This window comes from Salminus brasiliensis, chromosome 1 (genome assembly GCF_030463535.1).
Source record: "Salminus brasiliensis chromosome 1, fSalBra1.hap2, whole genome shotgun sequence".
In the NCBI taxonomy this organism is placed as follows: Eukaryota; Metazoa; Chordata; class Actinopteri; order Characiformes; family Bryconidae; genus Salminus; species Salminus brasiliensis.
Genome location: NC_132878.1, coordinates 48,902,723 through 49,046,901, shown reverse-complemented (window position 1 = coordinate 49,046,901; position 144,179 = coordinate 48,902,723). Strand labels below are relative to the sequence as shown.

The 144,179-nt window shown below is 38.5% G+C and overlaps 2 protein-coding genes across 5 annotated transcripts; one reads left to right on the top strand and one right to left on the bottom strand.

The window, feature by feature from the left end:
- Nucleotides 1–69,533: 69,533 nt before the first annotated feature.
- LOC140556926 (spermatogenesis-associated serine-rich protein 1) lies at nucleotides 69,534–79,903 on the bottom strand. Of its 3 annotated transcripts, none has more exons than XM_072681045.1 (6): nucleotides 76,571–79,903; nucleotides 75,811–75,903; nucleotides 72,453–72,617; nucleotides 72,216–72,321; nucleotides 71,997–72,059; nucleotides 69,534–71,220 (listed from the first exon to the last, which is right to left on the bottom strand). In XM_072681045.1, exons 3-6 carry the CDS (start codon nucleotides 72,607–72,609, stop codon nucleotides 71,079–71,081), a joined length of 468 nt encoding a protein of 155 aa, XP_072537146.1. In that variant the 5' UTR covers nucleotides 72,610–72,617; nucleotides 75,811–75,903; nucleotides 76,571–79,903; the 3' UTR covers nucleotides 69,534–71,078. The 3 variants fall into 3 exon arrangements, with proteins under 3 accessions (XP_072537146.1, XP_072537138.1, XP_072537153.1); XM_072681037.1 differs by having other exon boundaries at nucleotides 75,811–76,615; nucleotides 79,374–79,903; XM_072681052.1 differs by having other exon boundaries at nucleotides 72,216–72,300; nucleotides 75,811–79,903.
- Nucleotides 79,386–141,799, top strand: cnih3 (cornichon family AMPA receptor auxiliary protein 3). 2 transcript variants are annotated; one of them, XM_072681029.1, is made up of 6 exons: nucleotides 79,386–79,921; nucleotides 87,725–87,793; nucleotides 102,384–102,431; nucleotides 126,157–126,269; nucleotides 129,802–129,945; nucleotides 140,263–141,799. In XM_072681029.1, exons 1-6 carry the CDS (start codon nucleotides 79,844–79,846, stop codon nucleotides 140,288–140,290), a joined length of 480 nt encoding a protein of 159 aa, XP_072537130.1. In that variant the 5' UTR covers nucleotides 79,386–79,843; the 3' UTR covers nucleotides 140,291–141,799. The 2 variants fall into 2 exon arrangements, with proteins under 2 accessions (XP_072537130.1, XP_072537121.1); XM_072681020.1 differs by having other exon boundaries at nucleotides 129,799–129,945.
- The last annotated feature ends 2,380 nt before the right edge of the window (nucleotides 141,800–144,179 follow it).

Here is a 144,179-nt window from a genome sequence, read left to right as displayed (position 1 = left end):
ACCCTTTTGTGTTCAAATAAACACCTTGCTTAGTTCCATCTCTACAAGTGTTCTTCCTGTCTTGTCTGACCGTACATGCCATGACAATTAGTATGTTTCTTTCACAGTTAGATAAAAATATTATGGACATATGGAAACTTTCTCAATTCTAAAACTACAGTAAATAAAATACTATAGCATGTTTTCTGAATTTATAATGATAATAAAATGGTTTAAGTGATCAACTTTCATTACTTTTAGAAATATGCAATGTAAAAAGCCCACATTCAATTGAGGGAATAAGCAAATAAAAATAAGGTTATTAAAAAGTTAAATAAAAACATAAATAAAACATTTAAAAATAGTAACTTCCAGAAAGGTCAAACATATTGAACGTTACCAAAGGCATTCAGAATGTTCACGTAACATTGTAGCGACCAAAGATTTCTAGCTGGGGTGGCGGCTTTGGGGCTGGATATTTTTTTATTTAAACAGTGTTTAGATTTGTAATGTCCTGTACTTATGTTGCTTCAGTCTTTCAAATTATAAAGTGTTAACTTTAACATAAGTAAGTATTTTATCATCAAATATTTTCTTTAAAACCATGATAGATAAGCCACAGTGATGTGTAAAGCACAACAGTGTTGTACTGGGGAGAAACAGAAATGTTCTCTGGACTGGTGAATCATCATCATGTGGCAGCCTATAAATATGAATAAATTTGGGTTTGTCATATACCAGAAGAATGTAACCAAACTGCATAGTACCCCACACCAATGCACAACCCTGATCCCACAGATACGTTGGTGTAGCTAAATTGAAGCTAATCTTTTTATTCAGTCATATTCTAGCATCAAATATAGGCATGCCCAATCCTAGCCATGGATATCTACTACCCTGGAACGTTCAGATATAATACATGTGGCTCTAATATTCAGACAACATCATGGCCTTCTCTGGAAGAGACTAATGTTAAAGCTAAACTCTGCCAGCTTGAAGATAACTAGGACCAGGTTCGGGCACCCTTAGTGTAAAGCCTTTTTAGAATAGTGGATGCTGTTATAGAAGCAAAGGGCAGACCAGCTCCATATTAAAGCAGCAGTGTGTTGCATTTTTAGCTTAAATCATGGTAATGCTTCATTGACCTGTACTAGGGAGAGCTACTGAATCAGTCCACATGCTTTTTTCATTCTGGATGCCAGTTCTGTATCTTTCAGCTTGTGCACATGAAAAGCAAACATGGTTGTTCGGGTGTCCTCATTTACAATGTACAATGGAAATGATCACAAATCTGTGGGCATTAGACTTAAGTAAATGTAAGACCCATATAGCTGTAAATGTAAATTCACATCCTGGGAATGTTACACTGTAAGTATACTTTGTACTTGGCTCATGTTTTGTTGAAAAAAGGGATGTATGAACAGATATACAGTGTAATCTATTTGCTAATATCCAGTGAATAAATGGACTAACCTCAACCTCCCTCTGGAAAGCAGTGAGAGCCTGATTTTATGCACAGAACAGGGCAGCTTTGGCAATAAGCAGCAGCACCCACGTGTCTCCTGCTGTGCACATGACCTTCACATCATCTGAGGATTTACTCTGCCTTAATCGGCATATTTGCAAAGCCAAGAAGTGTCGTCACCACATCGATAATGATGACTCAACATGCAGCACCACTCCCAGGCTCTTTTTAAAGCAGTGCTTTGCCCACAAATTCAAACAAAGTTCGTTAATGATGAGTGAGACCTTGTTAGGGCATGTTCAGTTCAGTTTCATTCAGCAGAACCATTTAAAGTATACAGATTACATTTTAAAGTGTATGAATTTACATAATTAATGTGCTGTACATCAATTTTACATTCACAAAATATTATTAACCCTGTAATTGTTGTAAAATGTTTACATGATGTGAACCAGAATATGTTTTTCAGTGCAGCATTCTTGCAGGGGTTGGACTCATGAAGCTAATTGTAGATCATGACAGGAATCAGAGAGGAATGTGATGAAAGACTTTTAATTAAATCATTCTTGTGAGGCCCTTTCTTTACAGCAGGAGGATGACTGGTATACTGACATGGCTCTAAAGTGCTCAAATAGGTTCAGAGGGCAGCCAAACTGTGCACCATAGGCAACAGCAGCCTACATTCAGCTTGGAAGGCATGGTATTTAACATGGGGTCAAAGTAATTTAACAGCATGGCTAAAACTTAATGGCAGCACAGAATATGCAGAAATCCCACCAACTGTAGAGTTTTAACTAGTTGCTTTTATCAACAAGATGACTGATGTTTTACTACAGGTCAGGACATTGCTTACTATAGTTACCATGTTAAGTCTTATAAATCTATTACAATGTCCTGGTACTCTACAGCTTCATCTGTTATTGTAGAATCACTAATTATCCACAATCCTGCTCATTATTATGGACGCAACTAACATTGTCCGGTATCCAAGCTTCCTACTATAAAATAAAATGGTTGAGTTTGCTAATAAATTATTACCAGTGTATTAATTACTTGAAATTACATAAGATTAGCATACTCAACTCATTTGATCCTTTTTCCTGATATGAATTGGTTGTATATTGCTCAGTTTGATTCCAAACTTTTGAAGGCAGTGGTGGGAATGGTAGTAACTGCTGAGCCACCACTGTCACCACTGCCTTCAAAAATGGATAAAATGAGTTGGAGCACTGAGTTATTGCTGTGGTGCCCTGTTCACCATTCTGAGCATGTGTGATCACTGTCACAAGACAAGAGACAAGACAAGACAAGTATATTTACCATTTGTGTTGGACACATGGAATTTGGCTTCCACTTTTATACCATCTGTGCATTAAACACATACATACACACCAGTAAAACACACACACACACACACAATGGACAGTGAGCATACGTGCCCGGAGCGGTGGGCAGCCATTGTTGCGGCACCCGGGGGGGGGGGGGGGGGGGGGGGGGATGAGAGAATGAAGAGCATTGCTCAAGGGCCCAACAGTGGCAGCTTGCCGAGCCCGGGTATCGAACCCACAATTCTTTCATCAATAGCCCGGAGCTCTAACCGCTGAGCACCACTGCTCGACACTATGTATATGTGTTCACTGCGTGGATGGGTTAAAGGTGGAGGCCAAATTCCACCTGTGTCCAACACAAAGTGTCTAGCAGTTTATTCAATGATTTGAAATTAAGATTTGTGAGAGATGTCTAAGTCTTTAAGTAATTAATCCAAGAACTTTTACATCAAGCGAATGTTCTTTAAGCGTTTAAAAAGGGTCTTCACACTTCTCTTTTACTAACATGGTTCTGGATGACGTACAAGATCATACAGCAATCATATATTGACTGGAGTTCACAGAGAAGTCGGCAACCAGTCATGTGTTCTTCTTACCTGCATATCAATAACTGACAAACACATTGTGACTCCTTGAGTTTTGTTTATGTGTATATCCTCTAAATGTGTTACAGTGTTTCCACAAACAGAAGCACACTCACGGCTAGGATACGAGTGGTAAACAATCATTCGTTGATTTTGCACAGTACTATATGTATAATGGGGTGGGTGTGAATATTCATGAGTTCAAATGGTGGAACACTGCATGGAGACTTCACCCTGCTACCAAAACACATGCTGTTTTGTTAATGACAGAGAGTGTGAGCTAATTGAGTGTGAGCTAAAAATGCTACTCTTGGCTATTTAAAAATGCAGTTCGACAACCAGAACAGATCAGCATGCATAACATGTTGAACTGAACAGAAACAGCACGTTTCCTTTTTTGCAAAAGTGTAATTTTGACAACATAGGTAATTAGGTACATAGGTAGACGTTTTTTCCACTTGTTTTTCCACTTGTTTTAGTAACAGATTTGTAGCTCATTTTTACAACACTGTGTCAGCCCCTTGGTATCGCACCCTCCCCTGGGGCGATTCTGAGCCGCCACTCACAGGCCCAAATAAGGACTTCCGCCTCGTTTGGTTCATGTGTTTGGTTCTTTTTATGTGTATCGGTTCATGATTCACGTTTATTTGTGTTCATGTTTGATTCAGTGTGTCGAGTCATGTTGACTGTGTTCACGTGTTACACCTGGGATTGGGGGGTATTTAAGAAGCCTCGACACCGCCATTCAATGCAGAGAATTGTATCGTTTGGGACCTCAAGGTTTTACGAGAGGTTCCCCGTACTGTAGAGGTGTGTTGAGGCCAGCTTTTGCTCTAAGTTCTCGTTCAGGAGCAGGTCATCGTGCTATCCACGTTTTCTGCGAGGCTCGCTCGCTCGCTCACAGTCCGGATTCTCTGGCTACCCATGTCCCAGCTGGGCGACCCTCGCTCACGGCAGCACGCTGCGGTTCCAGGTTTGGTCGGCCTAGCCATTCTTGCTCAGTAGCTGTTCGACCCAGCTCAACCCCCAGTCCAAGGTTCGTTTTTGGTTTGTCCTCTTGTTTGCCACATTCATGTTTTTGTTGATCACTGTTGTTCATGGTTTGCTGCTTTTTTGCCTCACTTGCCCCCTTTTGTTTATCCCTGTGTGTTAATAAATCTGCTTGCTTTGACTCCATCTCTGCGAGTGTTCGTCTCTCTGTGTCTGGCCTAGCATGCCATGACACACTGCTTACACATTAAGTGAGATTGCTAAAATATCTTCAGTATCAAGTTTGGAATATTGTAAAGAGTTTATTTGCTGTAGATATGCATGTGTGAGGGTGTCTTACTCAAACTCAACACTGCATTTCACAGACTTCACTCTCCTTTATTTGACATCTACACACAGATCTAACAAGTGTGAATATAATCATACAGTGGATCGTGCTTTCTAATTAGGACTGTGACTCATCTCTGAATGTCCAGAATGCCACGTTGCTCTTTCCATGACAGTAATGCTGATAAGTACTTTGCTCGTCATCAAATTGAAAAAATATATTTTCTTCTACCCTTGAGATAAGAAATGTATTTTATTAGTCGGGGCATTTCGCCCTTTTTGACTGAATGGTTTCAGAAAATGCAGCACTTCTAATTCTTAATATTACACATCATTTTACAACTGTAGCCTCAGAAAGAGAAATATGAGTAAAGAAATGTAATGTGAGATATGACACTTTTGCATTGGGGTGCAAAAATATGTATTGTGGGTAACCCTTTCTTTTACAGTCCCTTAAGTTCAATTTATTAACCAATTAAGTGAGTGGTACAGACTCCAAAGTACTGGGTAATTGTTTTGGGTAACAAGATAATAAGTACCACAATGGTGTAAGTGTGGGTTACACTGAAATGTCTCACAGGTTCTTGGTATTAAAGAGACTCCAAAGTACTAGGAAGTACCAACAGTGTCTAAAAGAACTGCCTGATTAATACCTAGAACTCAGGAGACTATAAAAGAAAGTGTTACCATATTGGGTTCTAAATGTAGTGTGATCTAATGAGGGACAGTTTTTGCATTGAAGATTCCACCCTAATCTCAGTATCTCAATTTGAGTAGTCATCTTATTTGTGTTAACCCATGTTTTTATTTACTTTTCTTTTCCTAGGAAGACATCCACCACATACAGCTACATTGGGAAAATTCTAACTATACACAAATATTATACTTGACAACAGAGCATGTCAAGGTCTGGAATGTTTGTTAGACAGTAACTGAACAGTCAATTCTTATAATTGAGGTGTTGAATGTAAAAAAAAGTAGACCTGCATAAAGACCTGAGTAACTTTGGCAAGGACCAAATCATCATGGCCAGACAACTGGATTGTCTCCAAAACGACAACTCTTCTTGGGTGCCACCAGTATGTTGTGGTGAGTAACTACTGACAGAGGTCTAATGAACAACAAACCACAAAACAATTACAGGGTGTTGGGGCCAAGGCTTATCGATATGTGAAGGCAACAAAAGCTATCCCATCTGGGCTGAACCAACAAAAGGGCTACCATGGTAGATACCAGAGGAGACCTACAGAAGTCATGTAGGGTGAACTCTTTTAGAGGCATGTGGAAGACCAACAGTTAATTAGTATGTTTGCTTAAGCATGGAAATCATCAAACTGTGCTGAATCACAAAGTTCTTCAGTCATGGTTTGTCCTGGAAGAACCTTTATTTTAAGGGTGCGCTAGTTAAAAAACACATTCCATTTTAATTAATATGTTAACATGTACAAATTGATGCATAGATGAATATGTTTACAAATGAATAAGTAATATGACAACTGCAAAAAATATAATTTTGAATAATTCAGATGATTTGTTTACACAGTGTGCACCTTTTAATAGTTTGCAGTCAATAAACCAATACATTCAGTAGGACTCATTGTTAGTACAGTATTCTTAAATCTTATCGACAATGATATATTTTTGTATTATTAGTGCTTATCACATTTAATTAACTGAGTGCCTGATTCTCTATGGAGCAGCTTTTCTCTTCTCTGTCCTCTTTATCACTTTTACACAGAATCGGAAAATTGGAGCATAACAGATAAATGATGTAGATGTGGTGAAAGCTTTGTAAGCATTGTTTCTTATGTAAACCATGAACACGTCACTGTTTTAGCACACATACCTTGGTGTAGCATAGTGGGTAACAACACTGTTTTTTTTGTGGCAGACTAGGGTTTGATATCCTGGCTGGGCATGCAAACCACACTATATGAGGTACTGTAATAGAAGAGTCCATTAGGCATGACTCACAACACACAATATTCACCTATCTAATGTATGTAACATAACACAAATATAAGTCTTTCTGGATAAATTCATCAGCCAGAAGCCATAAATGTTTTGTTTTCATGTAAATCTACTAAGTAAATGTTTAGGGTTTTTTTTAACTCAATAATAACTTAATACACACTTCTGCTCAATCTTAAGTCCAGTATTTTAAGAGCATTGTCGATGTATGCTCTTGAACATTAACATTCAAGCTCTAAATAAGTCCCAGAGATCAGGCTACTTATTCCCTTTTTAATTTGAACTCAGGTCTCCAATGTAATAAACTGAACCCACAGTAATTGGAATATTGGCTGAAAATATCCTTGAAATGGGTGCAATCAGTTTATAGACATCAAAGTGTTGAGCTTCCTATCTGCATGATGGTGCCCTCAGCGGAGGAGATGAAAGGCTGGACATATCTGGAGGTTTTGTGATTTATTTAAATAAGAAGAACTTGGTTGACAGAGCTAAATTATTCAATACTTTCAGAACACAGAATTAGACAGTGCCTGCAGCAGGGTTACAGGAAAGAAAACAAGAAAGTGAGAGGATGCTGAAGATTACATCTTTGGAGTGTATCATGATCAGTACACACACACAGCCACATATACAGTGGGGAACAAAAGTATTTAGTCAGTCACCAATTGTGCAAGTTCTCCCACTTAAAAAGATGAGAGAGGCCTGTAATTGACATCATAGGCAGACCTCAACTATGAGAGACAAAATGAGGAAAATCACATTGTCTGATTTTTAAAGAATTTATTTGTCAATAATAGTGGACAATTAGTATTTGCAGTAGCAGTAGTAGTAGCTGTATCAGTAATAGTAGTAGTAGCAGTAGCCGTAGTAATAGCAGCAGTAGTCGTAGTTGTAGCAGTAGTAGTAATAGTGGTGGTAGTAGTAGTGACAGTAGTGATAGTAGTAGTAGCAGCAGTAGTAGTAGTAGCAGCAGTAGTAGTAGTTGTAGCAGTAGTAGTAGTAGTAGTAGTAGTAGTAATAGTAACAGAAGCAGTAGTAGTAGTAGTAGTAGTAATAGTAACAGAAGCAGCAGTAGTAGTAGTAATAGTAACAGTAACAGTAGCAGTAAGAGTAGTAGCAGTAGTAATAGTAGCAATAGCCCTATTATCAGCCCTGATAAATCAATCTTAGTTTATAAGCACTGCTTTTTTTATGAGATGTGAACAAAAAAAATAATTTCTTCTTGTGTTGCATAAACCCACACAAATTGGACCTCTGAGAACTTTGGTGTAAGCAAGCTTGTGATGTGACCTTCTAGTTCCATATCAATTGGCCTCATTCACCAATATCAGCCTAAGAATGTGCTCCAAAAAGAAAACTTGTGAAACTAGTGAATCATGAAAAAGTGTGTTTTATAAAGATTTTTTCTTTTAAGAACATTTAGTGAAGTGAGGCAGATCCCCACATAGACGACAAAATGACAAGTAGTAAATATGTGGACATAAACGTTCTCCATATTGCATTGAACGTGTATTGCATTTCTTTGAGTGTTTGAAATAGTAATGTTAGTGAAGTTGGAGGCCGATTTTCTCAACATAGTACACCAAAAAGCCTAGCTTTGACTAAAGACAGACTATTATCTGTCAGGAGTAAGTTAGTCTCTGCATTATTAATCTGGAGAACACACTGGTGAGATTAATTTTAATGTGAGAGAAGTTCAAAGCAGTCATGCTGGCTCCTGATATCAATAAATGCTAATACAGAAGTTGTAATTCATCACACATCAGGTACACATTATCATTTGACATCATACCTGCAATTCAGAATGGCCTTTTCATACACAGTACTGACCTCAATTACTATCTGTGTAAACTATTTCGTAGACAAATAAGAACCTTTTAAGTTTACTTTAGGTTGCACCTACTGCTGACACAGATGTGCAAATGCACATGCACAGCATGGTCTAGTCCCTGTAGACAAGTATTGCCAATAAAATAGGACTCTGTGGAGTAGATACATACATGCACCTGTTAGCACCAAGCCTAATGCCAGGCGTGGGCTAGAAGCAGGGCTACAACTAATGCCTGACCAGCATGTTTGCTAAATGTTGGCTAAAGTTCCTCTGCTGCTTCTAGGCTTGTCTTTTTAAAGTCACTCAGGAGACAATCCAGGCATGTACCTGAAATAGATGATGCATACCTGTGCCAGGAAGTTAGAATGGGCAATGTAGATTGTAAAACGGCTGATATATCAATGGCCTCTTTGGTTCTCGCGAGGTAGCACAGGCCAATGAGCAGTGCAAAAGTGTTTTTTTTTTTTTTTTACAGATGAAGTCTGATCCATCTAAAAATAGAGGGCCTCTGGATAAGAGAGAATGTCCACTCTCTCTTCAGAGGGTGGGATGATTTATGTAAGTAACCTGCTGGCTCCCCAGCTCAAGGGTGAAAATTGTGCCAGATTTCATGGTTCGGAAACGAAAAATAATTTCATGCTTTATGAAGCGGGGGATAAATTGGATCTCGTTGGGGGCTACCTGGGACCATGGCGAGTCAAACTTGATTAGTATCATGGCAAGAATGAAAGGTCATTTATAACCATTTCACAAAGACATACAGGGTGGACATATAATAGGCAAAGAACAGTATTTAGCACATTATTCATTGTTTGTGTATCGGCTTGATAAATTCAGTTCATGCAGTCAGATGTTGTGTGTTCATGGCACTGGAATAAACAGAATTTCAAGCTACATTGTTGAACCTTGCATATAACTGGCCAATGCTAGCTACTGTAACAGGTGGCAGCTCCATAGTGAGTAATGGCTAATTAACCAGAGTCCTACCTTTTACATCACCAGGAGCAGATGTCTTGATTTTCTTTACTACAGTTAAGTACTACTTCTTACTTACTAGGTAAGCTGCCTGTAGAAAAAAAAAACACACAGTTCACAGTTCTCACAATCATGAGTTGATTGAACCCATTTTGCCCATGTTTCCAGTGCCAAAGGAAGCAAAGCAGCCCCAGAGCATCACTGAGCCACCGCCAAGCCTCACTGTAGGCAGGGTGTTCATCAACATATGCTTCATTCTTTCTCCCCCAGACATACCGCTGATCCATAAAAGTTTCAGCCTTGTTTCATCACTCCACAAAACAGAATCCCAAAACTTGGCAGTGGCCTGGTGATGCTGTGGGCCTGTTTTGCTTCCTATGGCACTGGAAACCTGCAGCGTATGGACAAGATGGATTCAATCAAGTATTTAGAAATCCTAGCTGGCTATGCACACATTTGCAGGAGGTTGCTCTACGAAGTACAAAAAATGCTTGGATGAAAAATGAAGGGGTTAAATAATTCTGAAACTGCAGCCATCATTAAAAGTGTCATTGCGTGTAGAACGTGGAGAAAGCACTTGTTATATTAATGTGTTGAGCTGTTTAAAATGGTCTTGTTTGTTTGGTTTATTGCTGAAAGTCTGTTTATATCTCGCTAATAAACCTATGGTAACATATGTTTTAATTACTTTTTATTCAGCAATTAGTTAAATCTAGCTGTTTTTTATTTTGGAAAAATGGCACAAATAAAGTGTAACCTACTTTTGTTTACTGTTCAGAAATCCAGCAAGGTCTTAGCAAAGAAGTATTTCTAGCATCATGACTGTGCTGTTTAAACATGGTCAGGCTTTGTTGTCCTTTATGTTTAAAGCCCATGCTATCCACCAAGGGCACTTTAGGACTTTAACTTTTCAGGCTCTTGTATTAATAGTAACTGCCCCTCTTCTGTAACTCTCAGAAGACTGCATCATTTCAAATCACAACCCCCCAAATGTTCTAAATGTCCGCACCAAAAATAGACAGCAAACTGAAGGTGCCTTAAAATGTACTAGGTGACTCAGGTCCCTTGGCAAGTTGCAAAACAGATTCTGACCTGTATCCTATCACCTCTCCAGCAAAAATAAAAAGTTATAGAAGGAACAGTATGTTTTTTACACAATATAAGCATAAAACTTTATTTGGATATTCAGCTGTAGATGGTTTGTAGATGCTTACCATGTCGTTAACATTTAACTAAATCTCTATTAAGTGATGTTATTAAGTACCAAGGGGGCTCAAAGCTCAAAGCAGAAGCCACACAGAAGCTCTCTTTACTCGCTTCCACATATTTAAAGCATAGTCTGAATTTAGTTTGTACATCAGTTTATCTACTAACCAACTCTTAAAAACATCCACTCTTACCCTAATTGAATAGAATCATTTAACCTTGAACCTTAGCCTTGAATTTAACCTTGAATCATTGTGAAGATTTTTAAATCAGTTTTACCAGAAGTACAATGTGATATAATCAACATGTCACATTCATTTCTGCTTCTTTAAAGTTTCCTGATGATACAAAAAAATACAAATGAATTTCTGAACTGGAGTAATGTGGGAAAGTGTCATCCACCCACCCTGGAGAGAGCAAGGCCAAATGTGCTCTGTTGTGCTCTGTCCTGGCTGCCAATGGCTAGTAGCATGTCCAGGATTCAAACCAGTGATCCTCTGGCCAAAGTGATGGCATCTTATTCCACTTCCCCAGTCCCTTTCTAAAACTCTTAATAAATTCTTATCTGCAATACTTTTTAATGTGTTACAGTGTTTAATTGAGGTGAATTTAAATATATATTAATTAAGTGTTCTTGCCCCCGAAAGGTGGGGTGGTGGTGTGGCCTGGGTTAAGAGGCTGTAAGTTATCACAAGACAGATTAAATTCAACACCTGGTTTTAAACTCAGCAATCTAAAACCGGAGTCTGCACATCAGAAGTATCCATTGACAAAGGTATATTAATCTTCTTTATTAATTTGTTTTATTTTACTTACTATAAGAAACCCAGATGGTTTCTATCAAATCACCGCAGATGCTTCCCCAGCTTGACAGCAGTCAATATTGTATTCAGGCTATGGGTCTGAGCACAGTTTATTCAGTGGCTTTTTAAATAGCACAGCTGCACTCTCTCAGTAAGCCTTTATTCAAGCATTTCCTTTCCTCTGCATAAATTCTGAATACCAGTGTTCAGAATATGAGAGGCACTGCTACTGTTGTTTCTTTTTAAAGTGCCATTTAGGAAAGAAACATTTCTCATTCAGGCATATATCATCAGCAATTTGCAGTATCCTACCAGTGTACCTATACTTTTCAACACTGTCTAGTAGAAATATTCATACATTAGTGTACATAGCTGACTTCTGCTGCATTTACTTAACTAACTAATATTTGTATGATGCTGATTCAGAAACAATGCACATTGATAGTGTGCTATGATATGGTCTCTAAAATGGCTTAATTGTATCATAAATCACTACTAGATCAGAATAAGGAAGCACTGTTAGCCATTTATAACAATTATTATAGCCTATGATATACTGTAGATCTCTGAAATGCTTGTGGTTGCCCCTTCTAATGTCCCTGTAGACAAATAATGCCAATAGAATAGGATACGAATGTTTCAAAGATTGCATTTTCCATTTATTATTTTGCTTGCAAGCTCCGCAGTGATATAACTAAATATTTGGCTCTACACTATGTGTTCAATGTCCACAGTGCTAAACGTCTTAAATAGCAACTCACACATTTCTCATGTAGGTGTCATGACTCATTGTGTGTGCTTTGTTAGTTGTTAGCTGGATGTACTCTCATTGTGTAAGAAGTCTGGAAGGAATGTGTCTTTGTTAGTGAAGTGTGATAAAATGTGACAGCATTCTGTCTCACATTAAATCTGAGATAGAGGACATTGTTTAGAATCAGCCAATCAGCTTTAAAGGACAGTACAGCAACCTCTGATTATAGCTAAATCACTTTTGTTTTAGTACCAGTTTTATCTCCCCATACAAATGGAACGTTATTCTAAAATCCATGTTGCAATACAATCAAAACATTACATTTTGTCATGGTCAGGTATGAAAGGCCAAATGTTTGCATATGACCATAGTATGCATTAACCCTTTAAAAAGCCTATGGCCGGCTGGTGGGCCAAAGGTGTTATCACAACCCTCTATTACCAAAGAATATCCTCACCAGTCTGTACAGAAGTCCCTGTAGTTACTGAGTAACACACATTAGTGTGTAATAAGCCTAATAAGTGTTAAAGGGTTAAAATGTGTCCAATTTGCACAAAATGCCTAAATGTCCTTGGCCGAATGATGCTCTTTGTGCTGTTCATCATTTATCTTACCAATAAAGGGCTTGCATCAACATGCGCAAATAAAACTGTATAGCATCCTGTGGTTCAGTATTACTGGTGCCATATGATCTGCGGAGTCAGCACAAGGCATACCGAGGCTAGTTCTCTGATATTGTGCCAGAGGCTTCTTTTTCACGCAGAGGCTTAGTTTTGTCCACTGGCCAATACTACAGAAATTTACTGTATGAGTATCATACAAAAAATGCAAATGGAGCGTTGGTTTAGAAGAAAGAATGAAGTGAAGTCAGGGTTCACCAAATTCCTTGCAAGCACTACATTTGCTTGCGATCAGCATGCTTAGTCATAAAAAAATATATATATTTAGGCTTACCTACTGTTCCTGACATTATCACTAGTTTAGCTACATAAAGGCAATATCTTAACACTAAAACAGAAATAGTTGTTGGGCTCCCAATGAATTCAGTACCTTAAAATATGTGTCCACAGACCTTCAGTCTTTCCTTCTTTTTCACTTTGATTGATTTAAGTTAATGATTTAAGACTGATTTGATCTTGGTTGATATAAGTTATAATCATGTTCTTTAAGGAATTTTTAAATATTGACTAATTCAATTAATATATTTTTTCTTAAGAGCCAATTCTATCTGAAATGTCACACAAACGCAATTTCTATACTTAGGTAGAAAGCTAAAAAAAAACACTGTCACATGGACATAAACAGGACAAGGTTCTGTCATCAGAACTAGAGGTTAGTTGGGGTCAGGAGCTTGTGTACACCTTGCATTGTGTTTCATGTCCAGATCATATCCAGATAACCTTCTGCTGTACTTTCACTGCTGTTGTGGCTTCTGCTGTGTCACCACTGCCCACAGGACTTCTTGGAAACAGAGACTGGTGGAGACTGGTAGAGAAAAAATATCTTATACCATTTTATCTGCATGGGTTTCCTCTGGGTAGCTTAGTTTCCTTCTATCTCTAAAAAACATTTAAAATAATCCATGCTGAACTGACCCCTAAGTGTGAATGTGTGATTGACTGTGTGTATTACCCTGCAATGGACTAGTGCCCTGTCCAGAGGGTGTTCTTGCTTTGTGGCCAAGAATTCCAGGCATGCTCCAAACCCACTTTGACCCTGACCAGGAAGGAGCAAAAGAGAAGATGGATGGGTGTATGAATTCGGAGAGCATATTTCATAAACTTAAGATTACACAAGAAAAGTTTAAGTTGCTGCTGCAGAAGGTGAGAGTCACTGCTACTTTCTGAGAGGTTTCCTCAGAAAGACCAGATATAATACACAGGCCTGCATCTAATTAGAACAAACCTTTTGTGACAGACATGCAGGGTCGTCAAGCTATTCCCAAAATGATGCAGTAGTTATGAACACCAGGAGATAGTCGAGCTGTAGCCTTTTAGATGCAGCAGTTCAGATATTGAGTAAGAAAAAGCCATATCAGGGATCGATGTGTGTGTACAGAGCAAATTAAAGGAGGAGTTAGCTATTCTGGAGAAAGGTGCTTAGTCATGCTTTAGAAATGAACCATCCTTTAACAATCAGAAAATTAAGTTTTATTTCTCTGATTCCAACGCAAAAACGTCAGTCTCTGGAGACTGGCTGGTTCTCACTATTCACTGGAAGTGGAGTGAATTTAAAGGAGCATTATGTGAGAGTTGGCATTTTGTGGCTCCTGTGCTCCCCCTACTGTTGAGAAGAGTACATTTTTTCCATATGTTTTAACCACAGTCAATAGCTAGGACAGAGCTTGCACTTTAAAAGTAACCAGTCGAGAGCAGAGTCAGTGCTGCCATGCCGTGTCTCAAAACATTGACTTTGCCTGTATACAGTGCTACAAAAGTAAAAACAACAATAACAACAATAATACTATTTTTATATTTTATTATTAATTGTAGTTACACTATTGAATATACATATACTTGTAAAATAATGTATTATTATCACCAAAAAAAAAAAATAATACTAAGTCCTCACCTTTGAGTCTTCACAAAAATTGAAAATAAACTAGGTAGGTTTGATAAGCTGGAAACTGGGCTTCAGTTAAGCAGGCTTCAGTTAACTGGCAATATCAAGACAGCCAAAATGGGCCACAAATCAAAAAGAGTAGGCCTGGACAAAGTAATAATCCATGGGATGTTGGTCAATGATTATTGAAGGTAAGAAACAAAGGCAACATTGATTCCACATCACCGTTCAACATTGATACAAAGCCTAGAAATTAAACCTATAACAATGTTGATTCACAGCTGATTTTAGGTCACCAGCCAAAAACAGTGAAGATGACATAAAATCAACATTGCCTCAATGTTACTTTGCTGTCTAGGCATTGTTCTACCAAACATATTTCCAACAAATGTTGGACGATATAACATCAGCACAAACTATAACACAGCAAGTGATGTAACTAATGTTAGCTGAGACTTGAGGAAACTGCAGAAGTGCAGCGCTGGTGTGAATGATTGCATAGTCACTACGCTATGGAACACATAAGCATCCAAGCTCATGAATGTAATCAGTTCTATAGAATATCTACAAATACAATATATTTAAATATACATTACATAATTACTTCTACTTTAAAAGAAGTAATAGTTTACAATGGTAATCCATACTTTTTCACTGAGGCTGTATGTGCTAAAATTATGGCAAGGGAAGAAAATGTAAGCTGCTGGTAGGAACACACTCGCTATCTGGGAAAGAAGGAAGTTTCATTAGGGACTTGCAATTTTCCATGTGAGTGTGTCCATCTGTTTCACTGCTGTGCTGTTAAGCATATTGTGTACAAAAGCCATTGCTACTGCCACCTATAGTAATCTGAAACTGCATTGAAAATACTTCTGAACAAATGCTAATGAGGTTAATGAAAGGAAATGGGATCCTTTACAGGATGTTCACCATACTCTTCACCACTTTCTTCTAAAAAGTAATGAAAAATAGTCAGGTAAAAATGAATACTTCTTTTAACATTTTAGCTTAATGAGAGCATATGATATTCAAGACTTTTTGACTAAAACAGGCACTGTTACACTGTACAATGAAATTCTTATTTCTTTAGTGCTGCATTCACACACTATTAGACATAAGTCAATAGACAACTAAAACATAAAGCATAAAGTATAAAGTACACATAAATAAATGACCTTAGTATTAGTATACTAGTGCTGTATGGTTTTGTGCAAAGAGTGATTGTGAAACTGCAAATGATACATTAATGCCACGTGATTTTTTTCTGGTTAATGTCACATAAGTCATCCAAGCCCACCTAAACCAACCTCAAGTTTCTTTTAAAACAGCTCTCTGCACCTACTGGCCCTTAGGGTTTTGATCACATGAGCTGATCCCAAAGCTACTGGCAGGCTTGTCTTCTTTTATTGAACGGCCTGGTCAACTCCAGCCCCACTGCTTTTCCCCAGCCAGGCCCAATTCAGACAGAGAATAAACTCAATTACTGCATCTGTCTGTCACAGCGGCTTTTTCTACTCCTTTTCTCTTTTTTATAGCCTTGTTTTTGCAGGCAGCCATTGTGACAACCAGCGACTGCATTTGCCAATCCCAGATACGAATGATTGATCAAGCAACTTGCGATCAGCCCCTCTCCTGACTTGGAATGTTGTGTGTGTGTGTGTGTGTGTGTGTGTGTGTGTGTGTGTGTGTGTGTGTGTGTGTGTGTGTGTTTGTACATTTAGGGCAAAACTGTCTTGACTTTGTAGGAACAAAGGATTTAAAAAAGGATAGGACATATAAGAGTGTATATATAATATACATATATTATTATTATTATTATTATTATTATTATTACATGGGTGATTCTTAAATTCAGGGCTGTTTTTACCACGTAAATCTTTGGAAAAAAATGTTTTTTCATTTTTTTTCAATGTTTACATGCATTTTTGTAATGGATAATATGTATATATTTATTTATTTATGATTATTTACACTTAGCATTAATCAAACGCACATGGGATTTAACTAAGGGTTCACAAAATTTTACATATATATGCTGACATATGCACAATAAATGTAGGTATTCTAATTATGATATGCACCAATCAGCCATAACATTAATACCACTGATAAGTGGTCTACAGTCTACATCTACAGTGGCATCTTTCCATGGGTGAGATATACTAGGCAGCAAGAGAGCAGTCAGTTCTTGACGGTGATGTGTTAAAAGCAGGGAAATTAGGCAAGTGTAAGAATATGAGCCACTGTGAAAAGAACAAAACTGGGCGGTTGGGTCAGAACATCTCCAAAACATTAGGCAGGTCCTGTGTGGTTTGTCTAGTATGCAGTGGTCAGTACCACCAAAAGTGCCCCAAGAAAGGACAACCGATAATTTTATGTCAGGGCACCTAATACTTAGTGATACAATTCATGGAGGCCCCACTTCACAACTTACAGGACATAAATGATCTGCAGCTAACATTGTGGTGCCAGATACAACAGGATGCCTTTAGAGGTCTTTCGGAGTCCAGACCTCGAATGGTCAGATCTGTTGTGGCGACATGAGGGGGAACTGCTCAGTATTAAGCAGGTGGTTCTAATGTTGTGGCTGATTCATGTATAACGTATACAATAAATTTGGGACATATCACAACAACATATATAAATATAACTATTTATAGAATAAAAGGGATGTATTATTATTGTTATATGTATGTACTACATCATTGTAACATACAAGTCGCATTACATATCCTCTAGTCTTCTTTTTTTATGTACATACACATGGGTGTATGAGTGTGTGTGTGTATGTGTGTATGTGTGTGTGTGTGTGTGTGTGTGTGTGTGTGTGTATAGGCAGGGGGTAGGGGATCACTGCCAAAGCCACTAGAGGTTCCTTCCTACAAAGCCTTGTTTCTCTCCACTGAACTGTGAAGTGCAGCAATTTACTTTTACTGTGAATTGATGGCTGGCGAATGGCTACTAGATAGGGTTCAGTTATGATACATGGGCATTCCCAGCTCACCTTGGGGTCTCCTTCGCTGCTCTTGTGTGTCATTATCTCAGCTTGTTCCGTGCTGCCAATGGGCTATGAAAGTGCAAAGTCATTGTAATGCCTGCAAAGAACCAAGGCTACAATTTACAAAAGTCAGCTGCAATAGCCTTATAATGACCAACCTTGGGCATAACTTCTTTAAAAAATAATAATAAAAAAGGGGTCAAAAACGAATCCTTTTTATTTTTGGAAGCGATGGAGAAGAAAAAATAATCAAGCCAAACAGATCAATACTATTTTAACAGTTTCACTCATCAATTAAATCAGTTCTCAGGTCTACAGCCCTCTCTTTCACAGAACACAATTTTGAGATACTCGTGGCTGACAATCTTGAACAATATGTGGGCTGCTGCTTTTCATTACTGAAACATCTTAAAAGACAAAAGGCACCTCACGACACTCTCCAGCAGCTCATCATACCATTGCAAATGTAAAAATGTAGGATGCTGATATGATGCCATATACTAGTGTATCTCAAAAGGTTTTAATATTGTGAAAAGGATTTTTTATAAATAATTGAATTCAAAATTGTGAAGTGACATTAAGCCTTTTTGGGTTTCACTTCTCAGTTATAGCTCAAGAAAATCTGAAATCCATTATCTCAAATTATTATAATATTTGATTTTGATTTGGGTAAGTTGCTGTTTAAACAGTGGCTGGTGGGGCCGAGGCTGGCGTCAATGTATCAAGAGCCAACACACACAGACGTCTCCGGGAAAGGGGCTAGAACTGCCACATTCCTAATATCAGGTCACTCCTGAAACAGAGACAATGTCAGAAGTGTCTAACCTGGGCTGAGGAGAAGAAAAAAAGTCAAAAGTCAATTTTGAAATCCAGAGTCTGGAGGAAGAATCCAAGATGTCTGAAGTCCAGTGTGAAGGTTCCTCAGTCTGTGATGGTTCTGGGTGACATGTCATCTGCTGGAGTTGATCCACTGTGTTTAATCAAGTCAAAATTTCAACGCAGACTAAAGTCTTCCAGGACACTTTAGAGTACTTAATGCTTTCATCTGCTGACAAGCTTTATAGAGAAGCAGCTTTCCTTTTCCAGCAGGACTGACCACAGTGCCAAAAGTACTACCAAATGGTTTGCTGAGCATGATATTACTGTGCTTGACTGGCTAGCCTACTCTCTGGAAGATGAGATACACCTCACCCGACAATTTAGACAAGCCAAAGGCCACCATCAAAGCAACCTGGGCCTCAATAACATCTCAGAAGTGCCACAATTGGTGCCACAACCAAGTATTAAGCGCATAAATGATCATACTTGGCAGATGCTGGACATTTCTGTATTGTGCTTCATTTTCTGTTTGATTTTAAGAAATATGATGATATTGTGAGATACTGGCAACCAAGGCAACCAGGTGGGACCAAACTGGTAGCAGCAGGTAGAAAGGAGGGACCAGATGAAACGTCAGAATCTGAAAGCAGCAAAATAGCCAATAGCTTTATAACTAACTTTTGTTACCAAAGAATAGCCCCACCAGTTTGTACAGAGGTCCCTGTAGTTACTGAATGATACACCTTAGTGTGTAATAGGCCTTTCTGCATTAAGGGGTTAATGTTATTACTGTATTGTTGTATACACATGTATATTATTCTGCCACTCTGTACTTAAAATGTTTATTGTATTTCTAATCAAGTAATTGTTTACCATGCAGCAATAGAATATGAGATCTATTTGGCTTGTTTCAGTGATTAAGACAAAACAGAAGCCTATTAAAAGCTCCTATTTATCCTTGGTGTTATTTTCTGCTCTTGTAGCCTACTGAAACCATTCCCAGCCGTTCACTGTTATGAGATCACATGATTTACTGTGAATAATAAAAGAGTCTACTAGAATAAAAGCAATTTGTGTTCTGTTTTCAAAGCTTGACTGGGAACATTTGTCTTAGTGGTAGAGCAGTGCCACATACACTACATTAGATTTCTCTGTGTTGTGTTTTGTTAAGGATGACCTGGCTGCAAAACAGTAGATGGACCAATGGAAGATAATGTGTTAACAGACATTGGATGACTAAAATGCTTTTGATTGTATTTATAAATTGATGGACATGCTAAAAACTGAAAAAACAAAAAACCTAAATCTACAAACCACCTTTGGTTCCCTGAAGGTGCATAGTTAAATGGGTGGACGCATGGATGGATAGAGGTGTGTATCTGCAATATTGTAACTTAACAGGGGAAGGCAAAACATTCTTAGTTTTTGATGTAAAAGAATGCAATGATATTTTATTTCAAGTGATTTTAAATCATGTTGGTCCATACGGTTTCACTTTACTTGGATGGTCCATTATAGATGCCTCTTAGAGTTGGCAACTATGCCATCAACAATAAACAGAATGCAAAATAAAATTATTAAATCTGAGGCGAGGCGAGGCACTCCACCGCTTCAGCAGGCCTTCCCAGGCCGTGTGCAATGCGCCATTGAAAAAGCAATCTGCCAAAGTCAGACCGCACCTGGCTCTGGTGCCGTACTGATTGGTTTATTGCATGTTACGCCCAAAACACACCCATAATTATTTAAGAGACTTACATGAGTTTTGTGCCCTCACCCGGTTAACGGCTCACCTAAGATCACTAAAATAGGGCCCCTTATCTTTTTTTTGCTGTTTTTCCGGCTCAACACGAAGCAGATTACGTCTCCCCTGCCCCTCCACTTCCCCGATTCCTGGGCACAAGTTGCTGATTGGCCGGAAAAGTGTTGTGTCTATGTTGAGTACATACACCAGCCTTTTGTCCAGTGCACAAACACTGTTTCATATTTAAATTTGCATTCTGTAGAGGATTTGGTCATTTATATTCATGTAGAAAATGTTTTATTTGGACAGTAGTGCCCAAACATTTGAATATAACTGGCCCTGGATTAACAGGGTGTAAATTATCAGAGAATAGACAGGAGTGGCCTAACTGTGAAATAACCTTTCAATTGGTGGTTATTTAAAAGATTGTTTCTCTCAATGGTATGTACACATTCATATCAATGTTCCATACCAATTAAACACATTTCCTTAAGCCATACGTCCAAGCCAGGTACAATTCTGAAACCCATATTGTTTTAAAAGTGTGTAAGATGTCGTCAAAGGCTTTCTGGGATTACTGTAGAAATCATATATTGAATTTCCTGAGTCCGATATTCTACTACAAAGTGGGGTGAGAGAGTGAGGTGGAATGGAAGGCTACAGAGTACTCTTGAGAAAACTGATCTAAATGGATTTAGATCTCTGATGAGTCACACTTGAAGATGTCCCTCCACAGTCGAGTGGATAATAAACCCTGCCCATTTAAGAGCCACGTGGAGTATTTTAAGGCTGCTTTTAGCCTAAATGGCTTTTCATTTCATGATTGCCTATCTTAAAACTTTATCATTGATACTGCAGATTCATAGAGACATGTCTCTGTTCTTACTGGAACCACATCCAGTTTTGTATACTGCACAACCTTTAAATCTAGAGAATAGTTCACCTTCATTAACCATACTGACCTCTCCTTATTGTGGAACATGGTGTAACTTCACTACAGCATAAGCATGTTCAGGACTCTCTTAGAAAGTCTGAGCTGTTCATTACAATGAAAGCAGCAAAAAGAATCTATTCAAAAATCCAGACAGTTATAAGTTCTAAAATTGAACCCATTTTTTTCTGTAAAAGTGTGAAACTAGCAGTACAAACCAATGCAAATCAGTTCCGATGGCTCAAACACATTAATTCCTTTGGATGGAAAGAGATAATTCCACCACAAAGTTGTAGAAAAACGTTGTGTAACACAATGATGGGTCGCCATCTGTCATTTTCTCATTAACATGAAAAATACATTCATGCATCTCTGCAGCCTTGGAGAGCTGCTAAGTCAAGGACAAAATTAGATTGTTTCTAAGACTGTTACCCATATGCCAGCCATTTTCCATTTTCACCTGCTGATTGATACTCATTGTATGTAAAAAAAAGGTGCTAGAGCAGAGGGAGAACATAGCTTCAAAATTTTACCAGAGAACATTTATTAAGTTTTTAAACCTTTAATATTAAACACATACTGTAAATCTACTCACCAGTAGCTGTATACTCTGCAAGATGTACTGTTTTTATGTTTTTTATGTTTATATTCTGCAATTGTGCTACCAGTGTCTACAAGGTTTAAGATAAGATCTTTCACCATCACTCTTTTTTTGGTGTATTTCCACTCATTTCTTTTAACTTTCATTTTAATTGAATGTTTCTGTGGAGTGGTGTGCAGTCTGTTTACTGTCTCAGGTCATTCTGAAGCTGGAGAGCTGTTGTTATCCAATGTCAGCAAAATGCTGATGAACCAATTATATTTTAAAGCTACTCCATCTGGTTAAGGTTCAGTCTAATTAATATTTCATCATGTACAGCTGAAAGGCATTGCACCATCAGCTTTCCTTGGTAGCATGTTCTATAGCACATCTGTTAGCTTCTATGCATCCATTTCTTAGGATTTGACTTAGGGGCTTTTTTAATGGCTTTGCCCAAGGTGTATAGTATTCACTGCTGAACATGCTCTGCCTCTGCAAGGTGCATTAGTTAAAGTGTGAGGCCACCTGAATAGAAGGAATTGGATTGGGGTGGCCATTACAAACATCTGTTTTTATCCAGCCTTTGAGTCATTTTGCTAGCTTTGACAGCTGCTGATTATTCATTTCATCTTAATGTTTGACTTGGCTTTCCATTAGCTTTTGAACTTTTGCCATGTCTAAAAAAACTTACCAAAGAACAACCCCACCAGTTTGTACAGAAGTCCCTGCAGTTACTATATAATACACATTAGTGTGTAATAAGCCTTTCTGCATTAAGGGGTAAAAACAAGGCCACCTAAAAGTAATGGATGACTTGCGATGGCTACCTTTATTCATAGTATTTGATTTGTTAGCTTTCTTAACTAATTTTCTTCGGGTGCTGCCATACTATCAAACATGTTCAGCCTCTTTAAGATGCATACATTAAACTGTAAAGCCACCTAAATAGGAAATACTGGGTTGGTGGCCTTTAGAATTATGCTTTTTTTAATCCAGAGGTGTTGCATTTCTTAGCTAACTTTTCCTTGGGCATTCTTGTTATCATTGGAGATGACCTATGTAGTTCTTGACATGTTCACATTTCCACCAGATGTTCAGACAACCCCTTAAAAAGTTTATGGCCCACCAGCGGGCCTAATGTGTTACCATAAACTTCTATCACTGAAGAAGAGCCCCACCAGTTTATACAGGAGTCCCTGTAGTTACTGTAGAATAATATGCCTTAGTGTGTGATAAGCCTTGGAGTGTTAAGTGGTTTTACTACATCTAAGCAATAAATATTGGGTGAGTGCAGCTGCTTTGAATGGGCTTTCTCATAACCCTTTGTGATGCCATGTATACTACCAAACAAGTTCATCTTCTGTGACAAGTTTACAATGTTTACAAGTTGAACTGCAAAGGCACCTACAGATGAAATGCTGGCTTGGGACATGGGAATATTCCGTTTGTTAGCCTACTTTTATTGATCTTTCCCTTAGCTTTAGGCATTTATAAATAGCTTTTTTATTTAGAGTAGTCCATTTTTAAGCTTTGTTAAATAACTCAATGGGGCTTTCTCATTTGACGGTGTCATACGTACACCAGCTGGAAGGTTCAATTTTTAAAATTTGATATTTAGTCTTTGGTAATGTCATATTTACTTCTGAACATGTTCACCTTCCACAAGACAAATACATTGAACCTCAGTGCCACCTAAGTAAGAGAGTATGAGAGGTTTTGGGGTGGTCATTATAAATGGTTGCTTTTATCCAGTGTAGTCGCTTTGTTTCTTTGCAGTGTTGATCAGATGTGTCTCCCTCCAGGGAGTAACAAGGTTATTATAGACGGCAGCTGTAGCCACCACTCCCAGACGCTGACGGAGAGAGGTAGTGAGAGCCAAGAGGGCAGGCACATAATGGCAGAAGTATTATTCCAGAGGCATTAAATGTACTGTAGTGGAAGAGTAAAAACCACAACAAAAAAACGCTCTCCACTGTGAACCTCTCTTCAACAGGCAATCCGTCAGCCAGCACCCTCTCTTTCAATGAATTGTAAATCATTCTTCAAAACAGACTGTCTAAAATATACATCAGACGTTTCCAGAGATGGCCAAAGATAAGAGTAGTAGTGGAGCCAATGCCTTCAGTCTTTTGAGATAAAGTGATAAGTATGTGAGCAAATGCAAACAAAGCTCAGTCATGGTTAAGAGTATGGAAGTTGCATGCATCATTGGTTTGAATGTTTCAAAAAGCAAGAATGCTTAATGAAATCCATCTAGAGCAAGGGCATCTATACTCTGTATCGATTCTACACAACACTACTTTATCTAGCTAATGAGCTCATATCTTCAACAAGTGAGGAATCCAATTAGGGAAATTGGGAATTTGTGGCTAGAAATGTGTATAGAAACTGCAGCCCTTGATAGATCAAGTTCAGTGCACAGAGCCCCAACAGCATTCTAACTGGGTGGTTAAAAATTAATCCACCACCTATTCTTTTCATACTAATGCTTTGAACCTGCCTGCTGGCAATATGTCTACATTGCTTCGGGGAACATGGAAATTGTCAATTTAGCTAAACTGGGTAAATAATTGAAGCAAATGGGATGTGGCTAACAAATTAAGAATCTTTTTAAACCAGGTTTCTTTTCTTCTGATTCTCATGAATAGGCTAGGGCCTTTAAACCTCACAGAGAGAATTAATAAAACATGCTGACCTACTTTTCGGTCCCAAATTAAAACATAACACCACTGCCATTACTGGACATCACCGATCCTCTGAGTCAACTGTCAAGTGCTTTTTAGGAGGATCTTCCTTTATAGGGTAACATTTTTTTTTACCGCCTCATTGCTTATATAGCCTTCCTGACATGAAACCCACATTGAAATGTATGGCCTTAATTTAGTTTGTTCTCTTACTTAAATTGTTTTCCTCAGTTGTTGAACTAAATCCATGCAATGGACATTGAGTTTCCAGTTGATTAGGTGATGTGTTTTTTACCCACAGTGTACCTTGGTGTCGTTACTTACCCTGCTAAACAGTGTACACGTACCCAGGCTGTGCTTGTGATGTTAAACAAAAAAATATATATATATAGACTCATTAGACCAAGAGACCTTCTTCCAGTCCTGTTCTAATGCTTAAATGTCCATGTCACTCCACTGCTGCATTCTCTTCACTGGCTTCCTGTAGCTGCCCGTATCAGATTCAAAACCCTGATGCTGGCCTACAAAGCCAAGAACGGACCAGCCCCTCCGTACTTGATGGCAATGGTCAAAAGCCGATCCGCACCTAGAGCCCTTCTAGCTTCAAGTACGGCTTGGCTCGACCCGCCATCCCTCAAAATCCGCGGAAGACAAGCACCCAGGCTTTTTTCTGTCCTGGCACCAAAGTGGTGGAACGAGCTTCCCCTGGGTGTCCGAACGGCCGAGTCACTCGCTGTCTACAAACACAGACTGAAGACACACCTCTTCAGAGAGTACTTGGACGATTAGAGTACTATGGTCACCTTATTGTCTTGTGTTTAATAATGTCTAAAGCTTAGAGGTATCCTTTGAATTATTGGTCTATTCTAACTAGCTGAGGTTATTCTTGGGTAAATAGCAAAGCAGTCGCTCTGGATAAGAGCATCTGCTAAATGCCGTGAATGTAAATGTAAATGTAAGTGCCCTGGTGGACATGGGTTAGCATGAGTACTCTGACCACTCCGCAGCTCAGTGTGAGTAGACATATGACACATTCCTCTAAACCTCATGATTAACTATTTCTGTGACTTGTGCCACAGTAGCTCTTGTGTTGGTCCAGACCAAATGGGATAGCTTTTGTTGAAATTGTGCATTAGATGAGCTTTAGTAGCCGAACACTCTGTCACTGATTCATAGTTTGTCTCTCTTAATCATGATTTTACTCATCTGTGTATACCTACCCTCCCTGACTATTTTATCAGACAACATGGGGGCACTGGGTTTACAATTACTGACTGTAGCCCATCTCTTTCTGCACAATTTATGAACCCATATACTCCATTAATAAACACACTGCAACTGAAATTGGGCAGTAATTAAAGAGAAGCAGTGAGAATAAAAGAAAAAAAGCCATACTCAAGCTGATTTGGTTGAACCAGTGCAGTCATTTTTGTCTTAGCGCAGACAAAATGAATACAACAAAAAAATCCAATGTTTGTGCCGCAGGCCAAGATGCCTTTGAGGGCGATTATTCCACTGGTTGCATTTCACAAGGAGTCTCCCCATAAATAGTGGAGAACACTGACTCCAAGTCAGATGTTATCACTTATTCAGTAGGGGAGGCATACACAGCTTTTAATCAGCAATGCCACGGCTGCACAAGGGGCGACTCTAGCGTCCGTCGATAAAGACCTCCAGCAGCTCTCCTGGATTTTTTCTTTTTTTTCACAAGCTGGAGCAATAACATTTTCCCTGACGGAAGGCTAGCCGTAAAGGAGCTGGCCTTATGGGAATAAACACCTTGTCAGCACTAGGCTTGTGTGTTTGGCAGCAGGTTGTGCGGGAGTTAGTGATCCGGCTCGTGGGCTGTCTTTCTCTTCAAGGGTACTCTAATTAATGGCAAAGACATAGCAGAGCACATACAGTCAGGCATTTGAAGAGATTTCTCTCGTCTTTTGGGAATTTAGCAGCAGAGCTTTAGCACAAAGACACCCAAGACACTGCCAACGGCCACATGCTCTTAGACACCTTTACAGACTTAAAATACACTTTTCCCAGCAGAATTACTCACTATAGAGCTGTGCCGTGGAGTGGGGATGCTGTTTATTACACATCATTTGCTTAAAGTTGTAGGGAGAACACAGAACACAATGCATTACAGCATTTTAAAATTCAAAGCATTTATTAAAAACTATATACCGAAGTGATGTGGTCATTTCAGAGAGTGCTATTAAATCTATTGTTGATTCAAATACCCTCCATATTGTGCTGAAAGCTGCCTAATGCCCCAGCAAGCATAGCTTTCTTCTTCTCCGAACTGAATTGAGCTTTATGGTCTTCACTGTAATCTCTACTGAACAGGCATATGCTTATCTTTTATGAGATGATTCTTTCCCTGCATTATAGCAAGCATGGCAGCGTAAACATGTAATTATGCCTGTAATCATGCATGCTCACATTACATTCTCCAAAAACTGAGTCCTGGTCCTGAGTGTTTAGGAATCCAAGCTGAGATTTTGCTGACATTTTAATGAGCAGCAGAAACACTACATTGCTTAAAATTTACCCATGCTGTGTTCAGATGGAGGGCGATGTTAGGGGCAATTGGTTTAAATATGGTATTTTACTTAGTCATTTAGTTTAACAAAATATATGAAAATAATTTTTAGAAAAGAATTCAGAACTAAAATACCAAATAAACTAATGATGTAAACACAGTCATTGAAAGTGGTTTTATGTGACAAGTGCTGTTCCAGAGACACAGACTGGTAAAAGTTTTGAACTGCCTTTTTAATAAATAAATGGCAAAGAGTATTAAATCCACAATTAGTTATTAATTAATTGTTGGTGGTTAGTAATATTAGGTTTTTTATTATTTTAGATCTACTGTTATTGTAACATAATCTACATTATATAAAACTAAGAAGGCATATTGATCATTTTAGAAAATAAAACAAACATTGTGATGCCACCATGTTGGAGTCAAAAAAGGACAATATATTAATTCACAACAAACCACAATCAATGATCGTAAGCACTGTTTCATGCACATGCTTTGAAAAATCAGTAGCATTTCAGTATATGAGGTCAGTATGTGAATCTGAAGAATGACCAGAAAAAAACTCCATTAAAGAACCATGTAGGAAACTTATTTTCAAAACTGCAGTGCATGGAAGAAATGCTGTAGGCAAAGCATCTGCATAAGGACGTTCTAGTGAAAGACAGTGGATGCATCATACGACACATCTGCTTCACATTGCGATCACACAGGGAATTAAAGCAGAAGCTTGCCCGAGGGCTAGGAGATGCTTTCGCATTGTAATCAAATTGGTTCTGATTGTCGGATGCTTGACAAAAAAAATGCTTGAAACCATTCCGATATATCCTTGCACTCCAGAAGGAGAGCCATCTGTTGAAGGAGATATTATAAAGAGGGAAGTCTTGAGGCTGCAGCTGAACTAATCCAGTTTGCTTCATCCTCTCCTGGCTCTCATCTCCAAACCACAGGTCCCAGCAGTGAGCGTCCCTAAAAACATGCTGGCCAAGGACTAAGTAATTATTGTAACTCCTTCTCAGAGCAGTATATCTACAAGGGATCAGCCTAACAAGGCACCTTGAATATGTGTGTATGTATGTGTCTAGAGCAAAAACATGCAGCAATAGTTTAACCCTTTGCGATGATATCTAGAACCATTTTCAAAGGATTCAATATTCTAAGATATCATTCATATAGAAGAACTGTTTATAGTTGTATTAAGGACTTCTGTGTCATCTAATCTCTAAATCAATTTAAACACAAAAGGAAAACCTGTGGTGCAAACTGTAGCTATTTCTTAGTGACAGGAGTTTGTCCTGCTGGTGGGCCATAGGTTTTTTTAAGGGGTTAAGAGGTTAACTGTTCACAAACAAAAATATTCATTTGAAACCCTTATTATCAGTTCAGTGTAGTCTTGATATTTGTGTCTCATATCTCTAAAGTCCTATGTGTTTTTGACTTAACATCACATTACACATGAGTTAATTAAATGTAATATAGCTCAAATCAAATCACATTTATTGTCATGTCACATTACACAGGTATAAATATGACTAAATAACGTAGATGCATCATCTCTCACAGTAGTAAAAAAGAACACATATTTACCAAACAGAAATACTGAACACATGAACTGATACTATACATATACACACATTATACACACATTATATGCACACTATACATGCTCTCTATGCACATTATTGCACTGGTTTAAAACCATTTAAATGTTCAACTTTGATAATCTGATATGTTTATATTACTGTTTATATATAGACACTGGATATGGTGTGAATACAGGTGTAGTGTAAGTGGGGAGAAGTATCTGTGGTTGCAGTGTGACTGTATGTATTACATATGTATGTATTATGCATGTATTATAGTATGTATTACATAGATAATCAGGCATGTTTTTTTTAGGCCAGTATTCTGAGCCAAATATATTAAAACAAGTGTTTGTGTACTCTATAAATAGCAAAATGCAAAAAGCAAATAGCAAAAAGCAAGAGCCAACAAAATGTAACACATGCAAAAAAGGCTTTATGATTACCATACAATGCTTTGCATTAACTGCAAAACCTGAAGCATTCATAAGTGAATGAGAGGAAGTGTGTATCAGTTAAACTATACTAGGTGAACAACATATAGTCTGTAAACATGCTGGTTAGAGTAATGAATGGAGTTGATGAACTAGAACATGAAGGTTTGGCATAAAGCACACAGCAGGATTTTTATAGAGAAAAGGGATTGAGACTCCTTCCAGACCATATTTCAATTAAATCAATTCATAGGTGATGTTTCTGTCTGGACCTAGCCTCACTCTCCTGCAAATTCCCTCACTGCTGATTTACAACAACAGCCAGCCAAAGCTTGAAGTCGCAGCTCCAGTGCTTAGTTATTTGATGGAAAAATTATAAGCTATTTGGTTGTAAATATTGACAGGAGACCACTACACACTAACTCAAACTTCCCCTCAACATCATTACTTAATTAATCCCAAAGCAGAGACAGGAATGACGCTGCTGATTTTTTTTTCAACATCTAGGGAAAAAAGTGACAAACCATGCCCTGACCTGACCTAATTTAGGTCCAGGCTCAAAGGAAGATGGATGTTGTGCCCTGGTTCAGTCGATACTTAGATTCCCCTGGCCATTGTCACCATTTATCTTGCAGGCACTTTATTCTTGAAGGTGTTCTATTCATGGTCTTATGGGAGTTTACGATAAATTGCAATATCGTTGGTCCCGCCTTATCTTCAGATATCACACATTTAGCCCTTTTTAAATTCAGTCAAGAGGCAATTTAGTAGACAAAATGATTGGTGTCAAAGGTAAGAAAGAAGTGTATGAGAGATGCTGAACGCAGAAATGATCCTACACTAAAAAACGCTGGATTAAACACAGGGAAGTTTTGGTCATTACCATAATCTAGATCTGGGTTACAAAATAAAAGAGCACACGTGGGGTATGATTATCCCAAGAGACTGGGTAATTGAGGTGGGGCAATGGTGGCTCAGCAGTTAGAGCTCCAGGCTACTGATGACAGTCAAGTTGAAGTATCAACTTAAAAAGTACTGTAAGGAAATGTGTGACATGACATGATGCAGAATGCTTACAAACCAATAGGGTGTCAAAATGGTATATGTTTATACTTCTCATCCTTTATCATAAATAAAAATTTGAATGAAAATCCGACATTGATTTTGAACTATGCTTCAACAGATAAAAAAAAAAAAAGTAAACTCATTAAACAGGCCTGGACAAAAATGATGGTACCCCTGAAAACAATGTGACCAAAGGGACAAAAAGTGTGCCCACTAATTAGCATCACAGGTGTCTACAATCTTGTAATCAGTTAGTAAGTGGTTAGTGGGTTTTTCTTTCATTCAGGGGTACCAACAATTTTGTCCACGTGTGTAAGTAAGGTAAGTATTTGTACTTCGTTATTTGACTCCTATGGTCAGAACTATATAATAAATTATTGAAAAACTGTCACATCAAGGGAAGGGAAGTTGTCCTTTCAGGCATGATCAACCCTGCTTTGTTAGTTTTCTCTGTAGGCATGTTTGGTTGCCATTTCCAAGAAAATCAAATCGGCTGCTGCCACTAGCTAACCCACTATGCTACATTAAAATCAACAACTTCCATATTCTCCTGAAGTAACCACTACGTTTAACCATAAAAGTCTTAAAAGTCACTAGTCAGCTAGGCATACGTACATTTGGGGCACAATAATAAAATCAGACTAGATTGTTACATATGGGTATTTGGCCTGTTTTACAGCCCTCTTTTTGTTAAGCCGGATATTCTTTAGAATAAGGAGACAACCGTGTTTGAGGTTCACAGTTCACAGTTACAGCTACATTGTAGGGTATCTTTAAGAAAACATTGATGAATAGTCTAGTTTAACCAAGTCTAGTTTAACCAATAGTCTAGTTTAACCAGACTTTATATATTTATAGCTGGAGGAAAACTACAGTGAATGGAGATGAATGTCAACTTGCATGTGTGCAGAACAGTGCAAGTTTTATTCCAGCCACTGTAGCCACCCCTGCCACTGTTTGAAGTCCCTACAAAATATTATTACACAGTCAACATTATTGTATACTATGAAAACCACAACATATGTGGCTCATGAGACCCTTGCCTGACAAGAAGGTGTTTTTTTTCAACATCCTCATACACTGTTATGGTTTGAAGGTTGACCCATTGGCTGAATTGTTCATGTAAAGCAGCAACTAATGCAGTGAGTTGGCTAACCAAAAACTACCCAGTATTAACCAAGAAACAACCCAACAAAATGACCCACAAGGCTGAACTCAGCATTGGGGAAGAAAAAACACATTAGCTTTTAGGGAAACCCATTTTCTGTGTTATGTATATTACAATCATGCTGACTCATACTGCACTACAGACAGTAATTAACATCAATACCGTACACACAGTAATCTCACTAGATATTAAAATGTCAGTCTCGTATTGCTGCAACCCGCATTAAAGACAATAATAAGATTTTAAAATAGCACACTCTTAATTGCACCAAGTTCTGGACTACACTAATATAACTGAGCCAATATTTCTCTATCCATTTATATCCAAGCATAATTCTCATCATTCTCTTTATTAGTTTAGCTCAGTATGAGAAGACTGAGTATTGATTGCTTTGGGAGGAGAAGGGAATAGAAGCAAGCTGGATGACTTCTCATTGATAGTAGGGAATAGTCCTAATTGTGCTTGGACTCATCATTCCCCATTACGTGGCGGGAGGCATTACCTGGGCTGCTCACAATGCAGAGGTCATTACAGTATTCATATTAATCTTCCCTCCCATGAGAGCCATACCCATTGGACTCATAATCTATAAGCCTGGGCAGATAAAGTAATGCATAATAATTAGCCAACCTGAGCTGCAACTTGAGGTGCTTCACATGAAGCAGGAATTTAAGGGAAATGTACAGTGAACGATACCATGAACTATAACTATAATTAAAACATTGCTTGTTTGGTTGCACTAGTTTGAGTGATCAGGGTTGTGACACTTTGTTTCAGCTTCTATAGTTCAGTAGTTGTGTGATAACTACTGTGCCATTTGTCAAAAGTTGATGTATTTCTTTGTTACATCAAAAAATAAAATAGAAATACATATTCAGTAAATGAAATAGAAAATAGTGGATGTTAAAAGTCAATGTCCATTGTTGCAACCTACCCTATTAAGAGCTAAATAGTTGAATAGAAAACATGCCAACAAAGTATTATGTGCTCGAATTACAAAATTATTGGACTAAATGAATACATTTTGGAACTGTAAATGTACTGTTCAGGGTTTCAGCTTTAAAAATGTGGAATATTTCATCCAACCTTTGATACATTTTTGGATTGTTCTGTGGAAATGTATCCACATAAATCCAGTTGTTTAAAAATAATAAAATTTAATTCCTGTTAAATTTATTCCCAGTTAATATTTCAGCTCTGCATTTCTACCAAACTGAAAGTGAAACTCAAACTCTGCCCTAGAACCTGATTGTAAAAACTTGAAAAATCATGATCTTAAACTAATTTAAAAAATACATAAATAAAACAATTAGTGAACATCTTTCATGTCATATTATTCTTAATAAAAACCTTAAATATTTGATTAGAATATCTCAATCTAATCTAAGCATTGTTAATTTTATTTTGCGAATAATGGAATTACAGCTGATAAATAAATGCAAATTAGCTAACTGGCCGGCACAATTTATACAATGGTGACCTGGAAAATGAGACTGCTCACATTTTCTGTAAATATTAAGAATATCCTGTAATAGTGTATAATTAGGCTAGCAATTTAATAAGCTAGAACATATTAAAACATACCTATTGGGATGATAATGATGATGATAGTATTTCTATATGTAGCACAACAAGATTAGCAATGGGCAGTGCTGAGGAGATTGTATACTCCATCTAATGTGGGAAAACAACAAAAAGAGACAGCATTAGTGCTAAGGCAACCATCTTGTGCACACATACACAGGCCCTGTGCCACTACTGGCACTTCCACCCTTGCAGACCTCTTTTGCACATGTATTCTTGGTGTGCAAGACTGTAGGGCATCTCCTTTACTTTAAATTTTCTTTATAAGGGTGCTCACGAGCGCCCACCTATTACCCATCATTACCCATGTTCCATCGTTATCCGGTGACATTCCTCGCATAAACCAATCAAAAAATAGAGAAACAGAAACTCTTTAAGTGTGAGTGGAACCTGTTATCTTTTTCTTTATCAGGGCTGAAATGGTTTTGTGGGTCATACATCTGAAAACTCTGAGGTTTTGAAAAGAAAAACTTCTCCATTTTAGCAGCAGCAGCTGTTAAACCCAGCATCCTGGCAGTCATATACAGGTGAAGGGACGTGAGGTGAAGTCTGTCCCAATTCTGCTCAAAACTTTCAGATGCCTTGAATGCTCATACCCCTTTTACCCGCCCATCGACGACTTCATAAAAGTAAACTTTTAGGAGGGGCTTATGGCAAGAACTGGGACAGGGCTACAGTCTATATCTAGAAACATTCTTTCTAGAATACAAGAACATAAGAAGAACATAAAGGAGTGAAGCAGGATGAACAGAGAAAACAAGCTGCATCTGGGGAAACAGGACAACTGATTCACTTCAGATTTGACAAGGATCACTAATAAATATCACAACGTTTCAATCACAGAGATTACTTGAAAGTATGGCTGGTAACCAATCACAGTCACTGCATATGTCCACATGCCCAAGTAGTAAAGCATAGGCTTTTGTATGTGCTAGAACATGGTTGTATATTGTATACATCAAAAAAACGAAATTACTGAAACACCACAGGTCTTTCATTTATTTCTTTAATATTCTTTTTGGGGAAGAATCAGTGTAAAACATCTTTAATCCCAGCCTATGGCCTAATGGCAGACCAAAAGTGTTATACATACTTCTATTACCAATGAATAGCCCCACAAGTTTGTACAGACGTCCCTGTAGTTACTGAATTAAACGCCTTAGTGTATAATAAGCCTTGAATGGTTTAGGGGTTCATAGAAAGGAAATACAGAATTTGATGCAAAAAAATGTTTTTGTTTTCTGAAATAAACACAGTGTCTGAGTTATATACAAAGGATAAAACGTATACATTCGTATACATAGATTATTAATTCAGTGCTGCTGAAAGTTTCAAAAAGTCGCTTATCTTACCAAGGCCAAACCCTCATAACTTACTTTTGATCAATGATCATGATTGACTCACGTTGGCAATGTCTCTGTGTTCACATAAAGAAAGGGTTTGTTTGACATTGACCAAAACACAGTACAATTGGAAGGTCCAAGGTGCTCAGTGCGGATGTGAGAAGAACGATTGTACACTGTAAAAGTAAAAGTTCCTTGAGGAACGTTTAGGAGTTCCTTAATTAAAAAAATTGAAGAACCTTCAACTTTTTTCACACCTGTGTTTTCCATTGCCAAGATAGCAATATGCCAGAAATGTACCTGAACACACCTCATTTCTAGACCAACGCACCAATCGGCGTAGATATATTCACAAGCACTGTTGCTATTTATATGACACAGGCAGAAAACGTGAAAATAGACTGTTGGCGTGGTGTAAAATAGCAATGAGCATTGCAACGCCCCTTGTGCAAGGTGTAAGATAGGCCCCATATTTTCTACAGTGTAGTATGCCTCTTGGAGCCATTTTTAAACAACTGCAGATTCCAAAATCATCCTTAAAAACAAATGCATGTAAGTACAAGTTATTGGGAGGTGTAGCTGCCTAGCCATGGTCTGGATTGGTTTGGATGGTCAGGAACAAACCAAGAACCACCCTGTAAGTATAATGCTGACCTATATTTTTCTATTAATTATGTATGTATACTTGTTCTGCGACAGAAAAAAAGTTCAGAGAAATCATTGAAAATCCAATACTGCTATGACATTCATTTCCATGGAGAGTGTACTCTTTGAGGTCCCATTCTTGTTATTGCACCTTGCTGAATTCAACATGCAAATTGGCCTGCAATAACCTTGCAAATTCATGAACCAATACAATACAATTTTGCTTTCACTACAAACGTCTTGTAGAAGTGGCCTCAATGTACTACCTTGTACCTGCTACACTGGAGGCAATTTTCCATCAAAGCAATTGATTTGCCCTCAACAACAGTGTGTATCTTGAACTGAACAAGAGCTACAAACAGAATAGACAATGAGTCACCAATCTGCGTAACCCAGACTGAACTGCACATGAAAGCAAAGGCAAAAATTGAACTTCAGTGAACCTACTTTATATCAAGGCCCAACATCCCTTCATGAAAAATTGGATGACATGTGTTCCCATGCAACAAACCTACTTACAATTTTTATTAACTTGCATCTGGTTGTGAAACTTAATGGAGTGGCCATAGATGAACCTTTCAAAGTTCTTTCATTAACAGACACACTTGTCAAAGAGTAGGTTTCATTCTCAGAGTAACTTATCTTTTCTGCCCTAGATAGTTCCTTTTACTGAACAGTTGACAGTACAGTATTTGTCACCCCAGGAGCAGTGCTTTCAAAGACAGATCTAGCATGAGAAGCAGTGGTGACTGTAGCTGTTAGAGCTAAATTAAGTTTAATATAAATGTTTGAAGCTTGCAATAGACATATAACATATATTTACTTTAGTATTTAGTACTTTGTTTAGTATATACTAGATGTGTTTTCTTTTACAAAAAATATAGTAAAAAAAATCTATGATTATGCTAAATACTAGGTTAGAGCAATTACATTGCTTAGTGGAGGACTATATTGTATCATTTATAAGGATTTAGGATAAAGATTAATCTGGGTCCAGATAAGCAGCCCTTAAGATTATCATTGTTAAGATTTGGTTGAAAAAAAAAATGTTCTTTCAAAAATATCCACAAAACCACAAAATTGTCCAATCACATAAAGCAAAGCTAGCCTTTCTTTTGGTTAGATCTTCAGGTGTTAGACTGAAGGCCCTACATGTCAGATTAACCCCCACTATAAGTAGAAAGTGGCAGTGGAAGCAAACATGTTTTGATCTACAGTGGGTGGGACCAAATTTGAGAGAAAAAAAGTAACTGGCTACAAATACCAGCTGTGGTCTAATCAATGGGATTCAGTCAGTAGTTGAGATTTGAGAATGAGATTTTTCATTCTGTCCAGAGACTTTCAAATTTTCTACTGATACCGCCTTTGATTCCCAGTATCTAAAGCACTTCAGAGATTTATTCAGTATTTCTTCTGCTACCTCCTATGCCATATATATGCCCCTATTTTTCACTGTCAGTCTTTACAATCCCCTCTGTCCACCTATTACAGCCCTCAGCAATGCATCACTACGGGGCTGACCATGCTGATATGCCATCAGCATGGTGCAATAGCCCTTGATCATCTCTAAATTCTAGCGTGGCTCCAGCCTTCAGGAATGTATGTTGGCTAAGATTACATGAAAAGGAAAGAATACTTCATTTGGTGTCATACGCAGCGGCAATCCTGTGTGACAGCTGCCTGGAGCTGAAGTCTGGCAGTGTCAGTGGAGACAGCTGTGAATCAAGGTCATATTAAAATGTAGTTAGTGGCACATAATTAGGAGGGATAGAGCATTTGACTCATGAAGAATAGAATATTTTTGGGAGTTTTTTGGAGTGATGCCATAGTATTTTAGATCTTGTTTGAAGAGTGTTCACTCATTCAACCTTGGAAAAGGCTTCTAGTTTTGTAAGATTCTTGGGGCATCTTGCATGAACTGCACTTTTAAGGTATCCACAGATGTTTGTGGGACTGTGAGTTAGATGCTGATGTTGGACGAGCCTAGCTCAAAATCATCCCAAAGGTGTGCAGTGGGATTGAGGTCAGGGCTTTGTGCAGGCCAGTCAAGTTCTTCCACACCAAACCCACCCAACAATGATATAAGCTTGCTTTGTGCACTGGGGCACAGTCATGCTGGAACAGAAAAGGGTCTTCCCCAAATTTGTCTTCACAAAGTTGGAAGCAAACAATTGTCCAAGCTATCTTGGAAAGCTAAAGCATTAAGATTTCCCTTCACTTGAACTATGGGGCCTAAGGCAATTCCTGACACGCAACCTCATATCATTATCCCTCCTCCACCAAACTTGCATGCAGCTCTTCGGCCAGGAAAACACATCATAAAGCTCCTGACGCGCAGTTTTAGTGCCAAAGGAACTTTAGTACTCAGCAGTGCGTGGGTGACTTTAATGCACTATGCACCACAGGCGACCGGTGGCATCCTATTACAGCACCATGCTGGAATTCAGTGAGCTCATAATAATAACTTAATTCTTTCACTTATGTTTGTAAAGGCATCACCTTTTTATACTATACCATTTCTATAATGGTACCAACCATGTGCTACAAATGTAGAAGACAGAGATTAGGTTCAAAACATCTTTATTGTTAAAGAGTCTATGTTATAGGTAGATAACTTACAAACTGGAATAGACCTTAGTAATAAAAAGTGGATAAACCTTTAAAACACATGACTGGATTTGCTGACATAGACAAGTCTACCCTGACATGTATTTTTTAAAAAGGCCCATGCTCATCAAATGACAATGAAAGTTTAAAGCCATCTTGCTGTCTCCAAAAGAGCAATCCCTGTCATGCTGCATCGGAAAAGTGGGGTCCAGTAAGCTGGGGAATCCCTCAAAGGGCTTCCCCTTTGAGGGATTCCCCAGCTTACTGGACCTAGCGTGTGACAACAAAGGGCACTTGAAACAAGTAATGCTTAAAGCAATAGTCCAGCATATTTAACCGAACCTCTAATCTGACTGATCTGCAGAACACAGGCTGACTTCAGAACCTGTCTATGAGTTTTGAGTCATAGTAGCTTAAAATCAAGGGCAAATGGAGTGTGCAGACAGATGTGTGAACTGTTTCACATCTGGTTCATCTAAATGCCATATGTCAAAATGAGCAGAGATTTGAGTGCAGAACCTTCACTTCTCCATTCACATATAATTTGCTAAAAACACAAAACAATCTGACCTGATATGCATGTGTAGTTTATATAAAGCTTACCCCGCATGTCAATGCTTCATAGTATGGCAATAAAAAGAAAGCACTGAGCAGCTCATTGGCCAATGGCTCATCCATCATCAGTGTCTGATCTCACAAATGCTTCTGTAGTGGAGTATAAGTGAATTACACTCCTCACCTGTAGGGGAAACCCAGGATCCAAAAGTATATGCTACTTTAATTTTATTACATTAAATTAATAAAATGTCCTAGTTTTACACAAGTAAAGATGTATTTTGACAAAACAGCCAGCTTGAATAAAATACGTGATCCTGCATTAGACAGCTATTTCTTAGTGTATGAGTGGTACTTTAACTGGAGCATGTAGTAAATACTCATATTTACACACACTTCAAACACAGATGTGAGTTTGATTCTGCAGAAACCCAAATAGCTGAAATTGATGAATAGCAGATTTGAATTTTCCAGATTTGACCATACACAGCAATGGCCATTACCACATATATTTATGTTTGTGTGTGTGTGTGTGTGTGTGTTGGGGGGGGGGTGTAGGCCAATGTGGCCAATGTGGCTGGAAGAGAATGAGACAGACATCCTCATGCAACACTGAAGCTCTGTGACAGGCCACGATTACATATTGAAATATCGCCCTGTTCGCCCATAGGCTTTATAAACTGTGTTTTCATATTGCGCCAGCTCATACATCACTGTCAGCTGCGTTCACCGTCACAATTTCTGTGTCTGTCTCTCTCTCTCCCTCTCTCTCTCTCTCTCTGCCTCCCTCTCTTTCTCTCTCTTGTTTTTTTTTAATCTCTCCCAAAATGTCTGGCTTTCACACCAGAGCAGCTTGTGTTTTCTGGGTTACATTAAAGAACTTAATGGCACTGCACTGGAGCCTAGATCCCTTTTACCATAATTGAGCCTCAGCAGCTTCAGTGCTAAGTTTCTTATTCTTTTCAGTTCAGAAATACACTCTACTGTTGTCTTCATCTCATTGTGCCATCACTATTGTACACACTTGGGGTTGTGATGTCACAAAAAGCTTCTGTACTTAGAAGTAAAACGCAATGTTTTAAAGCAGACGGCTGAGTCTTCCAGAAGGTTCGGTGTGGTGTATGAGGGGGTTGACAGTACTGCAGAATCCGCCAGACAGGAAAAAAAGCCCTTCAGTCCGCATGGCAGGAGGTAGCGCTTGAGAAAACTGTGTGCTAAATAATTGATCATGTACATAAAGCATTGGGGGGGCTGGTGGTGGAACAGAGTGAACAGAAAAAGGGCCGAGACAGGCCATAAATAACCCCACAATTACCTAGGCACTGCAGCATGACGCTCTGATTTACCCATTTTAGTTTTGGTCTAGGCCTAATCTTGGGAATGAGTCTGAGAGTGACTGAAGCTTTTCCTAATATAAATCTTTTGTTAAAGCTGCCACTCTGCAATTACTGTGCCTGTTAAAAAATGGATTGGCTCCTGGCAGAGCGGCTTTCCCGTCAGATCCTTCCTAGATCTCGGGGGACTATGCAAATGTACCACAGACTGTGTGGCAAAAAACAACAACAACAAACCCTCTGCATTGCATTGTGCATAAATTATGAATAATGCCTCCTGAAATTGGTGTTTCAGCAGGCTTAATTCCAGGTGCGGCTTAAAAAATGAACGGCTATTACAGGCAGAGAGTGAAATTGCACCATGCCTAATGCATGCCTCTGGCCAATAAGTGTGTTTGGGAGAAGTGTGAGATTTGCTTCTGCTGCAAAGTCCACCACAATTCAGCAGGTTCATATACTGCAAAAACTGTGCTTGTAACAGTTGTACTTTAGTGAAATTGTGACTTTCACTAAAGGCAGATACACTGTAAAAATAAAAATGGTGTTAAAATGCATCTCCTGTGACAAATTTGACATAAGTCAAATAATAAGTCAAATATTTGAGACAAAAGAGTTTGAGTCCATCTACATTCATTATCAATCCAAAAACAATGAAAACCAACCAACAAAATGCATGCAAGTTTTTAGATTGCTAATAGAGAAGTTAATGTCATTAGCACAGTTTGGCAACTGACTGAAAAGAAAACAACCAGACCCCTGACTGGCTGACACTAACTATGAGTTCTATATTCAGCCTCTGGTCAAACTATAATATCATTAATGAAACATGTTCATTGTTGAGGTGGCAGTAAAAATAATACTGTGACTGACATTTAGGTAATTCCAAACAGTGTAGAACACAAATTGCAACCAAGTGAGTCAACCCCTTAAAAAGCCAAACTTCTAATACTAAAGAATAGCTAGTTAGGGGGTTAATATTAGTTTGTACATCATAGTAAAAACATTTACTGGATTAATGAGCCATGGCAGTTCTCTCACTGAACTCTTACTCCTGAGTTCACTGTTTGGGAATCCTCAAAATTAAGATTCATCATAGTGTTCCTTAACTACATATAACTGTAAATGGAATTAGATTTAAAGACAAACAGGATATAAATATAAATCATAAACCAACTGAGGATATTTAGTTTACTATTTACAACATCAGGTTTAGAATTAGGACTGCAACTAAAGAAGGACCAGGGTTTGGTTTACAACTAAGGTTAGGGTTGGAATTAGGTTTTGAGTTAAGGTGACAATTAGACTTAGGGTTACACTGGAAAAATAATAGTGTGGCAAGTAAAATCATTTTAATAATCATCTTATTCTTAAAATGTAACATTACACAATATGCTATTGTTTCATTAAAAGTATAAGATAATTGTATTGTGGTTTGTTTTAAGAGGTTTATAGAAGGGCCATGTAATGTAAAGAACCATCCATTGTCAAAGTTATTTTGTCATGGAATATTGGAAAATTGGAAAATTGACAAAAGTTTATTTTTATAACCTGGGTGTGAAATGAAGGACCTAGTTTGAACCATCCAACTAATATTTAGTAAAAATCTAATTTAAATGAAAGGAAAGCATCTATACAACATCTACAGTGAGCAATCTAAATGAAGTGTTGCCAAAAACCTCAGGATACAACCGACTGAAGAGGAGTTAATTTACTTAAAAGCTTTTACTTGTGTGATAAAGGGGCCATAAAAGTACTCTCATTGATTCCATGTAGCCTGGACATAAAACAACTACTTTGCTGAGTACAACATGCCTTGCTAAGAGTCCCTGAAAGACAACAGGAAATGTGCTTTTGTGCTAACAATAAAAAGCAACTCAAGGTATGAAATATACACTCGTGAACTTAGAGGTCAAGTGCAGAGTTGCTTACATTGCTAAAAATTGTAATCCAACATTATAAGATGTCATGCTATACAGTCCGTATTTATTCATTTGTAATCCTTTCAGTAACAGGAAAACCTAAAAGCATAGTTATTTAGAATTATGTTCATTGTAGTAACATAGTAACATTAGTAAAATGGCAAGCGAGTAATTGGTATCACAGTAACAAGAACACTTGATGTGCTGTACTAAAATTTCAAAACCAAAGGTAGTCCACGCCAGCCTGGGTGCTTCTGGCAAGTCTTGACTGCTTTAACACCCCAACTGCAAGCTCATTATGCTGAGTGACTCAGAGGAGATACTGACACTTTCAATAGTGAAGCAAAATGACACCTAAGACATAGCACTCAGTCTGTTCAGCAGCAAGCACATACAAGTGCTGCACCACCATAACATGCCAAAGCATTATTATAACTGCTAAGACCAACCTAGTCTCGTAACATCCATTCCTTGGATCAGAATATCTGGCTAAACAAGAATGCATTTGCATGCAGGTATTTCTGCAACTGTAATGAACTAAGAACTGTGGAGCCTTGTGGAGAGTTACTAAAGATGTTTTCAAAACAACCCTCTTACAAATAATAGCTCCTAAGTGGCTCTCGGCCTAGAAAAAGCCTTTTATAGGTACCTTTACCTTTATATGGAATGTCCTTAAGGGGCTCTCAGCTCTCAGTGACCTCCGTTTTGTTGTTTGTGACTTGGTGATCATTAGCTAAATAAATTTTTTTGAGAAATAAAAATTCCTTACAATAATTTAACAGGAATGAAAAGCTAAAAAATCTTTTTTCTGATCTGTACCAGTGTTATATGCAACAAACCTTTCAATAATTTACCCAAACATTAACATGTGTTGGATACAGTTGACTAGCTAATAAACTATGATGAAGGATGATCAGACATTCATCACAGCACAGTTCTAGAGAATAAGAGCTCTTTCAACAAGCTGCTTATCAAAGCTCATTTTCCCTTGTGGGAAACTGTAGTATCGATCTTTTGTAAAGTAGCCACTGCACACCCCTTTTTAAGAGGTTGTAACCATTTAACTTGTTTCTCACTGATATTCAATCAAAAAAATATTTTGTCTGGTTCAAAGAATCATGTGACATCAGGATATTGCAATACAATGTCGCCCAATGCACTCTCTCAATTAAAATGACCAGCATTGTTCCATATTTGGCAGCCAATAGTGGTTTTATGCTGGAGCCTATAGCCAGAAACATAAGAAGCCAAACAAGATATGTTTGACAGCCCCTTAAAAATATTTTCCTTTACAAAAATGATTCTTTAAAGGCATTTCAAGAAGCATCCAATCTATGGCATCAGTCCAATAACCCTAGTTTTAATAGTATAAAAGTATTAACCATTGGACAAATGGCGATTTTGGAAAGTGAAGCTCTACTAAAGCATTCAATATTTCATTCAGGCACCATGTTGTGTTTTATACAGTATTTTGGCTAATGCAGGAGTGCAACAATAAAAATCCCTCAAGGAAATTCCCCCTGTGCACCACATTAGTTATGTGTCTTGGCTTGTGTTCCAGAGGCGGTCTAACAAGCAATGCATAATGTAATATATCAAAAACCAAGTCCACTTCTTGTGACACAGAGTAAACATTTCCCTGATTTTTTTCATTACCTGAATAACGCATGGGAAAGCCCCTGTCAGAATTTATTACTCTGAGACATTTTAAAATCTTTTAATATTCCTAAGAGCACCAGAGTAATGTCACTGTGTATCATTAGCAATCAGATGGGCCTGCCAGCATGACTATAATGGTAAATATCTGCAGCAGAGTTAGCCTTTAGACGTCAAGGTGGACAGAGGAGTTAGAGTAGGCACATAGATGCATGGGTTACCTAATAATGTAAATCTGGACTCGTAAAGCAGTTTCAGCGCTCTGAGATACAAGTGAACTTTCATTCATTCACTAATTATACAGGCATGATGTGCTTTGAATTAGTTAGAGCGGCATGACCATTTCTGTATTTAGTATTAGTATTCTTTCAGTAATATGTGTGTTCTGCAGGAAAAACACAAATGCTATGTACATAGCATAAGACCATACTTTGTTTAGGTATGAGAATTGTAAATTTGACAATTGCTTGTATAAATGTTTAAGGGAAGATGTTCCCTTTAGAAACTAGGTCACTGTGAAATGACTTCTCCATACAAAATTGCCTCTCTTGATTCAGAAATCCAAAGAGTGCCAATTTGGGGAATTTTACTGGATTAAGTGTATATTTAAGCTGGCAGGATGACTGCAGTAAGGCATCAGCTCTTCCCCTCTGTTAACAGCCTCACTCCTACACTAGCTATAGCTCTGAGCAGATCAAAGAGAATTTGGAAAGCGTTGATTTCCTCTGCAGAGGTACTTATTTACCAGAGTATGCGGCAAACGGGGGTATCTCATTCCATCAAAGCAAAATTAACATTTGCTGCAGAGCTTCTTGTGGGGTGTTTTGTTGTTCATTCAAGAAATGTTGTGTTACCCAGGCTACCCAATGCTGATAACAGCTGTCCATTTGGGCGAGGGTATGTCAGCCATTTGCAAGATTGGAAACTCCACAGTGCCAAAAATCACAAAAGCGCTGAATCTGGAAATTCAGTAGAAATGTGCAACTCAAATGGTCAGGTGACCCTTTCTTCCTCCATCTGAATGAACAAACACCAAGTTCAGTGGGCGGCATGGTCATTGCTCTCACCACTGACACAGGTGTGCAAATGCCAATAGACAATTTTTGTTTCAGGTTCTCTTCAGGTTGTCTTTTATGAAACCAAAAGTACTGGTTCTGTGGCATCCCCCATTTAACCATTTTCGGCACCTTTATTTTTAAATAAAGCATTATATAATGTTTTTCTCTTTATATAACTCACGTCATATCAACTTTCTCCTTTGCCCCCTCCCTGTACGTTATGGAGATGACAGAAGGGCTAAACGACTCGGTACAATCCGTTTTTGTCACTCAAGCATGTCATGCGTAATGAAATACGCTAAGGGTGTGTGAAATGGGCTTTCTGACTGGGTGCGAGAGTCTGTGTGGTGCTGACATCCGCTGAGAGTGTCGCTAGAGATTAGTGATTCAGTAAGGAAATGAGAACAGAAGTCCTCCAAATCTGCCCGCCCCCTGCCTCCTTTATTCATACCTTAGTGCATACATTAATGTGCCCATGGAGCACAGATCAGGAGACCAGTTTTAGAGATGACTGAGAAAAGGAAGCAGTTGTTGATGAGGGACACGGCATGATGTGATTAGAGACTTTAATAAAGGATCACAACGTACATTGACCAGCACAATCAGATCATTTGGTCACCAGCAATATGCGGCTATTCTTACTGTAATCTAGGAAATCTGCACTTCTAGGTTACTGGAGTCAGGAATCTGATGTTCACAATTCAATAATTTAGCCTGATGCATGTTGGAACCTTCATAGCTGCTCCAAAATCTGTGCTTCATTAAAAAACTGACGTAAGGTTTCTGGTTCTGACATTTGATTTACAGTAGCTATGCATGTGGCTCAGCCAAACACTCAGAATGCACCAGGCTGTCTAAAATGTGATCTGTGGGGCAAAGTCGGCTAATCCCACCCCTCACCCTATTTTTATTTTAGTATTTTAGTACTACCAACAAAAGCTTTTTACTTTATAAAACATGTCATAAAATATAATATTTAAAAAAATAACAAAGAAAAACATGATTTAAAACCCCTCTACCATTGTTGTTTGTATATAAGTTATTCCATATAACCCCCACACACAGACACACACTCACAAATAAAACACAGATCAAATTGGGCACCATGCTGCTTGTTTACCTGTACCAGACTCACAACAATTGAATGCTATATCAATGCAGAGTCACTAAAACCTTAGTGCTGTTAATGGATTGTTATGCTGCTCACATGGAACATCGAGTACATTGATTGATCAACAAAGAACGCAGTTCTGTTTAAACTGAGGTGCTGACCATTTATTTTCCTAACAAGCAGAACTAGGGTGAACAAATGCACAGTGGCTCATAGGCTATGAAATATTGCTAACTGGCAATTCCATTAATGCAGCATGAGTCATTCACGGTCATACCAGCTTCAAATGTCTGTGTTTTTGGGTAGATCTGCCTCACATATTATTAAACCCAGGCTGATTCTCAGCTCCCAACTAACATTATGGGAAATTGATAAGTATTTTTACTTCTACACCCAAACAGTGCACTATGTCCATTGCACACATGTGGCAGAATCCCAAATTACTCTTACTTTGACATATTATGCACAATTTTGTTGTAGAAACACAGTTACTTTAAGTTCTACATAGTGCACTGTTTAGAAAGCAATTTGAGATTCTGCCCCAGTGTGGGAGCCTTTTTTTTTTTTAATTGCATTAGCAAAGTTTCTCTATCAAACACTACTACATAGGAAATTATCATTACTTTGACAACAATATTGCCATAATAATAATAATATTATTATGCCTTAAAATGAAATGGGCCTTGGAAACTGTATTTATCTTGGCATAGTTGAATAATAAGAGTTTATTACATGGAACTCTTAACTGTGAACCTATTCACGGTTGTATCCTGCCTCAAAAGAACTCCAGTATAATAAAAAAAGAGCTGTTGAAGGTGTCAGTTTTAAAAACCTAAAGCTGGCTGATAGTATAAGCTAGATAAGCTGATAAGACAATCTCTTCTCTCCAACATCTGCTCCCCCACAAAAAAAAAAAACTTGACTACCTCAGCTGAACCAAATTGGAGCAAACACGTCAGAAGGAGAAATTGCAAGAGTGGGTACTAGGTTAAAAGCTCACCTGAATACACAGCCAGCTAGCTAGCTAATTGTAACATATGGGGAGTTGAGGTAGGATGCAAGTGGTCTTCAATAATCCCTTTAATATCATCCCTGACAGAGATCACATAATCCAAAAGTATTGAAATATCCATAAGCACAAGACCCCCAAGAAAGCCAAAACAATATAGACAATGCTAGATAACCAACAAAGAAAACACAGGGGTTTAAGAGCATCAGACACAAGCAGGAGCACATGGGGAACATAATGAGAGGGCAGGGCTACAAAGGAGACACAAAGGAATTTCCCCACTGCGGGACTAATAAAGGACTATCTTATCTAGGTGGGAACATTAATGATAAGGCAGGGCTAGGGCGGAGACAAGAAAACAAACAAACAGAGCCATGTGCAAGACAAAGACATTGATTACAGCTAACTGCACATCACAGTAAAAGGACAGCACCACTATCTCGTAAGATAAACAAAAAAATTACAATGTTCTTGTTAGTTTTACAAATCTAAATGCTATGCTAGGCTATGCTAGATGGATCCACAGTACCGCAAACCAGCCAAATAAATCAAAGCTTACAATTTGTTTCACAAGCCTGCCATAAAGAGAAAAATATTATGCTTAATTGAAAAAATAGGATCTTTAGTGGTCATCTAAAACCACTTCTATGCCTTTTTCACCCCAACTAACTGTGTGATAAAGTAAATCCTCAGGAACACACACTCACTCACCGGCCACTAGATATTATTAGTTACACTTGTTTCTACACTCATTATTAATTTTTATAGAACTACAAAGTTATCTTAAGCAGGTAAGGTGATAAGCAGAGCTGATAAAATGGACAAGAAGGTGTACCCAGATTTTATAGTATATTCATGGCAGGCTTCACAATTTTGTTTTCAAATACATATATAATGAAATATTTACATTTAGACAAAAAATATATTTTAGTCTACTAGCAGGGTTTTGCAGAGGTGCTACACTTAGTGTAATGTTTAACCAGGTTAATAGGAATGTATAAATCATTTAGGCAATGATTTTGTTGTTTTAATATTACATAAAGTTAATCAAAAATTATAATGTAATTTTGCTTAAGTTAGTTTCAACACAGTAACTACAACTATCACTATATAATTATGCGGTATATATTTACCTCCACTATGTACACAGTACACTTTAACTAACATTAACCAGAGCTGTATCCCAGGGTTTCTGAGGTTAGCCAGTGCCCCAGTAATTTATTTTTTAAATGTTCTTATATCCATAGTTAGCTTAGCTCCATATGCATCCAACCTTACTCACTGAGTTGACAGACTAAATGTCTGAGAACACAACCAGTGTTGCCAACTCCTTAGTAAGGAAAGTAGCAGTTGGCTGTCCTAAAAGTCGCAAAATTACATCACGGCATAAATTGTATAATTTTGCACATATTTGAAGCTGTAGAATAAAGTAATAACATTGTGAGAGAGACACATTAAATAAATCATGTTTACGTAAATTATATAAATTCATTTTGTAATTGTTCCTGTGATTCATGCTGTGTTGTTAAATGTTTGCATATTGAATTTAATCAAAAGATAGACAACTAGATTGCGATAATTTCCCAAAACATTTGGGACAATTATTTTGCCAGCCCAGTCAGAGACAGTGAGGAGACATGACAATGTTATTTTTATAGTTCAATCACTCTGCACTTGAGCCCAAAGTACAAGTACGTTTTTATCAGAATGCTGTTGGTCAACTTTAACTCAGGTTTAGACATCAACCTTCCCCAGAAACTAATCAACAAACTCCATATACTTACTGAAAGTGACAAAACTCATCAGTCTGCAACTGTATTCTAGACTTTCTGCATAACAAGTCTCAGATAGTCAGGATTCAGAACAGGCCATCTTGCTCCATCATTCTAAACAGTGGGCTATGTACTCAGCCCTCTTTTTCGTTACAGCAATCACGTCTTCAGGTTTGCTGATGGCACTACAGTTGTGGGGTTCATCTCCAACAACGATGAGACATCCTACAAAGAGGAGGTGAAGCAGCTTGAGTTCTGGTGCAGGGATAGCAATCTCTCTCTAAATGTCAGCAAGACAAAAGAGATGATTGTGGACAGAAGGACACAAGCACCTCACATCCCTTTAGGAGTAATACATTAGAAACATTCCACAGCTTCAGGTTCTAGTAAAAGGAGTTTGCACATTACTGACAACCTCTCCTCATCCCTGAACACCTCCTTAGTGAAAAAGGCTCATCATCGTCTCTACTTCCTGAGGAGTCTGAAGACGACCGGTATGCACACACTTGTCCTCAACTGCTTTTACAGATGTATCAAAGACAGGGTGAGTCAGAGGAGATACTTTCGCTCCCCAGGGTGAAGCAAAATGATACTTCTGAAATAGCACTCAGTCTATTCAACTGTAAGAGCATAAAGTCACTGTCAAGCAAATTTCTCATTACTCCAAACTGACAATTTCACAGGAACTTTCAATGTACAAAATGAATGTATTCCAAGTCATTTCAGAGCATATCTGTTGGTCCATTTATCATGAAATTGTCAGATTCATATAATGCCAAAAAGCCCAAAATGTTTTTTTGTGTGACAGCAACTATATGTAAGTACTGCACCACCATAATATATCAAAGCTTTATTATCACTGTTAAGACTGCCTCCAAACATCCATTTCTTAGATGTGGTCTGCATGTCTAGCTAAATGAGAATGTATTTGCAACCGTGATGGGCTATAAACTGTGAAGTGGTCTATTCTGGCACAGCATAACTAAAGAGATTTTGGAAACTGCAGCCAAAAGTGCTTCTTCTAAGGCATCACTCCAAAGAGCCTTTATTTGGTATCTTTATTTTTAAGTGTATGAAGGCTGGTTAAAGCAGCTTCAGAAGCTGAGAAGTCACACATACACAGCCTAACCAGTCAACATCATTTTTATGTCAGCATTGTATGGGAGTTATTAAGTTATTGTGTGGTAGTTATTATTAAACTTCAGATGGATGCTCTGGCCCTGGTCTTCTGTGAGCAAAGCTTCAAACTGTTATTATTATTATTGTTATTATTTTTCTGGTGATAACGTGTTAAAAAGTGTGACCAAGCTAACTTGGCTGTAAAGCTAACATTAGCTACCATAAGATAACATTTCTATTCATGATTCAGATGACACAGTGTATTGGTTTAAGCTCAGAAAAAGCTAAAATGTTCATTTAAATGTTGTCATTTTATTTTAATGTCATTAAGTATGGAAAGTATAAGCCCATGGTTTCAGATAGTGTGTGTGCCACACAGCCACACAGCCACAGGGTCCTGAGGGTTCTGTCCTTACTCTTATTTCTGTCCGTGAAGAGTTTGTTGTGTTCTAATGGTTTTTTTTCCAGGTACTCTAGTTTCCTCCCACCACCACTGAATTGGATATGTTAAATTGCTTATTGGTATTACTGTGTGTAAGTGAATGGGTATGTGTGGTTCTCAAAGATAAGGTAAAGGTGCACGTATTTGTCACTGTACAGTGTACACTGTACAGCGAAATGTGTCCTCCGCATATAACCCATCTGGTAGTGAACACACACTGTGTTAGGGGCAGTGAGTACACACACCCAGAGCGGTGGGCAGCCAACTCCGGCGCCCGGGGAGCAGAGAGGGTAAAGGGCCTTGCTCAAGGGCCCAACAGTGGCAGCTTGCAGAGCCCGGGAATCGAACCCACAACCCTGTTATCGATATCTATATATAATCCTGTTATCGCTCTAACCACTGAGCCACCACTGCCCCTGATACCCTGTCCAGTGGGTATTCCTGCTATGTGACCAGTCATTCTGGGTAGGCTTTGGACCCTCCAAGCAGACACAAAGATGGAATATGGACAAATGTATTGGGAAACACCCCTTAACCATTGAGTTCAGGTGTTTAATTCAGTCTCGTTTACACAGGTGTATAAAATCAATCTCCCAGCCATGCCATCTGTAGTGAAAGAATGTGTGGATCAGTGAATTCCAGTATGGTACTGTAATAGGATGCCACTGTTGCAGCAAGCCAGTTGGTAAACTTTCTTCCCTCCTAGATATTCCACCATCAACTGTGAGTGGTATTATTGAAAAGTGAAGGCTTTAGGAACCACAGCAACTCTTTTAGTAAGCTTTTATGTGGCAGACCACGTAAAGAGACAGAGTTATAAAGAGTATAGAAGAACAGTCTCCAATGCTCTGCTAACTCAGTTACAAACCTGCTGTTAGAGATGTAAAGGGGGACCAACTCCATATTAATGTCTAGGTTTAATGTGTAGGTGTCTCAATACTTTTGTCCATATTGTATATAAACCCCTGAAACATTGATGTATAAATGCATTAAATGTGCTCTGAATATAATGTGACTTAAGGTATATATTTATAATGTTTTTCTCTTAACTGTGACTGATGACATAAACATGCTACAGAGCTTCTTTAGCCAGGTTTCTGATTGGACATTGGAAGGTAGGAGCAATGTCTGAAATTAGAGTTGTGTTAAATGAAGCTCAGGTGAGGCAGTGTGTGGGACTCTTATGCAGTGTGTGCTTATCTGATTGAATTTATGTAATTGTAACAATGCTATTTTACTGTCAGTTGTAACGAAGAAGAATTTTGCCATAAAAGCTTAATTTGTACCTTGTTAAGATCATGGACATTTAGGACACATCTGAAAACACATTCTGGCTCCTGAGTGGACATGTTTTAAATGTATTTTAAACTGATTACTTAAAAGCTTAATTAAAACTTTAAAAAGTCTTGTGGGTGTTAAAAATGGACTTGAAAAATGGCTTCTGTGGGGACCTCTTTTGGGTGTCAGACAATGACTATGGAGCACTAGACCCATGTTTTTTTTGTTCTTGTTTTTATTAACACCAGGTCAATGTACTGCCACTGAAGGATAATGATAGTGTAGATGTGTCAAAATGAAGATGATGGCCACATTTCGTTGCATTTCTTGATTCTCTGGGTGCAGAAATCCATGTTACTTGGACATATTGCATGAATTTTATTTTATTTATAAAACAAATAAAAGGTTTCACAGGAACATTTCGAGTACCAGGTCTTTGGATGCAAATGGGAAGACATTAAAGAACCTGTTAAATATGGCAACCCCATTTACACACATGATTGCTGATCGTTTAATAGCACACCTTCTAGAATCTGTGCTCCACAATATCAACCAGCACTAGGTTGAGGTTCATGACTGTTTTCTTACCTCAGGAGCCAAGGACAGGCCAATGAGAACAGCCTCGCTCATGTCAATTTGCCTATGTGATCATGATAAATTGGTCTTATTTTCTCAAAACAAAAGAAGATGAACGTACAGGAACCTTGCCTCAGCCTCTAGCTCCCTGTGACCTGTTTTCCACCTTCTTCTTTTTTTCGTTTTCTCATTTGCCACTATCACCACTGTCACAACTTGGGTGGGGACAAAAATGGTGGCTACTAGATTAACTAAGGCTCCATTGGGTTAGAAGGGCTGTTTTGATTAAGACAGCTCACCCCAAGGTTGCAGGGGCCTGATAATGAGGTCAGTGAGGGACAGGATGCGATTTGGTTAGCATAATGCTATACTGCCAGGATAAAAGAGGTCTCTCTTGACACTCCTTATTCTGTCTGGAAGCTGGGCTGATATCTGATTTTTCAAAGCATAGACCTCAATCATGTGGTTTCACTCTCTGCTGCTGTGTGCACATGCACACATTTCCAGCATGGATCACAAGTCTGTCTTAGAGCACTTGTCAATAGAGAGAAAGAATGTGCACGTGAAGGTCACTGCAATAATAGACCTCATCTTATGAAAACACAAAATATGCTAGGCTAGGAAAAGCACATCTACACAAAAGGTAGCCTGTCATACAAAACAAGTAAAGCAAACACATTCTTTAACGATAGTGGACCCAACTTTTTGATGGTATATGGAATTCTCTTTAACCAGTTCTATAAAGGACCATCCAAGATTATACCAAGTACAGAATCATGTAAGCATTCTAATGGGTTTTTAAATCGTCTTGACTTGTCATGTACAAGATATGCAATTTTTTTTTTTGATTTACATTTACATTTAAGGCATTTAGCAGACGCTCTTATCCAGAGCGACTTACTTTGGTGCCAGGACAGAAAAAAGCCTGGACGCTTGTCTTCCGTGGATTTTGAGGGATGGCGGGTCGAGCCAGGCTGTACTTGAAGCTCGAAGGGTTCTAGGTGCAGATCGGCTTTTTACCATTGGCATCAAGTATGGAGGGGCTGGTCCGTTCTTGGCTTTGTAGGTTCTTTAGAAAAGGCTGTTGTTTTATATAGAACCATGATGACTGAAATAACAACAATATCACCAGAAGGGTTCTACTATTGGTAAGTCAAAGAACTGGATTTTGAATAGAGCAGTGGTCTCAAATCCTGTTCCTGGGGGAGTTTCCTTCCCAAAGACCTTGGATCCAACCCCAAACTCCCCCACCTAATTTAGCTAATTACTGGTCAGTAATTACTGGTTTAGCTAATTACGCTTGGTCAGTTGCCTTGTAAGCATTTCTTCACATCTTGGTAAACATTTACAGAATCACCCTGATACATTTCGACAAGAAAACTTGTTATAGCAACAACAATTCAAATATAATGTTAAAAACACTACTTTAAACTCCAAGTAATTTCCATTTCCCGTTTCCTAGTAGGAGACTGGATATTCCAACTTCATTGTGCAGAAAGCAGCATTAGATGGCTGAAGGGCATTTTGATTAGCTCTCTGGATTAGCTCAGGTGCCACCTGGCTAGTTGCCCTCGCCCCCACACCCTCTCACATCTGACTGACCTTTTGGTTGCAGTTCCTGCCAGGCCTTTCGGGGGTGAGAGGTGGGGGGTTACCTGGAAGAGCTCTGAGTGTGAAGTGAAGGTGAAACGCGAAAGAGAGAGACTCACCACAGAGTGGTTTCCCCAGGCAACAGCACCATAACATGGAGTAGTGATTTAAAATGTGTTAAAAGCTTCTCTCAAGAATGAGCGAGAGGGGCCTTGCGTTTTTCTCACACTTACGAATCGAGTGTGCTCGTTATCACCTCTGAAGGTGAAGAAGGTGGAGGCGAGTGAGCGAAAGGAGGAAACGCATCTTGTTTGCAGTGATTTTTGCTGCTGCTTTGTTTGCAGGTTGATTCTGAATCCAATACTGTTCATGATGAACTGTACAGTTATCTCTATGTTGATGGTCACACTATAATTTAATGGTCTACTATAGCCTGTAGAAATGATCAGATTGTTGTCATTAACCATGTGGTGAAACGCCATGGTTTCTCAATAGCATTACTGTCAATTTGGCTTTGTTAAGACAGAAAACATTTAAACATTTTCAATGTTTAGAGCAGGATTTCTGATTTTCTGCAGTGTGAAAAGCAAAATGCAGTTCGTCCAATCAGATTTAAGCCACATCTATATGTGGTTCAAAACATGACTGAAAACAGATTTACACATTACACCAGTGTGACCAGTACAATTGAATTTCCAATGTCTTTTCTCATTTTTAAAAGTGTAACCTCATGATGTGCGACAAAATGGATCATGCACATTCACATGTTCTAGCTTAACCCAAATCTGGATGTATAGGGCGGCATGGTGGTACAGCAGGTAGTGTGTGTGCTGCATGGTTTATGGTTTCAGTCCTCACTCTGTTCTCTGTATGTGAGGAGTTTGTTGTGTTCTCCTGATATCTTCATGGGTTTCCACTGGTTCCTCCTACCTTTGGCTCTGCCAAATTGCCCATAGGCATGACTGGCGCCCTGTCCACATGGTATTCCTGCCTTATGCCCTATAATTCTGGGTAGGGTCTAGTTCCACCTCAGATCTGAACAGGACGAAGTAGTTATGAAGACATGAAGGTTGGCAATTTCAGCTTCCTAAAGATGTAGTACATGCATACTCACTAGGTGTAATGTAATGTCATTTGCAGTGTCTCTTTAGTGCTTAAAATATTTGAGAAAAACTGGAAAAATACAGCTGGTATAACATATAACATGGTTATTTTGTTTACCAGTTATAAGTGTTATTTAATAGCAATCTCTAAAATCATAAATGAAACTGGTTAACTAAACTTTTACTGTTGCTGCACTGTTACCATGGCAACCAATGTACAGTCACAGTTTTGGCACCCCTGCATTTTTTCAGCCATTTTTCCCGGAAATGTATTACAAACTGTTTTGCAATTGCAAATACATTTATTTGTTTGTGTTGGAACAACAGAAAAATAAGAATAGAAAAAATTGGTCCATGACTGTAATTATAGGATTGACGCAAAAATATTTAGAAAATATTTTTATATTCCATTTGGTCACTTATAACCATTGTGGCAATTCCTGGTGGGCTGGTATGTGTGTGAATTGTGTGGAAAATAAAATTAAATATTAGTAGTTCATACACAATTTAATGTTTACATTGCTTGTGTAAATCAACCTACAAGTGAACATGCTGCTGGGCATATACACTGTCACTATATCCACATTTGAAGAACATGCATTTGAAGCAGTGATTAAAAGAGGATATAAATACAGTTCCATTCTCCAGTGAATGGCCCAAAAATCAGGCAGCCTATTCAGACAGCACACACCATTCACAAGCAAAAAGAGCGGCTGGCAACAGACAGCTCCATAACAAACCTGATCCAGAAGCCTACGTCTACAGCAATCCTTGGCTGTCGTTGTTGTGCCTGTAATGTATAGTATTGATTATTGGCACATTTCCATCAAGGTGAAACCGCTGCTACATAAGGATGCTAGCTTTTGCCTGGCAAACAATCGAGTCCTGAGGGGCCATTCAGCACACTGATTTAAGGCTTGCTGACTTCACTGGCCACTAAAGTTAAATTAAAAAGCGGGGCTGAATGGCAGGCTGAACTCTCGGGGAAATGATGAAGAAAGCGCGGTCTGCAAGGGGATGGTGAAGAGGCCTGGAGAGCAGGATGGGGCCAAGCTTAAATCGCTGAACCAGCACACGCTGTCCTACACAGATAGGCTGGTGCTCAGGGCAAATTAGCAAGGTGCCGAGAGACTCAAACGGGTGGTGGGGGGGTGGGGAGGGGTTGACTTTGCTGCATTTGTTCAGCGACGCAGTTTCATTCAAAAGCTCACTTAAATATAAGTACTGGAATAGAGGAAAATGCACAATGTCACCTTAACAGAGGACACATTCCTCTGTCACTGCAGAGTGGTAAAGAACTCTGTGCTTGTTTGAATCACATGAGTCAGCATCATGTCTTTGATGGGGAGGATAATGTAGTGAGTGGTCAAATCAGGTCAGGTACTATGATGCAGTACACTCACCAAACACTTTGTTAGGAAAACCTGCATAGCTACACATTCCTGCAATTGTGAAATCAACCAATCATGTGGCAGCAATGCATGCATAAAATCATAAAGATATGGGTTAAGTTCACATCAACCACGTCATCAGAATAGGGAAAAAAATGTGAAGGAGAGGGAAATGAAGAATGGCCAAACTGTTTCAATCTGACAGAAAGACTACAGTAACTGGGCGAATAGCAGAGTGGTCACCTTATTGACTTGTGCGTAGTAGTGTCTTAACTTAGAGGTATCTTTGATACCTTTGATAGTGTCTTTTTTAACCTATTCAAACTAGCTGAGGTTGTTCTTAAGTAAATAGCAAAGCTCTTTTGTAAGTCGCTCTGGATGAGAGTGTCTGCTAAATGCCTTAAATGTAAGTGTAATGTAAATGTAACTCAGATAACCACTGAGCAGAAAAGCCTTTCAAAATGCACACCACATCCAACCTTGAGGCAGGAGACCACCCTATGTTCCACTTTTGTCAGCCAAGAACAGAAAGCTGAGGCTGCAGTGGACACAGGTTCACCAAAACTGGGTAGAAAAACCTAGCCTTGTCTGAATCTCAATTTCTGCTGAGCCACGCAGATGATAAAGCAAGAATTTGGCACCAATAGCATTAATCCATTAACCTGACCTGCCTTGTGTCAACAGATCAGTACAGACAGTGGAGGTGGTGTAATAGTGTGGGTAGGGTTTTTTGGGCACACGCTTGAATGCCACAGCCAATCTAAGTACGGTTGCTGACCATGTATACCCCTTCATGTCCAAAATGTATCTTCTAATGGCTACGTCCAGCATAGTAATGCACATGCTCACAAAAGAAGCTTAAATGTATATTTCCAATGTCTTGTGGAAAAGTGCCAACCCATGGTAAATAAACTAGACATGCAATCAGACTTATCTAATTAGAGCAATTGTGACTAAATGTGACTAAATGAGACTAAATGAGTGACTGACTCTATTTTGTGTATGTAGACTAACAATTGTAAACTGTGAGTCAAACAGCTCTCAGAATTCACAGTAAAACATAATACATATGGCAATTTCAGGAAACAGTAAGGTAATGCAAAAACTAGTTTATAGTATGGTGGTACAGGTGTTTTAGACATGTGATTATTCAAGTTTTAAACACCAATTTCACATTCCTGTTCTGCATTTCTCAAGACAAATACACGGTCTAGATGATATGAAGCTGTTGTTGAAGTACATGGCCTCCGTAGAGTGAGAGAGACTCCCATCCAACACAACTGAAAATAAACAGTGTCATCTAGTGGCCACTCACATTTTCAAAGCTAAATAGCTTAATAGTTAACAGCTTGAAAGACATGGCATTTTCAGATGAGGCATATTGGTTTTAAATTGAGTAATTGTAAGCACATTTGGTAGAATTACACACTTGCCTTCCCCAGAAACCTTGGAGATGCTTTTCTAATGGAATCCTGCTGTATGCTGTATGTGTGTAATATATATGGAAGACACGTTCTGGATGGATTATTCAGAATATGCAATTAAATGCAGCAACTGGTGTGATTAGGACATGTCCTTGTATACAAATTCAAACATTTGGTTAGAGTATTATTATTGCTTGCACAATAATACCACAGTGATTGCAGCCAAAACCCTCAAGTGGAGGATTAACCCAGTTAACATTGTTTCATTAAGTGGTGAAATTTCAGATAGTTCAATGTTTCAATGAGTCTTCTTGCTATGATATCTGTGGTAACCATAAAGTTTTAATTGTTTACCCTTTAAAATGCTTTGCAAACCTATTTCATTTTTGGTCAATGTGTGTATTACATCTCCAGAATGACACTAGCACAAAATAAAAATAATAAATAATACAAATTTTCAGACCTAATTAAGAAAAGTTTGTTTCCAAGCATGGAAAGAAACTAGTTATGTATTGGTGTTTCTTTCTTTTTGTGTGTTAATGCTAAAGTATATCGCTGCTGTCCAATGTCTCTATTTTTGTCTGTTTTTAGTTTTCTCCCTCATTTGAATCCTGTAGCTGCTCTATACACTATGTCAATAATTCTGGATGAATAGACCAATTGAAATGCTCTAAATACTTAACTTCCATTAAAACTTGACAACATGTTTGCCTTATCCTGTTAAAGTCACCTTTTAGACATGTTTTTCTATGGACAACGATATGTTGGCTAGTAAATATGTTTACAACTTTAGGCACCTAAGCAAATAGCTTTAAACCAAATAGCTTTACAGTATATCAGCAGTATGTGTATCTTGCTTCTAAAAACAATATATAACATTAGAATAGTGTCCTACTGTAACTATTTCATGCATTTGTTCAAATCCACCAGCAGCGCAAATGATTGAACTTTAAAAACCATTGATTAGCCAACTAAGGTTTTTTTTTTCTAGTGAGAAGAATGTCTTCATCTAAGACCTCTAAAGAGCTTTAGTATGTGACTGAGACCAACCCTTCATGCAAAATTAGTAGCCCAATGACTGAAAGATATTAGTCTTAGTGACAGTTATTGATGTTTTCCTCATGACAAATAGAGATCTCAAACAAAACCGATATCTGAGTGTTAAAATGAACAACTGAATGGAACAACCTTCTTTGCTATCTGCCAAACATATGTGGGGAACCCTTCTGGGTGAACCAAGCATCATCACACCTTCATTAATCTCATTAACGTCCATTAATCTCATTAACATCATCTCATCGGTGTGGGAGAATTCCTCAACTCATGTGACCCTTAAAGACTGAAGAGAGCAGAGGTTCATAAGGAAACCACTCATGGCTTATAATGTCAAGGTACAGTCGTACCTTCCAGAGAACTATGTTGGGGACTCTTCAGATGGCCATGGATCAATGAACAATAATGTGCTAATCAATACATCCTGAAGCCCTCACAATGGTCCAAGAGAACTAAACCTTCCTGTGCTATTTAGACAGAGGAAAGAAAAAGGAAGTAATTTTTATGGTCAGCTCTGTTTAGACCAGGAACCTCAAGTAAATTAGTTAAAAAAAACTGCTAGCATAGCATCAATGGCTCTTAAGTGTCCTCTTGTCCTCTAACATGGAGTTATTACTGTTGTTTTTCTAAACCATTTAAATTTGGGATGTCCTAACCCACTTTCTATCCATTTTTGACTTCCTATCTAATCCGAGTACCTTAATGCTGTCTTTTTGCTAATCGGACTTGTGTTATAAATAAAACAGCCACATAATTTAGGCAATATATGCTGCCAATTAATAAATTCTAATGAATAGTGTGGCATGCACATTTCCATCTCTCTCAGTTTTGTTGTCCTGCAGGTTAAACAATACGTACACATATTTGATCAAAATAATATGAATGCCACGTATAGCTTAATTAGAAGTTTTTTCTATATACAGTGACAGAAAGTGCTTTAAAAGCGATATAGGTATGACCTATAGGTTAAGCACATGGCCCAGGTCATTTTGTTGACTCATTTTAGTATCAAATATCTGTTTATAAGTCTTCTTTAAATGTCACAAAACATCTACATGTCACAAGACACTCATCAGGTTAAGCAACAAAAAAATGACTAGTTTAACCCATCCCATCTTATTTCTACTAAACGAATCTGGCAATATGAGTGCAGTAAAGTGTAAATTTAATCTTGATGGAAACAGTGTTAGCAAGTTAAAACTTGTGATAGATAAAGTCTTTGGCGTAGGCCCCGTTTTTAGCCCAGGTCTCTTGCAGATCTTGCTGAACTAAGAGCCAGGGTGTGGAGCTTGACATCATTTCTGTAAGCAGCCAAAAAGTGTGTAATTTGGTCTTTTAACACAGGTGGAGGCTGGTGTTTGGCTGAAGAAAGGTGACTCTGCTATAGAGCCTCCTGGTGCAACTTTTGTTAGAGCTTTCATTTTTTTTCCATTAACTTTAAGCAAATAACGTACTTCATAGCACATATGTACCTCTTTCAATTTGACATTTTTTGGACATGGACAAACAAAATAAAAATGCTTATAAATGATCTGGAGTGCATTTTTTTTTGCAAATCATCATTTCAGGTAAGTGTTTGAAGCTGAAGTGATACTGTATGTTATTGTAGCATACCACATCACTCACACTAATATAGCAGATTCAGGTCATCTAGATAGCTAAAACAGTAAATGAGGTCTAATCTGAGAATACTAGCTGGCTTCATACTAATCTCTCACACAATACCCTCTGTTTAGGTGTCTTGAGAAATTGAAACACTGATTTGACCAGATTGAAACCACTTCTTCCTTTAATTTCCATCACATCGGATGAAAACTAAACTGTGGTTGGTTGAGGGCAGTAACTTCTGTAGTAGGTGTTTGTTTTTTAGGTTAGAAATTGCAACAGTATGCCTTAAGGCAGTTCAAGCTTATTCAAAAGCTTCTGAAATATGCATTTTGCCTGGACAGACTGTGACAACCACATTTAAAGAGACATTTTAAAGAAGCATTTCCAGTGTAACTCCTCAGGTCTATTTTGAGTAAGTGAAACCCTACAGATTTCACTGTTGGAATGAATCTCTAAGTCTGGCTCTCTGTATGCCGTTACAGCCGGAGGTAATCATTTTCTCTTCTCTCGAGAAGATAAAAAGCACCTGACAAAACAAAAAAAGTCCTCATATTCATTCTCTCCAGAGTGCCGGAGAAGATTTGAAATGCAATTACAGCCTACAGGAATCAGCGCTGGCCGAAAGCAGGGCCTGTTTTTGCTAGATAAGGGTAATATCTGTAAACGCAGACTTCAGACTTCTATAGGCAGCTACAGACCTCCAGGAAAAGAACTGCACAGGTTCATGTTAAAGGGACACACACTGCTCTTCCCTTCATGACGTTTTCATTATCTTTATATGTTTAGTGTGTGTTTAAGATGTATTTATGTTATAATATAGATATATTATCTTGTAAAAAACATTTGAACCTATGTATACTCAAATGTAAAAAATCTTTGATATATAAAAATATCTGATATTTTTCTAAAATGTAACACCTTAAAGCTAACAGGATGTAAATTAAACAGAAATGTCTGTTAATAAAAGAGCACAGAGCAATAACATTCTGATCTGCTCTAGGGAGCTGTCTAAGCACCAAGCAAGCAATACCCAACCCAACCCAAACCTTAATACAAAATAAATTATGTTAATCAAAAAATTAAAATAAAAAATATTTAAATTACAATTTTAAAAAGCTGCAACCTGGGCCACAAGTGGTCAAGCAGAATTAAGGGGCTGTCATGTCATTAAAATTTTCTACTCACATCACTTCAGTGCAGTGCTGGCTGGCACTGGCATGGCACTTTTCTCAGAGTTCAGTGTTTGCCCGATGACAAAGCATTGGCGGCAGTTTGGAAAAATAGCTGCTGAGGCCAAATCCAATGAGGAAAAATATTTATAAAAAAGCAGCAACCAGAATATCTGAAAATAGGATTACTATTTTACTTACATACTTGCATTACATTGCAATACATTGTTATGTCATGTATGTAAGCATGCTAGCAAATAAATTTAAAAAACGCCTGGTTGCTATGTCGGGTAAAAGACACTTTCAGATGTAAGCTGTATATTATGTACATGTCTATTACCTACAACTAAACTAAATTTAAGCTGGGCTGTAGAAGAAAAAGAATTACCATTTACTGTCATTACCTATTTAAACATGTGACTTTACAGTGGAACATGTTGTAAATTTGCATTTTTTTGTGCTACTCTAAATAATCATGCAGTTATGTATTTAAGTACTTAACCAATGCACTTACAGTACCAGTTTAAATGTGTTGCACATTTCATTTTGGTTTGATTATGTCCTAGAACCTCAGAAATGGTTTTAACCCTGTCTAAAGCTTTCTTTTGATCATGTTCTAGTGTGCTTGTTAATGATTTTCTTTTATTTTCATGCATATGGTCTTCAAGATCAGTGACTTTGACATGCAGCAGGGCTGGCTGCATATCAGCCAGTGTTTAATCAGCTGAGTTGAATATCACTATCTGTTCCATTTGTTTATTGCTCAAGAAGGGGGCAATACTATATATGTCATTTGCATGGCATGTGTTACATGGGATGGTACGAAATTGAGATCTCAAGGTTCCAGTTACACCCAAAGAGCAATTATGAATACATAAAACAATAATACTAATTATATATATTAATATATATATATATATATATATATATATATATATATATATATATATATATATATATATATAAGAGGCGTGGACATAAATAGGAAAATACAATTTAAAAAGTAGTACAATATGGGATGAAGCAGTAGCATAATAAAGTGTCCAAGTGTGGGTAAAGTGTCTCAGTGTCCTCAGTGAGTGTCAGTGCAGTGTTTTTGGGTTTTGCAGTGCAGAGTTTAAAAGTCTTACAGCTTCTGGAATGAAGCTGTTTCTCAATCTGTTCATTTTACACTTAATGCTCTGCAGCCTCCTACCTGAGGGGAGCGGGACAATAAGTGAGTGTACTGGGTGAGTGGGGTCCTTCATGATTCAGGTGGCTCTCTTCCTGCATCTGGAGGTGTAGATGTTCGTGGTGGTGGGGAGGCTGACTCTGAAAGACCTCTGTGCAGCCTTCACCACCCTCTACAGAGCTTTCCTGTCTGCAGCAGAGCAGCTTCCATGCCACACGTTGATGCTGGAACACAGGGCGCTCTCCACAACACATCTGTAGAAGAGAGTGAGGACTGAGCTCCCAAGTCCAGCTCGACAGTCTTTGATGTGCCTCTCTGACCACACTGGAAGTGTTGTTGCTCCAGATGAGGTTGTTCCTTAGGTGCATACCCAAGTACCTGTAGCTGGAGACCACTTCCACTGCAGATCCTTGTTCTTTCTGCATCAACCCTTCAGGTGTTCCACCTCCTTCCTGTAACCGTCATCGGCAGTCAAATGGGAGCCAGTGCTGAGGATCTTGGTGGAGGAGGAGAAGTTGTGGATCCTCACAGACTGTGGACTGTTGGTCAGGAAATCCAGGACCCAGTTGCAAAGAGAAGAGCTCAGACCAAGTGAGGAGAGTTTATGTGTCAGGGTCTGGGGTATAATGTTGTTAAAAGCAGATGTGAAGTCCACAAAGAGTATATGGACATGGAGTCCTTTTGCTCCAGGTGGGTGATGGCAGTGTGGACCACAGAGAAAATGCCATATTCTGTGGATTGGTTCTTCCTGTAAGCATACTGGTGTGGATCCACAGTGAAGTTGATGGTGGCTTTGATGTGGGTCATAACCAGTCTATTAAAGCATTTTGTGACTATAGGCGTAAGGGCCATTGGCCGCTAGTCATTCAGACCTGTCACTGCGGAACTCTTGGGGATCGGGATGATGGTGGCGATCTTTAGGAAGGTGGGAACATTTGGAAGGATGAGGGAGATGTTGAAAATGTCTGCCAGGACCTCAGAGATCTGATCGGCGCACTCCATTAGCACCTGTCCGGACCAGCAACTTTTCGGGGGTTCATTCTCATAAGGGTCCTCCTTTTGCTGGTGCCATGCTAAGGGGTTCTTTTCTTGGTGAAGGGGTGAGTCTGATGTTGATCTGATGGGTCTTTAAAGCATTGTGCATTCCTGGTTTTATAGTTTGTGATGCACTTAATGCCCTTCCACATGCTCCATTAATCCTGAGACGAGAGTTGTCCCTGGATTTTCTGAGCATATGCAGCTTTGGCCCTCTTAACACCTGCAGTCAGCTTTCTTCTAGCCCATGCGAGTTCATGTGAGTTGCCAGACCTGAAGGCAGCATCCCTGGCTTTCAGTAGAGAACGCACCTCTGCATTTAGCCAGGGTTTCTGCAGATGTGTAATCCTCCAGATCCAGCTCTCCCTCACTCTCAGCAGCCTCTCTGAAGACCTGTCAGCACAGCGTCACCATCACTGGGCCATTCAGTAATGGTTGTCTGTGTGGGTCTGGAGCATTGCAGCGGGGGGTTGGTATGCAGGGACCAGCATTATTGAAATGTGGTCGGACAACTCAAGGTGGTTGTTGTAATGGCGGCATGCATGTGTACAGTGGCTTCTCACGCTCCCAGCAAAACCCCAGATTTTAGATAAATTTCACGTCGATTCTGAGCCTGATTAAGTTTAGTGTAGTAAATAGTGTAAATGTTAATTTAAAAACAAAAAGGCCATATGTAGAAACAAATGTGCACAACAGACCACTGTGAATTTATTATTTTTGTGATGTCACTAAAATCTGTGCATTTATGCTAGACTGATTTTTCAAAGAGGCAGAGTAGAGGTCAGAACAGAGATCATTTAAATATATCAGTCTTAACTCATTAAAACTGTTTCAATTTAGATATTTCTGGGATAGCCAATGATTATGTTCTTTAAGTCCAGTTTCAGTTATTTTAAGTGATTTGTTATCTTTTTTAGAGTAATGAATCAGTGACTAAATGTTGATAGTTTAGCAATAGCAGTCAGGCATACCTCGGGACCAGGGCAGGAAAAAACTAAGATAGGGAAAAGATAGCACCTTGGATTGTAGACACAGGCTGTGGCGGTTTTAAGTGTGATGCAACAGATTGCAAGTGACAGAGTTCAGAGCTCAGAGCTAATCTCTTATTGGCTTCAACACATTGTGTGCGTGTGTGTGTGTATGTGTGCAAGGCACTAGGTACAGCTGCTGATGCATTACAATGACAAGTTACAAGCTGGAGAAAGGGATAGGGAGAACTGGCGCATGGGCCCAGCTGTATGAATATGCATAAAATGTTCAGCCTTGAGATGCCCACAGACAGCACAACACAACTGCTCTGTTGTACAAAGTCTGTCCGGTAATAGAATATGTAATGTTCTGACAGCTAAACCACTAAGGTCATGACCCCTATGCTGACCCCTACATATGGCTCAAGATACAGACATTAACTCTTAATGTCTTTTTATCTATTTATATGGTTTGGGAACTTTGATTTGAAGCATTGATTTCTTATCAAAACTCCTGAAAATGGGTGTAGGCATTTTTGAACACCTGTCAGTCATTTTCCCTGGAGAGCTTTCATGGTTTTTGCAATACTGGTGTACAATAGATCAACATTTAAGTCAATTTGTGTGTGACACATCAGGCTGCAACTAATACAATGATGATGCAATGATGAACTAGCAATTAAAGAACATGTTCTTTTGACATGTTAGACATGTTTAACATTGACATGTTATTGTATGAGAAAATTAAGATCTGTAGTTCTGTAACCCTTTTCAGTAGTGGAACCCTTTTTGTTGTCCACAGTGCAGACCAGAAAAAGTAAGTGAACCTGTATGAATGACTTCTTCAAGAGATGAAGTGTGGGTTCTCAAATGCTTTGCCTATTTAACAAAAGCACTCGTTTTTTTTTTCAAGAAAGATTACTTAAGGTGAGCCATGCTTTTAGTAGATGTGTTTGCCAAAGACCTGGGTGTACATCAGTCCTTAGTTAGGCAAATTCAAAAATATTGCTACACTCCCTTTAGATCTGTCCAAGAGCACAATGGGTAATCCTGAATGAAACAGGAGTGAAACGGGATCCAAGAATAACAGGGAAAAAATCCGAAAACCCTTGTTTATATGTCTAGAAACAAAAACACAATCCATCACAAATGGAAATGTCTTTCCTAAACTCCAAGGTTTGTGCAAACAGTCCTTATAAAGGATTGCCACCAGCTGCCATCAATGCTGCAATGGCCTTGTTTGAAGTGGGCCCCAGAGAGATGCAGAAGACCTTTCAGAACTGACTGGAAAAATGAGGGCCTCTGTCCGAGACTATGTCTACAGGAATCCCATGATACCGCACCACTTGACGTAAAATGAGTTGTGAAGTCTCCTGAGACAATGGGAGTTTAGGCGAGGCTACAAACTGAGCCGCCTTCGAGAACCTGTCCACAATCACCAAAATCACTGAATTGCCCCTGGACTGGGGTAGTCCAGCAATGAAAGCCAAGGACAAATGTTACTACGGGTGATTTGGGACAGGTAAGGGGTGAAGGAGCCCCAAAGGGTTCCTTGTTGCGGGCACAGACCTCAAATTGCTGGCAATGTCTCTGGCAATATTAGGCCATCAGAATCTGCTCAGGAATTTCAGTGTGCATATAGCCCCTGGATGTCCTGCACCTGGACTGGTGTGACCCCAGTGCATAACCTGAGGCCAAACAGTGGTGGGGTTGTGAAGCCTGTCTGCTGGACTTCCACCTGCATCTAGCTCGGTGTTTAAAGCTGTCCGGACCACTGCCTCTGTCTCACACCACATGGAGGCAAGTTTGGGAGGAAGAATGGGAGAGAACTGGGGGAACTGGAGGGTTCCTCCCACTGCCTGAAGAGTGTGTCAGGCTTGATGTTCCTGGAACCTGGATGGTAAGAAAGAGTGGTTCAAAAAGTCAATTCAAAGCGGCTGAAAAACATTGCTCAATGGACCTCTCAATGCCCTGTGCTTGGCACTCTGGATGTACGAGAGGTTCTTGTGATCCATCCAGACCAAAAATGGGCGCTTGGATCCCTCCAACCAATGTCTCCATTCTTCAAGAGCCATTTCAGCATTTTCCTTTCAGTGGGAGTCAAACGATGGGAGAAATATGCACAGGGATGATGCTTTTGGTCATCTCACTTGTTTGCTGAGGCAGGACAGCACCTACCTCAATCCCAGAGGCATCTACCTCTATCAAAAAGGGGAGGTCCGGATCTGGGAGCATAAGACAGGTGCACTGGTCAACCTGCGTTTGAGCTCCTTAAACAATTTCTGGGCTTCATCAGTTCATCGGAAGGGGCCAGGCTGCTTGCGGGTCAGCACAGTGAGTGGTGCAGCAACTGAACCAAAATGATGAACCGACGGTAGAAATTTGCAAACCCCAGAAATCGCTGGAATTAATGGAGGGAGGTATGGCACAGCCACTCTGCTACTGCTTTCAGTTTATCTGGATTCATGGTCAGGCTATATTTGGAGACCACAAACCCCAGAAAACACACTGTATGTGGAATTCTGACTTCTCCAGCTTAACAAAGAGATGGTTCTCCAAAAGCAGCTGCAGCACCTGCCAAATATGCACAACATGTTCTTTAGGGTTTTTGCTGAGAATAAGAATATCGTCCAGATAAACAAAAGCGTAAAGGGTGAGGGGTGTTCAACTTCATGGATGAGCCTCTGGAATACGGCCGGCGCATTCATGAGGCCGAATGTCATTACAAGGTGCTCATAGTGACCTGTAGGAATGACAAAAGCAATCTTCCATTTGTCGCCTGATCGGATCTGCACCAAGTTGTAGGCACTCCGAAGGTCCAATTTTGTGAAAACAGAGGCCTGTTGGAGTGCCTCAAAGGCTGTGGTCATCAAAGACAAGGGGTAGCGGTCCTTGACTTTGATTTTGTTGAGGCCTCTGTAGTCGATTCAAGGCCATAGACCTCCATCCTTCTTTCCGACAAAGAAAAATCCTGCTCCAGCGGGATATGTTAAGGGTTGGACAAACCACTGCGCCAAGACTTCTTTGATGTAGTCCTCCATGGCCTTTTTCTCAGGTCCTGACAGAACAAAAAAGATGCCCCCTAGGGTGAACAGTGCCTGGCATCAGCTCAGTGGTGCAGTCAAAGGTTATATGAGGTGGTAGGACCTCTGTCTTTTGTTTACTGAAAACCTCCTTTAGGTCATAGTAAGCCTTAGGTATCTTAGTCATGTCGATGGGATTTAGGTCAGGTGAACCAGGACTTTCCAGGAGGCCAGGGCGTAAACATGAGGCTCTGCAGTGGGGTCCCCATTGATGGATGCTTTTGGGAAGAGTTGGGCAGTTTGGAATGAGGTGGTGTGACCTCACCCTGACCTAACTCGACATACTGACGACGAATTCAATCAAATCTTAAAAGTAATGCTACAGAATCTAGTGGAAAGCCTTATCTGGACAGTAGAGGCAGTTTCTCCAACAAAAGCAGAATAAACTTTAATACCCTTGACAACAATGGATGAGTAGGTGTCCCAATACTTTAGTCCATATATTGTAAATTGGATGAAGATGAATGCATGAGTCATCCTAATGCTTTAGCTGTATAAAGCAACTGTATGGCTTTTACCACAATTGCCTGGATATTCAGTAAAACAATTTATTGGAAATCCCCAACATAAGCTTCCACTCTGGCCATTTTATTGGAAATAATTGAATACAACTTCTGCTACTTCACTGTAAAATCTTATTTAAATATTGGGAATATTTTGTTTGATTATTTGTAATGTCTTAGTACATTATTGACTATCTTAGTTGTGTTTAATCTGTGTTACACAGATTTTGTTTATCAACAGGCTACCTACCCCCCTGGACAGCCCCCCATTGGTTGTCAATGAACCCCTACCACAAAGGCAAGGCAGCTCAGACAGGTACCAACTCACACTTTATCAGTTATAAAGATATCACAGCATCTTGTGGCTAAGCTAAGTGTCTGCTCTACATGTCTGCTTTGTGTGTGTCTGTGGGTATACACATTCGGATCTCTGTTATTTGTCTCTCATGCTCTCTCTCCAGCTGTCCCACCAGTTCACTTCATGGCTATTTTTAATCCCTGTTCTGTTTTTCTCCTATTACAACAGTATTTCCACCAATAGCCCAATCTGCATTTCTGGCCTGAATGCTTTTTTAACAAGGTGCACTACAGGGCAGCCAATCACAACAGAACTCATTTGCCTATATCCACTGGCAGACTCAGTTGGGGGGCAGGAAGGCAACTGTGATGTGATGCAGTGCTGTAAGGGGTTTCCTTACATGTGTGAGAATGAGGGAATGTTGCCTCATGGCCCCTTAGGTGGTGAAAATGTGATTGTGCCTTCACAAAAGGATAAACTTGACATTCCCTACAGGTGCCTTTGATGAATAAAAACTCACAAATTACCCTCTTAGATGCCATTCACACAATTAAGTGCCCTTGCACTTAGAGAGAAAAGAAACCGAAGTACTGAAGTAAAGGAGATGCAGGGCCCAACAGTGTCCCAATAGTTAAGTGGGTTCCATGATGACAGGCTATAGGGGTTGTGACAAATACTTTCGATAAGACTTTGAATTTATCCTTCACACCCTGTCCACACTGAAAAAGTAACATGTTTTCTTTAAAAAAAGATGTTATTGGAAATATAACCAAACACACATAAAAGGCAAAACGAGTGACAAAAAACAATTGCTGCCATCTTACTGCACAGATGGGGGTGCTGTTTGTCCCAGAAAAAATACCATCTTTCTCTAGGAAGTTGCTGCAGTGTAAACAAATGGTGCATCTCAAATGCCACTGCCACATCATTTTATTTGCTTAGTGTTTTTATTTGTCTTTTTAGGAATCATTTTGCCACCATACATGATCACATGATCCCATGGAGTAATAAACATGCACTCCCCACTAGTCATACCAGAGAAGACTAGACCTCTAAAAAGAGGAATTTTACCACTTGAGAATGTATTCCGGTTTTGCCAGACATTAAATGGCGCTCCAGATAATAGATGGGCTAATATGAAGCATTTCCATACCAAAATATGCATTTTATATCCTTATCACAGATTAGCATCAAATTCTTCAGTACTGCAGACATAATTTTTAAAGCTTTACAAGAAGTTATTAGACAAATTCAGCATCAGCACACCAACCAGTCTGTCCTTAGTAGCAGTAAGGTTTGTGTCTCTATTGCCCAAAACCTGTTTACTGTAGAAAAATATAGATGAAATATAGAGCTGTGTTTTCTTTGCTTTTAATGCAATACATAATTTTACTTTCCAATATTAAAAGAACATCCTGGAATATTGGTTAGACACTATCTGTAACTAGTCCATTCAGTCCATTCACTGAGAATTCGCTTGCGGGCTCCCTCCTGTTTTGCAGTTGTTTTTTGAAACAGGGGGAAATAGGAAGTGACCAGGCTCTCCAGAAACAGGCTCTGGTCCTACATAAACAAATCATCTCCAGTGTTACAGCACCATCTGCTGTCTTTGAATATTGTTGTTTTGATTGCTGCTGATGAAATGTTTTACTTGGAGCAATGAGGCTGGTAAGGTATAAAGAGCAGGGATGCAAGAAACATAAATAGACAAAAGGTCCCATTACTGCAGAATTTACCATTAATATTTGAATAATCCAACTCAAGTACAGACAGCAGATATATTGTCAATACTTTATTACTTTTCAATTTATTATTTTATGTAACTCTGTATTTCATGTTTTGATGGTCAATAATACTGCAAACTGGGACACAGCCACATGGATATGTAACAACAAGATAAAAAAAAAAGTTGTTACTGTCTAAAGGCCTTTACACACCGAACGAGACCTGAATGAATAAAACTAAAATGTTTAAAAATTTGAATCAACTGTAAAATGAGGTTCTAAGTCACATTACTGTGGAGCTGTGTTCAAAAACACTCCTACAGTTCAACTCTCCGTTCTCCATTCACTACTAACCTGCACGCTTTACTCTTTCTGAGAAGAGGCTACTGGCACCAACTCATTCTCCCTACACTCCTTGTGTATACTTTACACAAGCTCTCACAAAATGCACAATTTGTCAGAAAGCAAATATCTGACATTTATTTTCATATGTATATGTTTTTATATGTACAACAGGCTGAAGTGTAATTTAAAAAACTGAACCTTGCTCTCTATCCCACTATCACTTGGTTAGTCAACATTGGCATCTGTTAACTCTTGTAACCAAACTGTCAGCTGTTTTCCTTCATGCTTGTTTAGTGGCACAGAAGATAGCAAAGCATTTTCAGGTTCCTTGGCACAAAATGTAATATGGAAAAAAGAAATATCAGTTAACAGAAACAATCATGTTGAGATCTGAAAGACCAAAAACCTGAGATAATCTGTTAAGAGATAGAAAGGCAAATCAAAACCCTTCTTTGAATGCAAAATACTTATTTTTAAGATTTAGTAGACTCTGAACTAGTGGTGCACTGTTCTACTGTAAGCATAACCTTTGTGGCAGACCTGAATCATCACCACAAAACTCCTTCTTAATAGTGTTCCACAAAACATCTAAATAAGCCAGATGTCTTTGGGAAACAGGTCCTGTGGATTAAGTTAAGCAAAGGTATGATTGGAACAATGGTGAAGAATTTCATGAAAACATGACCTTGTCAACTGTTAAGCACAAGAGAGGATTGATCATGATTTAATATCATTATAATTGCATTGTATCATAATGACTTATATTCTGAAAGCATGTATTTTTTTATGTATTTTGGTTGGAATCATCCTCTGGTTCAAACAACATAGAACTGTTTCCATAGCAAACATTTTAGGGACTATTCCAACACAGCCTCTTAATCTGTTACCCCAACTATGGGGTATGTTTGAGCACATTTGCACATGCACTGCTTTCAGCTGAATTGTTCATAAACAGTTGGTGCTGGAAACAAATGTAATGCTTAATTACATTAATTAAAAAAATAATATTTATCTTGCTCAAATTCCTTTAAAATAATTTAACAAAAATAAATTGACCATATCACACTATCTATTAAGCCAATTTAGTTGCTGTTACACAATGTAGTTTAATCATTCTAGTATTAGACAAACTAACTATAATTATTCACTAGACATGTCTTCCTGCTAATGCCTTTATTACAGCATATTCATTGTTTGTAGTTCTGGTTGTAATACATGTCACATGTTTATGTAACAACAAGATCAATACAAGCAAAGAATTGATGTATTAAAAATGTGTGCACTCGTGCCCTGGCTACCACAGAGCTTGAGATGGAGCGCATTCTGCAAGAATACTTTCAAAGAGCAGAGGTGCTGGTTTCCACTTGCTAAGATTATTGACTTCAAGAATTTCCTCCTCTCGCTCCAGAATCTTCTTTTTCTCTAGATAAGGCATGCTGTAGAAACACAGAACACAAGACTGGCAATACATTTCAACATTGTTTGTGCATCCATCTTCTAATTGGTTTCTTCCCAGTCAAGGTAATCAGGGAAAAAGTGGATCCTATGCAGAATCATTGGGCTCAAGGCAGGAATACTCCCTGGACAGGGTGCCAATCCATTGCAGGGTACAACACAAACAGATTTTTTCACACCTAGAGGGCAAATTAGCTCAGCCAATACACCTACCATGTGTGTTTTTGGGAGGTGGGAGAAGCACGCATGGACATGGGAAGAACACCAAAATTAACCAAATTATGCTCAGACCTGAGCAAGCATCAAACCCACAACCACAGGCCCCTGGAGCAGTGTAACACATGCACTACCTGCGGCAACCCAAGCCACCCAAGATTGTGTTTATTTATTTATTTATTTATTTATTAATACAAATATAAATACATGGTTTTATGTACCCTTTTTTTGATTTAAGGTTGAATAAGACTGAACACAATTAGTGTCAAAACTTGATATTAAGGGGTACAGGTAAAATGATGCCACCATGAGCCCATATTTAAGGCATTTAGCCAAATTGTTGTAACATGCTTAGGACACATACTGTATATTGGCTATGATCATGTACCTTTTAGGTTACGCTATTAGCTATTAAGCATGTACACACACACACACACACACACACACACACACACACACACACACATACACACACAGCACACACAGGCTCCAGTCTGATAAACCACCAAAAGTACATTTAATGTATAGTATTAATACCCACCTGAACTTTTCTGACGGGGGCTGGAGGGGAATAAATGTATCTGCTTTAAAGACGGCTGGAAAACTAAACAGGGGAAATGGGGAGGGGGAAGATTTTTAATAGCACCACAAAAGTCTAATCAAAGATATTCAGTAATGTGATTTTTATGCTCCTGAAAACAATTCAATAGTGTACACAACAGTGTGGCATTTAGCACCCTTACCCAAACTTGGCTCTTACCCAAAACTGGCTTTTGGTAATGTTGATCCAAGCTTGTGAAAGTCAGGACTGTATTCCGGTGTTAGGAAGGTTGTGGAGCCTGCTGCTGAATGGCAACCATATTTCACTACAAAATACAGCCAGGAAGACAGATTTCCTAATGATTATCCCCTACTAGCGTTTTCCTACATGCACCAGGTTGACAATAAATAAAATCCAACAAATTAAAAATGAGATGATCTGAAATAACAGACTTACCATGCCTTTTTCTTCCTATGGTTGATTCTAGGGTCTGTTCAGAGGTGCATCTTTTGGTGCCATGGTGAATGTTGTCTATAAAACATCGCTTCCCAGCATGGTAGGTTTTTGGCTGACCAAAGTTTGGGTAAAAGCTCCACTCTGACTGAGACACCATATTGGCTCCTGTGTCATAAACCACAGAATGCTGGATCACAATGAAGATGCATACAAAAACATTCTAATCCATTAATATTGAAGCTCTTTAAAGTAACAATGCATAAAAGATAATCCAAGAACAGCGCATAAAGGACTTATTATCACAGGTTTGCCTAAATTGTGATTAATGAAAATTTGATTAATTATTGCTGCTTCTGTAAACAAGCAACGAAATAAAGCATAAAGCTGTGTTTTTTATTAGCTGTCAATAAAACAAGCCTGACAAATGCAATGTCCATGAAAGCTATACTGACTTGGAAAGGACCTTGCCAATGTTATTTTACTGGGAAATTTAATGTCTCTAATTTGAGGGAAAGGGGCAATGATGTAGCGAGGTTCAGGAATTTGATGCAAACGGGACTTCCAGTCGAGGTCACATTTTCATAAAAACAAATTGTGAGCACAGTCATCAGCAAACACTGTAGTAGGTGATGGAAAATTTTCATTATAAAGGACAACTGGTCCACAGGGGCGTGTAAATTGCTCAGTACAACTCACTGGATTCATTGTTCCTTTGGGGCACCACTGTTATGTCATTGGGAGGCACTAAATGTGTGAGACTTCTATTCTCTGTTCACTTTTACTATGGCAGCTCTAGCAATCGACACACCACTGTGAACCAGTTAGCTCTATAAAGAACACCATCACCTAATAAAGTCCATGTCATGATATCTCACTATGTCATCCAAGCAGAGGGTGGTGATTCCCACAATTAGGTAAGAGGTCATAATATTTTGATATGAGTGTGTATATTGTACATATATTTTGTAGTGTATTGTATACTTTATTGCGTACTGTATTGTGTAGTGTATTGTGTAGCTTATTGTGTCATAAATTGCATAGTGTGTTGTGTACTGTACTGTGAAATGTATAGTGTATGCTACTGTATGATTTCTTGTGTACTCTGTTGTGCTGTGTGATTTGTAGAGAATAGCATAGTGTATTAGAAATATACTAAATGATATATTAAAGTTTTTTTCATATGACACTCAATCCATTTCCCAGTCCTGGATTTTGTTCTTCTTGGAAGTTACATAACATATTAACAATTACCATCTTCAAAAACACAGACAGCATAACTCCAACCTAACCAACTTGCAGCCACACTCAGTGGCATAGAAAATGGCAACTAGCTCTTACAGCCTTCAACACTGAGGTCAGGTAGCTACAAAGTTATAGAGATGACAATGGAATACTTAGGGGAAGGTGGCTTCAGGAGTGACCTCAAACTGAGGGTGAGAGAAGGGGAAAGACACACCCAGTATGCAAATAGGTGGTCCCAAGAATCAATGGGAATGTGAGTTTTACTTCCACACACAAACACACTGTATTTTACTGACCCAACACAGCTAACTCAGTTCCTGGAATTATTGTGAAACATCAATATGGATGAAAGGATGAAAAACTTGCTAGTATAAATACAACATATTTAGACAAATCTCAGCGTGTTCTTAATACAATTACGTGCAGGATATTTCACTAGGGTAACCCTAGAGTCAACCCTTGATCTTATATACTAATCTGAGATTGAGCTTTGGTCTCAGAACCCTTAACATAGCTCTCGCAACACTAACCTTACCTCAATACCTTAAAGCTGTACAAAGCTGTGAAAACCCTGAAGCTTGTGAAACCCAAATTTTAGCCCCAATCACTTATACTGTCCAAACCCTAACCCTAGATTCAACCCCTTTTCTAACCCTAAAATCTTAAACCCTAATCTTAAACTCTAAGTCTCTCACAACCCTAACCCTAACTCCAAACCCTACGTTCCTACAAACACCCTAACTCCAAAACCTTAGACTTTTCCAACCCTAAACGTAGATACAACCCTTAAGCCTATTCTAAACCTAAGCCTACCTCCAAACCCTTAGGCGCTCACAACGCTTATCATAGCTCTATGCTCCAAAGCTACACAGAGCCGTATCCCAGCTCCAAACCCTAAAGATCCAACAACACTAACCTTACCTTAATCCCTAAGGCTGTACAAACCCTAACTCTAGATGAAATCCCTTAAGCTTGTAAAACACAAATTTTACCTACAATCCCTTTGACTCTCCAAACCCTAGATATAACCCTTAAGCCTATTCTAAACCTTCAAACCCTTAGGGTCTCACAACCCTAAACATACCTCAATGCTCTATGAATGTGCTGACCCTATCCCTAGCTCCAAACCCTACAGCCCTCACATGCCTAACCCTTTTTAATCACCTAATCTATCTATCTATCTGTCTGTCTATCTATCTATCTATCTATCTATCTATCTATCTATCTATCTATCTGTCTGTCTGTCTGTCTGTCTGTCTGTCTGTCTGTCTGTCCACCCTAGCTCCAAACCCTACAACCCTCACATGCCTAACCCTACCTCAATCACATAAGACTGTACTAACCCTAAGACTAGCTGCAAACCCTAAAGATATCACATTAGTTGCATTAGCTCCAAAATCTAAGGTGATGGTGATGCTCTCCCTCCTCCATCTATCTCCTTCTACTTTATCTTTCTCTTCTCTGTCTCTTTCATTACACCTCTTTTCTTTCTTCTTCCACCTTATCTTTCCCTCTCCCTTTTTCCACCTTTTCCTCTCCTTCCACCTTATCCTTCTCTCTCTCTCTCTCCTTCCACCTTTCCCTCTCCTTCCACCTTATCCTTCTCTCTCTCTCTCCTTCCACCTTTCCCTCTCCTTCCATCTTATCCATTCCTCTCTCTATTTCCACCTCTTTTCTCTCTCCTTCCTTCTCTCTCTCTCTCTCTCTCTCTCTCTCTCTCGCTCTCTCTCTCTCTCTCTCTCTCTGTCTCTCCTTCACCTCTTTTTTCTCTCTTTCCACCTCATCCTCACTGTTTACCTGGCACAGTTGTTCATTTTCTATTTATTTCACCTTTCTCTTTTGTGAGAAAAAAAAATGTATGCTACCTTTCCTTTTAATTTCTGTAAGATTCAAAGTAAATTTACAATGTTTTCCTTGACAGGCGTTGAATTAATATGAGCTTTTATAGCCTACTTTACACATGACTAACATCAGACATAGCTAATATTACATGTACAGTTTGCAAAATAACTTTCTTCAATCAGATTTTTTTATCTCAAAACCAGCATCGCAACTATACTAGCACTGTCATTTTTATTATTATATCATTTCATGATAGATAGTTGATCAGTTTTACCTCTCTCCTCCCGTGTCTCCTTTCCTTGCAACTCCTGGCTCTTCCAAACAAATCAGTCTCTTGCCCCTCTGACGTTTTCTTGTGCTGCGTTCACTGCAGTTGGACATTGGAGATTTGAGCTTGCAAATTTGAAATTGGCCTTTTCTTTTAATTTGTTGCTGCCAATTAGGGTGGCAGTAGGGGTGGCAAGGCTTTTTTAAAGGTGCCATTTGCTACCCTACACCACCCTGGTAGATCCGCCCATGCCTGGATACAACACTTAAGCCTAGCTACAAACCCTTAGGGTCTCACAACACTAAACATACCTCAATGCTCTTTGGCTGTAGTGACCCTAACCCTAGCTCCAAACCCTAAAGCTCTTACATGCCTAACACTAATATTCTACATACTGTAAACTTAAAGTGAAATTAAAACAAATGTAATATGCATTACAACTGCTTTACTTTTATACACTAAATGTATTAGAAATACACTAAAATAAATATTAAACATGCTTTCATTAAGACACTCAATCCACTTTCCAACGTTGATTTTGTTCCTGCAGCCACACTCTGCAAAGCAACAGACTTCACCACTGATGCCAGACAGCTACAACACTATATAGATGACAAGGGAATATTTAGTGAAAGGTAGCTTGGGAGAGTGACATCATACACCCAGTAGGCAAATAGGTGGTCCCAGGAACCAATGAAAAAAATGTGAATTTGCTGTCTGTTGCTTCCCCGATTAACCGTCCACAGAAAAGAAGTTCAGTACTCACTCAGTCAGAACAGGCTCTGAAGTCTCTCTGAGAAAAGCAATTCCACTGAAAATGAAGAAGTCACAGCAATCTCAATGCACAGCTCTGAGTCCAAAAACAGAAAAACAGACTTTTACAGTGTGTAGTTTATGACCATGTTGACAACAGGATTCCACATGTTCTTAGTGTGGGGTTAGAAAGTGTGAAACAGTGACTGCTCCAGACTATTTTATGAGGTTTATTAGACTAACAAAGGGTTGCCTGGGTTCTTGATAAACACACAGCTAACAGGTTTGATTGGTCCGTCCAGACAATGTGTCAATGAACCAGTTGTACTTAGTCTGGCTACAGTTAGGAGTCATTTTGTTCAGAGAAGAGATTCTATTCAGCCTAGCAACGGGGAATTTCAATGTCCAGCTACAAGATGGCGCCATAGCTTAGCACAACTCAGGCAGCCTTTCCAGGTAGGTGTAGACTCAAACAGGCTTAGGTTAAGACATCTTTTACAGACAGGTTGTTTCTGTTTTCTGTTTTGAATTTGATGGAACACCAATAGTTCGGGCTGTGTCTGCAGTGTCGTATTTTAAGAAAGGAGTGGTCATACCAAAAAGTCATATTTACTAGTGGGGAAACTGGGATTTTTTGATGAGCTCCCACTTTCCCAGTTGGGGGTGTATCAGTAAAGAAACACCGATTACTGTATTTTAAACTGAGTGTATTTTTGGCATTTAGCAGCAACATAAACAGTGCAGTCTAAAGTGTCTTTTAAAGGGCTTTCTCACATCCACATGAAAAAAAAAATAATAAGTGCATGCTACTGTTGCATCTTACTGCATTAAAATATTGCACAGCTAATATAGAGCTATATTTGCTCTTATCTGGCAACAGAATACTGCATTCAAACTTAAAAACATTTTACAACAGTAAACAAATCTACCAAAGGGTCAAACATATCCATGTGACATTTAACCAACTGTTAACAGTCCATCCATCCATCCTCTTAGCTGCTTCTTCCTGGTCCGGGTTGCAGTGGGTCTGGAGGCAACCAAGAATTATTGTGCAAGGCAGGAGTAGCCCCTGGACAAAGTGCAAGCCCATTGCAAGCCAAATATATATTTTTTGTATGAATCTAATTTAATAATGCCCCACATTTCAGAGTTACTTCAACGTAAAGTCCAGTTGCAAATGTCAGATCAAGGACTAATTTAATGCAGTCAGAAAACATAAGCACTAAACTGTTACTCAGATATTGTTGTACTCCTGAACATACTGGTGCCCCCTACTGGTTCTGGCAGGAAATGGAACAGTTCTTAGTTCTCAGTTTTTATTTTATATAAGGTAATGGCGTGATAATCATAATATTGCAAAGTAATAAATCACGCTGTGATTGTCAAAAGTTGCACAAGTTAGAATGTTATAATCATGCAGCACCATCCTGTGCAGTACGCACACGTGAGCTCCTCCACTTGTTCACATTACACTTGACCTGCAGCACTGTGTGTAGCCTGCTAAATGTTATTCGTTTGCAGCAACTTGAGCATTTGCACCAGCCTATAGCCTGTTTAATTTGTTTTGATTAGACTACAATTTGTTTGATAGGCTATTTATTATAGGCCTTTATTATTTAAAGAGTATCCAATGTTATCTTGGTTTATTTTGCGTGTAAATTATGTTATTGTTGTTGGCCTATATTGCATTGCCTTATTGCTGTTTCTTGTGTTTTTGCAGGCTATATGCTTACAAAAAGGTTTTCATAAAGTATTTTATATTCTTAAACCTTGTTATTGTTATTATATTGAAGTAGAAGAAAGTCATTCAGACATCATTCCTGTAGCCTTTTTTGCTGATGTTTAGGCCTGTGGATCATTGTTTGCATTGTTGGTGTTTTAATCGTTAACTCGCTTGGAGTTGCATTCTTAATAAGAAGTTTTCTTAAATATTAGGCCTGTCCTTCTTCCATGTTGCACTGTTCATTAACATAATTCTTAACAGAATTTGGTCATTTAGTCATTTAGAAAATGTTGGGCTTAAATTGGGCTCAAGCTCATGATGACGGGTTTGGTCAAGCTCGGACAGTTGGTGCACTGGCTCGGGTAGGCTCGGGCTGGGTTTTTCTGACCCGATCTAAGCTCTACTTCAGGCAGCATTATTGCTCATGGACAGCTGTGTGCATATGTGTGTTATGTGATGAGTGTAAGAGAACGAAGCATGTGGGCTAACACAAATATGACTGTCGAAAGTTACATGGTGCAGTGGACAAGTCAGTGGAGCACCCAAGTGATTCTGAGGCTGTTAGGTTAGGTTAGGTTTAAGGTTAGGTTTCTTTAAGATAAGCTGATCATGCACTGATCATCAGATTTGAGTAGTTTACCTGGAATACCACAAACCTGTGTTTGCAACCAACTAACTGCATTCATATTTGACATTCACCAAGCAGCCTTACGTATGATGCTAAAACGATGTCAAAAACACTGGTTCATTATAAGGAAATGTCCTTGCCTGTCCTGGCCCTTTCCTTATAGTAAGGTTCAGTTTGGTATACTGTATTATGGTATACTGTATTAAAAGGTGATTATTGCAGTGCAGTAGGAATGCCACATTTCGGTGCTAAAGAGTAAAGAAAAATATTCTTTAATTCTGTTCACATTTCCAACCTTGATTTTTGAACACACCTTTTTTGAGTACAGTCTATAATAAGTCAATAAGGCTATTCTGAACTGAACTGAACTGTAAGATAGAGAGAGGCAATGACAGAAAGAGAGAGAGAGAGAGAGAGAGAGAGAGAGAGAGAGAGAGAGAGAGAGAGAGAGCTCTTTAAGTCCACCTGTTAGCCAGTCACAGCCTGTGCCTTCTCTGGGCTGGAGCTGTAGTGTTGGGAGAGGACCGCTCTGTCTCAGTAACTGCTCACACCGCGCCATGGATGCTCAGCGCGTCCCGACTCCACACCACCTTACCGGGCTCCCACCTCACGCCTGACCGGGACAACCTGCCACACACACACACACACACATTCCCTTTCCTCTCCACAGCTGCCGATCCCAGCACGGACTTTTCCCCGCGTAGTTAGGCGTCCTCCGTTATGGCCAGCCGCCGGCAGTCCACCCGTCTGAAGGCTCAGTAGCGTGCAGTCAGGAGAGCGCTCCGCCGCCACACGTTTGGAGGAAGATGGTCTCACGTCCTCTGCGGCTCCTCGCACCGCGCTAACCGCTCTCCCTAACCCGCTCTCCCTCAGACGCTCTGGTGCCGCATTAAATCCTCTTCTGGACAAATTAGTCGAGCGTGGTTGGGTCAATTATGTTCACTTTCGCTGCCTTCTGCTACATGCTTTCCCTCGTGCTTTGTGCTTCTCTGATCTTCTTCGCTATCTGGCATGTAAGTGTCTGCGTCTCGCTTCCCATTTTCTTTTGGATGTGGGGGATGTAGGGGGTTCTTTTGCTGCACCACGGATTCACCTGAGTACTGATACCTGTGTGTCTGTGTTGGTCAGTATGTTCTATGCATAGCACAAATGCATTGAAATAGAGGCTTGGGGACTTATTTCGGTTCATACCTCAAGCTATGCTGTCTGTTTCAACGTATAAGGAAATCGATCAGCCTCATTGATTGGGAGTACAATGAGAATTTAAGATGATGTTGGACTGAAGTTGAGTTGATGAGGTGGGAAATGGTTTATTGTAGGAAAACGTGTTGCTTTATTTACAGTGGGGATGAAAGGAACCAAAGGTTGTGATGTCTACAGTGCTAATGTAGTCCTCAACTAGTGAACCTGCACTACTGGTGAACCTTCTGGGCTTTCATATGCAGTACTGGTGGCAATTCAGTTTTCATGGGGGAATTTAAATGGATGATTAAAAATGATTCTTTCCACTTTGCCTTACAATGCCCTGCGTGTACCTCTCATGATTTAAAAACATTGTTTTGAACCAAAACTGTTTTTCAAAAAGTTATTTTTGGTACTTGTACCAGCTTATTAGAACTCACTTACCTTGTAAAACCTATTGTTCTTAAAAGCTGTTTGTGTACCTTAAATTGGTGGTAAAGGCACACAACAGTCATCTCTCTTATGGGAAGGTACTGAATCTGAAATATAAAATAATTCAAATAAAAACCTAGAGTAAAGACTGTGTGTAAATAATACATTCAACAGAATATGTTACAATTATGTTTCCTTATTAAATCTAGTCTACTGAAAAGCCTACCCTTGAGAAGTACTACCTAAGTGATTTGAGGGCACCGCAATGTTGACAGTTTAGTGCATCTTCCACAATAGAATGGTTTGCTGTACCCTATTTCCTGTAAACGATCCACTTCTGCCAGCAAAATTAATACCATCAGCTTGAAGATATCTTTGAAGGTTACAGCGAGACCCGCGAGACCCTTGACAAGAGTCGAAGGAACACCTGAATGACCAGTTTCCCAGGCACAGATTTAGCACTGGACTAATGCATGCTACAATTGGGGATTTCCCCAGTGACAGTGCTTTCAAGGCCAGGACTTAACTTCCTCAGCATCTCAGCAAAATGAGCCCTGAAAGCATCTAGGCATGGTCATCTTTTTTCCCAACTATGAAATTAGGCTTACATTCCTTTGGGTTTTCTCGGTTCTTGTGTTTTGAAGTATGCTAATATCATACTCATATCTCCCTGAAGGACAGTTAACCCTTACACAGCAGGCCTATTATTTACAATTATTAACCTTAAGACTACTAATCATTCAGTATGAATAATTCACTAACGACACTGAAAGTAATATAACAGTTATATAGTTATGGAGAAATGGAGCAGGGAGAAAGTCTGGAGTAGTCAGTGGTTCCTTTGAGATAAATGGATTTTAAAAAGTGCTTTTTTCCCATTCAGTCGTTTTCATGACTGCACTAGGCCGATTTGAGTCAGCGCCCTGGGTTTGCCTTTGCATAGCAACCGACATAATAGATCAAAGTGTTAAAGGATGGGGGATAATTATCATCATGTCGCTTCTTTGACCCAGTGTTTGCTAGATGAGCCCATTGTGCTGGGACTATAACTACATTTCTGAGAGCCTGTGTAGACTGTGGAGTGCTTCAAACGCTGAGCCATTCTGACAGAGGTCCGTTTACTTGTTGTTCGCTGTGCAGATCTGAAGGAAATGCCGCCCTCAGCTCTTTACTTGATCTGCACAAAATGCAAAAATCCTGACGTGCTGAACTCCTTACATTTCACAGCTTAAGTTAAGTTTAAAAACAGCTCCTATGCCTTTGCTTTTTTTTTTTTTTAGCCAAACAGCTTTAAGGTGTTTTTCACTGTCTTATAATATGGCATACATCATATACAATCAGATCATGTGACCATATCAACAGTGCAGTCAATCACATGCCCCTTTAAATCAGGCTTAAATCTGATTGTAAATGTAGTGGGAGATATAACATGTAACATTCAGTATGTTTTGAATAGTAATGAACAGCACAGTCTGTTATATTCTTGGCTATGAGAAGGTTGGTGAATTATAGATGTGCGACAGTGCTTTAGTGTTAAATGACAGTGATATAGTTTTAATGATTTAGTGCTTTGTAACTACAAAATGGCCTATAAACACTGTATTATAGAGTTCCGAGGGACAGACATAGCTCATTAAACCTGTCTTCCCCTACTCTGCAGTATGTAGTCTTTCGGCCCCCAGTGTATATACTGTATAAATTATATACATATATTTGGTTTCTCTGACTTTTTGACTGGGGTTTTTGATACCTTTTGACTGTATTACTGTGAGATTTCTGTGTCTCCTAGCTAGGTATTGCATGAATTTGCTCAATTCCACCTGCAGCTCATCTGATTTAACCTAATGAAGCATTAATAAAACAAACCAGCTGTACCAGGGTGGTGGCTGTAAATACTGGCCTTCATCAAGAAGAGATTTGGAGTAGATGTAAATAAGTAAATGAATATGCTAACATACATAAAATCACTACTTATTGTATTAATGTAATTTCTAATTACTGTAAAATTATTTTCTGAGAAAATGTATGCTTACTGCCATGATTTAAATATAAAATTCTCAGGTGTATCTGTACAGTAGCTAAAGGTGATTTAGTGTCAAACATGAGGCTACAAGGTGAACTGTGTTCACATGCACTTACTTTTTGCTGGAGCAACAAGGGTTAGCTGATTTTATATGGCACAGCCCCTAATGCATTATGTGTGTCATTAGCGAATGTCCCCAGTGGGCGGGTGATTTATGGAGAATCCTTTTGCCATGATATGATTATGAGCTTTCTCATGAGTTAACACAACTCACATTCAATCTGTGCAACTTTCTTTGTTGGCTTGACATGTTTTATTGTACAATAGACGAATGTACTGTGTCTATCATCTGCTCTTCATTAAGCTGTGGAAGAACAAATGTACAGTCTTTGGGCTGCTTAGCAGAGAGTAAGTCTGGGTCCTTTGAGCATTAGAACTAAGGATCTGATCTGATTACCAGTTTAAGCAAGCTAATTCTGTAAAAGAGCTGATGCTAGCACAAGAAAAGTAGTGCTAGAAGAAAGAAAAATGAGCCAGAGCCAGTTTATATGAGGGCAACTGGTAGGGGGTGGAGCTGATGACACCTGAATCAGGTGTTAAATGACAGATAAGGTTAGGCCTGCTGGTTTTATTTGTAGGATCTGCAGCAGGGAGTAGCAATGAGCCATCTATTATCTGGGCAAATTTAGGGCAGTGTAGTTCCTTTTAAATCGAATAGGAAAATCACAGAGTGGCTGTTGTTTTTTTTTGCTATGGTCAGATTTGTTTTCTGTTTAATGCTTGGTTTGTCATTGATGATTAGGGCTACACATTTCAGACAGAAATATATATAATATTCCATAAACCTGTTGGAACTCACAGTAATGGTATGAAGCACTGCAAGCACATTTTTGAGCAAGACTAAAAAAAGTTAAAAAAAAGGTAAAAATAAAAGATAAATGCTAATGTTAACAACAAGCAGGGACTTGGGGTCAATGGCAGATAGTGGCTGTAGCTACTAGCTACCACATGGTTAATGCTATGGATAATAACAAAGGGCACAGCTAGGGCTAAGCTAAGCTATGGCTGTGCCAGGACTAATGGTAAATCAACAGCAGAATGACAAAAAAGGGTAAAATACAGAAAACCAAAGACACCAAAATTGCGTACTACACACTAATACTAATACTAATACTAAATAATGTTTAGCAGGTAAGTTCACAAGAATGAATGTATTGTACCCATTTTTAACCCAAGTTAATTAAAAATAAGCCCACTGTAGCTGTGAATTAAGCGACAAGTTAAAGTAAAATGGAAAACTAGAAGATCTGGATGATCCAGTCTACTAAATGTGCCTAAAAAAAAGTCGAAGACACTCCTAAGACCATTCACTCAATTTGTGCTCTTAGATATGGGGTTTTATCATATAAACATGTGTAATTTGAACCTCAGTTAGCTGGACATGCATACCCTCTATTAGTAATTAGTATGCAATTGGGACTCCAAATAGAGTGTCTGAGAAAGGTGGAGTAAAATTGCGATACGTGATGACATAAAACAGCCAGGGGTATGCACAGGGAAATTTGTAAATGTTGGTTTGGCCTGTGGTTCTTCTTTCCATTTGTGCAGCACAGTGTGTTACACATGCCTAAATAGCATTTGAATGGTGTCGATTAAGATTTAAAGGGTTTGATTAAGGCTTGCGTGTGCTGTTGCAACCATTTAGTTGAATGGTTGGGTTTGCTCACTCCATGCTGGAGATCAGGTTTACACTGGTTCCACCACTGGAACGCACTAGTTGGGTCCACAGATGACATGTCAGGCACTGCACTCAAACGGTTCTATGGACACATGCCTTAACACTGTATTTATATTTGGATACTCACAAAAATATATAGTTAATTGGACAGCTCTAATGCTGATGAGTGCTCAGTCAAATAACTTAGTTTCATTAAATAATAAGTATAATGTTCAAAGGAATAGAAAAGAAGGAATGTTACATCAGACCACACAGAAAAGTGTGTCATCAAGTTATTGAGGGACTGTGCTTTGTGTAGTCTTGGTCTCAGACACTGTGCTGGAAATGAAGTGTCATGGGTTTTTTGTGCATTAGATTGGCTATTAACTATCAGTAATTTGTCTGACGTGTTCTAACTGGCTATGTACACATCCATGTACATGCACCTCTGTGCATTATTTTATCATTCTTCAAGAAAATAAGTTACTAGTTATATTTTTCTCAGCAATAGTGAACTGAATAGTACTGTTACTAGTTACTGTATATCCATGGGATATTTCACAAATGCCTCCCCCAACCTCTAAACAGCATGCTGTGATTGGTAATTTTTCATGGTAGAAGTCTATGGCAAGTCTATGGCAAGTCTAATTAATGACTTTCTGTGAGCTCACTGTAGCCCCCTCTCCAGTGAAAATGTATACTTGAAAACATTGCAAACACTGGTCAACACATATGTCCATGGACTGTGTTCAAAATTATATGTCAACAAGAAAAAAAAGTATTATCAGAATATGTTCATATGTCAGTGACAGTAATAAACCTTTGCTGCTTGCACTGGCATTTTACAGTGAGGCTAGTCTCTTTGTGTAAGTCCTCTTCAAAGTACCATGTGCTTGCTTTTCTCTGTTTCCTTTTATTCCTCATTTGCTGATTCACAGTTCTCTCACAGTCAACCACCAACAACGATTCAACATGCCCGATCAGACAAAACAGCATTGACAAGTGATGACTAGCGCCATCATTGAAGGACATGCCACACAAACTGTGGGCAAAAGCCAGCCATGATGCTCACCAACGGTTTGACACTGTATGGTGGCTGATGGCTGGTTGGCATGTCAGAGGCCTTACTCAAACAACCTATTTATGTAAAGATTTTCAGACAGGTAAAGAGGCAAAACCAGAATCTTGGACAATAGATAGAATTTTGATTTGCGAGAATGTCAAACAAACCTAGCAAAGTTAGAGTATTTCAATTACGGCAATACTAATATAAAAAGCTTTAAGTGGCCAGGGGTATGGACAGGGACATTTGTAAATGTTGGTTTGGCCTGTGGTTCTTCTTTCCATTTGTGCAGCACAGTGTGTTACGCATGCATAAATAGCATTAGAATGGTGTCGATTAAGATTTGGTTGAAGAGTTTGAATAAGGCATGCATTGCATGTGCTTTTGAAAGTTCGAGGCATGGGTTGAGATCAGCGTGTGAAAAAAATAATAAATTTTCAGTGGTTTTCAGCCCTTGTTAACATTTAAAGAGCTGTTGTATTATTTAAGTGTCAGTTGTGTTTTTTTGAATTGGGTTTCAGTTATTAAAAAGTGGGCAGCTATAAATAATGCAGAATGTTCTATGCATTTTAAGCTAAATACATAGCCATAGCATACAGGAATGTATGTCTTATGCTGTATTATATAGAAAAGGGACACAACATGGATAGTACAGAATTGATAACCTGAATATAATTAAAGAAACTGGGAGTTTCAGAGAAAGTGGGAAAATAACCGTGGCTAATTCTGTCTAGCCCTAAGCCTGGCTTACCTTCTGCAGGGACACTGCTTTCATGTAGCAGTGTGCCTTTGACTGTAGAGCTGTGGTAATACCTTGCTTTCTTGCATTTTCATGCATTTTATAGTGTTTTATATTATGTAATACATACAGTATACCACTTATACAATATAATAGTATACTATATAATAGTATACAATATACCAATAAGTAACAACAAGACAAATGATGATACATGAAATTACACATGCATATGTTTAAAATAAAATAATAAAAAATGTTTAAAACTAATATACAGTGGGGAAAAAAAGTATTTAGTCAGTCACCAATTGTGCAAGTTCTCCCACTTAAAAAAATGAGAGAGGCCTGTAATTGACATCATAGTTAGACCTCAATTATGAGAGCCAAACTGAGAAAAAAATTTGGAAAATCACATTGTCTGATTTTTAAAGAATTTATTTGCAAATAATGGTGGAAAATAAGTATTGTCTCTCATAGTTGAGGTCTACCTATGATGTCAATTACAGGCCTCTCTCATCTTTTTAAGTGGCAGAACTTGCACAATTGGTGACTGACTAAATACTTTTTTTCCCCACTGTAAGTCAGGAAGTCCTGAGGGTAAGGAATTTAATAAAGGGCCTTGGAATTGACTGATTTTGTTTGAAAATTTAAAATATTTGCATAAATTTGATAGTTAATTGAATTTAAACGGAATAATTGGTATTTGCTTAGCCCTTTGTCTTGTTGCTCTTGTTTAGCCAAGCAGTATAGTGTCTGTTCACACCAAATAGAATTCTGAAATTTCTAAAGTTTGGGAGGTAGATCAGGCCTAATGCTCCTTCTTTTTCCAGTCTTATAAATCTACTACACAGCAAATTTTCCAGTGTTAAATTAACACTGCATTACAATGGACATGTTTATATATATATTCCCATCTTTTTAATCTTTATTTTAGTTTTTGCCCACTGGGTTATTAATTACAGGGTTGTGGGTTCAATACTCACATTTGCAAAGCTGCCACTGTTGAGCCCTTGAGCAAGACCCTTAACCTTCCCCAGGGGCGCTGTAGCATGTCTGACCCCAGATTTCAGATGGGATATGCAATAAGGACAAAGGGCACTTTTTTTTGTAATAAACAAGAACCCATTTTTCAAAAGGTCAATTTTACATTGTTTTGGGTAAATTTTGTTTTGTTAGAATATTGCCTGGAAATATGATTTTTATAATGTTAAATTTAAGTATCTTTGTGTACTAACCAACTTTAAAATGATAGTTTATTTAAAGTTCATTCTAAAAACCTTTTTAGATCTAATGTGGAATGAATTTGTAAATTTAATGAATTCACTGATTCATTTGTAAAATGAGGTTCTTGGCTTTGCAACTTTGAGTAAACTCAACTTTTATAATGAACAATGTCTCTCAGTTCTGATGATTAAGATTTTAGTATTCTAGCTCAAATCAGAAGCCTCAGTTGCCAGAGTTTTCACCCCTTGTACAGTCATGCAGTCTCTTATAGTCTAAACTAGAAAATTAAATGTTGAGATCCTACACCTATGTAAGGCAGGAGAACTACTGATAGTAAATAACAGAAAGAACATTTAGCCTTTAGACAGTGAGAATGTTTTTAGTCACATAGGAAACATACTGATTTCTCCTGATCTTGTTCTTGCCCCCCCTCCAGATAACAGCCTTTGATGAGCTTCAAGCGGATTTCAAGGTCCCAATTGATCAAGGCAATCCACTCCATGCAGTAAGTCAAATAAATGTTATTTGCTTAAAGATTATATTGTTTGTCCATAAAAACAAAGTGAATGCATATGTGTGCGAGAGTGTGAGTGTGTTACGGGAATAGTGTTCAAAACCGAGACCTCTGATCTGTGGCAGCCACCAGGTGTGTGTCCCGCCCCTGAGCTCCATAAAGTTTTCCATCATCTGCAGCTCCATATGAATAATACAGCCACCAGCTGTCTCAGCTCTGTCATTTCCCCAACTGCAAACTCAATGACAGACACATCCAATCTATCACACCTTCAAAGCATGGGCAACTTCCCTAGCACTTTTTAATAAATCAAACATTATCAAAAAGTTACATTAACGCTGTCAGCCCCAATGCCACTCTCTATAAACAAGATACGGAATCAGTTTGGATTCGCTGCCAGGCTGGATGGCAGTCATTAAAAGCAACTGCTACTGGCAAATGCTGGCACTCTGTTGGCATCCTGTTATTGTTTGCAAGCTATGCTTGATTTAGCCTAGATTTCCAGGCATCTTCATTCACTCACAGCGAATGCAATCTGTCAGATTTACTCCAACCAATTACTTCAACTTCTCCAATGGATTTGCAGAACTTGTGGCATCCAGAATGCAAGACTACACTCTTAAAAAGTACAAAGAAAATACAAAAAAATATTAAATGCTTCTTTTCTTTTTTCTTAAAGGAAGGGTTTTAAGAAAAGCATTTTCATTTGTATAAAATGTTTACATTATGTGAATCACCCAATCTAATGTAGGACCACCCATAAAAAGGGTTTTTATTAAACCAAAACTGATTCTGGCATTGCTCCAAAAGACCCTTTTGGGCACATTTATTTTTAAAAGTGTATGTCAGATATGTACAAAATGTCCTGATGGCTTGATTTTAGAGAGTATGCAAGGAGATGTCATCCCACTGGTCATAAAAAGACATATAACCATACACTCCTGTAGTTTCTCATGTCACAAGTTTAGGATTGGTCTGAGAAAAATGAGCATGAATCAAATAAGTAATGAAGCGAAGGTAAAAGAAATGATCACTGTAATCAGAGTATACAACAAGAGAGATTAGAAACTTTTTTTTTCCTGAGCTTAAAGTAAGTATACCTACAGTTCACAAATCAGCCCTTCCAATATGATGTATTACAATACTTCACCCAAAATACAGTTTCTTTTGTGGCCTGGAAGATTTATGATATGCTTAGTACAGCAATGTGACATCTTACCAGATATTGTGATTTATTGCTTTTTAACTTTTATCTTTTCCAAAAGAAACCTCTCTCTGTTTTATCTAATGCAGTTTGTTTGTGCAACAACTAGTTAAAAACTGGCACAGTCTGAATTTATTTATTGATTAATTTGGTTTGACAGTTTTTACCAGTTTACTGCCATTTCATTATGCCAGGCAATATCTTGTATCTTTCTTGTATGTCATTTGCAATTGCAATTGCATTGTCTAGTTTATGGTGTATGCATTAGTTTATGAACAAAACACAGTCTTAATTTTACATAAGCATTTCCAACCTCTTTCTGGAATGCTCCCTATAACAAATGTGTAAATAAGTGGTGCTAATGTTAGTTGGTTACATTTTGTGGCATTCAAAAATTCTAAATTCAAAACAGGCTGTTTGTTTCCATTGTTTAGTCTATTTAGTTTAGTTCAGTTTCATGGTTCCTTAACTTTAAAATGTTAATATCTACTGTAACTAGTATGGCATTGGTCTTATACTAGTTACCTGCCATTTCCTGTAGCTAATATAAATGTTATATAAATTGTTTATTTTTAATATGTCAAGCATTAATGTAATATTTCCAGTACAAATATTTTGCTCTTGCAGACTGTGGCATATTTTAAATAAACAAGACAGTTTGGGTAATATGGCAAAATGATTTATTTATAGAAAAATATTATTTACAAATGAAATAAAAAACATATGCATTCTTTGGCCCCCAGCTTTGTTAAGATTTATTAATATGGCCCTGTAAGTTTGACACCCTTGTTCTAGTGGATATTCAGAACTAGAATATATATAAATATCCAAAACTAGATTTGAAGCCTGTTACATACATTGTTTCATACATGTTACATACAAATATTTTTATCTTGTATTTATCTTGCAAAGTAACAGTGTCTCTTTCAGGAAAGAGACCTGGCACAGAGATCCCACCGCTGTTTTCCAAAAATTGTCTTAATTCTGGATACACTACCGTTTGCATTCACAGTCAGTGATGTATCCAATGCATCTTGATTTCCAGAGGACCTACCTTTAATGCCCTGCGAGTCACATAGAGTCATTAGTGGAAATAAGCATCAGGGTATCAGATTTTAAAGATTTATATGCAGTAAACATTGCTATGTACAGTCATTTCATTTATGTCCATACACAACATGAAACAAGGGTGATGCCTTTATTCACCTCCATATATAGTCTCTCTGTTAGCTCTAATAGTCACAGTTCACCACTGCTCATGACCGATGCTCACTTTCACAGAAGACAAGCTGTACTTGACTACACTAGTGTAACTGCATTGTTCTCTACTCTGTACGCTCACGATGAGTGTGACGCACTGATAACGCCACCTGCCTCCTCTTCCTCCTACCCTTCTCAGCGGGTTGGGGAGAACAGTGGAGGATTTAGAAGCCTGGATGGTGCTAGTGGTGGGTAGTGGTGGTGGGGGGCTGAAAGATTGATGGCCTCCTGGCTGATCTTGTCTCTCAGTTGACTCACTCTCACACCCTGCCTGGCTAATTGGTGGCTTCTGTCAGTCTGGGGCTTTACCCCAGCAGGCTCAGCAGGGTCAGCAGAGGCAGTGGCACACAATAGCACTGCAGCAACTTACGGTCTTATTCTCTTTCACTGAGAACCAGCGGGGATCCACATAGGGTCTGGGAATACTGTGCCTGGCAAAAGAATGATTTGAAATGGTAAGTGTGTCTGTGTATGTATGTGTGAACGAGAGTGTGTGTTTGAGAAAAAACGCAACATTCCTTAGTAAGAGCGATACAGGCCCATAAGTACACAAGTTTCCACAAGACTGTATACTGGATACCTGAACACTAAATATGAATTTAACAGTGTGCAGGTATCAACACGTTGATGACATTAGTTGTCCCAACAGACTCTGAAAAGTATTGCAAAAACATAGCATCACAATATAACAATATATTTCACAGTTATTATTCAGTCAGTAGAATTACTTGATATGTGTTTTTAAAAAAGTGGGAATTAATAAATGAACCAGTAAACCAATAGAACCATCTAATAATAGTAAATAATAATAACTTAAACTATAATAAGTGAAATATTTAACATTTCAAAGAAATTGTGGGATTTGGCAGCTTACACAATTCCTGGGTGGTTGCTGGGGTATTGCTGTATTGTTACTACAGTATTTTGGTGTGTTTCTAAGCAGTTAATATGGTATCCCAAATGACTGTGATGATTGATGATAGGTGGTTGTAACTGTAGCCTAGGTGGTTTGCTAGGGTATTGATAAAGTGGCCGCAGAGCTGTGGAGCTGTTGCTATGGTGTTCCAGATGGTCGCTATGGTTTTGTTAGGTGGTTTTTGAGGTGATAGCTAGGGCATTTGCATTGCTATAGTGTTTCAGGTGATTCCTCGTGATTTTGCTGGTGTACTTGTAGCATAGCGTTATACAGTTTACTCATGCACAGTAGTATTAGAAAACCTGCTTATTAATTGCTTCTTCTGAAATCAAGGGTATTAAAAGGGGTCCACAGGGTGCTCTTGTTGGAGTAACCATCTTTACTGTCCAGGGAATGTGGAACATCGCTGTGAGGATTTGATTGCATTTAGCGATAGTAATTAGATAATGTTAATAAGCTTATAGAAAGTTAGCTATCAGATATCGTTAGTAACATTTACATTTACATTTAAGAAATTTTGCAGATGCTCTTATCCAGAGTGACTTACAAAAGTGCTTCACTATTTACCCAACGATAACCTCAGCTAGTTAGAATAGACTAAAAATGTTCTCTGCCGTTCGGACACCCAGGGGAAGTTCGTTCCACCCCTTAGGTGCCAGGACAGAAAATAGCCTGAGCGGGATGGCGGGTCGAGCCGAGCCGTACTTGAAGGTGGAAGGGTTCTTGGGTCAGATCGGCTTTTGACCATTGCCATGAAGTACAGAAGGGGTTGGTCCAGTCTTGGCTTTGTAAGCCAGTGTCAGGGTATTGAATCAGATGCAGGCAGCAGCTACAGGAAGCCAGTGAAGAGAACGCAGCAGTGGAATGACATGGCTAAACTTAGGAACGTTGAAGACGACCCGTGTCGCTGCATTCTGGATGAGTTGCAGGGGCCTGATGGTGCGCAAAGGGAGACCAGCCAGAAGAGAGTTTCAGTAGTCAAGTCTTGAAGTGACGAGAGACTGAACGAGCACCTGGGTGACTCTCTAGAAAGAAATGGTTGAATAAGGTTCACCACCCCACCACATCTCCAACTCCCCAACGTATCCCAATTGTATTGGATGGTGTACCATCATTCCAGAACACAGTTCCACTGCTCCTCAGCTCAATGCTGGGGGGCTTTATCCCCGTCTAGCCCACACGTGGCTTTAGGCATGTTGCCAATATGTTACTGTTTATCTGCCCCAGAGAGTCATTCTATTCTATTGGCAATGCTTCCCTATGTAACCGGTGGATGTTGATACAGCTGCCACCAATAAACAAAGTCTGCTTTATGTTTTTGTTGAAGGTTTTATTCTGGGATGCTCTAGCATAACCAGAATACTTCAGAATCTACACATGACATATTGCACACATGGTAACAGAAATAATAAAACAGCTATTTGTATTGGTAACAAGCCTCTGCTCCTTCTTTCCTCCTGTCCTCCTCATATGAAACAAATATAAAAGAGCAAGCTTAGGTGACAATTGAGTGAACCATGTGGTGTAATGCTGGCAATATGTGCAAGAGTATAACACATAGTAACACATAGTAACATAGTTAAAAGGGAGGAGGCAGAGAAAAGGACTTAAGGGGGAGGGGGATGTCCCAACTTGAACTGCTCAACACTAATATAGACTATATTACACATAGACTATATTACATCATACATCCAGTCAAAGGTTTTATACAAAAAGCAGTATATACAGTACTATAGCTCAGAAAAAAAGCTTGTTGGTGCCATGTTTGTTAAGATGTACTAATGACATGCTCAAAAAAGTGCATTGTGATGTGCACTTTGTGATATGTGATATATCATGGTATCATAACATCATATTGTCCTACTGCTAATTCCTGGTAATTTCCATTGCACATTTTAGCATGGCACTTTGCAGATCAATAAGAAAATGAAGCATATCTAAGCAGCAGGTCAATACACAAAACATATCACATTCTCACTCAGTCCATGGCAATCCTGGAGAAGATGTGTAGTGGCATGTAGCCATTTTCAAAACAGAACTAGCTAAACTGGGGATAAAGCATGGCATGGTACAAGCTCGCCTGGCAAGGGCACCAAGCTCAAAATGTTTGCCAAGGGGACCTGCTGTCAGTGTCAGATCTTCTTCAACCATGTCATTTTCTCTCATATTGAAGTCAGAGTTCAGTGTCTCATACACACTGCATAGAATATATACAGCACTGTACTGCAGTCCTTCAGTGCAGTCTCTTTGTTTGCTGGAAGCATTTCTCGTCCTTTTGAACGTTTGTTGCGTCCTGCGTACCCTGGGCTAATACTCAATTAGCTTGGGGTGCCCAGCAGCGATATCAGATCATCTTACGGCAAGAATTAGAAAGTCAGCCACACAAACACGGAATAAATTACTCACCAGTGGGAGTCAAGCAAGTCTCATCACAGAGAACTGAGTCATGCCAGCACAACTCTTTCACAACGCTTTTTTGATATGCCACACATAGCTATTCCTAAAATACCCCCTCCTCATTTGCATAATGTTTAAGTTCTGGATTGAGTAGATAGAGTTTTTTGCAGGGTTTTTAACAGAGTTTGAATTTTCCTGAGCTTGTTTTTGCCGTGTTTAGCGAAGAAGTTGCTGGGGTAATTGGGGAGAGTGGAACACTGTAGGGTTTTCTCAAATCAGCTGTTGTTCTAGTATACTGTGAAATATAAATGCAGTTTCTTCCACTGGTAGCATTATAAGGCTGGGTCACACTAGTGAATTAGAATGTGAGCTCAATTATCCAGCCTTAATAAAGAAAGTATTTTGAAATATAGAACATAAAGAGTGAAAAAAAACATCTGAGGTCAACCAGATACAAACACATTCAAACACTGTTAGGGCTGCACCGTATAATTGGAATACTCAAGCACTTGTTTCTTATGTCGAAACTAGTTTCTTTAATTAGCGTTTGGATCATTTTTTGGTTAACCTTTGATTCCAACAGGATTCTAGAACAAATTATAGATTGCAAAAAAATGTCAAAATTTGAGGCTCTGAAATGAAACAATTATTTAATAAACCAAGAATGTGGTTTGTTTAGCAGGTCCAAATTTATGATAATGCTGTTTCAGTGTTCCAGGACAAAAGGTAAAAAAAGAAGACATACAGTGCTGTGGAAAAATAAGAGACTATGCCAACAGCAAATGAGCTATGCACTCATCACTTGCTTTCATTTGCTTAGGTCTTAGGTTTTTAAATATTGGGTTCCAAAACTTCAGTCTTAGATGCTTGAGCTTTATTTCACTACTCACCATCCACGTAACCCCAGAAACATTCTGTGACGTTAAGGTGTAGACACAGTCCATTGTTCTAAGAACTCCATCAGCTTCATCAGTAAGATCTTTTGTTTCTGTTTGTTTTCTTTGATCAGTACCACATCCTTTCAGACCCTCAGTGTTGACTCTTCTTCTCACAGTGGAAGGATAGACAGAAAAACCTAAAAAATGAATAAACAATAAACAAACTTCAACCTCCCAAGTCACCTACACCTACTTCCCCTAGTCAATGCCAGGCTTTACAAGACCTCGTTCAGCATGTGCCCAGGGTTGGGAGGGTTACTTTAAAAATGTTTTCTTTTTCAGATTACTAATTACCTGTTCAAAAATGTACTAAGAAGATAATCCAAAAGATTACTATATTAAAGTAATGTAATCTGATTATGTTCAGTTACTGAATTACTTACTTTTTGAAGTCGCTTACTATAATAAATACTCTTAAAAATAAAGGTAAAGGTGTTTCAAAGGGTGTCATGTCAAGGCTCTTTAATAATTTTACACTTACAACTTCTTTACAAAAGCATTCCTAATGAAATGATTCTTCTATGGCATCGCTCTAATAACCCTTTGCACCTTTTTATATGTAGTGCATTATATATATATATATATATATATATATATATATATATATATATATATATATATATATATATATATGCATTATACATACCACATATACTTCTTTTGAAGAGAAGCATGCTCCTAGGTTGCTAATGGAGAATTACATGTCATTAACACATAAGGGCTTCTAGCAGAACAGAAACAAATGACCACTTTCTCTAACTGCTAAAAGGCATCTGTACCACTGGTTGATTGTTTAACACTAACTCTCAGGTCTGCACTAAGCCTCTGTCAGAGCTGTAATATAATAATATGCGCCAATAAGCCTGTTCATGTGTAGTGTCAGCGTTCAGTGTTTGTGTTAGCCCTGCAGGTCACACAAAGCTCTAACTGTGCCAACTAACATTTCCACAGAACATGAGGTTCTATCTTAGTGGGGTGGCACTAAATAAAATGATCTTTTCTGGATTAATGAGCTGGAGGGGTTCTCTCACTAGAACATAGATGGTCAAATATTGGTGCTCAGCCTCTCAGTCAAACTCAGTCTTCATCTGCTTTTTCATCCATTGTCAAACCAAAGAAACGCAGAATTAGATCTGAAGAGAGCTGGCAAGCCCAAAAAGAGTCTTGATTTTTGAAAGGAAGTGAGAGCTCCCTGACCTGAAAGCTTTCAAAAAGATGCAGACTATGCTTTTTTCTTGCTGTATAGGTAAGATATTTAACTTTTTAAATAACAAGCTACTGAAACAGGCACCCAGACTCTTACTGCTGTAGATTTTATAATGTAATGTATCTGTGGTACAGTGCAGTTGTATTACCTGTATAGCAAATTAGCTGGTTAGCTTGCGAAGTAGCCGGTTAGCTTGCTCTGTTGCCTCTGTTGTTTAAAGAAAACAACTAGTCACTATTCTCAGACAATTTCGAGTGCCATCCTCACTGTTGTTTTGTAAACGCAATCTGTACGTTCACTAAGTAGATACATGACTGAGTGGATGCTTTATATAGCTACTGGACACATGCTAACCAACTGCACTCTTGTGACAGTTTTTCATCAGAAAAGTACAAACCTCTCTTAAACCCCATGGTCCCACACTTACCTTCCTGAACTTACCTTCATCCTAACTTTCCTTTGGCTCTTCAAATCTTTTAGTACTGGACATTTTGCAATCTAACACATAATATTCAATCATCAGTTGATGGAAAGTCTGTCAGGTCCTTGGACCTCTCTACCACAAGCTCTTTGTGACCACTTGACCCTCTCTTCCTTTTAAGCTTAAATTAAAACCTTAACCGTATTATCCATCCATTTTTTGTATCCGCTTCTTCCTGATCAGAGTCGTGGTGGTCTGGAGCCTACTCAGAATCAATGGGTTCAATGCAGGAACACCTCTGGAAAGGGGATCAGTCCATTACAGGGTACCACCCACCCATTCACTCACATAGGACTATTTAATATAGCCAACCATGTTTTTTTGATGGGTGTGAGGAAATCCTGGTGAAAACCTGCACAGACATAGAGAGATCACATTAAACAGACCCAAGCAAGGATCGAAGGCTCCTGTAGCTGTGCTGTGAAGTGTGCATTTTAATAGAAATAGATTATTAAGCACATGGATGTCTAATTTCTGAAAAATTGAAGACAAGCATAAACTGTGCTAATAAACTGCAGAAGTCCAAAAATGTCACACATTCAGTTCAGGCAGAACTTCAGTACATCCAGCCTTGTTTGTGTACTTTTGGCAGATGATGTGACATGCTCCTCTACTTGAAGGCCTTTGTGAGTCATTATATCGCAATCTGTTGATGGTCGTTTCCGTCACTGTGGTGTCTCTGCAGCCCTAAAGTCCCCTGCGCTGCCACATGGTATTGACTCTCTGCCCTATATTTACCTTGTGAAGTTTACTTTTATTTATCTTATTTACATTGTGCCAGCCCTCACTCGTCAAGCAGAATTCACGCTGACTAACATTTCAAAGCGAGCTGGGCCTAATTGCCTGCTAATTAGAAGCGGTGATGTGTCTGCAGTTATCTTAGTCTCCATGGTTTCATCTGCAGTGTATTTGCATGGCCTTGTTCAAACTCGGGATGAGACAAGGAGAGAGGAAGATAGTGTGAAGGGGGAAAAAAGGGGCAAATTTGGAAGAATCCAAATGAGATGCACTCCAAAAATAGTGAAGGTCCAATATAGCTTTTGCGGGTGCTTTTTCCATGATCCACAGCTGTGGTCTGGATCGAGGCAATAAGAGCTTCAGTGTAGACTCTTATTAATGTTCCTGTCAAAGTCGTGCTTTAACACATTTAGAGTTACTGTCATCGTTCTGCTTCCCTATTTAAATTCCATGTTGACAGATTCAAGACTGCACATCTGACTTTTTTCAGGAATGCAGTAAAGATTTTATGTACACATATATATATAGTGCAAATGTATCGCCATTTGTGTTAAACACAGATGGAATTTGGCCTCCACCTTTAACCCATGCATTCACACACACACGCACACATACACACCAGTGAGCAAGCAGACACAGTGGACAGTACAGTAAGCAGCTATCACTGCGGCGCCCAGGCAGCAGAGAGGGTTCAGGGCCTTGCTCAAGGGCCCAACAGTGGCAGCATCTGCATTATCAACTGAAATGTCTGTGTTTGAGTTCTTGGTAATTAATTTATGAGTTATTTCTCAACCTAAATAACTCTATAGTATAGTATATATATATATATATACAGTGAGTCCAAGAAGTATTTGATCCCTTGCTGATTTTCTTTGTTTGCCCACTAATAAAGACACTATCCTTCTGCACTTTTAATGGTAGATATATTCTAACATGGAGAGACAGAATATCAAGACAAAAATCCAGAATATAATTTTAAAGAATATATTTTAATTAATTTGTATTTCAATGAGGAAAATAAGTATTTGATCCCTCTTGCCAAACACACTCAATACTTAGTGGCAAAGCCTTTGTTTGCAAGCACAGCGGTGAGACGTTTGTTGTAGTTAACCACAAGTTTAGCACACACACCAGGGGGAATTTTGGCCCACTCTTCTTTGCAGATCCTCTCTAAATCATGAAGGTTGGTGGGCTGTCGCTTGGCAACTCTGACCTTCAGCTCCCTCCATAGATTTTCGATCGGATTGAGGTCTGGCGACTGGCTGGGCCACTCCATGACCTTAATGTGATTTTTCTTGAGCCAATCCTTTGTTGCCTTTGCTGTATGTTTAGGGTCGTTATCATGTTGGAAGACCCAACCACGGCCCATTTTCAGATCCCTGGCAGAGGGGAGGAGGTTGTCCCTCAGGATTGTGCGGTACATGGCTCCATCCATCTTCCCAGTGATGCGGTGAAGTAGCCCTGTACCCTTGGCAGAGAAACACCCCCAAAACATTATGCTTCCACCTCCATGCTTGACGGTGGGCACAGTGTTCTTGGGGTCATAGGCAGCATTTTTCTTCCTCCACACATGGCGGGTGGAGTTGAGGCCAAAAAGTTCAATTTTGGTCTCGTCTGACCACAAAACCTTCTCCCAATAACTTGGTTCATCTTTCAAATGATCATTGGCATACTTGAGGCGCGCCTCCACATGTGCTCTCTTCAGCAGGGGTACCTTTCGGGCACTGCAGGATGTGAATCCATTGTTGCGCAAAGTGTTGCCAATTGTTTCCTTGCAAACTGTGGTCCCAGCTGCCTTCAGGTCATTTGCTAACTCCTGCCGAGTGGTTGCAGGACGATTTCTGACTGTTCTCAGCATCATTGCCACCCCACGAGGCGAAATCTTCTTTGGAGCACCGGGCCGAGGTCTGTTGATTGTCATGTTATACTCTTTAAACTTTCTGATAATTGCACCAATAGTTGTTACTTTCACATCCAACACCTTACTAATCTTTTTGTAGCCCATTCCAGCTTTGTGAAGGTCAACAATTCTGACTCTGAGGTCCTGTGACAGCTCTTTGGTTTTACCCATGTTGGAGACTTGAAATCTGTGTGATCTGTCTGATTCTGTGGACAGGTGTTTTTCACACAAGTGATTAGTGAGAACAGGTGGCTTCAGGTCAGGTAACAAGTTGATTGGGAGTGTCTAACTGGTCTGTAAAAGCCAGAACTGCTAATGAATACTAAGGGATCAAATACTTATTTCACTCCATGAAATACAAATCAATTAATATATATTCCTTAGATTTATTTTCTGGATTTTCTTTTTAATATTCTGTCTCTCCATGTAAGAATACATCTACCATTAAAAGTATAGAATGATCATGTCTTTATTAGTGGGCCAACGAAGAAAATCAGCAAGGGATCAAATACTTCTTGGACTCACTGTATATATATATATATATATATATAACATGATTTTGCTATTGGTAGAGCCAACCACCTTTAAGGATTAAAACCACAAAAATGCATCAAGAACATAATTGGCTCATGACTTTCATTAGCACTGGCCTTAAGCTGAGGGCCAGAGCCCAGCACTGTGTGATCATTTCCTCGCTCCAGCCTGCCAACTAAATCTGGTAATTAACAGGTGAGTTGAATCAGGTGTGCTTGAGCAATCAAACCACAAATCAGGGCAGGAATCCAGCCCTGCCTTGAGAAAATGGTTTATTCTAATCCTAAAATTCTGTCCCTTGACCTGTCCATGCATCTCCAATAAATATTTTTTTGTAGCAAGTGTTACCACATTGGGCAAGCTTTACAAATTACTTAAAAGAAACACATACTAGATTAATTTCTAATGATACTTATTTTGTGAAAACTCACACTGTTATAATACATCCTGCTAAACAAGGGTTTCTGCAATTTTTCATTTAATGAGACTAGTTGTTCACCAGTCTTCTATAAACCTGGCAGCAGATGTAGTGAAACAGCACATATTTAGATCAAATAATGCAGAGGTCAATTATTGGTTATTTTTATACTGGCAAAATGAATTAGTTTTCTGTCAAATAAGAGTGTCCTTGCACAATGAAGCAATGCACATTAGGAGCACTGCAATGGTGTTACCTAAGCCATGTGCCATTGTCTGGTGTTACAGTGGATTGCAGTACATTATTTAGAAGCATTGGGCCACTGGTTTAAATAATGCATTGACCTGGATGAACTCGTTCTTTAGTGGGGATTTTTTTTGGTGATCAAAAATGTATGATTAATTCTGCTTAAGTCATCCTTTAAAATGCAACAAAGAACATAGTGAGAACAGTGCACTTTCAGTTTCTGTATGGTCTTTTATTTCCTTTACTTCAGTGTCCATGCAGGCTTTGCTTACCGCTGCTGTCCAATCAAACCATATATCTCTTTTTGTCCATTATTAAAGTTTTCTTCATGGTATGTACCCTGTACACTGTGTCAATATTTCTGGATGAATAGACCAATAGAAATGGTCTCTTATTTTACACTGACTTTCATTCAAAGCTAAGGGCATTCTTGCCTTCTTCTGTAAAATATCCCTTTTTCATTGAACAGTGATGCTATGCATTTACTTATTTTCATGTGAATTTACTTATATGTGACTATGGTTCATGTTGTGCACACAAGCCTACACGAAAACACACCTATCAATAAAATAAAAAAGTAGTTTCTGTGTTTTTTCTAGTGCAAGGTACAAGTATGATAAGCATTAAACCTCTTTTCTGGAAAATGGCTGCCATAAGAATAATCACTTTTATAATTACTCTGATTAAAAAAGGAATAAACAGTTATAACACCTAAAATGGCAGATCTAAACCAGTTAAAGATATATTCAACCGGTCCAATCCCATTTCAGTGGTGGAATGGTCACTAGGTATACATAGTATCTTGAAGAAATTACCAGATATATTTATCTGTACTTATATACATCTATACCAGTGGCACTAAAATAAAATAAATCCTCACAATAATTAATGCTATATTTACTAATTCACCAAGCATTTTTAAACTACTAAATTATTGCTGTTCTGAGTAAATATTAATTGGAGTGCCAGGTACTGCCATGCTGGTAGTTTTTATGAACTGGGAATGTGGGGGCAGATGCCACTATTCAACATTATTATGTTGAATATTGATGTATTTTCTTCAGTGTCTATATGCATTACATAAACATTTAAAAATTGATGTAAAAATAAATCAAATGCAGCTGTTTAGTACAGTAGTCCAGTGTTGACTGCACAGTCTGCTCTTCTAGAGTTTAATAAATTAAATGGTCCATCAAATATCAGCTTGAAAAATCTTAATATCCAGATATCCAAATTGCAAACTAGCATACATTCCATACAAGACACTACTTGTCTTACTTCATGTGTCCAAATTAAATTCTAAGTACTTAATATGCTGTAAAATAAAATGCCAATACCAGGCCATTATATGGATTTTAATGAACCCAACAATACTACATGTGCTTAAATGTACTTTCCCAAAAAAAATGAAAATAACAAATTCTTTAAAAATCCATCTATAAAATTACAGCAATTATCACATGGATGTGTTTGGATGTAATCACCATATGCCATTTTCAGAAGCCATTAAAGAGCTTAGCCTGCTGCTTGTTCTGCTTGGCAGTTGTTTTTCTAAATATGTCCCTCCGTGTCCTTGCCAGTGTGTAACGCTCTGCAATTTCTCCAGTGAGCAGAAGCCAAGAGCTTGGGCAGACAAGTGCTTTAGGTTGGGCTGCCATAGATCACACAAACACATGTGCACACATACACAGACATAGTTGTCCAGAACAGTGTCCAGAAAAGCAAAATGGATGTTATATATTCAGCTGTTTTATTCATTAGAAAACCTCTTTGCAGAAAAAAGAAAACTGCTCTTAACTATTCTTTATGTATGGTGCTGTAAAAGGGTCAAATTATGTATATAGTTTAGAATATAACTCATAAATTATAAACACTAAAGTAAAAAGTTAGACAAATGTGTTGTTTAAAAAAATGTATTCTAATATTTGTATTTTAGAGCAGCTCTCTAAAACTGTTGCTGAGTACTGCATCTCAATATAGTAAGATTTTATTCCACGCAATTTTGGACCATTCCTGGTGGTCCATTCATTTTTACATTAAATATTTATGCCATTTTCAGTTTTGGGAAAAAATAGTGGGCACAACAGGGGTTATATTCTGCATGCTTTGGACTTTCAAGATAAGTACATACAATTCAGCACATACACATAAAATTCCACATAAAATGGTCACAGCCAATACGCCTTTCCTCAGATTAACTTCACATGTTATTCCAGTAGGCAATCGCATTGAGGCTTTGGCAGCTGAAGGCCATCAGGTCATGGTGATGCCATTGTGCTGGGGATCAGCAGTCTGAAATTAATGTTCTGGAGGATTTAACACTTCTTTGTTTCTCTCTGCAGCGTGAAAGACTTCGGAACATTGAGAGAATATGCTGCCTTCTTCGAAAGGTAAGAAGCATTTGCTTTAAACAAGGCCAAACTTCATCCTCCTCCCATAACTGTTCAATCCCTGTCATACACATTTAACCAAACCCACAATTTAGTATCTTATATTTTATTGTGTAAAAAAATACTGAACTTTGTTTCATGATGAAGTCATACTTGAGGTCATACTTGCTTCTTGGTTTGGATTCTGAAAGTAAGGACTTCTTGAACCTAAATGCAGGAAATGAATAAAACCCTTTGTTTATAACCTTAATTCACTACATCTTTGTCTGTCCATTTTGCAATGTTATGTGCAGTCATTCACATTAATCTTAGTCTTTCATTCTAAACTTGTGTATAACTCACAAAGTAACTATAACTATATTTTCAGTAAATAACTGCATTGCTTTGTCCATTATTCATGTAAACCCTAAAGCAAAGTTGTGCTGTGCTAAACTAAAGAAAACCTGTCCACGACACTGTACTGTACAATGAACCCAGAAATGGCTTAGCTAAAAATTAAATTCACATAATTTCCCACTTAAACCAGTTTAAACCAATCAGCCAAAGCGTGATTAGTGTCATGTTTTGTTAACTTCTTTGTTAGAAAACACTAGACGTTAATAGCCATCCAAATTCTGTTCTATAAATACATGTCAGCACAAACCTTATTTAGGTCTTCATTAAGGTCATGCAAACTTACCAATGCAAAAATGTCATTTAAAAATAGTAAATTAGTGTGTAATTGGTGCGGAAGTAATGTGTGTATTCCACAGTTAATTTTAATATCTGCAGGTTGGGTCAGAATTCAGTACAAAATTAGTTGGATAGATAAGTTCCCAGTGTTCAGCTTAACAGGGAAGTCCGAGTATGTCAGAATCGTGTCTGTGGGTAAATCGAATTTAATCAACCTAGATGTGGTTGCATTTATTTTTGGAAAGGATTTGAAAGACTACTGACTTCCAGTGTAGCTACAGATCTTGGCTGATTGTCTACATCTAGGGAAAAGTGGAAAGTTGGGTTAATGAAGTAGCTTTAAGTAGCTCTATAGTTAATCTAGCAAATTAACACCTACAGCTAAAGATATTTTTGACCTAACTAATGTTCACAGCTAAGGACCTGGATAAAGTGACTTGTGAAAATGTCTGTCACTAAGCAATGTGTGCAGTACTGCCTGAACAGTGCCTACATCAGCAGAAGGTGTCTAACCCCTATTTCATGACAAATGTCACAACATATGAAGATCAAATAAAGTCATAGCTGACAAATGTTTACAAGTAGCAGGAAAGCTTTATGGATTCATGTGACCACAAATCAGTCTCAGTGTAAAAAGAGTATCCGGACAAAAGAGCTCAGCAGAATGGTGTCATGTTTGCAAAGATAGCATCTCTTATTTGCAACAGTTCAGCTCAGCAGCGACTTTCAACTACCTTTTAATCCTAAAACTAAACCTCTCCTAATCTTCTCTTTTCCTTGTATAATTTATTTTGTTACATTTTCAGTTTAAATTTAGTTGACCATGAGAAGAATATTATCTACCCAAGATAAAAACTGATTTTAGATCTATATTTTAATTTTGTTTACTTTTAATGAACTACCATAAAGAGGAAGCTTAGTTAGAATGCATGAATGCATAAATAGGTCACCTTTTAATTCACATCTTAGTAATGTGAATTGCTTTCTGTATCTGCATACTTGTATAGAAAATACCACAGTGCATCCAACAATAAGGACAGCGTAATGCTTTCTTTATATAGCGATACATAAAGTAGTAATATACATCAGTGGTCTCCAACCCTGCTTCTGGAGAACTACCAGCTACTTTAAATTCAACCCTAAAACACTCCATCAGATGAATTTAAGTAGGCCTTCATTGGCTCAATGGGATGTTTTAGATTTGGGTTGGAGTTGAAATTTGCAGTGAAAGTAGCTCTGAGCTCTGAAAGAGGGCTAGACACCTCCAATGGTTCATTCCATTTCCACTTTTCTCCAACAGCACTCTCTAAACCCCACACACATCTGTAACAACTGTTAAGAATAAACCGTTATTGATTCTTTATTTGCTTTATTTAAATAGGGTTCGTATTGGGTAGCAGTGCGTTCCTCTGATTGGCTCAAAAGAAATTATACTGCAATATTATTGGCTGGGGTGGAACACAAGGGGGGAAAAGACCTTCTTTTTTTAAGATCCTGTAGCTTATTTCACCTCTATTAAATTAAATTAGTCTCATGATATATCACAACACAGAGTGTGTCAGTTGTGTATTTGTTATGTTTGGATGCAGGTCAGTAATATGTGTGTAATGTAAACCACTTTTGAGAACACTAAAAACCAATAGACATTTTTTATATTTTCAAATAAATACAAGGATGCCACGTTAGGTGTGGCAGTGAAAATGGAAAACACTTGCAGGGATAGAGCCATGGAAGACTTTAATAAAAGGGCAAGGTAAACTGGGTGGACTAGGCGAAAACAACAAACCAGGGGTTGGGAGGAAACAGAGCTTGGGAATAACAAGGAGATAATCAAGGGAAGACAAGGTGAGGAGAACCAAGACCCACTGAGCAGCACTCAGGAGGGACAGGGATATAACTGTAAACAAAAATCACAAGCCGAGCTTGGGAGAAATAACCAGGCAGGGATAATAACCAGGGGGAAAACAAAAACACGAAGCAGAGCTTTGGACTATCAGGGGAGGATAAAACAGACAGTGCACTACAAAACAAACACATGAAGCCAAGGTTCGGACTGACACAGGAAAATAAACAGGCAGAGATTACCGGGGAACACCAGGCTGGATCACGAAAAACAGAAACTAGAGTGTTTCCCTGTGAGCAGACCATGCACACTAATACAAAGGCTGTGCAGAGTTAATTCACAGCACTGAACAGTCTGTGGTATGGGCTTAAGAAGCCACAGTCACAGGTGCCATGAATCATGGTAATGGGGGGAAACTGACCGCTGCATGCGCGCACGGCCGGCTTCCGGAATCCTGGCTCCTTATTTGGGCATGTGGGCGGAGTCCTGGGATTGCTCCAGGGGAGCCATAGCAACAAGGTCCTGTCAGCATGTTCCAGTTATTCCTGCATTCGACTAATTATTTGAACAAGTTTGAATGTTGCTCATTGGTAACTCCTGCATGTCTTCAGCAGATTTTAAATGACAAACTTGAGAAGTATTTTAGTCCTATAAAATGTATCTAAACTTGACATATCACAATAAGTTCAAGCATGAAGAACTACACAGCAAATATGAAGCCAATGCACTAATATTGTTAAATGTTCATTCGTTAAAATCCTGAACACACCGCTGTATTAAATATCATATAACAATTCTGCCATTCTCTTCCCTCTTTTCTCTGAGCACACTTCTAGTCTGCTAGTCTTATGGCACCCTTAGCCACTGTTTAGGACTCCCCTATCATACCATGCTACCAGTGCTGGGAGGGTAAATGCTCACATGTGCTTCCTCCAAGTCACATTAACAACCTTACTGAAGAAGAAGCATAACTGCAAGTTCTTTTACAGATGACCACATTGGTTAGCATCACACTGTGATGGGGTAATGAGGGAGAGAGAGAGAGAGCAATCTTACCCACCCAGAGAGAGCAAGGCCAGTTATGCTCTCTGAGACTCCAAGTCATAGATGGCTTTGGCATCACAGGGGATTTAAACTGCAATCATCAATCATCCTCATTTGTTTTAACCATGCTGGGATTACAGTGTTCTGAGTGTGCTAGCTAACATCTCTAAAGAACATCAAGTTCTATCTTAGCAAGAAAGCTGAGTGATGCATTATGTTTCATGAAGTGTGGAAAACAATGACCAAGTGTATAAATAACAAACAAAAAAAAAGGTCTCTCGCTGCATCAGAACTTTTGTCGGTACATCCCCCCACCTAAAATAGAGATTCTATATGGTTCTGCTGCTGAGTTTGATTTGTTTGTGCCTATAGATCAGTGTCCGTGCAGTGTCTAGGGAGTTTTTTCATAAGAAAACATTTTTGTATGCTTCTGATACTTAGTGGTACTGAATATTACTTTAGCTTTCGGTTAAAGTGGCGTAATCCAGTAGACCTCCTGCAGGAGGAAACTGCTGTCTATATGGCTTCTGGTCTGCTTACACCCAAAGCTTCATGTGATATGACAGAGGCTCTCTCACAAACACACACTCACTCTCTGTTGGGGTCTGTACGCCGAGGGTAGGCTTGAGAGGTGTCTTTTATTATCTCTGTGGTAAACACTTAGCCTAAGGCTCATATTGCATCCCACTGGGCCACTGTGCCCTTGCTTCAGTGACCCAATGAGGTTTATTTATGGAGGCTTTACATCTGTGCCTTAATGCCTTTGTATATCTGAATGGGTGTACAGCTGCAATTAGTGCTTTCTGCTTTATTCACCAATTGTTCTTAAACAAAAATATCTTGAAACCCATTATTTATTTAGTTTTAATGAAGAATCTGACAATCACTGGTGTTTTCAGATTTAGAATTTGTTCATTTTACAAGAAAACTGGGATTCCTCATTATTAGAGCATATCCGTGAACAATTCTGTGATTTAAAACATCATAGATCTCAGATGAACTTTTTGTTAGGACTGTTCTCAAGCTATACAGATATAGTATGTTAATTTGCAGACATACCATCCCCATATATGGGGTGAACTGCAAAAACAGCCTGGTTTGATTTCAGTGTTTTTACGATGTCACAAAAAACACGTTTTTCTTTGCACATTTACACATATCCACCCTTTCAGCCCCCTGCAGTCTAGCCCCACCCATCAACAGAGAATATATGAAGACCTTTAATCTCTACTTTACTTTCTAATCGCTACTTTTTCACTGACCACAGATAATTTGCATATATTTGCATTAGGGGAACAGTAACACAAACAGGCTGTTCAATTTCATCATCATAGCTGAAGCACCACATACAAATTGAGGATATCATTATTTCTACTACAACATGAACATCTCTTAAGCACAGTGACCTGATACTGGTTTGCATTCACAAGCTCACCTTTTTGAAAGACTAGCACTGCAGGAGATCATCTTTTAGCTAACAAGGCACTAGATACCCAACCCCCTCCCACCCCGACTGTACTCAAAACCTTTCATCTCTTCATCTTTATAGCTCACTGCAGTAGGAGGCTCAGATTATTTTTTGGCACAGGCAAGAAATGTGAATCTTGTATGAAAATCACTTCAATCTTGGATACACTACAATTCTGTGAGGCAATTCTGTATCTTACACTATACCATTGATTTTGGCAGATTTGTTTGTCAAATGAAATGAATGATGGGTAGTAGGTGAACACTACTGCCAGCAAAAAGTGACATTTCAGCATCTGCCTGATTATTGTTAAATATATCTTGCCCAACAGATATAGAACACGTGCAAAATGATGTACACATGACTAATCAAACATGACTTATATACAAAACAGGTTATTAAAACAAAAATCTATGCTTTGTTTGACATTATTTACCTGCATAAATGCACACAACTACAGACAGCATTGAAACACAATTAACAAGGAATACAGTGCCCTCCATAATTATTGGCACCGCTGGTTAAGATGTGTTCTTTAGCTTCTAATAAATTGAGTTTTTTTCTAAATAATATAGGACCACGATGGAAAAATCCAACCTTTAACTCAAGTGAATTTATTCAGTAGGAAAAAAATCCCACATTAAGAAATAATTGTTTAACATCAAATCATGTGTGCCACAATTATTGGCACCCCTGATGTTAATACTTTGTACAACCCCCTTTTGCCAACAAAACAGCACCTAATCTTCTCTTATAATGTTGCACAAGATGGGAGAATACAGATAGAGGGATCTTTGACCATTCCTCTTTGCACAATCTCTCTAAATCATCCAGCGACCTGGGTCCTCTCCTCTGCACTCTCCTCTTCAGCTCACCCCACAGGTTTTCAATGGGGTTGAGGTCTGGGGACTGAGATGGCCATGGGAGGAGCTTGAGTCTGTGTGTGGTGAACCATTTCTGTGTAGATTTGGCCATATGTTTTGGGTCATTATCTTGCTGAAAGACCCAGTGACGACCCATCTTCAGCTTTTGGGCAGAAGCCACCAGATTTTGTTTTAAAATGTCCTGGTATTTCAAAGCGTTCATGATGCCATGCACCCTAACAAGGTTCCCAGGGCCTTTGGAAGAGAAACAGGCCCACAGCATCACTGATCCTCCCCCATATTTCACAGTGGGCATGAGGTGCTTTTCTGCATACTCAGCTCTTGTGTTACGCCAGACCCACTTAGAGCATTTGTTGCCAAAAAGCTCTATCTTAGTTTCATCTGACCAAAGCACACGGTCCCAGTTGAAGTTCCAGTACTGCTTAGCAAACTCCAAACGTTTGCGTTTATGATTGTGAGTGAGAAAAGGTTTTTTCCGTGCATGCCTCCCAAACAGCTTGTTGGCATGCAGATAGCGCCTGATGGTTGTTTTGGAGACTTTGTGACCCTAAGAAGCTACCATTTGTTGCAATTCTGTAACAGTGAGCTTTGGAGACCTTTTTATTTCTCCTATCATCCTCCTCACTGTGCATGGTGGCTAAATAAACTTGCGTCCTCGTCCAGGCTTGTTTACCACTGTTCGAGTTGTTTTAAACTTCTTAAAAATTCCTCTGACAGTAGATATGGACAGGTGGAGGTGAGTGGCTATTTTCTTGTAGCCATTGCCTGACTTGTGGAGGTCAACACACATCTGCCTTACTTGAATGGTATGTTCCTTTGTCTTTCCCATGTTGAAGAGAAATGGCCTCTGTGTCACGTCATATTTATACCCCAGGGAAACAGGAAGTTGTGAATTACTAATTAAATGTTCCTACATACTCTGATCAACTTCGTGAACTACTGTAGAATTGACAGAAATACTTTAATTACATTTATTTTCTAAGAAATGTTAGGGGTGCCAATAATTGTGGAACAGGTGATTTTATGAAGAGTAATTATTTCTTAGTCAGGGATTTTTTTTTTTCCCTTAAAATTCACTTGAGGTAAAGGTTGGATTTTACTCTTTTTTCCATCGTGGTCCTATATTATTTAGAAAAAAACTTAATTTATTAGAAGCTAAAGAACACATCTTAACCAGGGGTGCCTCCTATGGTTGGCTTTGTATGGATATTAATAATAAACATGAAGGTGACAGAATAATTGCATTGGTATATGAAGTTCATATTCATACACGAGCAACTGGTTTCCATGTGTGATACTAAACACACTGCATGGAAGTGTCATGTTAGAAAAGAGACTTTACGTTGCTGGTATTGGAGAATGGTGTAAAAAACAATTCCTGCTGAAGAAAGATTCATATTTAATTAGTCTGTTGTGAACCACAGAAGTGATGGAAACTATTATTATGCAATATTTAAAAAAAAATGCTTCTAGATTGGTACTATTGTTAACAGCTAACAACCGCAGACTATGGAAGACAAAACTCTAATAAAGCCTAATCAAAACACTAACTGTAACAGTAATTTCACTTCAGTAAATTTAGCATTAAACATGATCAAGTACAGTTGTGGCTCAAAATTGACATACACTCATCATCATGGGTATAATTGTCATGGCAATATTAGACCTTTAATGGTTCCATGGAACTGTTCCTTTTCCCTGGAAGACTTAGTGTATAACATACATCAAGAGTTTTCACAATTTAACACAAGGTCACATTTTTCACTTTTCATTTCCAAGGCCTGTTAGTTAATTATGATTGACTACAGCTTATAGGTTTTCTGTGCCCATTAACCCAAGAAACACCAAGGCACAGGCCTGTATTGAACTGGAAGCTGCTGGAAGTGTTATTCTCTACGGTCAAGTGAGTTTTACATCACCATGGACTGCAAGGATAAAATACTACAGGAAAAAATAAGAATATCCTGAACCTAAGAATTAGGGTTACACATGGGGCCCAGCCCATTCCCTTCACCCAAATTCAAATCTCCTACCATAAATTCTTACAAGTTCTTCACAGGGGTTATCAGATAGGAACGAGACGTCCCTTCATCAGGATTTCGTTGAATTACGCCCAAGACACCCCCCGAAGGCAAAAAAGAGTGGGTTTGACATCCCAGACCCACTACCTGCCAGGCCCACTTCACAAATTTCTCAGTTAACCATGACTGTAGAACCACACTGGCCTCCCTGGTGACTAGCCCCACTGGCAACATTGATGCATGCTTAGTGCCATGTGGATTTTATGCACAACTTCAACAACACTATTTCAACAAATGCAAAACAGCCTACATCAACCACCACACTACACCTGCACATTCAATCACACACTTCCCTTCCTCACCCAACCTCAGCCCTTCTTATCCACAGCCATTGACAAGATCTTTCATTTACTTCTGGCAGTTCCTTTATTGTCGCCCTTAACACTTGGCCTCTGAATCCACATTCAACCTCGCTACACACATCCCTACTGGTCTAATGTTTGCTTGCCAGCCACTCTCTCTCACTTCAGCCACCAGATCTGCAACTTCTTCCTTTCATAAGCGCCAGCAGCTTCAACTTCACATGGCACTGCTAGCTCTATAAAATACAACAAATAAAATACTTTTTTTTATAACACCAAATCTGGTGGTATAAATGCAATGTGGAACCTGTAGATCAGCTTTTAATCTTATACATGAACTCATTTAGCAATATTTGTACCCTGCACTCATTCTCCTTTACACTGCCCATTGCCCTCAAACATAATTGCCACAAAAAATGAGTATGTTGTTAACCTGTTAAACACTTGCATCTGCTAAAGCCCAGCAGACAAGGGAGGATCATAAGTATCTCCCAGCAGAAATGTGATACCATTCGCATCGAATGGCCATAACTCTCACCAGGTTTATCCACTGCCCCATTTACCATGCGAGACTGCAGTTGCATGCCATACCTTCTCGTCCTACTCTCAAACAAAGCTAGCAAACATTTGCCTTCTCTCTGGTGATGTAGCCTTTGCTAAATGCCTCCACAAATCACCTGACCTTAATCCCGCCCTCCCATTGCTGATTACACTGCCTCTTGTGGATGCCACTTTTTTCTTTCTTTTGTGACTGGTGCTGCTGCTTTATCCAGACCAGTCTTACCAGAAAGAACTAACATTTGCATCTTCTAATAGTTTTATGGTCAGATGAGACTGAGTTGTTTGATTCAATCCAATGACTTTGGATATTGTTTACTTTTCTTAAATTGTACCTAAATAAAGTATTAGGGATCATCCTGTTATCTACCAACTACTGGACATAAGTGTATAAGTATTAATGTGCTGAAGTGCTATCAAGTTTATATTTAGTGTGAATCACTGGGAGGATGTGTGATGTTTTAAACAATAGAAGTATTTGAAATTTTGCTGTATTTGTATTGCTGAAATGGAAAGTACTATGAATGAATTTTGACCATTTATTATTATTATTATTATTATTATTATTATTATTATTATTACTGGTAGCAGTAGTAGTAGCAAAAGCTGCTTCACACCGCACTGACAAATATGTAAAATTGCATTCACATAATAAAATGTGTTACATCAACACAATTCTTGACAAAAAGAGCAAACAAACATAGGAATTGTGTTTTTGCAAACTCTTTAGTTATGTGAATTCAAGTGTAGGCTTTTTCAAGTGAAATGTTTGAATATTTAATTTAAAGAGAGGGGGAGAAGAAGACTTCATCTTAATTTAAATATTAAAAAAAGGTCATTCCCAAAGTCCCCTCCCTGTGTATCTAGATAGTACTTAGTGTGTTTCCCAACAATGCATGTCAAGGTGAATCGTCTCCTAGCCAATGGCTGGGGAATACTGAGTAATCCCCCCTGGTTGCCAAAGCAGCGGGTGTTTATTCTTCAAACGGAGCACTACTTTTTGATGTTACAGTACAAAGGTTTCTGTCCTCTTCATGACACCACTTCATACACACATTTCAATTTCTCTAAAAGGCATTTGCATACGGCGAGCAATAACTGCCAATGACACAGAATAGCTGAAAGGCAATGCCTTGTTGATAAAAAAAAGGGCTATGCCCAGTGACAGGTTTTTTTTTTTTGTTTTTTTGCTTGAATGGTTTCAGAAGCAGGGAAAGTAAGGTTTGACTGATTCTAAATTATTGTTAAAGATAAACAATAAATAATCAATAACTTGAAATACATAATACATAATAAAAGCTAATAGGCAGTTGCTGAATTATGTATTGTACACTTCATGATTAACAAAAGAACATTTATATCATGTTCATGAATTCTTTAGTCATAGGCAACAGTAAATGAGAGCAATTAAACAGAAAAAAAACATCTGAAGACCCCCCAAAAATAAAGGAGCAAATAGATATGTGATGTATTTGATGTATCCAAACAACAAAATCCTTTAGTCCACACTAAATAGAAATGCTTGCCTGTAGTAAGCATCCCCAAAGATTTGTTCTTTCAGAGATAGGACTAGTTTTTAGATAACCCATTTTCATAGGCCTTACCTGGTTACAGTAACCTAAGATATATAGTTATTTAGTCATGTATTTATATATACATTTATTTTCATGGAATTATTGAACTGCTCAATAATGTGTAATAGATCATAACAAAACAGTATTTTTATATATTTTTTATATAATATTGTTTCATATCATTCAATATGTGTTTTTCAATTCCGCAACTAAACACTGAAGTAAATAAAGGGCAAACTACAATCTTTACCTCAGTACGGAGAGGAAAAGCTTACACTTTGTAAGCCTATATGGCTAACATAAAGTTTTAACTTGTAGCTAATGTCCTTATATTAAATATTATTATGCTGTTAAATGTCCTACTTAGTGCTCTACTGCAGTTGTAAGGTTTGACTTAATGCTTAATCCAAACAATATAACAAATAATCAGCTAAGTGTGTGTATGGGCATCAAGGCTGTCTTGTTTTTTTTATTATAGAAAAAAACTAAAATTCACATCAACTTCTTATATTTACCATCAGAATCATTCACATGGAATTGTTTTGTGTGATATTGTGGTTTATGAATCACTGACAGTGCATGCAAATGCACAATATCACAGAAATGGTAAAACCTCCCATAAAATGTGTTGATATTTCTTGTTTATAAATGATTAAACATGTTACCCTGAAGCTTTGTCCTCTTAACATTACAGTAAATTTGTTGAAGAGCTTTTACAATCACCCTTGATGTATCCAACAAGAAGGAAAGCCTAGTACATATTTTATAGCAATTTAAAAAGGTAGCATACAAACACTGATTCTACATGCTGGTCTGTTTTGTGCAGGGTGGGTATGAACGCACTGTGACTCCTTGATTGGCAGATTTAAACCAGTATAAAAATATATTAAACCAGTTAAATTACATATTGCTACCACTAGGATGCATGTAAAAAAATATATATGTATTTTCAGCCATTACCCACATGGTTCTGCATTGAGAATTCTGGGGGTGTTACTGTATTGAATCGAGTTCTGAATTTTGTGAAACACTACACCCTCAGCATTTAAAAAAAGTAAAATAGTCATTAGTACTTTCATTAGTCAAGTCAAGTGAAGTCAAGTCAAGAGGCTTTATTGTCATTTCAACTATATACAGGGTACACAGTAAAACGAAACAATGAGAAAGAGTAGGAGGCAGGGTACAATAAATAAGTAAATCAGACAGACACAGCTTTGATTGAAAATATGCCCACTATGTTATTGTGGAGGATCAGCCAGAAAACGGCAGAGTGCAGCACAGGTTAATGCAGTACTGTAGCAGCTACTTTTAATAAATAAGTAATTGTGAAAAATGCAGTGTGCAGAAACTATGTGCAAAAGAGTGCAATGATGCGGTGAGGTAGTATTCAGTGCAAAAATGCTTTCACATTGTCTGGGATTCACATCTTGGGTGAATAAGTGTGTGTCTGTGTGTGTGTGTGTGTGTGTGGAGGAGTCCATATATCTCTGGAGTTGAGAAGTCTCTGGAGTTGAGAAGTCAAATTGCTTGTGGGAAAGCTGTGGCAGAGCCGTGTTGGAAGACTAGGAGCATTAGGAGATGCAAAAAATAGTCCTATAGGTATAGTCATTTTCAGTCTTTATTCATTGACTGGTAAATGACCATTAAATGCATTCAAATCAAGATTCACATCCTACATGTCATTGCCCTTTTTCTTTTGTATAACTGACAGTACTTATATACATGCTTTTGTCTTCTGTAAACACACCAATCTTTACTGCATGTCAATAATTAAGATTTTCTGGCAGACCAAGGCAGTGAAGGGACACTGGACAGTAGAGCTCAGCTTAGCATTTATCTGAAACTTTGCACAGTCTCCATTACCTCCCAGCTCCGTAATTGGCAGAGGACCATGTCATTAGGATGGAAACGTAAAAAAAAATGCCCTGGATAAATGCCCTGGAGCAGAAGCTTTGTTTGCCTTTAAAAGTGCCCAGGGCAAGGTGCTGAGGATCAGTAAGGAATCCTTGTCTCAGTCACTATTACACACATTTCAGACAGAGCGGGGATGTACCTAGTGAATATGCATGAGCAGCCATGATTGATTGTGCCTTAAAAAAATGACAAAACAACAAACAATAAATAAAATAAAAGATACACCTGGCTGAACATTTGTGCTTATTAGCTGGGATGTAGTTGCTAAGCTGGCTTTTTAGAGACGAAGCATAAAAAATTAAATACACCCTCCCTCACGCTTCTTGTTATCAAATCTTCCTGCAGCCAACCCTCTCTGCCAGCAGGAAGAGGAGAGAAAAAGAAAGAAAAAAAACACATTCTCCCTCAAAAAGGATTTCTTTAAAAATAGCTGCATTGTGTTGAAACGCATAGGCCTGGGTGTTGAGGGGGGTGGGACCAGGCCCATTCGCCTGTGACCAAGCACTAAGACCAATAAGACAACAGACACTGGGCGGAGGTGTGGCACATGCTCTTTGGTGTCATTAGCTTTATCCTTAAAAACACACAGGGCCAGATGTAAGAAGGATTTCAGATGAGATAAAGTTGTAAACATGCAGAAGATGCTGCACTAACATTATATGCCAATATATCTCAGTGAGCGCTGATAGATAAATTGTGAGAAAATGAAAGCTGCCCAGGAACTACCTAGACAAGGCTGTATACCAAAACAAAAAAGAAGTTGCTTTATGAAGGAAGTCACAAATTTATAGAATAGAACTGGGCTGTGTGGGAGGAAGGGCAGAAAGAGCCATTACTGAAAAAAACACATCCAAGCACCTTTGCCAGAAAACACCACAGTGACCCAGCCTAAATGTGGGACAAGGTTTTGTAATCAGACAAGACAATATGGTGTTTTTTAAACAAAATGTTACCTTTCAGCAGGACAGTAATTTAATGCAGATGGCCAAAACTAAATTTAAGTACCAAAAAGGTGAATGTTTTACAATGACCAGGCAAAATTCCAGACTCAGTTCAATTAAGAATCTGTGACACTATTCTTGCAGTCCACAATCATCATCCAAACATCCTGGAGCGAATCTGCCAAGAAGAAAACAGTGAGCAAAGCTGAAACATACCCTAACAAATGTAAGCTGCTGCTGCAGCAAAAGGTGGTTCTATCAAGAAATGAACTTAATAAATATAATATATAATATAATATAAACATAATAAATAAATGTATTTCACCAGTATATTGATTTGCCATCTATTTATTTTTCCTTTATTTAACTGGAGATTTACACTTGAATTAAACATCTCTGAGCCCTAGCTTGCAAGTGAGCCCTGGCAAAAATACTAATAACTAATAAATAATACTGGTAAGAATACTGCTTAGACAAATCTATGCAGGTGTGACTTTGTAATCCAGATGAATCCAATAACATTCTTATGTTATTGCCTGACTAATACACATTTTGTGCATACCCAAATACAATATATCTAAATGTATATGGACACCCTTCTGATAAATGCATTCAGCTACTGTAAGCTGCACCCACAGCTGACACAGATGTGCAAATGCACACACACACACGATGGGACTCTTTAAAGCAGATAAGTAGGAATCAAAAATGGGACTTTTTGCCAAGGCACATCAGCTCTATGTTCACAGATGGAAAAATGAAGCATATCAGGAAAAGAACACTGTCCCTACTGTGAAACATGGAGGAGGCTCTGTTATGTTCTGGGGCTGCTTTGCTGCATTTGGGACAGGGTGTCTTGATCCTGTGCAGGGTACAATGAAATCTCAAGACTATCAAGGGATTCTAGAGATCTAGAGAGAAAACACACAGCTAAAAACAAGAATTGCTAAGAGGAAAACATTGGACCATCCTTAAGTGGTTTTCGATGAGCCCTGACCTAAATCCTATTGTGCATCTTTGGAAAGAGCTGAAACATGCCATCTTGAAAAGGCACCCTTCAAACCTGAGACAACTGGAGCTGTTTGCTCATGAGGAGTGGACCAAAATACCTGCTGACAGGTGCAGAAGATGTGTTTGACAGTTACAGAAATTGTTTGATTGCAGTGATTGCCTCAAAAGGTTGTGTAGCAAAATAAAAAAGTTAAAAGTGCATGAAGCATGGTTGAAAAGCCTGACTTTTATTGGTTAATTTTCAAAGCATTTTAATTTACTATTACTTTCGTCAGATTCAAGTTATTTCTGTGTTATTTCTATTGGGTTTTTCTTTCATTAACTGATGGTTACCAACAATTTTGTCCACGTGTGTAGTTGTGATTTTCTCATTCAGATGAAGCCATTAATGTTTTTTTTTTTGATTGAATTTATTTGCATGATGGTTGCTGATGAGACAATATACAAAAATGTGGTCAGTTCAGATAACAAAGGCAGCAGTTATAGTGAGAAGTCGGATATTACTTCTTTATATTTCCATCAATGTTGACAGTTCCACCTTTTCACTACACATTTAATCCTCTCATACATGTGTATCCAGCTGTCCTAAAAGCATTTTGCTTTTTTTCTTAGTCATCTCAGTCATTAAACAAATTTAATGCTGCCAAGGTCAGTACTTCAGAATCTCCGGTTCATTGTTCTGGGAAGACTTGCAGCTACTGTGTTTTATTTGCAAATATCACTCTTTCTTTTTTTCAGTAAGAGTTTCTGGATCAGCTCTATACCTTTATCGCATCCACAGTTTTGAGTTCAATCTTCTTACAGTATAAGAATGGCCACAAACACTTGTGGAGGGGGGAGCTTGTTGTCCTCTTCTTTCTCAAAGATGAAAGCTTTTTATCTGATTTTTTTGGTCTGTCATTCTCATTTCTTTTAATCATTTTAATCATTTTCTTTCACGAGATGTTTTTGAGAAGATTAGATTAATGATAATCCACTCGCATAAGGATTATTTGTACATAATCCTTAGATTGACTTACTCATCCATAGAATCCATAGAATGACTTACTCACTAACTGGAAGTCTAAAAAATTAAGGATGGTCTCGGAATTTTGCATAGTACTGTAGTTGTGAGAGAGTGGAATGTAAGTTATGGTTATTAAAGGTATGGCATATATTCAGCATAGAGCCAATTGTCATACTACATTAGTGTGGCTCAGATGAATTAATATAATTCTCACATAGCACTTTTTATGCCTGCCACACCAGCAAATGTAGTTAAGACCCTATCCTCCTATCCTAATCCTACATGCTTAGTAAACTGATGAGTATTTTCATACTCAGTGCCAGTACATATTGTAGTCACATCAAGGCACATTATGCACATTCATCTGTCCCACAGTTCTCTTCCTCCCCAGCTTTCAATCAGTGCAACTCGCCCAGCTCCATTCTGCACTGCCTCTGGCCTCTAGTTAATTTTCATTTCGCTGCTCTGGCACAGATGTCTTAACCTAGAACAACACACTTGTAAAGGCTCGGAGCATATGAGATGCACTCAGCTCAGCACCGTTGTGAGCTTTGTGATTGCTGCACTCTCGGAGAGCGGAAAGGCGCTGTAGGGTTCAGAATGAAACATGGCTGGCAGCACAGTGCTCCACCTTTGAAATCCATCTTTCAGCAGTACAACACAGAGAATACATACTACAGGATCCTGAGACAGGAAGGGCATTCTTGCTTATTCTTGCTTAGTCATTTTCATTCTGTTGAAAGATAAAGAGAGTTAATTTAATTACATCACATGTTTCCATCTCAACATAAAATGGTAATAATGTTAAAATATTTTTAGTTTGTAAGTCAAGCAACCTTCAAATTTTTTTTATGTAAAAGAATTGCCAAGAGAGTATATGCATAGCCTGAGGAATATTCTTAATGATATTTCAAATTGCACTCACACACATTTTGCGGATGCCAATTTTAGAGGGTACATTAAACTACACTACATAATGCATTTGGCTACTTTACGTTACTGACAAAGATGTTCAAATATACACATGGCTTTTCTAGTCCCTGTGGAGAAGGTACTGCCAATACAATTTGAGGGGTATAAAGCCCCCCAGTATTTAGCTGTGAAGCAGTAGAACTGTGTTCTCTGGAATGATGGATGGTGCTCCACCAAATACTTTTAAGATGAGTTGGAGAGTTGAGGATGAGGTGGGGTGGTGATCATCCAACATCCTGACACACACCGCATGTCTAGTCCCTGTAGAGAAGTACTGCCAATAGAATAGGACTCTCTGGAGCAGATAAACATGAACCTATTAGCAGGCATGGGCTAGATGGGTATAAAGACCCCTGCATTGAGCTGTGGAGTAGTGGAACTGTGCTCTTTTAAATGATGGTGGGTGCTACATCCAGTACTTTTGGGATAAGTTGGGGAGTTTGGAATGAGGTGATCATCCAACATCCTGACCTTACTTATGCTCTTGTCACTGAATGTAATCAAATCCTCATGGAAATGCTCCTTCAAAATCTAGCAGAAAGCCTCCTCTGGACAGAAGAGATGCAGGATATATTCTTATTTAATACCCTTGATTTTAAAAGGCCATTTTTTGTGCTCTTTTCAGCTTCTGTGAGCATGTTCTCCAATGTATGTACATTGTAAACACCTCAACAGAAACAGTCAGTTCACATGCTACCCTGTCTCAGGAGAATAGGTGTCTTTTAAAGAGAAAATGTGTGTAATTATTTGTTGCGCTTAATTATTGCTGCTGTTGAAGGAGAAAGACAGTAATTGGAGAGTAGGAGCTCTTTTGATCTCCTAAGGCTGAGGACAGTTTGCTGTAGCTAAAAGGAGCCTGAAACTGCAGCCTGATTAGTCACCACAGCCAACAAACTGGGCAGAAAATCACAGTGCACACACATGCACGTATCCAGTAAGTCAGTTTATATTATAGTTATAAACTAACTATAACTATAAATATAGTTATATTATAGGAATAGTGTGTCATGTGATTCAGATTTTCTCTGCAGCATTAACAAACAGAAGATAGAATCACAGTGCAGTGATGATATAATTAATTAAATGAATATACAAGATATATTGAATAATATAGTACTCCAGTTTCATCTCACCTCCCACAAAAACATGCAGAGCGTGAATGGGCTTGGTTAATTCATCCCCTAGGTGTGAATATATGAGTAATATGGGTATGTATGGTACTGTGCAATGGACTGGCATCCATTTTCCAGAGGGTACTCCTGGCTTACACCCAATGAATTTAGGTAGACTCTGGACCCACCTTGATACTGACCAGGAAGAAGTGGATAGGAAGATGGATGGATGGAAAGTTACAGTATTACTGCAGTAAATGTTATATTATAATATCGAAGGTTCTAATAATGCTGAAATCTTTTGCTTCTTTGACACATTTCAGTTGCTTCATCCTATTGTTTTGCTACACTATACACAGTAAATGTAATGACATGATTAACTCAAACATGATTAATTCAAACAAAGAATTACATTTACCTTCAATTTACATTCTACATTCACATCAATTTGTGCTATGTTAAAAAATGCAAAAAAATTTTAAGCTGTTTGAGCTTCCATGAATGCTGAGCAGTTTCATCTACTGTAAATGTACAGGTGACTTTAGGTCCAAACCTCCATTCCTCCTAGAACATAAATCAGACTCAATTTACACAGAGATTTAAAGAACTTAGTATAAAGGTTATTTTACAAAAATCTTCTATTTGACATTTCTTTTAGAACCCTGTGTACGTACAAATTTTTAAGCCTTAGCTAAATATTATTTAAGCGATTTAAACAAAATAAAGACATGTTTTCTACAAGCAACCTGAACATGTAAAACAGTGTAAACATATAGCTTTTACTAGTCATGATTCTCGTATCCCAACCTCTAATGAATATCCACATTCAATACCCTTTTTGATACTGCAGAAAGGGGGAATCTCTCCAGTCCTCTCCAGCCTTATGCCATGTTTGATAACCAACCACAACAAATGCATTTTTAAAGCTTTTAAAAGTGATTGATTTAAAGTTCAGGTCAGTTCAGACTGTTCAGACAGTCAACACACTGTTTTTTATTTTGTTTACAAAGAGAGTCAAATACAGTCAAAACATGATAAACCTGTGCAATCTATGTAAGATGCTCACATAGAAATGTAGAAACCCTTTAATTATCTTTGATATATGGAATGAAATAGACTTTATTAACATGGTGGAAATGAGTATGTGTATTGTTTCAGGTTTACAGCGTCATTACGTTTCAATATATCAATACTTTTAAAAACCCTTAATTCCAGCCAGTTCAGCTGCGAACATTACAAATTATGGCATAGGTGTGGTTAATTAAAACAGACTGTCGCTAAAAATGTTAAAATATAAAGTCAATGAAATCACAATGTATTCCGAGTAATTTTTTATGTTGTTAGAACGAGACATGCTTTCCAACCTAAATACACAATAATATCTGCATCCAAATTAATATGATTAGTGAAAAGAGGCTGCGTTAAATGTGGCAAATGTGTTTGCCAAGACTAACAGCAAACATCATTCTATTTTATTTCATTATTTGAATCTGTGCTTAAGAGCTTACAGAAAATGAGCCGTGTGAGAGCGTAAGAGTGAGTGGGCGATTCAGTGAATGACACTGCCACAAAAGATCTCTCATTAGGTAACTGAAGCCTGAAGAGCTTGTCATTCACCCCCTGTTCTCCTGTGTAGAGGGAGGTGGATACATCTGCAAAGTTGCGCTTGACAAATACCCAATGCTCCTGAACTCTGCAGCTCAATCATCCTCAGCGACAGCCCCCCTAATTAATGGACAGGCAGGACAATGGAGTTAGATGAGCTGGCCTTTGCCGGACGGTTAATTACAGGCATTTAAAGCTCTGGGTATTTAAAGTCATCAGAACACAAAGAAATGGTTGAGACCAGGACACAGTCTGTGCATTGTCAAAAAAGGTCTTGCTGAACAAAGATGCTACCTTAAATCAGCAGACAATCCAAATGTAAATACATCAAGACAGTTTCTAGTTTAGAAAGTTAGTGTACGTAAGATTTAGATGTGTAGCTTTTCACAGCAGCAGCTTTTTTCGTGTTGGGGTGAAGGATTCGGGGCCTTCCCATAGCTTCCCATTGGCTTTGTTAGAACACATTAATTTCTAATAAACATCATCAATAAATCTCATAAAATACACTGCTTTATTGGAATTCTCTGAAAGCCTACATTGTTCTCTAGGTGTGTTTTTTATGTTCTAATGGCAGGACATGCTTGTTCTGTATATTGTAAGAAAGCAGACCTATTGAAGTCCTGCATTGCATATAACACATTTTCTAAATGTTGACCCACTGTGAAGTGTAGAAACACAGTTAAAATGATTGTGACTAAACATAGTCAGATGCTGAGAGACTGTGGCCTGAGGTCTTATAGAAGAAGACAGATTATCCCACAGCTTGCCAGATGAGCCCCTCAATGACCTCCACAGATGCCTGTACCCCACTTTACTAAACCATCTCCCTGCATCTCCCTTCATTATTGCCTTCAATGGTTATATATATATATATCCATAAATAATTGGCAAATTACAGTGACTTTGTTCAGTAATTGTATTCAAATTTCGTGGCATTAAAGCAGTACAATGTTTGTTAGGAATAATGATATGATTAATAAATTATACTTTTATACTTCTTATCTTCTGGTCTCTCTTATAAATCGAACATTGGATTTTTACACAGTCTTATGATGAAGTGCAGTATCTAACTTCATGATCTATCTGGTAGTATCTTAAAAATATGTATTCTGCTGTATTCTACTTTTCTGCAAGGCACCCTATAACCTATCACTCACTCATCCAGTCATTCACTTACATTAAGCAGGTTGATGACTCTCCACAGGGGGTGCTGTTGGTACTAGTATAGTGTCCTTGCATAATGTAGGTGTTGTTCCAGAGAAAAAAAGTGCATTTGAGGTTTTTTTTCTGTAGAAACAACACAGCCAGTAGACACAGTAGCCCCCAGTAAGCCCATATACATCTAAATAGTCATATTTAGGCATATCTAGACTGATGAGCCCACTTATTTGTTTGTATTTTCATTCAAAATGAAAGAGAGCTGTTCTTTCTAAATTGACTAGCTGATGATTCATAGTATTCTTAATTGGTTGGATGGGGCCTTTGTGATTTCAAACAAAGCCATGTCAATCATTTGAGTGGACAGCACACTACCATATCAGTTAAGATTCTGACAGCTTTGCCTACTATAACTATAGAAATAACCACAGATTATATTATTCCTGTGCAGATTGCCATATTGGTAGGTAGTATTTTTTGTTTCTCTATATAAGCTGTCAAAAAAGTGTATGTATAGCCTTGCCATGTAAGACTCTGAACATTATAACAGGCACAACCACAAAAAAAGTATACACTGCTGGATTCACCTGGCTCACTCTCTAGACTGCAGACACTAAATGAAGAGAATTGTCAGGATCTCCTTTGTGAGTGATTTTCTACCTCCCCCACTTTGCTGAAGTAGGCTTGGATGAGTCAACATAATAAAGCGAACGCCTTTAGTGTACCCATACTCACATAACTCTCTGCCATTCTCTGCAGTGCACTCTATATTAAGACCATTCAGTCCTTTGATATGGGGATGACGTTTTACTGTTAGAGAATTTGTTTTTGCTGCTTTATTGAAAGTAAGCAGTTTAATAAAGTTTGCATCACAATTGGCAGAATAAAGGCATAGTGATATGGAAGCAATTTGGTAATAATTACTGCAAACCTGAAATGATTAATACATACATTAATAATGCATACTTCTCAATTTCTTTGCAGGGACCAATTTGGGATGTAATCATGCTTACATAATGTAAACGAATGGCATAGAACTGGTGTGTATCAGGCAAAGAACTGCTAATATTAATGTACATGCTCTTATCCTGGCCATTTTACATTTATCATGGCTGTAGCAGAGGTTACACCGTATTTCTTTTAATGTATTCTGTCTGCTGGTTTTGCAAATATTACACTGAAACTACACATGTTGTTGTACAGCATGGACAGTGAGACATCAGAACAATTGTGAATAGACCTTAAACAAGCTGTGCATGCATTAATATCTCAGAACTAGAGACCTTCTGCAAAGAGAGTGGGAGATTTTCCAGAATTAAAAGACCTTTAGCTGCCTATAGAAAAGCATTTGCTATGATATCTGCCAAAGGGGACGTTATTAAGTACTGACTCGGTAAGGTGTTCAAACTTTTGCATTGGCTTTTTTTGTTGTTGTTGTTAGTAACATTTGTATTAAAATAGTTTGTTAAAAATGTGCTTTATGGTTGATTAGGTACAGAGCCTGTTGATTCTACTTCTCAATTTAACAAAAAAAAACAACATATGTGTTCTGTCCAAGGGTGCCCAAACATTTACATACAACTATAATAAAACCTGGACAGCCATGTCTTGCAAAAGTCAGCTCTTAACTGGTGTATGTGTAATGGAACCCTACTGTCAATGCTTGTGACGATCTTCATTTATTTGAGCTGAATAAGTCTGTAGCTACTATTTCCTATTTTTTGTAAGTACAGACCACAGGTAAAATGTACACTTTTACTGCACCTTTTTTTAACGAGTGCTCTGGGAATTGAGTAGCATGGCTGCTAAGTTAACAAAGTGGATAAAAATGAGTGCTTGTCTAGTCGGGCCCCTAAAGGATGGCAGCAATGATACATTGACAGACAGGTAGGATACAGAATACAGCAGGCCTGGAAGAGGTCATTATAGAAAACACAGAAACTAATCAAAGGAACATGAACATGAATAGCATCTGGAATGAAAAAGGGAGCGATGAGGTAAAGGAGAGTTAAGGATGGCACTTACTGTTTTGGGTTTATAGCCATTAGTATCTGTAAAGAATTTAGAAGAAACTTTTTACATGATCACTCATTTTACTGAGAGCTCTTCCTGTTCATAAACTTTTATTGTTAGAACTTGAACATTTTTTTCTAGAAGAGCCACACTTGCAAATTCTGTTCTGCTCATTTGTGATGTTTGCGTCAGTTTTCTTTGTTGTAGAGTGGTGAACATTCTGAACTGAGTGCTTTGATGTGTACGGTCTGACTGCAAGCATAGACTATTCATGTTTTAGCTGATCTTTTGTTATTTTGCAAGACCTGTCTTGCTCAAAGAATCTTTAATAAGTAACTTCATTTAGACGTTTGATCTCTTCACACTCTTCAATGATTATTCTTTCACATGAATTCTTTCATTTTTGGTAAAACATGTAGCCAGCAAATATCACTTTTTTTCAGTCATCATAATGTAGTCATAATAGAATCGGTTGGAAGTTATTAACATTGTGTCTATTTATGCTGAGACAAAAACATCAACCCTGCATGCTACTTGAATATGCACCATGATTTGGGTTAATTGTTGGCTACCCAGCCAATTTCAACCAAAAACTCTGCATAACCCAACAGGGGCTTGAGACAGTAGGACATAAAAGTAAGTCAGGTTTATTTGGACCTTTCCAGTAATTCATAATCAAATCTATTGCAGGGTAAAAGTTCAGGTAGCCAGGACATACAAATATGTGTATAAAGCAATAACTAGAAACCGGAGAGTTATGGAAACAAAAACTACAACTGGTACCAACTACCACTGCCAAACATGTATGTGTAAACGAATGTAAATGTAAATGTAAAACAATTGTCATTGTACAGATATTCATATCTGACTGATATTTCAAACTGATGATGTATTTATTGGCCTCCAGAAGAGCAGACTGTTTAGGTGGCACTGGGCTACATTATGTAACTATATCGGCAGATGTACATGAAAAATATTGAATAGCAGCATCATACCTCATGTCCCATATTAAATATACGCTAAATTAAATATAGTCTGCACTTCATAGTGAAAATTTCATATTAAATCCCATTTCGTTTAAAGTTTGAAGCCTGAAGCCAAAACAAATAAAACTATAACTGTTGCAGTACATTTAAACTGTACTACATATTATATTTCCTTAAGTCTTTTTTAATTCAGTTGTCAAACATAAGTGTCTCTATTTACTCCAATTTAACATGCACAGTGAATATACCCTTACAGAATGTTTGTTAAGTCACCAAAGAGCCCCTACATCAACAAAGTGTGAGGTACTTGTTATGTGACTTCTTGTTGCATAATTCTGCATAACTGATTGTGTGGATGCATGCAACATTCTTTGGAGTGAATTTTAATTATTCAGTACAAATTTGCGCAAAAACTTGTTTTTAACTTCATTACAGGACACTTGCTATATCCAACATTAATCTCTTATTCATGAAAAGTATGCTCCTATTTGCATTTTACGTGTTTATACCATATACGCTTTTAAATTCACATTACAAACAAGTAAATTGAAGTGACCAATGTTTATCTGTTGTCCCACCAGCTGGTGCTTCCAGAGTACTCCATTCATGGTCTCTTCTGTATCATGTTCCTCTGTGCACAAGAGTGGCTGACTGTGGGCTTGAACATCCCCCTCCTTTTCTACAACACATGGAGGTGAGTATCTAAGCTGGCCTACTGTATTAATAGGCACATACGGTTTAGGGCATATACATGTCTGCAGAAGCTCAGTCTTGTGCTTTCAGTTTTCAGGTTTTTAGCATGTTTACAAAAACCCTTGTTAATGACTGCATATCACTTTTTCAATCCAGCAATTATATCTGGGTTTAAAAGGTGCCCTCATTATTTCATGACAAATTTAGGAGATAAGCAGTGTAAAGTTCATTTAAAGTGTTGAATTTGTATTTGGTAGCTGTTAATGGGAATTTTCAGTTTGTGAAAGAGGTGTTAATGCAAGTGAGAGAGGTCATCATTAGGTTGAAAAAAGTGAAAGAGCAGAAATGTACAATTTGGTGTGTTTGTAAAAAGAAGGAATGTACAGGTGACCTCAGCCACAAAACCTGGAAGACCGCAGAAGACAACTAAAGTAGATGTAATCAGAATTCTTTCCTTGATGACGGAAAACACCATCACAAAATCTAGTTACGTCATGAGCATCCTCAATGCATATCACTGTAAAAGTCTAAAATCACCAGATTCCTTCATAAATGTAAATACACTGGGTTCACCCCAAGATACAAAACACTAAATAAAATATCTTCCTTGGAAGAGAACACTAACTGCCATTTCTATTAGTTAACAGATGCTTTTGCTGACAATTTCTCAGCACTTAGACAGTGATTTAATCACACACAGCAAGGTGAATAAATCTCAAACATCTTTCTGGATGTGGGCACAGGTGTGTTTATGATATTCTGAAGTTTGTAACTTGTTTTATGTATCAAGCCCCTCAAGCCTCTCTATTCTCAGCCTCTAATATACTTTTTAAAGCAAATTATCCAGAGGATTGCTAATCCACTTGAAACATTGATAATGACAGTGGGTAGATATTTCATTGTCAGAACTAATGCTTCAACAAACAGTGACTTCCAGAAGCGAAAAACGTCATGTTTAGAGGCATTAAAAGAGGCTGCAACAATTTATTGCTCACGCAACAAATCTTTTTCCAGTGAAAGGCAATTACTATAGTCAGCTTTAAGATATGAGGTGCTTCCGCTTTTCAGTAGCAAAGTCACTCCAATGTTTTTTGTCCTGGGAAGAAAAACGAGGTGAACTAGATTTACCGGCAAGGACCGGAGGGCAAAGCTTCTCAGTGGACAGGATCCAGTTCTTCAGCCACAGTCCGTGACATTTTGTGCATAATAATCTGTTTGTACCCCCAGGTTGGGCTCTGAAAGCATTGTGAACATTCATCGCTGTAGATTTACCAAGCTTTGTTTGTGCTCTTGCTGTGGTATTATTATCATCTCTAATACTCACAGAAGTTTATTACTGTTCTTTTTAGCCAGTAGAATTTATGGCGGCCCCTCCATCATGTTAATTGCTGCCTGTGCCAGATGCCGTACGGCTTCGGAGACTGGCTTTCTGAGTGCTACTCGGAGAGAGAGGGAGATGTAGCATGAAATTCATCCATCCTTCCTTTCCTCCTCTCTACTGAGCACAGCTGCTGTGCCCATGTCCTTACTGCTCTACCACTGTCACGCACACACACATACTCTCTGTCCTTATGTACTAGTACCTCCTTTTTTCATTTTTTTATATACCTGCACTGGCTTAGTAGTCTCAGCAAGACAATGTTCTCTTTTATTTACAAAATAAATTACCTAATTACCTAAATTAACTTTTTTACAGTATTGCACAACTCACAACTGTTGTGCATTGCTGTAATTAAGATTTGTTGATTTAAAGAGGTTAACTGTACTGTTATTTCTATTTTTAGAAAACATGCAAATTATATCACAGTTGTCCACTGTTTTCCAGTCCAGGGTGCACATAGCCCCAGGGGTATGCCCAGTGACTTTGGGGGTAAATTAACACATTCTGACATAATATTCATTTAATTTTGTTCCATTAGCTGCTGGCGTGATCCACATGAGTGATGAGCGAGTGTCATAATTTTAACAAATGGCACACTGTGCGCTCTGGAGAGATGAACTCAAAATGAAGTTTATCTGTTAGTTTATCATCTGCTGTTGTGTTGAGTTTCACTTACAGACAGTTTAATCAGCAGTATTAGTGAGTCATGAATTTGTAACTTCTAACTTCTAAATTTGCAAATTCTAACACTGTGCTCTCTGATCTGTGGCACATGTTTTTAAAAAGTTCAAATGTGTTATTTACTGTTTATTTTCTAGGCTCTAATTGAGAACTCACTGGTCACTCCTTCTACAGAAACTTGAAAGTCTTGGTGTAGTCATGGATGATGAGTTATTGCTCTCTAGCAATGTTGCAAACGTAACTCAGTCATACAGATTTCTCCTGTACAACATCCGGAGAATTCAACCTTTCCTCTCTAGAGAGTCACCCAGGTGCTTGTTCAGTCTCTCGTCACTTCCAGACTTGACTACAGCAACTCTCTTCTGGCTGGTGTCATCCAGAATGCAGCGGCACGGGTCGTCTTCAACGTTCAAGTTCAGCCATGTCACTCCACTGCTGCGTTCTCTTCACTGGCTTCCTGTAGATGCTGCCTGCATCAGATTCACTACCCTGATGCTGGCCTACAAAGCCAAGAACGGACCAGCCCCTCCATACTTGATGGCAATGGTCAAAAGCCGATCCGCACAAAGAGCCCTTCCAGCTTTAAGTACGGCTCGGCTCGACCCGCCATCCCTAAAAATCCACGGAAGACAAACGTCCAGGCTTTTTTCTGTCCTGGCACCAAAGTGGTGGAACGAGCTTCCCCTGGGTGTCCAAACAGCAGAGTCGCTCGCTGTCTTCAAACGCAGACTGAAGACCCTCCTCTTCCAAGAGTACTTGGGCATGAAGACTGTAGAGTGGTCTCCTTATTGACTTTTGTTTAGTAGAGTTTAAACTTAAAGGTATCTTTGAATTTTTAGCATATTCAAACTAGCTGAGGCTATTCTTAAGTAAATAGCAAAGCACTTTTGTAAGTCGCTCTGGAGAAGAGCTTCTGCTAAATGTCTTAACTGTAAATGTAATGTAATTTAACACAGCTGTACCACAGCTGCTGTCTGTGATACCAAATAAGACTAAACCACACCTATTTAAATGTCTGCTGTGCCTCTGGTGTTTTGTCATTGTACAATGTATTAAGAGAGCTTATTTTACAAACCTAAAGTTCTTACATATACATTGAAGCAATCTGTATGTGTGTGGGGTAGAAGGTTTACTGTCTGATGGGGTACAGGGCTGCAAAAAGCATCTTTGTATCTATTGTAGTTTAATAGGAGCACTGGTAGCTCAGTGGTTACAGCACTGAAGTATTGCTCACATGGTTGTGGTTTCAATTCCCACATCATCTAAGCTACTACTATTGGGACTTGAAGCTGTTATTACTGTCCAATAACTACCATCAATTAGCATCCAAATAAAGTCCAAACCCAGGAGTTGTGATGGAATCTGTGATGGAACAGGCATGGACGCCGCCCAACCCAGAGAGTGTAGTGTAGGGACTGAGTGGTGTAACATGTCACACTACCCGGCATTTGTTTTTGCCCCTCTTCGGCAGGTACTTTCACAGCCCCACAGACACTAAGGAGCTGCTCTACGACCCTGCGTCTGTCATGAATGGGGACACTCTCAAGTTCTGCCAGAAAGAGGCCTGGTGCAAGATGTCCTTCTTTGTGCTTTCCTTCTTCTATTATCTCTACTGGTGGGTGTCTACCATTAACCTCTACTGTTTCGGCTTAAATTATTAAAATTTTCTACTAATTGTGTCAGTTCATAAGATGATTCTTATATCTTTGCAGAGAGTTATGCTTTTTTAGTATGTGTATTTGCTATAGTATAAGCTAACAGCCTATAGCATAGCAGAGATGTATACTAAAACAAGCATTTGAATTGACAAGGACACAGTGCACTTGCTTGGCGCCTGGAACATGCCTCTGGGTAGAATTCCTGTTTTTTTCACACTATGGCTTCACTATATATTACTGTAAATGGAAGAAATAATCTTCAAGGGCTTAACAGAACATATCAACCTAATAACATTTGGTCCTTGACATAATGGACTGAGGAACAAACTATGAGCTGTATTAAAAACACATCACAATAAAACAAAGAATAAAGCCCTATTCAAGAAGGATTACTTTTACCTGTGGAGGTACTGGATTGAAGTGATTGCCAAGGAGAGAGAATTTTTAGTCTCAGGAGTAATTAAATAAGTATGTTAATATGAAACAACTACAAGCCAAATTACTTAAATTACATGATATTTCACCAGACATGGCATAGTGTTAAAAAGGCACTTTTGACTGCTGCTGTTCATAGGGCACCTAGTCCATAGTCCATATTTAACACTTCCTAAATCACGAACTATGGATGCTCTGGGACAGTTTCTCAGCAATCTTCTGGATCTGGGTGGTAGACCTTTATCTCCACCCTCTGAAAAAGCATTTAGCAGGAGAGGAAATAAAATAAAATGATAGAAGGGGCACTTGTAATGGTGGAACATCAACAAACAAAAAATACAGCCGACTAAAACTTTCCCTAATGAAAATGTAATTGCTGTGAAGATATAAGAGTTTATCACTAAGAAGAGAAATGCAAAATGTCTTAAACTTCCCCCTGATAAACTAATCCAATCTGAAAAGAGTCTAAGTTGATACCAAGTTTTGTTAATGTCCTGTTATTTATCATTGTTTTGCAATGTGGTATTTAAAAAGTCACATCAAATTAAATTATTTACAAGTAGGAAGGTACAGTATATGACCTTCAGGATTTACAATTACATTTTCTGAAATTTGCAGGCAGGACTTACAGTTTACATACTTTTAAGCATGATGAATGTACTGTACGTACAGTCATGCCCGAAAGTATTCATACCCCTGGCAAAGTTTGACTTAAATTTACTTTTATTTAACAAGAAGTTATATTTTTGCCTTGAAACGACACAGGCATCTCCCAGGAGATAACACGATGATGTACAAGAGGCATCATCGTGGGAAAAAGTATTTCTCAGCTTTTATACACATTTGAACAAAAAGTACCTTTGAAAACTGTCACAGTATATGGGAAAATCCAAAGTTCTATACCATTCCAAATAGTATAGATATAATATAATATAATATAATATAATTATAATATAATAAGTTGTTTTTTTAAGCATCCTAATTACCCTGATTCATTGGGAACAGCTGTTTTAATCAACTCAACAGGAGTAAAACAGCAGCTCTCTGCAGTTGGTTTGTGGACAGTCATGGCTAAGACAAAGGAGCTCACTAAGGACCTGCGGCTGTGCATTGTGGCCGCTCACAAGTCAGGAAAGGGCTATAAAGCCATATCAAAATGTTTTCAAGTTCCAGTGGCTACAGTGCAAAGTATTATTAAAAAATACAAGAAGTTCCGCACTGTGGAAAATCTCAGAAGATGTGGTCGGAAGCCAAAAGTGACACCTGTGCTGGCCAGGAGAATAGTGAGAGAGGTGAAGAAAAATCCAAGGATCACCACCAAGGCCATCCTGGTGAATCTGGACTCTGCTGGTGGCGACATCTCAAGGCAGACAGTTCAACGGACACTGCACACTGCTGGGTTCCACGGACGCAGGCCAAGGAGGACACCACTTCTCCAGAAAAGGCACACAAAAGCCCGCTTGACCTTTGCAAATGCTCATCTGGACAAAGAAGAAGACTTCTGGTGTTCTGTTTTATGGTCAGATGAAACAAAAATTGAATTGTTTGGCCACAATGATGTGTGCACCATTTGGCGTAAAAAAGGAGAAGCCTTCAACCCTAAGAACACCATCCCCACTGTCAAACATGGTGGTGGGAACCTAATGTTTTGGGGGTGTTTTTCAGCCAATGGACCAGGGAACTTGATCGCAGTAAATGGCACCATGAAAAAAGAGCAATACATCAAGATTCTCAACAACAACATCAGGCAGTCTGCAGAGAAACTTGGCCTTGGGAACCGGTGGACATTTCAGCACGACAACGACCCAAAACACACAGCCAAAGTGGTGAAGAAATGGTTAGCAGACAAAAACATTAATGTTTTGCAGTGGCCCAGCCAGAGTCCTGACTTGAATCCAATTGAGAATCTGTGGAGGGAGCTAAAGATCAGGGTGATGGCAAGGAGACCCTCGAACCTCAAAGAGTTGGAGCTCATCACTAAAGATGAATGGACAAAAATACCAGTGGAGACATGCAAAAAGCTGGTCAGCAATTACAGGAAGCGTTTGATTGCTGTAATAGCCAATAAAGGCTTTTCTATTAATTATTGAGAAGGGTATGAATAATTTTGGACATGCCACTTTTTGTTCAAATGTGTATAAAAGCTGAGAAATACTTTTTCCCACAATGATGCCTCTTGTACATCATCGTGTTATCTCCTGGGAGATGCCTGTGTCGTTTCAAGGCAAAAATATAATTTCTGGTTAAATAAAAGTAAATTTAAGTCAAACTTTGCCAGGGGTATGAATACTTTCGGGCATGACTGTATGTACTCCAGTTTGCCACATAGAAGGTAACAATTTTATCCATAATGCTTTAAAAACCAAATCAGTATTTCTGCTGTCCTCCAAATGGTGAAACAGACAGAGGCACTGTGACAACCAACCACGCCCTATGTGCCATTATTTTAGCCTGCATTAATCGGCCAGTGACATCATTAAGAAATGACATTGTCATTAAACTCTCCTATGGTAAAACTAATCCAGGCTGAGCAATGCTTGGAAGGGGCTCATGCTCATTTCCTGAAAGAGAAAATGCTGTACTTAGGAGTGAAGTGCTTAAATATTCATGTTTCTTTGCAACACGTAAGGTCTTTAATGAGGTGATATCACTCCCCTTTCACTCCTATAGCGTCTACCGGACTGCACCCTCTCTTTAGGACTCGTGGTAACGGTAGTGAGTTTCTTTCTCCATGTTTATCCCACCTTTTAAAATCAACTTCCCTGTTAACCTCCCAAACCCACACCACCCCTGCATAAACCTTTTAGCCCTGGCTCGATTTCCACTAGGTAACTTTTACCAAAAACACCTCACAGACTTCTCACAGGTGATCTCTTACACTTCTGAAGCCTTTTTTTACCACAGGGAATTCAGTCAGTAAAGGACATTTTTACACATAAACATGTGAAATGTTGGCTGCCACCAAATGCTGATGTTGGGTGTGTTCTGAAACAAATGTATGATTTGATGAATGTTGCCTATGCATCTCCTTCCTGCACAACTCCAAACCTCTAAGCCATGTTTCCTTGTGGCATGATCCTCTAACCCAACCTACTTACACCCAAGTCTTTGACACATAATGATTGTAGGGGTGCCTCTACGAATTAGCGTGTAAAGAGTAGAGTTGTCCTGCTTGCAGAACAAGGGTGCCACTCTGACAAAAGAGGCATACTTTGAATAAACGTTACACTGTTTGCTCAACTCCACATTAACTTACAGAGTTAAGAATATTTCTTTAGTTTCCTGTAAAGTCAGAGCTGGTTTTGCTGTGATTAAACACTTGCTTAGGGCAAATTTGCCACTCTTATTCAATACAATTGTTTACAACTTGCAGTGAGATTCATGATCAAAATTTATTAATTACTTAATTAGGAATGAATGATCTACATTAATATATATTTATATAATTGGTTTTATTCATTATTAATGTTACTTATTAAAACGAAGTATTAATTCTCATTCTGTTCTTGCATGTAGGCTTCCCGACTGTTCAGAAATAGCAAATGTAAAGTATGTTGTGTCAGTATGAACAATACATATATACAACACACAGCTAAATACAAATCATATGGATTAACTGATGGGGGTAATATAACAAACATAAAACTGAAGAAATATCTTATAATAATCATTTGCTAAATTACTATTAAATAAAAAAAAATTAAGGGAAAGTTAGGACACCCTTTGCCCTAATAGCTGGTATTTTACGAATTATGAAATTACTTCAGTTGGTCATTTCCTGTAATGATCTACCAGTCTCTGACATCAACCAGGAGAAAGTTCTTCCCATTCCTCCTTGCAGAAATCTTTCAGCTGTGTGATGTTTCAGCTTTAGTTTTTAAGACAGTGGTCTCAAAAAGGTTTTCATGGGGTGTCCTAACTTTTTTTGCATGACTATATATGTTTCTGGTATATGTTTCAAATCTAAATTATGTATTCTGGTTTTAAAGAGCTATTTCCATCACATTGGTCTTTGTGGAAAATATCTTTTTGTGTTATGACTTTTCCCTCATGGTTCATTTTAGGTCTAAATGCATTAGAAATGTTTTTATTACTGTATGTGTGCTTTGTGTTCAGATTTAAAGCTTTAGCCTGTATTGCTGTAATAATAGTAAATAGGTCAGGGCCATGTGTTCAGCATTTTTATAAATACGGATATACAAGAAACCATCACTGCAGAGGCATTTGCCAGATATAACAAGATGCTAAGGTAAAGGTGCACGTATTTGTCACTGTACAGTGTACACTGTACAGCGAAATGTGTCCTCCGCATTTAACCCATCTGGTAGTGAACACACGCTCACACACACACACACGTGTTAGGGGCAGTGAGTACACACACACACACACACACACACCCAGAGCAGTGGGCAGCCAACTCCAGCACCCAGGGAGCAGAGAGGGTAAAGGGCCTTGCTCAAGGGCCCAACAGTGGCAGCTTGCTGAGCCCGGGAATCGAACCCACAACCCTGTTATCGATATCCTGGCACTCTAACCGCTGAGCCACCACTGCCCCCAAGTAAGCATCGGTGGCGTCTTAGTGAGATTTTATCAGATACCCAATAATGCTGTGGGACCTTAAAACCAACTACTAATTGTATCTCAGAATGTCAGAATCAAAAAGATTGTTCCTAAATAAGTAAATAACCACGAGTTCTGATCTAGCGAAGAAGCCACCTTAATTCATTAATACAGTAAATTCTTTTACTGCAATACACAAACTAATTTTGATACATCTTTTCACAGTTTAACTCAGCAATTCTGACTGATGCCTAACTAAGATAGGACCTGATGTCCCTCAGAGATGTTAACTAGCCTAATTACTATGTAAACCTGCAGAGTCAAAACAAACACTCAACACTGTGAACTGTTCATGAACAGTTTTTTTTTTTTTACATTATTACATTACAGCTCAGATAGAGGCTGGATGTAGAGCTGAAAGCCAGTCACTAAGTGGCCCAGTTGCCTTTTAAGGTTGTCATTGTTCAGTTAGCCGCTGTTCCACTGGCACAACATCTCATACTTTAAAAACACACTTTAGCCAAAATATGCTAATGATGCAGGTGTTCATTAGCAAATAAAGAACTTCATTTCTGTTGTCAGAGGAAGTGCACACAGTGTCGGGTTTTCTAATAACAATGTTACTATGTAGCACATACCGTCAATATGTAGTTGAAATGCTCATGCAGTTTTTAGCAGGGCATTCCCTTCTTAAGTATGACAGCCTCAGGACCTTGTGGCAGAAGACCAGGAACTGCATATGTTAGAATCACACAGTCTTGCTCATACACATGCAATTGCCCCTATACAAGCTAGTGCTCCACAATAAGTTGTATATTAATGAATATCACCATACTGGTAAAAATAAATAAACTATTACTGTTGAAATCTGCAAATTGCAAATGAGCTTTTCACTAAGAATAATGCTTTTGTTATTGTTGAGTATCTTGACCAATTCCAGTTACATTGTTGCCACATTGTTGATTTGCTAATAAATTAAAACCATAATTGTGACATGAGTATTTTGCAAATACTGTCCAGCCACCTCCTTTTAAGTGATCCACTAGCTAGTAGTCTGTTCACATTTATGGGAATGGTGGCAGCTTTGAAGCCCATCGCCTGGCCTTCTGGACCTTAACTTCTAGCCAGTGGGGAAGCAAAGGGAGGGCACCACTTTAAGAAGGGGTAATCTGCTGACAAAGTGATCTTGGCATCCGACAGTAGTGAGGAAGGAAATGCTCTAATTAAGCAGTACCCCGACAGGCTGAACAAACCCATGGGCGTTTTCTTCTCTTACGAACTCCAATCCAGTCCAAAGCAGCGTGCATATTCATAACCTGTGCACACTTCCCTCTCCTTTGGTGGCATTCCTTGCTAAAGAGTTTTGATAAAGCACCAGATTTTGTCATTTGTCATTTCAACTACAACAGTTTTTGGTTGTTGTTTTGCCCTCTACTGCTTTTTTTATCCAACTGTTCCCCTAATTTAGTTGTTTCTATGATGCTACCAAACTGGGAGTGTTAAAGGTAGCAAATGCTTTCTCAGAGACACATGAAGCATCACTCCACAAACATTTGGAGTGGGAACCACGGGTCTACACTGTAAATTACAATACACTTTTTTTGTGTGGATGCAACCATGTGCTAGAATGATGATCAGTGATATGTTCAGTGAACCTTGTGGTATTGTGACTATATTTGTGCCTTTGTAATGTCAACATTTGACAGCTCAAGACGTACATGAAGAACAGTGCTTGCCAGGGCTGGACTGGGACAACCATTCAGGCTGGGAATCATGCTAGGACATATACTCACAGCTACTGTCTATGCATTAGTAGGTGTATAGTACAGGTCTTTGTAGGCATATTAAAGCAATTCAAGTTCAACTCTTTAATTACCAGCTAAGTTTCCTAAAATGTTCCAGATCTGTTATACATACTTAATGCTTTGATCATACGTTATGAACGTGAAAAACCTTTAACAGGCTAAAGTTAATAAGCTCTTAACATATTTGTACATATACACAACTACCAGGGATTTTATTGCTTTACCTTAATGGAAGATGAATGAAGAAATAAGGGCCATTAATAACCTAATCTATAATCTATGGCAATGTTTTTTTAATAACCTCAGAGACTAGCGTACATCAGAAAGTAAGCAGATAATTAAGACATATCTGGAGAGTCACAATTAATCAAACTGCTGCACATTGTGAAAACTGAATTATGAATGATTTTATTACACTTTTTTAAAATTAGTTATATAACTTTAAGCAAGTCTATAGGGAGTGTGGCTTTATCATCAGTAGAGAAGCACAGCTAGCCAGCTAGTGTAAATAAAGTAGCTAATGAAATAAGGACACCTGTCGAACTCACCTCAACATGTCGTTTACAGTCATTTCACCACCATAGGCATTATAACATTCACTGCTGCAACCCTGTCATTATTCTGACTTTACAAGCAGGGGTAGTATAGTTTAGTATACTTACTCTACCAACGAACTGAACTGAACTGAACCGATGCACACTATAGGAAAGAAAAAGACCAGCTGTAAAGTCCACCCACTGGGAACACAAAGACAGACCAATCAGGATGCTCTGTGTCATACTCTTACTAGCTCTGCCAATCACTCACAACAATATTTAGGATAGTCAGTGAGAGGAATGATTTCTGTGCAACATCATCTAGCCTGGCCATCCAGGCCAGCTGACAGGCCAGGCCCTTGGGGATCTCCTGGTTCCTACTGATGGCCAATCCGGGCCTGGGGCTAACTGCCTATTCTGTTACATTGGTTAACAGCAGCCTACACTAGCTACTATCACACCAAGTGATGGGGGTGAACAAGAGCCTTATTCTACCCAGAGTGAGGCCAATTATGTAGACCTTAAGCTACAAATGGCTGTGGCTTCAGCGATAATCGAACTCGCAATCCCCTCAAGATAGAACCAATGCAACTTTGGAGCACTGCTTTTTAATGAGCAAAGTGTTCTAAAAGAAAAGAAAGTGCCTAATTTGCTGTTTTTTGTTATTGTTGTTTTCAACACACAATCTGTCAAACTGCAGCTTCAACTGCTTCAAAATCTGTAACATCTAGAGTAATCATTAATTTGACTGAATAAATTACCAGTATACAAATATTGTACAGAATATAAATTTTGTATAGAATATACATTACCACATGTAACTGGGTTGTCATTGTATTGGGTTTTTGTAACACCCAAATAATTACAAGTGTGGTTTCTGATTAACTATGGCCCATCCTCATTTCCCTTCATAGTGTGAAATTGCTTCAGTCCTTCATGCTAATTACTGCTGACTCCCAGCACCTATTTGGTGATTATAGTAATGGGTGTGGGACCTACAGTTCCCTCCTCTGTGCCCAGAGTGAGCTGGGAACAATGCATTAGTGCCAGAAGAGATCCCAAATGGCATGAAGTCTGTTCTGCATGTGCAGTGAATACTCGGAAACCTTTAGAACAAGCCTATGGTAAAGAAATGGTTTGGCCAGAAACAAATTTTTCTCCTTCTTCCAAAAGTAGTGAATCAGCCAGCCACACAGCTAATGTAGTGAAGAAATCTAGCAGAAGATTAGCATTGTAAAAACTGCATGCTTAAATCACCTATTTGCCTTAAACATTATCTAGCTGTGTCTCAGATACACTTGCCTTAATGGTGTCCTACAAGGCAAAAAGAAAAGAAAGCAAAAAGTGCCACAAATCATACAAGACTGAAAAACACAGTGATTAGCACTCGAAGGAAAATTGTTATACAGTATATATATTACTTGAGTAACCTCTTAAGGTGCTCTGAGGAACCTTCAAGAAAATGTTTTTGAAGGGTTCTATAAAGGATTTTATTGGATGTTTTCTAGCACACAGAAAAACACTTTCACCAGAACCATTTCACTCAGAGCCCATGCCCACCTGGAACCCACCTATCCCGAGTTCCAACCACACAAGCATTAAAATGGTTCTTTGTCATGGTAATGGATCCTTTAACTTTTGTAAATAAACATTGAAGAACCCTTTTAAAGGTGCCCAGTGGTGCATTTTAAGATTTGTAATTTCCTATCTATGAAATATCCCAAATTGTCACATATAGTAACTAAAACAGTAGTAATGGGATTGTATGCAGGACTAAAAAAAGCTTTTTAACTCATAATAATGATAGAACCTTTTTTGGTGCGATGTTCACTGTTAAAAGTATAAGATTCTTGAGGAATCTTTTGAGGTTCTTTAATTTGAAACTGTGGAGCAACCTCTTAAGGTGCTTTGCGGAACCTTCAAAAAACTTTTTTTTAAGAAAAAGGTTCCTAGAAGGATTCAAACTGGAGAATGTCCAAAGGTTCATCAATGATCTTATACTTTTAACAGTGTAGAACCACTTTTGAATGGTTCTTTTAAGAATTTAGAAAAAGAGATGTTTTCCAGCATGCAGAAAAAAAAAACACAAAAAAACAGAACCATTTAATCATTAAGGTCCTGAGTTGTCATGGTTCTGTATACAGAAGGACCCCCTTTTTCAAGAGCCAGCTCAATGCCTGCAATTTGTTTGTTTATTAATTTTGTAGACAGCAGTTTGCCATTCAGTATCTCAAAAGCAAGTCAATAATAGCATAATGCTTTAGGCATGTAGCTTCCACAATGCTTGTGAGATACATTAGTCTAATAGCTCCAGATTTTAGACGTCGAAGCTCTGACACAATAACAATGTACTCAAAAACTGTGTACATTTGATTTTTTGGCTGAACAATATTTTTCAATGGTAACAGGTGTGATTGTAGCAACGTCATTTCTGAACAGGGACATAACGTGGCATAAGTGCAGCATCTTCCTTATTTTCCCCTTTTCAAAGTTTACAGAGCTCTTGCATATCTACAGCAGCAGACCTCTCTTTTCTAAAGCCTCCCTCCAATTACATGACTAATGCCAAAGTTTGTTCAATTGATTTGATTAATTAAACATAACTTCAGCGTAACTTGCTTCGAGCTATTTCAACATTGCTGATGTTTGAAGTGTCAGACTCCCTCCCATTGGCATTAGCTTTGTGGGCATTTCTAAAGCCCTCTTTAATGGCATCTTCAAATAAACCAATACAAACAAGCTCGTATGAATTGGCCCGTTCCCAGAAACCGTACTCCTGTGATACATTAAACATCAGGCTTCAATCAGATTTGCATGAGCATATGCAGATTAATGATGGACAATGTTTTTTGTTTCATTTACTCCTAGTCCTTTATTTTCCTGGTTGTGTACATAGTGTATGTTGACGTGGACTAAATTTTCTCCTCTTGTCTTCCAGTATGATCTACTCTTTGGTAACCTCATAACAAAGTTCTTGGCACTAAAGAAAAGTTGGTGGATATCAGAGACTGTTACCTGGAAATCAAAGCGCTAAACCAATCTCTGGAGAACTTTTTTTCTGGTCACCTGGAGAAAGATGTCTTCATCTGGACCTGGCCTCTAAACAGTATGGAAGAAGAACGTGTGTTGTTTACCAGTTCACTCAGATTTTGGAGACCTAACATTGTGGGCGGCTGGTTGTGGGGGCTCTTTGGTACTATACTGCTAGCACACTCACATACTTGTATAAGTTCACATGGTCGTATTTGCACAGATTGTCTCAGGCGTAGCACATGTCTTTAAGGACATCGAGGCCCAACACCTGATCACCTTTACACTTCCACCAAATGTAGCTCCAAACTCTGGTGTTGGGTTGAGGGCACATTAAGTGAAACATGGCCAACCTTATCAGCGAATGTTGCATTTTTACTAGACACTCAGTACTAGACCAATGGGTTCATACAATCTAAATTCTATGTGAATGGCTTTTGTGATATGTGTTTTTGTGCATCCTGCAATAGGCGATTTTAATATGAAATGTACATGTTGCATTCTTTGTGTACATAGCAAGATTTGTGTAATGCTCTAATGTTTCTGGTGTCGTCAGTCGTTGAGACATTTTTTAGATATATGAAAAAAAAAGGCTTACATTGAGGTTTTATCTAGGAAACTAGAGCCGATTTTCAAAGGACCACCTTTGCACAATAGTTGTTATGGGTTTGCACAATTTATTACGGTAGGTGGATGTGTTGAAATAATTTATATTTATATACCCAGAATACCAGTCAAGTCTTCCAATATATAGTATTATATAACGTGTCAAACTATCTTGGTGAACAAAAAGTAGAGTATTATGTATTTGTTGTAACTTTATCACAAGTAATATGGAATTTGCACCAAAACAAGGTATCAGTTGTTCATCATAACAAGATCGGTATTAAAGGGTAAGCTGTTCTTTCATTCATTTCAGTTTGCATAACAACAGCAATACAAATTAATCAACCTGGTGTTTAAGTTAGCCATATCAAGAAGGTAGTCACAAAATAGACATTTATGAAACTTACGAAACGAGTTCCAGCAAATGCTGCCAAAAGTCTTCTCTGAAAATAGCCTTGCTGTTTGTTTCATTTTTTGCAATGTCACGCCACATCTTAACTTTTTGAAGTTTCTTTGCCCACACCCCTGTGCATCCTCCTCATTCCAAGTACTGCCAAAGCCTTTGAACAAGAGGCCGTGCCATTTGATTGTTTTTGTCACATTACAGGCAGAGTGTAACCACATGACGCAAAAATGCCTGGTGTTTAATGAAACAAGATCCGTTCGGATGTCACTTTAGACATGGGGGATAAAAATAATAATGCCTTTCGGAAGAGGCCATGTAATGCGGACATCATGTAGCCTGCTGACTTCAGTATGCCTTGTGTAGTTACGCTTAATGTACTGTACGATGACAAACATTTTATATTCCTAATGTGTATGTGTTCATCCAATATTGGTTGAGGTATTTGTATATTATGTAAAATAAATGCTATTTTAAAATCAATTCATCAGCTGTCTTGGAAGTGCTTCTGTCATTAAAGATATGACTTCAGTAGTCCTGATCCTGAACCTGTAGGCAAACATCAAGGCTGGGAATAAGATATGCACTTTATATTAAACAAGATAATACTGTAGACACCTGCTCATCTGATGCTGCTTCTAAAATCAAGATTATTGGCAGGGTTTGACCCCCCTTTACATCTATATGGCCAGGTAGATTTACTTTTGATATTTAAGCACTAAAGTCTAGTACTCAATTAGCATTTTTACTCAAGCAGAAATGTAAATAAAGGACATGGACTTTTAAGCGAGTATTATTACATTATTATCTCTTTTTTTCATCTCTATTGTCATTGACTTTTATTCACTATTATGTTCTGTCGTATAATGCCAGCTAACTCAACTGCTGGTATATGTGCTGTATTTATGGTGAGGTTTCCAGTCTTCTCATTTCAAGTCAATGTGCAGCAGTGTTAGCTTTGTGGGCAGATCAAGGGTGGGGCCATAAGGACACTGACTCCACTAAGGATCTGATCTGCCCCTTAAGTGCTCCTTTCCCTTTTCAAACCATTTAGACTGTTTGCTTTTTGGACATGAGTCAGAGAGAATATTAGCCAATGTTGACATTTTTGAAAATAGACCCAAAGTGTGCTCCTGGACAAATTAGTATATTGCGGATTTGCCATAAGTACTGAACAGGGCTGGAATTAGAAATAAATTCAGCTGGACTTTTGGACTGGACTTTTTTCCAGTACAATTGCAGTGACTCAAGATTTTACACAATTTTAAATTCCACCATGTTCACTACAAAATAAGCATTTGTTATATTATTATATTTTCTCTGTCTTTACTTAGCTACAGTCACTGCTTTTTGTACATAAAGAATGTGCTCAAGGTAACATTTGCTTTTCATCAATTTCATCAAGAATAAGCCTGCTATCATACTTATAGTGAGTGGAGGCACATGACAAACGCTAACCGCTGTTAGGTTCAAATATAAGTGTCTACACTGCAAAGTACAATACAATACCATTAAGCTAGCCTTACAATACCATTAAGCTAGCCGTCTGTAGCCTTGGTTTATAAGTAGATTTAATGATCCAGCAAGCTAGATAACTAAGCATCACTAACTAAGCAGGTCAAAAAGGCTATATGCCAGAGGTCTTGCAAGGACATGAAAGGGTATATCCTAATTTGACCCCTCACTACAGAAATATATACATATGTCTTTTTCTAGTGAAATGCTATATATTGAATGGGTTAACAGGTGAATGATTATGAACACAGTATTTATGACTGCTTTCCTACTAGGCTACACAAGCTTTTTTCACTCTGTTAGTTTCCAACCATATTTCACATTTCTTCGTCTACTGGAACTTCATGTCATGTTTGGCTCCCCTTTACCATATCTGCCTTCAGAGCACGCTGCTCTCTCACATTCTTCACGCTGATACTTTCTGTCAGGAGGGCTTCAGTTGGAGCGGTGAAAGGGGAGGGGGGTGATGGTTCTTGTCTGTCAGCGTATTAATGTGCATTTTTCTGAGCAGCGCAGCTGACAGATTGGTGGCAGGCTGTCCTCCAAGCTCCACCTGCTTCTCCCCTCCACATCACTGCCACATGCTCCATAATTACAGTTGGTTAAGGACCAGCATTCCAGCATCTAACGCTATGCCGCTTATAGCCGCGAAATGAGAAAAGTCGTCAAAGGTCTACTAGTTCTGGCATGCAGAGAGGGAGCTGCTGCTCCTATCCGCCCCTAACCACCCCCAGACAGCTAGGTGTAAAAAAATGTTAAACTAGCAGAGAAATTCATGTTTACATTTGTTGGGCTGTGCTCAAGAGGAAAATTTAAATCATTATATGTTTTTTTTCCTCCGTGTGTGCTACTTACATCCTTGCATTTTCTCTGTGTGACTTTGGAGTTATTCTATTCTTGCCTTCCAAGCCCAACATAACATTCCTCAGTCAATAAGGACCAAATGAATGGTTAATTGCTTTCCAATAATTGTTTACACAGATAGAGCAGAACAAGTTTTCCATTGGTCCAAGTGTTTGCTGTTACAACTGACAGCATAATGCATCAGATTACCACCATTAGGAAGTGACAGTGGAATCAATCAATCAATCATGCTCTGATTTCCAGTGGTTGGGACCATTTTCACTGGAAAATTGTCTCTCTAGGTCTTCTGGCCTATCTAGTTCTAGATACATCCCTGGGTGTATACAAGAGATATTCTAACCAGGATTTAGTGAGTTGTTAAAAATGCAAAAATCTGGTAGCTGAACTATTATTTTTAAGCCAAAATACATGTTAACCTCTGTTACCAAGTTTTAGAT

What these genes read in the sequence shown, in the direction of transcription:
- cnih3 (XM_072681020.1), top strand. Translation starts at nt 79,844, where the DNA reads ATGTTCACTTTCGCTGCCTTCTGCTACATGCTTTCCCTCGTGCTTTGT. An exon ending in TCTTCTTCGCTATCTGGCAT is followed by an intron (nt 79,922 to 87,724) that starts GTAAGTGTCTGC and finishes CCCCCCCTCCAG; the next exon opens with ATAACAGCCTTTGATGAGCT. An exon ending in TTCTTCTATTATCTCTACTG is followed by an intron (nt 129,946 to 140,262) that starts GTGGGTGTCTAC and finishes CTTGTCTTCCAG; the next exon opens with TATGATCTACTCTTTGGTAA.
- LOC140556926 (XM_072681045.1), bottom strand. Translation starts at nt 72,609, where the DNA reads ATGGTGTCTCAGTCAGAGTGGAGCTTTTACCCAAACTTTGGTCAGCCA. An exon ending in TTACCAAAAGCCAGTTTTGG is followed by an intron (nt 72,060 to 72,215) that starts GTAAGAGCCAAG and finishes TCCCCTGTTTAG; the next exon opens with TTTTCCAGCCGTCTTTAAAG. An exon ending in CCCCCGTCAGAAAAGTTCAG is followed by an intron (nt 71,221 to 71,996) that starts GTGGGTATTAAT and finishes GTGTTTCTACAG; the next exon opens with CATGCCTTATCTAGAGAAAA.